This window comes from Panicum virgatum, chromosome 7K (assembly GCF_016808335.1).
Source record: "Panicum virgatum strain AP13 chromosome 7K, P.virgatum_v5, whole genome shotgun sequence".
Lineage (NCBI taxonomy): Eukaryota > Viridiplantae > Streptophyta > Magnoliopsida > Poales > Poaceae > Panicum > Panicum virgatum.
The window spans coordinates 18,830,160-18,974,338 of NC_053142.1; the positions used below are offsets into that span (position 1 = coordinate 18,830,160).

Below are 144,179 nucleotides of genomic sequence, written 5' to 3' on the forward strand. Positions count from 1 at the left end.
AGTAGGGTGCAACCACCTTTTTACTGACGGTGGGCGGAGATGCACGCGGAGGGTGAGGAACATGGTGGTTTGGAGAGGTTCGGGCCGCCTGAGCGTAATACCCTACGTCCTCTGGGGTGTGTATTGCTCTGCATACAAGATGGCTAAAGCCTAAGTACAAGAGAGCCTAGGGTTGGTCTAAAAAGCCGTCCAAAAGTCCCGTCCTACCGTACTGCTCGCTCCCCTTTATAGTCTAAGAGAGCGGGCACGTACATCTGCTCACTGTCTTATTCATTCATGTAACACCCTAATTTAAATTTCAGTATTTATTAATAAATTTAATTGGATTTATTTAAATTTCTAAGGTTTATTGTGTTTAGTATGGCATTTAATTCAATTTTGTTCCTTAAGTAATTAAAATTTTATCATAGGTGTAAATTTTTGTTGTTGCATTCATGCTGGTGCATTTGTTTTAATTGTTTGAGTTTTAGAGTGGAATTCAAATTCAAGTTTGAATTCAAATAGTTGTTTGGGTTAAGTTTGAGTTGAGTTAGAAATAGGAAAGAAAATAGAAATAGAAAGGACTAGAAAGACCAAAACCCAAGCTAGCATTTCAACCCAACCTCTTGAAGCCCAGCCCGCGGTCTCCCTCTCCATCCGGCCCAAACACTCATCCCACTCCGGCCCAACTCAGGAGCCAGCGCGGTCCACGCGTGCGCCCTCCTCCTCCCGTTCGGCCCGCACGCCACGCACGGCTCGCCCGCGCGTCGCGCCCCGGCCTGCTTCGCGCCCGCAGCCCGCGTCGCCCGCACGCGTTCCCCGCCTCAGTCCCGCACCGCCAGCCAGCCCGGCCCCACGCGCCAGAACCATCCCCTTCCTCCGCGCAACGGCCGCGCCTCCCCGCGATCACCGGCCGCGATCCCCGCGGCCCCCCCATCCCTCCTTCCTGGCCAAGAATCTCGGCCTCTACTCCTTTTAACCACCCGCGTCGCAGCCCTAGACCCTACTCCACCCCAGGCGCCGCCGTAAACCCTAGCAGCCGCCTCCACCAGCTCCGCCCCGCGCCGCTCCTCTGCGCCGCCGCGGCCACGCCGCCCCGTTGCACCAGAGCTCCGGCCAAGCGGCGCGACAGCTCCGCCTCGACGCCTGGAAACTCCCCGGAGTCTCCTTGTCCGATACCGACCCGTGTGCACGCTGAATTTCGGCCCGAACCCCGCTGCAGGTGACCCCGGCTCCGTGCCATTGCCCAACTCCGGTGATCCTCCAGCCGTGCTAACCCTTCTCCTGGGATTGCAGAGCACCTCCGCACTTGCTCGTGGAGAACTAGGAGCCAGACGCAACCCCCAGCATCCTCCTCCGCGAACTCCGTCGAGCTCCGCCGCAGGACATCGCCGTCGACCCCCTGCGCCGGACTTGTTCTTCGATCCAACCCCTTGGTGAGCCTCTGCCCGACTTCTTGTTTCGTTTGCGCTAGATCTCTTAGCCCGTAGCCCTTGGCATCGCCCAGAACACTCGCTCCGGCGAGCACCATCGCTGCAGCGCCGCCTCTCACCGCGGCGAACCCCGTCCGAGCCTGAGCCGCCTCCCTGTGGCCTCCAGTGCATTACGCATGCCACGGCGGTGCTCCCAGGCCAAACCTCGCCCAGAGCCGCACCCGGAGTGGCGAGAACGCACAGCTCCGGTGAGCCCCGCCAAGCAGACCCGCCGCAGTAGCTACGCTCGCCGTTGTAGTCCTTCCCGAGCCCAGCTGATTGCCCAGGTGCATCACGCGTGTTGCGTAGACAGCCCTAGAATCAAACCCTGGCCGGATTGACCCCGGGAAGGCCGAGATTGGCCACCTCCGGCCGCCCGCCGCCGCAGGAGCACGTCGCCGGCGCTTTGCGCCGCCGCCCCGCGTGCGAGACATGCCCTGGCCGCTCGATCCCAGACGGATGGTCGAGATTAGATCGGCGTACCGTTTCACCCTGAACCGTTAGATCAAGATCCGACGGATCAGATCCGTGCATACCGGTTCGGCCTGGAGTTTTTTCTAAAGAGCCCCTCAAGTTTTCCATATTCAACCCGCCATCCTAGCCAGTGAAAAAGTAATTACGTTAGGGTCTAGTTTTTAACACTTTAGCCCCTAAGCTTTGTAGATTTTGAACCCGCCGTCCTTGGCTGCCGTTTTTGCGAGTTAAACCCCAGAGTTTTAGTTTAATTACGTTTTAGTCCTCGGTTTTTGCAGAAAACCCCCCTGGAACTTAGTTTTTCTCGCAGATAAGCCCCTAGAACTTGTTTTTAGCCTAGATTATGTGTTTTAACTCCGTTTTAAGCGTTCTTTATGTCCACGCGATCGTTGTAACACGTAGAATAGTTTTAGATTAGTTTAGTGTGCTGTTTTTATGTATTGATGAACTGTTTCCTAGTTTTTGTTAGTGTTTGCTTGTATGTTTATGTTGTGCTTTGTTTTTGGCCATGTGTTCGTGAGTAGACGTTGATCCATCTGAGGAGCCCCAGTACCAGTACCCGGAGCAGCCGTCTTCTGACCAGTTTGAGCAGCAGCAGGAGCAGTACGAGGAAGGCAAGTATAACATGAACAACCTATCACTATTAAATACAATTTCATTCTGCATTTTAATACTGTATGCCTATAAGGATTTCCTAGCCACTTTATATCCTTTATATATATCCTTTGGGTTGCATTTTGGTTAGTTGTGCTAGGTGCAGCGCTATAACACATAATGGTCCTTTTTAATTAATTTGATTAATGGTATATGCAACTTAATTCTGAGAGTGACCCTCTGTGTGGCTTGAGTGGTTCACGTCTCGTTAAAATTGGTTTTATTAGAAACATGGTTTAGGGGGCCAGCACGGTGCTTACTGCCTGGTTGGCCACTCTCCATAAGGACCGGTTCATAGAGCGACAACCTGGGACAACAGCGCTACCACAAGACTGGAATGGGACGGTCTTGGCTTACTAATTAGGTCATTTTGGTTCGGGAGTAACTTACCTGCGGGGCAAGAGGGGAGTCGAGCTTCAATGGTCCCTACGCTACGAGGCTGGTCTGTGTTGTCTTGTACCCCCTCGAGGTGGGCCCCATCGTTGCATTGACTGAATCCTTAGCGGTTACACCTTACCAACGTGTCCTTTGTAACGGCCTCGTAGTGAGTTTGCTAGTCATCTCACCTAAAAAAGTGTGATGAACAACTGGCGTAGCTCACGACTTGTGGGTAAATATGTGCAACCTCTGCAGAGTGTAAAACTGGTATACTAGCCGTGCTCACGGTCATGAGCGGCCCAGATCCTCCTTTTGATTAGTGGGGTTATCTTCCTTTGACGAGGCAGGATTCCCTGGGTGGCTTGGTTTGGTTTGGTACTCAGTAGTTTCTGAATTAATTTTGATTAATTACTATGTAACTGGGTTAATGGTAATTCATCAACTTGTAGTAATTAGTTTTAATAAAATCTTGCCAACACTTAAAAGCTAATGCAGTTGAGTCAGCCAACCTTAGAGCCTCATAGTTTGTGTTATACTTGTTGAGTACAAGTTGTGTACTCACTCTTGCCTCTTCTCTACTTTTTCCTCCTGGCTACGCTACTGCTGCTCAGTTCCTGCCGACACGAGGGAGTTTGTCCAGCGCTACCAGGACTACGAGGACTTCTAGGCGTTCGTCTCCCAGTCGACGTCCCTGTGGCGCCCTGCTCAGCTTCGGAGAGCTTTTATCGTATTTGTACTTCGCTTCCGCTGTATCAGACATTTTGGTCATTAATGTAATAAATAACATTCGTATTTCGATTTATTATGTCTTTTTACGTGATATGTGCTATGATATACTGTTCATTCTGTTGTATATACGTGTGACTTGATCCTGGCACGTATATGATTGCTCGGTTTATGTTCTTTTATAAACCGGGTGTTACAATTCATTTCTAATCTAGCGCCTTCGAAGGCCGATCTGCTGCTGCTTGTCAATCCATGGGACCCCTCTGTCATCCGGTGGTAAAACTTCCAGGAGAAGCCTAGGTAACCAAAGTCAATACAACGTGCGGTCCGTCGTATCGAGAGAACGCTGCAGACCCTGTCTGGGACAACGTGTGGTCCGTCGTATCGAGAGAATGCTGTAGAACCTGTCAGGGATGACACTGCAGTGTTGCTGAAGTGACAAGCAGACATCCCTGTTGACGGATGTGCAACGCGGCGTAGTGCCAGTGGTTATATTCTATTACGTCGTGCACATTTAAGACGCCCGTAGGGCGCCGCACCCCTCATGTCCCGTTCACACCACACATGGCAGCCCCAGGGCCGGCCGAGCGGGCAGAGCCGCGGCCGGGACCCCAGACACGTGGCGCGCCTGGGGCCGGCCGAGTCGGGCAGAGCCGCAGCCGGGGCCCCAGACACATGGCGCGCCCGGGGCGGGCCGAGCGGGCAGAGCCGCAGCCGGGGCCCCGGACACGTGGCGCCCCCGGGGCCGGCCGAGCGGGCAGAGCCGTAGTGCCGGGGCCCCGGACACATGGCGCCCTCGGGGCCGGCCGAGCGGGCAGAGCCACAGCCGGGGCCCCGGGCACATGGCGCGCCCAGGGCCGGCTGAGCGGGCAGAGCCGCAGCTGGGGCCCCGGACACGTGGCGCCCCCCGGGGCCGGCCGAGCGGGCAGAGCCGCAGCCGGGGCCCCAGGCACGTGGCGGTTCAGGAGACTCATATTCGGGGTAGTGCAGTTTGTACGTGGAACTGATGTGCGTTCCAGCTGTTGTTCGCTCCAGCGCTGAGTCACCCCCTCGTTGCGAGAGTTAGCGTTATGGGGGTACCCCTTCCCCACAACGCTGACAATAGCCATACTATAAAGAGGGGAAATCTTTCGGGAATTACGATTGTCAAGTGCCACTAGGTGATGTTGATCATGTATATGTATTAGGACCAAGTGAGCTAACATAACCCTTTGAAAGGTCCCTGTTTGGTTTTGGTAATTGAGTGACAACTTTAGGTGGACTAATATGTGTTTATGTTCAGATACACAAGAATTAGTCCATAGGTACATGTGTGTGAGCAACATATGCCATGATGGTGAAAATGGCTTGGAGATGTTGCAAGGCTCACACATGTGTTGATGAAGGAGCTCATTGCATATGAGACATGACATGGAGTCATGTGACCAAGGTGGAGAAGATCAAGATGAGGCTTGGCTTGATAGACTGGTTGCAAGTGTGAAGGGAAAGTCAGAGGCTTTGAAGTGATGGACCGCGAGGCGGTGAAGCTTGAGCAAGACTTGGCGCCAATGGACCAACGCAACGGTGAAGAGCAAGTGAGGTCAAGATCGATGAACCAATAGGGTCACGTGATGATATGGTGTGGATCATATCATTTGGTGATCGTGTTGGTGCATATGTTGCATCGACACTTGGAGGAGATGGAATGGAATGCGCAAGGCAAAGGTATAACCTATAGGGCATTTTCATTTCACCGGGCATAGGTGTGTAGAGAAGTTGATGACCGGGTTTAGGATACATGGCCGTACTATCAAGAGGGACAAACTTATTTGCATATCGGTCATCTAGTGCCACTTGAGCGATCTAACATTGCGATGTTGCTAGGATCGAGTGGCGTGGTGAGTGCAAGCGAAAATGGTTTATGAAAAATCTTTAGAAAATGCTAACTTGGCTCATGACATGATTTGGAAATCATTTGAGGGTTAGCAATGCTTGTGGAATGAAGTTAGAGACACCATGGATTGAATTGAGTAATCAAAATGGAGCTAACGGAGGTTTTTGCCTCGGGGTGGTCACCGCCCTAGGGGGTGGTGCACCACCATGGCTATGCGGTGCCCACCTAGCTTGGGCAAAGAGTGAAGTCACGGTTGAGGAGGTCACCGTCCTGTCTAGTGACCAAAAAGTGGTCACCGCCCTGGCACGGCAGTGCACCACCATGGCATGGCGCTAACCGGGGCAGTGGCCAGGGCAGCAGGAGCAGTCCGAGGAAAACTGGTCATATCTCCTAGATTCGATCTCCGATTTCGATGATCTAGGAGTCTTTGGAAAGGTAACGAGATGCTCGACAGCCTTGTTGTGTTGGTTTTCAGGTTTGAGCAAAAGTGGGCACCACCATACCCCGTCCGGTGGCACCGCCCTATTTTTCCAGTGAGCAGCATTTTCGCGAAGTGAGCCAGAGTGGGCACCGCACTGGCACGGCGGTAACAACTTTCAGCAATGGCTAGTTTGAAGTAGCTGTTGGAATTCAACCATTGGGGTCACCGCCATGGCTGTCCGGTGCACCGCCGTGGCATGGCGGTCACCACGCAGAAATATGCTCCAAGGGGTATAACGGCTCTATTTGGCTTGGGGGCTATAAATAGAGGTGGGTGTTGGCCTTGGGGCTTGTTGAGCACCGCGGGGACTTTGTGTCCTTGCTTGGAGAGTGCTTGGGAGCCCTCTAACTCAAATATTCTTGATAGCGATCATCCGATTGAGTTAGAGAGTGATTCTAGTGCGTTGCATTGAGAGATTGCATCGAGTGGCACTAGGTGTTCGTGTTGCAAGCCGGTGGGCTTGTTACTCTTGGAGGTTGCCACCTCCTAGACGGCTTGGTGGCAAGGGACTCCTTGGAAGCACGCGTGGAGATTGTGCGGTGCTCTGGATGAGGATTTGTGAGGGGTACGTGCTCACCACGCGGGGATCGCGAAGAGCAACACTAGTAGAGCGTGTCATTGAGTTACCGCACTTGTGTGTGGTTTCGCTCGCGGTGCCTTTGAGAGGAATTGGCTTCGGGAGCCACAAACCCGAGGAACCACCAAGGTGTTGGTCGACACAACGAGGACTTAGCTTGGTGGCAACCAAGTGAACCTCGGTAAAAAATCACCGTGTCAACATTGTCTACTCTTCTCGGTGGTTTGCATTCTACATACACAAGCCTTGTATTTACTTACATATATATATCTTGTACTTGTGTAGTTGCTCTTGTAATTAGTTAGCTTATGTAGCTTGCTAGTTACCTTCTTGCTTGTATAGCTAGAAGTAGTTTCCCTTGTCTTGCTTTGCTTGTGTAGCTAAGTAAGTTGAGCTCTTGGGTTTAGCTTGTGTAGCTTTGTCCTTGAGCATCTAGTGAGCTTAGGTGGCTTTGTGCTTTTGCTTCACTAGAATTGTGTAGGTGCTCCCTCGCTTGCTAAAGTACTAGTTGCTTAGGTTTGTGTGACCTTGAAAGCTAGAATTATTTAGGAGAGCACTAGCTAGCCCGGCACCTTAATTCTTGTTTAGGATCTTTTATAAGGTTCTTGTAGAGTTATAGATAGAGGGGTGAAGTCTTGGCTAGGCCGATAGATTTTATTCTACACTTATATCAGTTAGCCAGAGCGTTTAGTCTTAAAATGGACTATTCACCCCCCCTCTAGTCCACCATCTCGACCCTACACCCTTGAAAAATGTTTATGAAAATGCTAACACACATGCACATGGTGATGTACACTTGGTGTTTAGCACATGTGAGCAATGGTGGTGAAGTTTGGAAGTGAAAAGGAGAAGAAACAGGAACCGGACTGTGCCTGGTGCTCGGTCCGGACTGTGCTTGGGAGCATGGTCTGGATGGCATAGTTGCCAGTGGTAGAGGCTGAGGAGGATCTGGGCTGTGCATTTTCGAGGGTATGGATCCGCAGTCCGGTTTGAGCTCTGTGGTAGCGTGGACGCGTGGCAACGTGTGGTGATCCAGACTGTGCCCTGGCTTGGTCTGGATGGGGGATCCGGACTCGGTCCAGATGGAAAAAACCCCCTTGGGGACTCGGTCCAGATGGAAAAACCCCCTTGGGGAGCTTACTGGACTGGTCCGGACTCTGCTCGTGGTTGGTCCGTACCAGCACTATTTGAGGACGGTCCTGTTGGAGGAAAGGCCTCCGGACCCTGCTTCACACAACCTGGTAAGGTTTTTTAAGGCGGTCACCTGGGCCGAAGCCCGCTGGCAGCCGAACCGTAGGTTCGGCCGAAGGCGCCCATCAGGAAGAAGACGGCGTCGGTATTGGCGCAGCGGTCGCCTGGGCTGAAGCCCGCTGGCGGCCGAACCATAGGTTCGGCCGAAGGCGCCCTTCGGGAAGAAGATGGCGTCGGCCTCGGCGTAGCGGTCGCCTGGGCCGAAGCCCGCTGGCGGCCGAACCATAGGTTCGGCCGAAGGTGCCCTTCAGGAAGAAGACGGCGTCGGCCTCGGCTCAGCGGTCACCTGGGCCGAAGCCCGCTGGCGGCCGAACCATAGGTTCGACCGAAGGCGCCCATCGGCAAGAAGACGGCTTCGGCCTCGGCGGCAGTGGTCGCCTGGGCCGAAGTCTGCCCGTGACCGAACCATGGGTATGGCCGAAGGCTCCCTTCGGCGAGAGGATGGCTTCGGCCGGTAATATCAACACGTGTAAAGTAGGGCTGGAAATGTCCATTGTACCCCTGACTTTAGTACGGAAAGGTGTAAAAGGAGGGTTGTCAGAGGACATTATGCTTAGGCCACCTTTTTAGGGCTATAAATAGGGCGCCGCCCTCTGTTGTAAACGAGATTAGAAGAATATACAGTGATAACTACACAGCTTGTCTAAGCCTTCGGCCCGCATCGGGGCCCGAAGGCCCATATTACGTTCTACCAAGCCTTCGGCCCACATCGGGGATCGAAGGCCCCTCCCATGTTCGTCTCTTTCCTACACGACAACAGGTCCATATGCTCCAGTTCACACGCAGTTAAGTGATCAAAGTAGCCATTGAAATCTGACGGTCGATGTTGAATAGAGGGCGACATGTGGATGGCCGAGGTTTTTCGAACTTGCGTGGCTTGGTTCGGACGGCCCCTAACTTGGTCCAGATGGACAGTCCGGATGGGCATTTCGTGCATAACAGCTAGTGGAGTTTGGGGGCCTCTATGAATAGATTTTGGCCGACTCTAGCTCATTCTCTTGGACAATTTGAACATTGTGGCATCCCTTTGAGTTGAGCAAACTCACTCCCACTCATCTCTCTTTCTTGCTTGCATAATCTAAGTGAGATTGAGTGCATCCAAGTTCATTTGCTTGAGTGATAGCATCTAGTGGCACTTGGGGATCATTCTTGCCGATGGATTTCTTATTACTCTTGGTGGTTGCTACCACCTAGTCAGTTTGGAGGCGTGGAGGAGGATTGCAAGAGTGGTGATTGTTCTTGGCCATCTCCCGGTGATTTGTAAGGGGTCCTGTGCCTTCCCCAGCGGAGAGCCAAAGACAACTCTAGTGGATTGCTTGTGTTATTGAGCTAGCTCACTTGTGGGTAGGTTGTTGCTGTGTTCGTGGTTATATGTGGTGATTAGCATCTGAAGTATGGTTGTTGAAAAAAATAGCATTGACTTACAGTTGCTTATATGTGGTGATTTGCTTGGGATTGCTGTGAAGAGGTCCTCTCTCAGTCCATGCCTCCAATGCCTACTTCAGCGCCGCCGTCCCCCTCGGTGAGCACGCCACCAGGCTGACACCGCAGCACTACCTGACGCGACGGGATCACCCTGCCGCCCCGCCATGCTCACCTTAGGGGCATGCATAGTCCATCCACCACAGTGGCGACGTCGTCGGCCAAGAGCAGGGTGATTCCCCATCCGCGATCTACATACTTCCTCCTTCGCCTCTCCCTCCCAGTCCACGTTTCTGGAGATGTTGAGGTATGGACAACACCACGAATTTGATGTTTTCTCAAATTTGTTCTTCATCTAGGGTTTTCTGATTTCTGAAATTGGCAATACAAGCGGGAAGGAATTATTCCTTAATCTAGCTTTTTGTGATTTCTGAAATTGGCAATACAAGCAGGATGGAATTATTCCCTAAAAGTTAAAACAATGTCACCTTCTCTTATATGATTCCATTCTATTTATTTTCAGTGGGATGATGCATTGGTTGAAGTGAGGCCAAGCTTACTTTCAAGTGAAGCAGAGAAATTCCTTTTTGAGGACATATATCAGGTACGATGGCAGTGAATGCTCGATTTTTCAAGACAAGAAAATGTATTTATTGCATTTAACCTATGAAAAATGATTTTCATGCAGAGATAAATTTTGTACAGATCCAACATATTACAAGGAGATTAAATAACATTTTTGCATATTTTTCAGAAGACTCTAAACATTTATACACAAAGAAAAGATTATTTAAACCTTCAGAATTTTTCCTGCAGAAATAAATCATTTTCATGCACGAAAAATTTACAGGATGATAGATCATGGTATGAGGAGTACACCATAAAAATTTCATGAATTTCGGATCAAAGGAAGTATTTTTGGTGAATTTTTGGAAGACATATGCAATTTCTGGAATTAATTAAAAGATAAAAGGTTGAAAACAGCAGTGGCCGGCTCGGGGAATTGGGCCCACTACCGGGAGGCGGCCCAGAGGGTGCGTGGGGGTGAGCGGGCCGTGAGGGGGAGCGGGGCGGCCGGAGGCGCGCGGTGGTGGGCTGCGGGGTGGCTCAGGCCGGGGCAGGAGGCAGCCCCCGGGGGAGGAGCGGGCGGCCTGGCCTGGTTGGGCTGGCAGGTCGGCCCGAGCGCGAGGTGGGCCAGAGCGCTGGGCCGAGGCAGGCCAGCGGGGAGAAGCGGCTCGAGCGGCGGGCCCAGGCGGCCCGGAGCCATGGCCGGCGAGCGGCGGCGCCGCGGGCAAGGCCGGCAGGCCGGGAAGAGAGAGGGCGGCGCGGGGAAGGCTGGGGCGGTCTCGGCTTGGCCGGAGGAGGGCCGAGGCGGGCCGGCGACGTGCGCCATGGCCGGCGGCGGCGGGCGGCATTGGAGGCGGCGGTCGGAGCGGTGAGGCAAGAGGGCGAGGGGTGGGCGAGATGGCCGGTAGGCCGGTGATGCTCACCGCGAGGGTTCGAGGCGGGAGGTGGATGGTGGTGGCCGGAGTGGCGGAGAGGACGCGAGGAGGCACGCGTGGCAGGGGGAAGCTCGGGCGCCGGAGGGAGATCAGCGGCCGGGGCGAGCGGAGGGAGACGGGTGCAGGCGCGAGGGCGCTCGCGGCGGCGACGGCCGGCGGCGCGAGGAGGGGCGCCGGAGGGCAGTGCCGGCGGCGGTGGGCGGAGGGCCGGCGCACGGCATGGTGGAGGAGAGCGCGCGCACGGGAGTGAGCAGAGGAGAGAGGATCGAGGGGAGAAATATCGGGGTCGTCCAAAAATATCTGGCTCGGAGGGATGACAAGTGGGCCCGGCAGAAGTTTGTGATTTTTTGGTGATTTTTGAAACAGCAGAATTCAAACTCGAATTTGGTGGATCAAATGGATTCCAAAAATTGTGCAAAAAATACTCTTTGGATAGATCTTGGAAAACAGAGAGTACTCAGGCAAAATTTTAAGGCTTGAAAAGAAACAGAATTCAAGATATGGCCTTTCCAAGTTGACAAAAATTTCAACTTTGAGGAATTATTTGAGGAGCTTAAACTTGAGATAAAATCATGGAAAATTTTTAAAATCTTTATTTGACAAGAGAAACATCACAGAATTTTTGGAGGGGTACTTGTTATAGGAAATTTTGGAGTTTCTTCAGAAGGTGCCATTTTTGAATAAATTTGGATCAAACTCAAATTTTGAAAACTCTGTTTGACCAAGCCTCAAAAGTAAAAATCTGAGGTTTGACCAAACACAAAAGTTGTAGAGAAAATTTTAAGCCACAAGTTTTATTTGGATAAAATTTTGAGTTCAGTTCAAATTTTGAGAGTTATTTTTAAATTAAAATTGAAACTCAAATTGCTTTAAAATTTAAACATGCCCTGATTATGCAAAAGCATGTGTGATTAAGATTTTAATTGGGTTTAGTAACACGGGGTGTTACAATGAACATGTAATAATCTTATTTTCCTCACTGAATATGTTTCTTCCATATAGCCCAGAAACACATGTAAGCAATGTGACCAAACAATTCATATGCATTATGACAATGGTTTGTACGCCCTTTGTTCCAAATTACAAGTCATTCTGACTCAGCAAAAGCAATGTATCTAGACATAATGTATACATATATATATGCATAGCAAAAGCTATGTACCTAGAGACTTGTAATTTGGAATGGAGGGAGTAACTAATACAAACAAAGCTTTTCTTCTCTATATTCTGACAAAAGAGACAATCACCACTAATACTACCTCCGTTCCAAATTGAAGCTATTTTAGCTTTGTCCTAGATCAAACTTCTCTAACCTTTGACCAAAGTCTAAAGAAAAAATGCACAAACATCTACAACATTAAACTGCATTCATTAGATTAGATATATATTTTTTGATAGTTCTATTGTTTGAAATTGTAGTTGTTAATAATTTCTTTTCAATAAACATGGTAATAGGTCATAACGAGATTGAGATTCTAGAAATTGTAGGTGTTAATGCATTTCTCTTTGATAATTAAATTCATCATTAAGTTCAAAAAAATAAGTTAAAAAAAGGGTAATAAGTTATATTGTGAGTGACTAGACACGTTCGAGGAAAAAAACTCAGTGATAAAAAAGTGAAGAAACTAGAAATGTCAGCCAATACTAAATTTCAGTGCATGCTAATTGTGGCTGCAATGCTTGGAGAGGCAGCTAAGAAGACAGTGCACTGAACATAGATGCTCTCTGCGTTCAGGTAGAAGGATGGTTGATCGAATTGTATTGCAGCTTGACATCAAGGCCATTAGTATTACTTTCCTGCTCTATGGATTAGAAATATTTTTCATGAAACCTAAGTTCAATGTTGTTGTTAGATCATTTTCAACCTGCAATCCTGCATGCACCAAAGGTTGGTCACAGGGGTCAGGGTCAAGGCATGTTCCATGGTCCTAGAACATCATCAAACATCTCGTTTCTGCTTAGGTCGTCACTTGAGTTGCAGAAGGACATACCATGGATCGATGGGCTGCATCAAAAAACAGTGGAGGAAAGGAAAGGAAAGGAAAGGAAAATGATAGGCCTTGCTGTTGCTTCGATGTGGGAAGCAGCGTTGAACAAGACTACCACTACCTACAACCAGCAAACAGGAGTATGCGACTTTAGGACTATCAGCCACCACCTAAAATTAACCCATAGCACATGACAGGAGGTGAGGAAGAGAGCAACAAGGGAGAAGGCCTAGTAGATGTTGTTAGGGTTAAGTTAGTGGCTATTAGGCTCAATGGACTCTGAACAATTTAATGTGTCTTGTACTTTTTTGTTTTTATAATACTCTATTTATTTTCTGTAACTAAAAACACGTGGCATAAAAAAATTCATCAAATCAGATTAGTTTGGACTACCCCTTGAACCCATGTTTTACTTTTTAGACACTCACGACCTGGCCGAAAGATTTCTGTGCCTATGGTTGTGATTAATAAAAGTCCATGTGTGGTGAAATGCAAATACAAAACTGAACTGAGAACATCTTATTTTTCTCATTGGATATGTTCATTTTGTAGCCAAAATTTATAACATGTTAATAATTTTACCTAAACATTTTATCTTCATAACAACACTAAGTAATAATTATAACCAATACCAATAAAAAGATCAGTTCATTTTTGACAAAATAGGCAAGCACCACTGGTGAATACAGACAATTTTTGTGGGGTCCTCTCTTGTGATTCTAAACTAATCCGAATTATCGGCCTTTCCTATTCGAAGTATGGTCACGAAAGTGTTCGTATGAAAATTTTCGCGTCCGAATCTCAATCCGGGCGACTCGATTGCAAGTTCGTACAGAAGAAAGCCCATATGAGCAAACCTCCGTGCTAATTGCAATTCGGATCATCCGATTTCAGATTCGCACAGGAAAATAACCATTCAAAACTTTCTCGTACCCGAACTTCAAATCGGAATACCAGAAATTCCAACACTAGTTCAAAATCACAACATCGCATCGGACAAGATATACACATAATGCATGAAATAAGTTCAAGTGCAAGAAAAGGTTATTACAAAGTCGATATTACATCAAATATACAAATGAATGCAAGCTATTGCAAAGTGAAGTTTTGCACCAACGATGATTAATACAACATTCATAAATTTACTTATGGTTTAGCGGAATTATGTGGGAACCCCACCCCAGGCAACACTTTGGACAAGCAAACTATTCTTCGCCGCCGTCTTGCACGTCTGCCTCGTAGAAGAATCATACACACAAGGATTGCTGCATCTAAAAACACTCAACAATAGCACATGAGTACGAAGGTACTCGCAAGACTTACCCAATAATATAAGCAAGGAATATGCATGGCATTGGACAAGGAAGGCATTAGAATAGTTTTTAAAGAATTGATTGCATCAGCATAGCAATGTAATAGGACTTGAAGTAGCACATATGAGTTCAATATTACAACTTATCCCATTAGCCCAAGATGTTTCTCATCATCCACAATTAAGCCAAAGGATCAATCCCAAGCTCCACGCTTAGGCCATACATGCTTCACCAAGCACCAAACCACAAAGATCATCTACGAGATCCAAAACTCGAGCTAGCCATTTAACCGATGGCTCGGCTATTGCAACAGATTTAAAACTCCTGAGAGATGTACCTCTTTACCCACACGATGCATATCACCCAACGTGAGTCATGCACCAACAATTCTCACACATGTCCGAAATATTTAATGTACATCCCCAAACATGAGCCAAAGGCCAATTCCCACTGCCGTGGCGATTTGGACACTTTGCACCGGGATAGCTATCCACTCAAGTCGAGTCGACGCACCAAATATCCAAGGCATGTTGAGAAAGGCTTGCCAAATTCGCACTGGCATGTGGTGGTACGATAAGTAACACATTGCTCAAGAAATTGAAAACAACGAAACGGTCCTTAAACGATCGAGCGAGGACCGGGAAAAGCAAAGGCAAATCCAAGAAGACCGGCATAACTACCCTCGCTCAACCATCTACAACATTTTATTAACCAAGCCACATGATCCAGGCTATAAAGAATTGTTGGAAAAAACCTAACAATGCGACTGACGGCCAACACCCGATCAGCCGACTTCTACCGTCATTTAGCATGGCTAAGCACTATTTTAGCGGGTCACATTTTAGTGTTTGACCAAGTGAGCTACTAGGATTACCTGGGTATCCTTAAATCTCTAAGAGAGGAAAATGCAGTTCTTAGGGTTAAAACCAACCCACAATTCTAATGCACCCACATGTGATTACATATAAGGTCTAAGCATCATTATCATTCGGAAAGTGAGGAATATAGGATGATAGGTGCTTGTCTTGATCAACTGCAGGATCTACTGCGTCACTTGCGAAATCCGCGTCGTTCTTGTTTCCGGGTTCCTCGGCGACGGGTTCGGACTCCACGTTCGCTAACGGGTGCAATGAGATAAGAATGAGTGCATGCCTTGATGCGACCTGATGCTAGGATGCATAAGGATGCAAGCACAAGAGAAAACTAAGGTTACGAAGAAAAACGGAATCGGAACCTATACGAACATGAAAAACTACGATACGATTTCGAATTCGTACGGTAAAATGACCGTACGAACTAGGGTTTGAAATTAAAACCTTGAAAACAGGGCATAACCTATTTTTCCCTTAAAGAGCAACGAAAACTAGGAATTTTAGAGGTGGTTTCACTAATTTAGCATATACGGATTAAACATGGCAAAAAGATCAAATTTAAACTCTAATTAAAGCTACTATATCAAAACAAGGGTCAAATTACTTCAACTATATGAGCCAATTTTATGGTGAGCTACTTACGGAATACAAGATTTATGGGAAATTTTCCAAGACTTTTGAAGATCATTATCGAGCTCAAATGACACTGACAGGGATTCCAAAGATCGTATGGAACAAGGTATGAAAATAACTTTGCCATGAAAAAGGGTAGCATCATTAGATAGAGGATGACGCAAGGGTCACAACAAAACTTGAATCACTAATTTTGGAGCTTCCTAGCTAAAGATACGAATTTTACAAGTTTGGTTCAAAATTTGGAGATTCAAAATGTCGGAGAAAAATGCTAGGGTTACCCAAACCCTATAAAGGAAATTGCTACGAGTACCCAAGGTGCACACGGGGAAATCCGACCAACCGGCGTGCGCCACGCGGCCGGGCCCACGCCACGGGGGCCTTCTTCCACCTCCGGCCCTCCCGCGCGCGCAGGGAAGGAGCCCGCCGGAGGGAAGCGGCAGGGGCACGGCCCGGGGCCCGCCGGCCGGGGAAGGAGGGCGGCGGGGGATGCTCGCCGAGGCTATGGGGAGCCCATCCCCGGCCGCAGCTTGGCCGGCAGGGGACGCAGGAGGGCTGGCGGCGACGACCACCAGGCGGCGGCGGCAAGCCCGCACGAGGAGAAGAGCAGGAGGGGAGAGAGAGGGAAGGGAAAGGACCGGGAGGTTCGCGCGAGGGTGAGGGAGCTCACCGGCAAGGCGGCTCGGCCGGAGTAGGGACGACGGCGACCAATTTTGGCCGGCGGCGGTGACAGTCACGGGAGCACGGGAACGAAAGTTTTGGGTTTGCAAATGGGGAACGGCAAAACGTGTGAGAGTGAACGCTTGGAGACCGAGTAGATAAGCTCATGGTCCACCCCAAGCCTCTGGAGAGCCCAGACACAAATCCCAGACACTCCGGCGATGTCTGTGTTCACCAGAGAACGAACACGGCCGGCGGCCTCCTCCACCGTGAACAGTGCGATTTCTCTTTTTTTTTGGATTTTTCGAAAACAAGTTTTCCCCAAACTTTGGACCTTGAATTGAGGGGGTAAAACTTGCCCAAAAATTATGAAACTTGGTAGATTGATAGCGTAGAGGGAGATGAACACAACCATGGTGGTCTTGCCTCATGAAAGTTCACAAAATTCAAGATTTTTAATTTTGAAAATGGAAGGAATTCAAACTTCCGGGATTTATTTGGGGGATCAAACGAGCTCCACTTGGGATGAAATTTTGACTGAGTAGCACGTGTTCGATGACAAGCACACATGAATTTTTGGAGGTGCACTTGTTATAGAGAAATTTTGAGTTCCTTAAGAAGGGTCGAATTTGAACCAAATTTGGCCGAATTTGGAAATTTTCAAGGAAATTTGAAATCTTTTTGTAAACCATGGACACAAGATAGTAATGATGACTTAATGACATGGTTTTCACCAAACTTGAAAATTGGGGTGTGACAATTTTTTGGCAGTTTACCAACCCTAGTAGAGAAAGGTTATGTCGTATGAGTACATATTGCCACATGATACGCCGCCGCTGCGAACACGAAGGCGACCGATCCTCCCTTCGCCTCGTTTGCATCTGCCGCTGGTCCTTTGCCAGGTGATTCCCTAATAAAATTGTATTTTTGTTCCTTCGGCGAATTTAGAATCGATGAATCCATCTTGTGACCCTTAGTTTGGTGTACTAGATCTGCTATTTGTTGCAGTGGCATGTCTCTATGGTGTTCTCGGGATCACCCAGCGCCCTTAGTTGCGTGCAGCAGTAGGCGCCGGCGGCGGAAGGTTAACGCCGGCGATTTATCCTCGTGGGCGTCTCTGCACGAGGATTTGGTGAGCCTAATCGGATGGCGAGTGCTAGCCGGCGACTTCCGTGATTACATCCGCTTCCGAGCTGTGTGTCCCCACTGGCGGTCCAGCACTACTTGCCCGCGCGGCCGCGGCATCCTTGACCCGCGCTTCTATCCGCGCGGGTGGATGCTGCTGCCCGAGGGCCGCAGCCTCTACCCAGGCCACGGTAAGCTCCACGGCTACGTCCGATTCTTCAACCTGTCAACTGGTGCCTTCGTCCGCGTCAGGCTGCCCCTTTTTAAGGATCACTGCGTCCTCTACTCCGTCGATGGCATCCTCCTGCTGCAGAGGGACCATGACACTGCCATCCGCCTCCTTCACCCCTTCACCAGTGATACCGCAGAGTTCCCGCCGCTGGAGACCCTCTTGCCGCAAGTGCGCTGCCGCTCGGAGGGGTCTCGGTGGTACTCTCTTAGAAGTATCCGTGGTGCCAGCATCAGCGTGGGTGCAGATGGACTCGTCAGAGTAATGATGCGGCCAAATGACGTGTGGAATATATGTTTTGCTACCTCTGGTGATCAGCAATGGAGGGTCACAACAACCTGGGAGTGCAGCAAGCTTTCTTCTACATTGCCATTCCAAGGAAAGCTTTATGTGTTGCTGCGACCTAATTCAGTGAGAGGTGAGCATGAGGTCATACAGATCGACCCACCCCAGCAGGAAGGTATGGACATTGGCTCTTTATCGGAGCCATCACCAAAGTTGATTGCAAAATTTAAATGGCCAACAAGCGATGAAAGCTATTCATTGTATTACTACCGTCTGGTAGAATGCAACTCAGAGATTTTGGTGATTGGCACAAAATGGGATGCAGTTTACTATTCAGTTTACAGGCTAGCTGATCTTATGCTGGGAAGGATTGTCCATGTGACATCCATAGATGGCAGTGCACTCTTCATTGGTAGGAGGTCACTCTGTGTCAGCTATAAGGTGTTCCCTACCATTGTTCCTGACACCATTGTCATGCGAGAGACCAAAATTTATCTTAGTCAATACCACCTCAGTAATGGCACATTATCACAAGCAACAGATGGAGTAATTGCAGAAGAAAAAGATATTCCAGGTCCTTATAGCATCATGTGCCATATCATAACCTGTTGCCCTCCTTCATACTGGTAGGTGCCCAGTTTTCAATCTTTGTTCTAGTAAACTGCGATTGTTCCTTTCACTTGAACATTTTATTTATGTTGCTATGCAAGCTCACTCCCTCCCTCCCCCTTTCCTCTCTGCTGTAGGAACAAAGGGAAGATATTATGTAAGGGGTTGCCCACATGGAAGGTGAAGAAAAAAATTCGTTATGGGGTGAGTCTCACCTATAGTGCAATGATTCTGTTGTATTTTATTTATGCATATTTAGGTTTTACTGCTGGGGATGCCATATTTCACTAAATAAAAGCTTTCCATTTTTGCTGAAAGACACAAAAAAAACTCATCTTTGCTGCAGAACACAATAAACATGGTTTAATGTCCTCAATGGGTTTTTTTAAAACATTTACTAGAGGACAATTAATCCTGTGTAGCAGCAAATATACAAAATGTTATATTAGCGTCTAGTAGCAAAGTTTTTTTTATTGCAGCAAGAGTGACATATTTCACTAAATTCTTCTCTACAAAGGCTCACCACAGTTAATTAATTTCTTGGGATTTATAAAGTATCAAGTGACAAAGAGCAGTCTCAAATTGCTTTTAATTGTATCATGTGGCAATATGTACTCATACGACATAACCTTTCTCTACTGGGGTTGGTAAACTGCCAAAAAATTGTCTGTATTCACCAGTGGTGCTTGCCTACTTTGTCAAAAATGAACTGAGATCTTTTTATTGGTATTGGTTATAATTATTACTTAGTGTTGTTATGAAGATAAAATGTTTAGGTAAAATTATTAACATGTTATAAATTTTGGCTACAAAATGAACATATCCAATGAGAAAAATAAGATGTTCTCAGTTCAGTTTTGTATTTGCATTTCACCACACATGGACTTTTATTAATCACAACCATAGGCACAGAAATCTTTCGGCCAGGTCGTGAGTGTCTAAAAAGCAAAACATGGGTTCAAGGGGTAGTCCAAACTAATCTGATTTGATGAATTTTTTTATGCCACGTGTTTTTAGTTACAGAAAATAAATAGAGTATTATAAAAACAAAAAAAGTACAAGACACATTAAATTGTTCAGCGTCCATTGAGCCTAATAGCCACTAACTTAACCCTAACAACATCTACTAGGCCTTCTCCCTTGTTGCTCTCTTCCTCACCTCCTGTCATGTGCTATGGGTTAATTTTAGGTGGTGGCTGATAGTCCTAAAGTCGCATACTCCTGTTTACTGATTGTAGGTAGTGGTAGTCTTGTTCAACGCTGCTTCCCACATCGAAGCAACAGCAAGGCCCATCATTTTCCTTTCCTTTCCTATCCTTTCCTCTGTTTTTTGATGCAGCCCATCGATCCATGGTATGTCCTTCTGCAACTCAAGTGACGACCTAAGCAGAAACGAGATGTTTGATGATGTTCTAGGACCATGGAACATGCCTTGACCCTGACCCCTGTGACCAACCTTTGGTGCATGCAGGATTGCAGGTTGAAAATGATCTCACAACAACATTGAACTTAGGTTTCATGAAAAATATTTCTAATCCATAGAGCAGGAAAGTAATACTAATGGCCTTGTTGTCAAGCTGCAATACAATTCGATCAACCATCCTTCTACCTGAACGCAGAGAGCATCTATGTTCAGTGCACTGTCTTCTTAGCTACCTCTCCAAGCATTGCAGCCACAATTAGCATGCACTGAAATTTAGTATTGGCTGACATTTCTAGTTTCTTCACTTTTTTATCACTGACTTTTTATTCCTCGAACGTGTCTAGTCACTCACACTATGACTTATTACCCCTTTTTTTAACTTATTTTTTTGAACTTAATGATGAATTTAATTATCAAAGAGAAATGCATTAACACCTAAAATTTCTAGAATCTCAATCTCGTTATGACCTATTACCATGTTTATTGAAAAGAAATTATTAACAACTACAATTTCAAACAATAGAACTATCAAAAAATATATATCTAATCTAATGAATGCAGTTTAATGTTGTAGATGTTTGTGCATTTTTTCTTTAGACTTTGGTCAAAGGTTAGAGAAGTTTGATCTAGGACAAAGCTAAAATAGCTTCAATTTGGAACGGAGGTAGTATTAGTGGTGATTGTCTCTATTATCGTTGTCTCTGATATATGCTTTTTCTGCACTGTAATAAGTTATTATATTATCGTTGTGTCTCTGATTGATGTTTTCATGCACTGTAATAAATTATTATATTATTATCGTTGTGTGTCTCTGATAGATGTTTTTCTGCACAATAAATTATTAAATTATTACCGTTGTGCATCACTGATGTGTTTCTGCACTGTAATAAATTATTATCATTTCCAAACAGCTAATTTCACTATGGCAGTTGCTTTCGTACCTGCTGTTACTGTTTAATTATTTTTTAGAAAAGCCTAAGAGCATGTACAGCCCGTCGGTTCGACCCGTCTGCATCTTGGTATATTTGCAAGAAGCCCCCTCACGAACAGGAATCCAGGCGAGGTCATCGTCTCATGAGATACAGTGGACCACAAAACGGAGCGGTGCACTGTATCACCGCTATCCACCGTGCGTGGGCCAAGGAGAGCGGAGAGGAGAGAGGGGATGCGGAGCCCGCGTCTCGCCGTCCACCGCTGCCCGGCCTCGCCGTCTGCCGCCGTGAGCCGCCACATCCGTCGCCGTCCCGCCGCGTTGTCGACGACGAGGGAGCCCGCCCAGGTCCGACCTCGGCGGTTCGCGGGGTGTGCGGAGGATGCGAGGTAGCGGGCGGAGGCCGAGGCAAGTCGCCGGCGAGGTCGCAGCGAGGTCGGGAGGCGGCGACTTCGCGACTTTGGCGGCGGGCGAGGGCGGAGGCCCGAGGCGCGAGGGTGGAGGGGGTCAGCCGGCGAGGCGTCGTCGCGTCGTGCGGGGATGACGAGTGGGAGGGGAAGGAGAGGGGAGGGTAGGGAGGGGAATAAGAAATAAAAATATTGGATTTAGAGGTCTGATTTAGAGGTCCACGTCCACACACGAACTGAACTGGAAGTACAGAATCTTTTGGAGAGTGTGCTGATTATTCCTTTAGAGGTCGAATTTAGAGGTCGACGAGTGCGGACAGCCTGAGCTGCGTTTCTCCCAGGTGATTAAACTATTCTGATGACACACATTGTTCATGAGCATCTTCCCTCTTTGTTTATGCCCTTTCTTCTTTGGCATCTTCTGATTCTTGTTCAGGTCAATGGCAAATGCTAGTCAAAATTATCGTCTCTTTCCTCAGAACTACTAGTACTAGTGGTCAATTCTTTTGGGGGTCTGAAACTTTGGAAGTACTAGTGATCTCGTTCTCGTTCAGCAGTTGATAATTGGCAGAAAGGCTTGGCCAAAGGAAGAATCATGGTTGGGATGCATGTCACTTTTATGTGTGTTCATACTTTTTGATCAGAAGTTCTTTCTCTATGTTTTAGCATCGTTGACTTGCAGATCAGTTAAGCCTCTGTAAATGGTTTTTGAGGTGCTAGCAGACTTGTCTGAATGTCTGTTAAATTCCCAGTGCTATTCTTTGTCAGGGAACGTTTGAACTCCTTCATTTTTGTTTGGCTGGCACAATATTGCTGGCTGTTGAAGTGCTAGTTGTTACCAGCCTTTCGGTTTAGTAAACCAAGTACTAGCTTGTTTTCAGATTCTGAAAATACAGAAACCAAGTACTAGCTTATCCACAAGTGTTAACTGTTTTCAGATTCTGAAAATACAGAGTTTAGTAAACCAAGTACTTTCAGCATTGGTCGGCTTCAGTGTGAATGGTTGCTTGATAGTGTGCACTGCTTGCTGAATGCTGATAGTGTGAAAAAGTGATGGTTTTAAAAAAAATATTGCAATCATATTGAATGAATTTATGTTTGATTTGTTTTGTATCAACTAGTAACACAATGGTCTATAAGAATGATATTCATAATTGATCATGGCAATATGTAAGCATTAAATCGCTTGCCGACAGTTAAACAGATGACTCATGTCTGTGCGTTGTATAACATGTCTGTTTAGTTGTGTAGATAGGTCCCTGTCTGTGGGCTGTACATGCCCTAATATTGGGAATGACCTTTTGTTCCTTGCACCTTCCAGTCGAGCCAAACCTCCAATGCCTTGTGGGCGGGCGAGACTTTAGAGCCCCGTATGTCAAATACTTGACTACTAATAATAACTGTATGCCAGTGCTAACGCCATGGCGTTATTTCTGTGATGCTTATGACAACTAAACGAAGACACAAGAGATGAAGGGTTATTGGTGATTAAGGAATTAAAAATAATAACAACCGGCAAGGAATCAAACTTGAGCAGATTATGTCAATTTTTACTGAAAAACAAACGTAATTAGCCAACTGTTATTGAAGAAATGGAGTACCAATGCATTATGTGCATTTGAAGGGGATAAAAAGAAGTATCCATCTCATGTATGGTCCGAGAGATAAGGCTCTAATAAAATAATAAATCCCACAGCCAAACGAAAATAGAATCAAAGCAATTCAAACATCTATAAATCCCATAGCCAAACGAAAAGAAATATGCTGGCAAGCACATCTCAAGGGTTGTGTTGTTGTTCAAAGTGAGCAGCGCTCGTCAGAGCCCCGGTGACCTCCCTGCAAGTATCATCCAGAATGAAAGCCTGCAATGAAAGAGATTTCTTTTTTTAAGAATAGTGCAATCCGTAAAAACTGACCTGATCTCTTCACTTGCCGGGTCAAGTTCCAGTGCCTCCATGAACTCATTAGATACTCCTTTCTGGATCTCTAAATAAAAAGATACTGGTGAGATTCAATTTGAGTTTGCAAGGCCAAAGTTGTTGCAGGCCAAAGCTAGCATGGCTGAAACAAGTATTTATGCAGCTGACAAAATTATAGAGAACCAATGCATCTTCCCACTGAAGATAAATAGAATGGAATCATATAAGAGAAGGTGACATCGTTTTAACTTTTAGGGAATAATTCCATCCTGCTTGTATTGCCAATTTCAGAAATCACAAAAAGCTAGATTAAGGAATAATTCCATCCTGCTTGTATTGCCAATTTCAGAAATCAGAAAACCCTAGATGAAGAACAAATTTGAGAAAACATCAAATTCGTGGTGCTGTCCATACCTCAACGTCTCCAGAAACGTGGACTGGGAGGGAGAGGCGAAGGAGGAAGTATGTAGATCGCGGATGGGGAATCACCCTGCTCTTGGCCAACGACGTCGCCACTGCGGTGGATGGACCGTGCATGCCCCTAAGGTGAGCATGGCTGGGCGGCAGGGTGATCCCGTCACGTCAGGTAGTGCTGCGGTGTCAGCCTGGTGGCGTGCTCGCCGAGGGGGACGGCAGCGCTGAAGTAGGCATTGGAGGCATGGACTAAGAGAGGACCTCTTCACAGCAATCCCAAGCAAATCACCACATATAAGCAGCTGTAAGTCAATGCTATTTTTTTCAACAACCATACTTCAGATGCTAATCACCACATATAACCACGAACACAGCAACAACCTACCCACAAGTGAGCTAGCTCAATGACACGAGCAATCCACTAGAGTTGTCTTTGGCTCTCCGCTGGGGAAGGCATAGGACCCCTTACAAATCACCGGGAGATGGCCAAGAACAATCACCACTCTTGCAATCCTCCTCCACGCCTCCAAGCTGACTAGGTGGCAGCAACCACCAAGAGTAATAAGAAATACATCGGCAAGAACGATCCCCAAGTGCCACTAGATGCTATCACTCGAGCAAATGAACTTGGATGCACTCAATCTCACTTAGATTATGCAAGCAAGCAAGAGAGATGAGTGGGAGGGAGTTTGCTCAGCTCAAAGGGATGCCACAATGTTCAAATTGTCCAAGAGAATGAGCTAGAGTCGGCCAAAATCTATTCATAGAGGCCCCCAAACTCCACTAGCTGTTATGCACGAAATGCCCATCCGGACTGTCCATCTGGACCAAGTTAGGGGCCGTCCGAACCAAGCCACGCAAGTCCGAAAAACCTCGGCCATCCACGTGTCGCCCTCTATTCAACATCGACCATCAGATCTCAACGGCTACTTTGATCACTTAACCACGTGTGAACTGGAGCATCTGGACCGTCCTCAAATAGTGCTGGTACGGACCAACCACGAGCAGAGTCCGGACCAGTCCAGTAAGCTCCCCAAGGGGGTTTTTCCATCTGGACCAAGTCCCCAAGGGGTTTTTTTTCCATCTGGACCGAGTCTGGATCCCCCATCCGGACCAAGCCAGAGCACAGTCTGGATCACCACACGTTGCCACGCGTCCACGCCGCCACAGAGCTCAAACCGGACTACGGATCCAGACCCTCGAAAATGCACAGTCTAGATCCTCCTCAGCCTCTACCACTAGCAACTATGCCATCTGGACCATGCTCCCGAGCATAGTCCGGACCGAGCACCAGGCACAGTCCGGTTCCTGTTTCTTCTCCTTTTCACTTCCAAACTTCACCACCATTGCTCACATGTGCTAAACACCAAGTGTACATCACCATGTGCATGTGTGTTAGCATTTTCATAAACATTTTGCAAGGGTGTAGGGTCGAGATGGCGGACTAGAGGGGGGTGAATAGTCCATTTTAAGACTAAATGCTCTGGCTAACCGATATAAGTGCAGAATAAAATCTATCGGCCTAGCCAAGACTTCACCCCTCTATCTATAACTCTATAAGAACCTTATAAAAGATCCTAAACAAGAATTAAGGTGCCGGGCTAGCTAGTGCTCTCCTAAATAATTCTAGCTTGCATGGTCACACAAACCTAAGCAACTAGTACTTTAGCAAGCGAGGGAGCACCTACACAATTCTAGTGAAGCAAAAGCACAAAGCCACCTAAGCTCACTAGATGCTCATGGACAAAGCTACACAAGATAAACCCAAGAGCTCAACTTACTTAGCTACATAAGCTAAGCAAGACAAGGGAAACTACTTCTAGATATACAAGCAAGAAGGTAACTAGCAAGCTACATAAGCTAACTAATTACAAGAGCAACTACACAAGTACAAGATATATATATGTAAGTAAATACAAGGCTTGTGTATGTAGAATGCAAACCACTGAGAAGAGTAGACAATGTTGACACGGTGATTTTTTACCGAGGTTCACTTGGTTGCCACCAAGCTAAGTCCTCGTTGTGTCGACCAACACCTTGGTGGTTCCTCGGGTTTGTGGCTCCCAAAGCCAATGCCTCTCAAAGGTACCGCGAGCGAAACCACACATAAGTGCGGTAACTCAATGACACGCTCTACTAATGTTGCTCTTCGCGATCCCCGCGGGGTGAGCACGTACCCCTCACAAATCCTCCTCCAGAGCACCGCACAATCTCCACACGTGCTTCCAAGGAGTCCCTTGCCACCAAGCCGTCTAGGAGGTGGCAACCTCCAAGAGTAACAAGCCCATCGGCTTGCAACACGAACACCTAGTGCCACTCGATGCAATCTCTCAATGCAACGCACTAGAATCACTCTCTAACTCAATCGGATGATCACTATAAATATATGAGTTAGAGGGCTCCCAAGCACTCTCCAAGCAAGGACACAAAGTCCCCAAGGTGCTCAACAAGCCCCAAGGCCAACACCCACCTCTATTTATAGCCCCCAAGCCAAATAGAGCCGTTATACCCCTTGGAGCATATTTCTGCGTGGTCACCGCCATGCCATGGCGGTGCACCAGACAGCCATGGCGGTGACCCCAACGGTCGAATTCCAACAGCTACTTCAAACTAGCCATTGCTGAAAGTGGTCACCGCCGTCCCAGTGCGGTGCCCACTCTGGCACACTTCGCGAAAATGTTGCTCACTGGAAAAATAGGGTGGTGCCACCGGACGGGGTATGGCGGTGCCCACTTTTGCTCAAACCTGAAAACCAACACAACAAGGCTGTCGAGCATCTCGTTAGCTTTCTAAAGAGACCTAGATCATCAAAACCGGAGATCGAATCTAGGAGATATGACCAGTTTTGCTCGGACTGCTCCTGCTGCCCTGGCCACCGCCCCGGTTAGCGCCATGCCATGGTGGTGCACTGCCGTGCCAGGGCGGTGACCACTTTTTGGTCACTAGACAGGGCGGTGACCTCCTCAACCATGCCTTCACTCTTTGCCCAAGCTAGGTGGGCACCGCATAGCCATGGTGGTGCACCGCCCCCCTAGGGCGGTGACCACCCCGAGGCAAAAACCTCTGTTAGCTCCGTTTTGATTACTCAATTCAATCCACGGTGTCTCTAACTTCATTCCACAAGCGTTGCTAACCCTCAAATGAATTCCAAATCATGTCATGAGCCAAGTTAGCATTTTCTAAAGATTTTTCATAAACCATTTTCGCTTGCACTCACCACGCCAATCAATCCTAGCAACATCGCAATGTTAGATCGCTTAAGTGGCACTAGATGACCGATATGCAAACAAGTTTGCCCCTCTTGATAGTACGGCCATGTATCCTAAACCCGGTCATCAACTTCTCTACACACCTATGCCCGGTGAAATGAAAATGCCCTATAGGTTATACCTTTGCCTTGCGCATTCCATTCCATCTCCTCCAAGTGTCGATGCAACATATGCACCAACACGATCACCAAATGATATGATCCACACCATATCATCACGTGACCCTATTGGTTCATCGATCTTGACCTCACTTGCTCTTCACCGTTGTGTTGGTCCATTGGCGCCAAGTCTTGCTCAATCTTCACCGCCTCGCGGTCCATCACTTCAAAGCCTCTGACTTGCCCTTCACACTTGCAACCGGTCTATCAAGCCAAGCCTCATCTTGATCTTCTCCACCTTGGTCACATGACTCCATGTCATGTCTCATATGCAATGAGCTCCTTCATCAACACATGTGTGAGCCTTGCAACATCTCCAAGACATTTTCACCATCATGGCATATGTTGCTCACACACATGTACCTGTGGACGAATTCCTGTGTATCTGAACATAAACACATATTAGTCCACCTAAAGTTGTCACTCAATTACCAAAACCAAACAGGGACCTTTCAAAGGGTTATGTTAGCTCACTAGGTCCTAATGCATATACATGATCAACATCACCTAGTGGCACTTGACAATCGTATTTCCCAAAAGATTTCCCCTCTTTATAGTATGGCTATTGTCAGCGTTGTGGGGAAGGGGTACCCCCATAACGCTAACTCTCGCAACGAGGGGGTGACTCAGCGCTGGAGCGAACAGCAGCTGGAACGCACAGCAGTTCCACGTACAAACTGCACTACCCCGAATTTGAGTCTCCTGAACCGCCACGTGCCTGGGGCCCCGGCTGCGGCTCTACCCGCTCGGCCGGTCCCGGGGGGCGCCACGTGTCCGGGGCCCCGCCTGCGGCTCTGCCCGCTCGGCCGGCCCCGGGTGTGCCATGTGCCCGGGGCCCCGGCACTATGGTTCTGCCCGTTCGGCCGACCCTGGGGGCGCCACGTGTCTGGGGCCCCGGCTGCGGCTCTGCCCGCTCGGCCGGCCCTGAGCGCGCCACATGTTCGGGGGCCCGGCTGCGGCTCTGCCCGCTCGGCCGGCCCCGGGCGCGCCACGTGTCCGGGGCCCCGGCTGCGGCTCTGCCCGCTCGGCCAGCCCCGGGCGCGCCACGTGTCCGGGGCCCCGGCTGCGGCACTTCCCGCTCGGCCGGTCCCGGGGGGCGCCACGTGTCCGGGGCCCCACCTGCGGCTCTGCCCGCTCGGCCGGCCCCGGGTGTGCCACGTGCCCGGGGCCCCGGCAATATGGTTCTGCCCGTTCGGCCGACCCTGGGGGCGCCACGTGTCCGGGGCCCCGGTTGCGGCTCTGCCCGCTCGGCCGGCCCCGAGCGCGCCACGTGTTCGGGGCCCCGGCTGCGGCTCTGCCCGCTCGGCCGGCCCCGGGCGCGCCACGTGTCCGGGGCCCCGGCTGCGGCTCTGCCCGCTCGGCCAGCCCCGGGCGTGCCACGTGTCTGGGGCCCCGGCTGCGGCACTGTCCGCTCGGCTGGCCACGGGTGCGCCACGTGTCCGCGGTCCCGGCCGCGGCTCTGCCCGCTCGGCCAGCCCTGCGGCTGCCACGTGTGGTGTGAACGGGACATGAGGGGTGTGGCGCCCTGCGGGCGTCTTAAATGTGCACGACGTAATAGAATATAACCACTGGCACTACGCCGCGTCGCACATCCGTCAACAGGGACGTCCGCTTGTCACTTCAGCAGCGCTACAGTGTCGTCCCTGATAGGTTCTACAGCGTTCTCTCGATACGACGGACCGCACATTGTCCCTGACAGGGTTTGCAGCGTTCACTCGATATGACGGACCGCACGTTGTATTGACTTTGGTTACCTAGGCTTCTCCTGGAAGTTTTACCACTGGATGACAGAGGGGTCCCACGGTTTGACAAGTAGCAGGAGATCGGCCTTCGAAGGCGCTAGATTAGAAATGAATGAATAAGACAGTGAGCAGATGTACATGCCCGCTCTCTTAGACTATAAAGGGGAGAGAGCAGCACGGTAGGATGGGACTTTTGGACGGCTTTTTAGACCAACTCTAGGCTCTCTTGTACTCAGGCTTTAGCCATCTTGTATGCAGAGCAATACACACCCCAGAGGACGTAGGGTATTACGCTCAGGCGGCCCGAACCTCTCCAAACCACTGTGTTCCTCACCCTCCGCATGCATCTCCGGCCACCGTCAGTAAAAAGGTGGTTGCACCCTACTTGCCCCAAAAAGAATCTCTTGGGGGCCCCGAGTCTTGGGGACCCCGTTTGTCTTACGATGACAGCTATCAATCCTAAATTACTTACACCCTCTGTGGTGTCTTGAGTGCAAACCAAAAACGGCCCTATCAATATACCTTTGCCTTGAGCCCATTTTTGTTTTTCTCTTTCTTCTTATCCAAGTGTATAGTATGATCACCATCATCTTATGTCCATCACCATCTCCTTGGACTCCATCTTGCTCCACCACTTGGCTAGGTACACCTTAGCTCATGCAACACTTAGCTCAAAGGTTAGTCCTAGGGTTTCATCAATTAGCCAAAACCAAACTAGGGTTTTCAGTCCAGTCATCACTTAAGTGACCGTTGCGATCCGATGAACGACGTGTGAAGCGCTAGGCCACGTGGACGTTGAAGAACGATCGATGTCATGGGCGCGATCGATGGCGAGCAGCGCGTCCGTTCATCATGTGTTTTGCCTCCTTTGTACCTAACGGTTGGGACTTTGAGTGGGGGCTTATAAATATGGGTTGGCCGGCTTTGGGAGAGCTCTCTTGGCATTTTGAACTTGTGAACATACTTCTGAGCTAAAGTAACTCTCTCCTTCTCATCTCTTTGATTGATTGTGCATCCAAGTGAGATTGAGGGTGATCTAAGTGCATTTGCTTGAGTGATAACATCTAGTGGCACTTGGGGAGTGTTGTTGCTGCAGGATTTCTTATTACTCTTGGTGGTTGCCACCACCTAGACGGCTTGGAGTAGCAGAGGAGGCATGGCAGGAGTTGGTGATTGTTCTTGGCCACCTCCTAGTGATTTGCGAGGGGTTCTTGTGCCTTCCCCACGGGAGATTCACGAAAGTTAGCTCTAGTAAACTGCTCGTGTCATTAAGTTACCTTCACTTGTGGTCGGCTTCGGGTGGTGTCCATTATGTGGACGGGGTTTGTGGGAATACTCAAATAGCCACCAAACCACCAAGTGTTGTTGGTCGACACAATGGGGACGTACCTTGCCAGCAAGCAAGCGAACCTCGGGAGAAAATCAACTTGTCATTGTTGTCTCTCTTGGTTCATCGGATTTCATATTGTGATTGATTTATATCGCTTGCCACGTTCGGTATAAAGTTCTTATCCCTTGTATTTACATTTCCTAGTTGTGCTAGCTCTTTAGTGTAACTAGTTTTGAGAGCTAGCTTACTTTCTTGAAAACTAGTTTGGTTAGTGAGGCTCTTTAGTTAGTCTTTGAGAGCTCACTAACTTAGAGAGCAGTGATAGCCTGTGTGATATATAGATCATAATTGACTAGAATTGTTGGATAGGTGGCTTGCAACACAAACACTAGGCTAGACAAAATTGCATTGCGCCATCTGTTGTACTAATCCATTTGTGCTAGTGCTTTGTAGAATTTTAAATTAGGCAATTCACCCTCCCTCTAGCCAACTAGGACCTTTCACCATGCCACTGTGGCACACAGACAGGCATAGTGAAGGTCGAGCTAGTCCCTGCCCTGACCAGCCAGGCACGACGGGGTCTCGGTCGGGCCTTTCCTAGCCCATCGGTCGGGAACGCCTCCACAGTAGCAGCAATGACGAGGGGCGAAGCAGGGGAATGGAGCCTCGGCTCATTCCCGTTCTCTTCCCCTCTAAGCTCCAGCTCTACAACAGGCCGTTGCCCCCCACATGGCCAGGGCTCTTCCTCTGATAAATGGAGGGTAGCCCCATGACCCACGAGCTAGGATCCTTTCGTTCTCCACAGGAAGACGGCGGGACAGAAGCGCGACGATGCGCGGCGATGGGAGGTGCCAAGGGCGGCAGCGCATGAGGTGTAACACCCCAGTGTTGAGCTTGAATTTTGCACTTGCATTGCATGAGCATAAGCATCATCCATTCATTTGCATTCATAAGCGTGAAATGATACTTCATTTGTTTTGCTTGTTTTCCATGAAAAGTTCTTAATTATGTGTATGTGCTTAATGATTATTCTTGGAAATGCAAGTGGTTGTGGTTATTTGGTCATAAAACCAACTTAGACACAAGCAATGTTCATGCTCATGGCATTGCCTAATTAAGCTTCTAACCAATGGCTTACTTATAATGACCATAGGAGCTGTTTTGTTTGACCTAACAGTACCAACTAGCTAGAGGCTTTGCATGTCAGTGGCCCCTAAAGAAAAAGTGTAGAGAATTTTATAGGGAACAAACTTTGTTTAAGGGCCAAAGTCTAGGTCAGTGCCTAACATGGTCAAAAAGGGCCCACAAGTCAGCTTTTAGGGCTGTTTTAGGTTGCTGAAAGTTGGCTAAGTCCAATCTGTGTTTGCAGTTTCAAGGTACCCTACTTTGGAGCCTTGTACTTTACAAACCAGCTCGATTTAGGCCATGATCCTTTAACCAAAGATGATCCCTACATGTAGCTGTTCACATTGGGACAATTGGTTTGGAAAACCATCACACAGTTTAGGAGATAGAGAGAGGGAAAGAGGCAGGTTTTAGTCAGTTGATGGCCAACTGAATCGCCATTGCCGATTTGAAATCGGACGACCAGAGGCCGACAGTGGCCAGGCCGCGCGGGCCACCAGGCTGCCGTACGCCGGCACTGGGCCCACGGCCATGGCAAGGAGGAGCGTCAAGGCGCCAGCTCGCGCTCTACTCCCTCACTCTCTCCCTCTCGCCCTCTGTCTTCTCCCTCTCGCTCTTGCCGCGAAGAAAAGCAGCAGCAGCAGCGCCGCTGCGGTCTCACCGGCGTCGCGCGCCTTGCTTCCGTGCCATTGCTCCTCCACGCACGCGCATCATTTCACTAGCTCCTGCTCCATCTTCTGAGCCAGAACGTAGCGCCAACGGAGCACAGGTGAGGACCTTAGGGCAGTTTTCGCCGCCGCCGACCTTACTGGAGCTTTGCCGAGCTCGCACCGCCGAGGGCAAGGCCTGCTCCGACCGTTTCTCGCCCTCCTCTCTAGCATTTAGAGTTCCCTAGGATCTATAGAAGGAGAAATTGATGACGGTTTAGTTGATTAGGGTTCCGGCTCACCGCCGTTGTGCTCGTCACTGAGCGGCCATGCACGCAGTCGAAGCTTCGCCGCCATAGAACCCTAGGCCGCAAACCCTAACCCTAGTTTCGCCCTAGCACCCCAAAGCCGTAACAGCAGTCAGTGGAGGTCGCCGTGGCCAGGAACGGTGAGTTCACCATCGAGCAGCCGCTTCCCACCATGCGCGTCGCTGCGCTGGCTCATCGATGTTTTGACCCGAACTAAGTAGCCCAGCTGATGCGGAAGGAGAGGAGTCGGATGGGGGTACTCGCGCCGCCGGAGACCTCGCCGTCAGCGAGATCCCGCCGGTCAGCGCCGTCCCCTGCTTCGTGAGGATGACAGGTGAGGATGGGGTTTGACTCGGGGCCCGCGTGCCGGGGTGCACTGGATCGGGTGTACTTAGCATTTAGGATTTGAATGTTTTCTTTTATTCTTTTTCAGAATTGCTTGATAAGTTTGTAAAATTCATAACTTGAGCTAGGAATGTCCAATGGTGATGAAACAAATTTTGTTAGTTTTCTTGTGATGTGTATTATCTGCTAAAATATAAAATGTGACCTTTGTTGTAGTTTTATATTCTGTTCTATTTATTTTGTTAAATGCTAGTAGGAAAAGGCATAACTAAAGATTGGTAAATGCTAAAAATGTGATTCCAGTTGTTAGTCTTGTTTTTATATGCTGTAGCTAAGAAAAATATGTAACCTACAGTAAGCATGTTTGGAAATAGCTTTGTTATTTAATTTGATTAAATGCTAGTTTCTTGTGAATTTAATTATGGCAAAGATATGTAAGATCTATGCATGAATAATTTTCGATAGTAATCTTATGCTAAGATGAAAGTAGGAAAATTATGAGATCTGTTGTTTGACACTTTTCACTGTGTAAAGTATTTTAAGTTGATTTCAGCCTGCTAGCTTGTCGTTTTTGTGTAGGCTGCTATACTTGTCCAAATGCTATGAAATTTTTACAGTAGGCTTCTGGAAGCATGTGTGAGCTTCTGTAATTTTATCAGATTTTTCTAGGTACTCGAAGTATCAGTTCTAGTTCTACCCTATTATATGCACTAAATGAATAAATGCTTAAGGAATTTAATGAGGGTTAACCATGATGCTTTTTAGCACTTTTGTGATGAATATAAACTGTTGGGTTGGTTGGCTATGCTCAGTTTTGATTTGTTGTATGCAGCAAGCTAATAATTGCTTTATGTTGTATGTGCATATAGCTCTCCAATGTTTGGTTTGCATAAGTATGAACTTGGTACTTATTAGTAGATGCTTAGTCTAATTCAAAAAAGTTGCTAGCTGCAGGTTTTAGGCCTCTTACTGATGATGAACAACTGTACCTTATTTTGTTAAAACGTGGTAAGTGCATGTTTACTTTGCTAGAGAGGAGATATGCACCTACTCGGTAAAATAGAATCGATATTGTTGTCATATTAAAATAGCTAGTGAATAAACATGTATGGACATATGCACTTCATCACATCATGCTTGCATTTCCTTCTATGTGCATTCTCGATGTTCATTCATATATGCATGCATACAGGATCCCTAGAGGGGTGATGCTTCTCAAGTTTGAGCCCATCAAGGAGGAAGTCCCACTAGAGGTGCAGCCGCAGGAGATTCCAGAAGACGTAGGACAGACCACCGAGCTTCCTGAGTTTCCCGATCACCATCCCTCAACCTTTCTGAAAGGTAACCCCCAGAGCATCATAAGACTCCCATGATTTATAAATGTTAACTTGAGTCTTTTACGTTTGATGCATTAAGTTGTAGGAGTTGTTTGAAACCTGTTGATGCATATATACCTCCCTTGTCCACTTTTATATACCTTGAATCCTATGTAGGTCTAGGATCGAATATTTGCTTAGCCATGCTTAGACCGGTAGAAGTGGGTGATTTACTGCACTACTACAGAATCGATTTTTAGCAACGGGGGTATTTTAGATGAGGTGAGGGGAGGGGCAGCGCGCTCGCGGTGAGGGGAGGGGAGAAATATAGCTATGATTAGTTAATAGTTTTATCCAATAATTAGTATTTCCTTGAGGGCAGGAATATAGTTAGCATCGTTAAGCATGAAATTGAAAAGGCCAGACACGATTTTTTTTAGAACTTTTAATTTATTGGGCACCGTTTCCTTGAAAGCAAACAATTAGACTCAGTCCTGGACCGTCACAGTTTAAACAGAGATATTAGAGACGTGTCAGTCAGTAGATAGTAGACAGATTTTTTTTGCTAAGAGTGTGGGTGAGCTGAATTTTTGACACCTTGTGATACAGATATGTTATTCTGGGTAACCATCGTGATGCTTGGACGTCGCCGGGTCGCGCTGCCCCAGGTCCACCACCCCCTTCCTTGCCCCCCGTCCTCCTTGGATTCATGTTTGATTATCCTATGAATTGATACAATTGACCAATAATGTTCTGTGCATCTGTGTGCTTAGCTATTTGTTTGTTTATTATGCATCTCTTTGTTGCCGAAGAAATAATTTAGTGGAAGACAAGAAGCTACTTGGCTGATTGAGCACGGGCTTTAAGGGTATCTTTTTTCTGCTTGGCCTCGGCTATCTTGCTTTCAAGAAGCTACAGATGGGATACTCCACATGTTAATAAATGTGAGCAAATAGTTTAGCAACGTGAAACAAGTCATTTTCTCCATGCTGCACATGGACTCAATGAAATTTTACTCACACATCTGGTAAGGAGAAAAAGATAAGTCAGCCGCTTATTAGCTTATGACATATGATGTTTCACTGACATGATCTATAAATGTTAATTCTACGAGTAATGGAAGACGGATTATGGACCTAGTATAGTATTGTAAAGTTAAATGGCACATATCATAATAGTTCGTTACAACAAGCTACTTCGCAAAATCGTTGAAGAGGACAGAGGTACTACAGAAGTACGGTCTTACAGGTAATATTCAGTAGTATGTAAGTATCTGTTCAATTTATGAAATATTTGATATGCTGTTTGGAGACCAAAAATCACATGTTTCATCATTTTTAGATGTGAACACATTGTCAGCAAATTTCTGCAAGTGAAACTTCCATGAGTTTGGCCATTTGTTCTGCAAGTTTGTCATTGTTTTTTTATAGTTCTGTAATATGATTTATAACTCAAATGAAACTAAACTAACATGTAATTCTTGGCAGGCGGAGGGAAAGTACCGATGTTGAGGACATGTTTCTTGCTCATAGAAGGATTGCTTGGTCAATGGTTAGCTTGCTCAGAGTCTTTGAATCAAATCAGTGTGCTCATTTCCTTGCATGTTGACTCCTTTTGTTTTTTTTAACTTATTTTGACTTCAATAATTAGATGTGTACACTATGACTACTATTCCAAATACATTCAACTCCTGAGCAGATTAACATGGGGTTGGCCTAATTATTGGAACAAGTTGTCCTTAAGTATCTAATATTTTTTCCCTGTCTAGCCTATTTTTTGTGATAGAGTATGTGTGATTTACGATTGTCATGGATGTAAAAATAACCTTTAGGGCATACCACTCGTTTCTTTGCTAGTCTTGATTCTGTTTCGTGTTCTTTCTAATGCTATATATCTGTAACATTTATCTACATTGATAATTGAGTGGATCCTTTGTTTTTTGGAAAATAAGTCTGTAGAATATTTACTGTTATTATTTACTTTTTTTTAATTCAGTTGGCCAATGGAAGGCCAGGTTCCTCCACGAAGCGGAGGCCCATCGCCGGTAGGCTTGGGCCGGAGCGAGGGGTCGATTAGTTTATGGTGACGATGACCTCCGGGTCTTTTATAGATAGATAGATTAATTTGGTGACTTCATTACTTAACTGACAAATCATCAGACATAATTACAAGAACATCATTCGGGATAGAGCTTGTGATAAGTGCCTCCCCTTGGACACACTCGTAATCCAAAGCAGCCAAAACATGAGCAGAACATGAGCAGCTCTGTTTCTAGCCCTACATGGCTGCTGCAGCGGTGCATGATATTGAGAAGAAAAGGTTGGAGTCTGAATTGTAGGTTCTCAAGGGGAAGGTTGGCCGGATCTAGGCCGAGAAGGATGATTCTTTGTACACGATCCATGCTAAAGATGCTGGGGTTGGAGAGTTGAGGGATGAATTGAAGAAGCTCCACGGTTCCATGGCTGATCTGCGTACTCTCTGCAGTGATCTTGAGGGGAAGTCTTCCTCCCTGCAAGATGAGAGGGATTCAGTTCTGAAAGCACTCGAAAAGCAGAAAACCGAGGCAGATGAGCTGAGGTTGACTCTTAGGGAGCTTCATGTCTGTAATGGTGTGTATATATATGTAGAGGTGCATGTGTGATTGCACTGAATAGACATGAGTCTGTGTATATACAAGTCAGTTTCTTATTTGATTGCACAGAATAAAGGTGCACCTGTGTGTGTGTGTGTGTGTGTGTGTGTGTGGTGACATCCCTTTTATTTGGTTAAATCATAATCTGCATGTTTATTTCATTGAGGAAGAAATTTCTTCAAATACATGAAATTTTGCAACTGAATGTGTGCTTGTTATCTCCTGAAAGCTTGGCTGTGTATTCAAATGAGTGCTGCTTGGCTGCAAAAAAAAATTCCAATGACTGGTGCTTGGCTGCAAAAAAAATTTTCCAGCGAGTGCTGCTTGGCTGCAAAAATTTTGGCAACTGAATGTGTGCTTGGCATCTCCTGAAAGCTTGGCTGTGTATTCAAGTGAGGGGTGCTTGACAACAAAAAAAATTTACAGTGAGTGCTGCTTGGCTGCAAAAATTTTGGCAACTGAATGTGTGCTTCGCATCTCCTGATAGCTTGTGCTTTGTATGTTGTATGCGTGTGTGCGTCCCAGCAAAGCTAGGTTCTGTTCAATTGGAGTGTCCAGGGGGCATGTGTGTAGATGTTACTGACATAGGTTGTGCTTGTTGGATCACGTCTCCTCCTTTTATCAGTGCTTGACAAGGTAGTTTGATCATGTGCTACTTCTCTAGGTTACTGCATCTCCAGGTAGTTGGATCATCTTGTGCCGCCCTATATCAATATCGATCAAATTATAGCAGATAAGTATGCTGATGCTTGATTACAAAAGGTGCAACTGTCGTGAACACATCAGTCAGCGATCGGCCTCACTCCGAAAGAGATACAAATTATTAGGATAAACTCGGCAACCTTATTGCAGTGAAAAAACAGTGCCACAATTCACAGCTGTATGTACGTACTGATAAACTCATCAGTATAGTGGCTGGAGCTAGAAAACTAACCATAATCAGATCGGAAGTTGCTGCCTAATATTGTCACAAGTCTCTCACAACAAGTATCTCACAGCATTTTACATTGTTCAATAATAAACAACTATCCTAAGCAAATGCGAAAAATACAAGCCGAAGTAGAGGTTTCGGTTAATTGCTGCTGCTGCGACCTCCACGGTTGAATCTTTTCTCCAGTATCTCCCTCTGTAGGTTGATGAAGTACTCACGTGCGACCTCTGAGCAAGTGTTGAGATCATCCTTCATCATAATAGATGCTTCCCACTGATCCCTCGCGAAATTGTAATGCTTTTCCTGTAACTCAAGCTGTCTCTCCTGCACAGTGATGAATGTTGATGCTTGATTTCTCTGTTCTTGGCCATCTTCTCAAACAACTCCAGGCAGGCAAAGGTCGATGATGCTGAGCCGCCTTGGCTGCGCCTTTTCTTTGCTACATCCCTCCCAATGGGCCTAGGTATCTCATCTGCACTTCGGATGGTCTGGCATCATCACGCATAAAGTCACCTTGGCTAGCAGCAGCAGCTGCACCAGCAGCATCTCCCGAATTAGCTTCTTCACCTGCAGCAGGAACGTGACACTTGCTCTGCAATCGTCCTCCCACTTGCGCGTGTTCCTCAGAATTTCCCAACAAAATTGAACCTGTGTTAATTGCATCATCCTATTGCAATCCGGTGTTATCGAGTACATAAGTATCTTGTCAAACTCACTACTTTCAGCAAAATCAGCAACAACTTTAGGGGTTGCCCTAGCCTTTATGTATATTTTTTGTGTAAGATCATTATCCACAGTCTACATCAAAGGGCACAAGACATGATTAGTGAAAAAACTAGAAAAGTTCCATGTAATTTGGCAAAGTACAGTAAGATTCATGCAATCAATAATCCAGTTCACTGCACTCCAACTTGTCTTCTGCCAACCAATTTTTCAGAAGATTATTTTTGTTCTGATTGACGACGAGTGGAGATAGCTCAAGGGACTCGTAGGCATTGAGCTTCCCAGAGTTAGCACTTAGCAGTGTGCCGAAGTACTGCAAGAGCAGGGGCATTTGCCCTGCTTGCCCAAGAACCCTCTACAATTTTAACAAACATAACAAAAATTCAGTCAAACGAAGGAACCTAGACTCCAAGGTGATTAACTATATGCGTTTAAATTAATCCTGATAGCAGGAGGCATATGAGAAATTAACTATAGTACTTTTCTACAGTGTCTAAAAAGTCTGAGAAATGACCAGTAAGCACTAAAGGTTTCTCTTCCGCAATACACAGAAAACTTAACAATTTTAGTCAAAAATATCCCATGAATTTATCAAGATCCTAGCACAGTAGTTATTTCACCAAATTAACTATGACTTATGAAAATGTCCAAAGGTGACACCTGTTGAAAGGAGGTGCACAAACCTCAATAGCTTCATCGTACACAAAAGAACCAGAAACTCACCTGAAATTTCGCTACGGTCTCAGGCGTCCTCAGCAGGCCCTGGGGAGATTCCGCAGCCAGCTCTGCTACTTCCTTGTATTTTGTCTGTGCAAACAATTCCTGAAATCTTTGGACAACCTGCAATACAATCAAGAATTTCATGAAAACCATACAACCTTGACACATATAGGTAACTTCAACTACACAGTCTACAACTTCTATAAACATTGCAAAGCATCAATACTTGCATGAATGCAAGGATAATGGCTCAATAAGTCTGAGAACTGAGAAATGGAATATGTATGAAAAGTAGTTTCTTTGACAAGCGCATGAATGTCTACATGTTATTTTGAAGCTATTTTTCCCCAGATGCACCTTTGGTTTACAAAGGCAAATTTGGATTTTAAAAGGTCAACCTTCATAAAATATGAACTAGTTAAATGATATGCATGCTTAGTATATCAAAGTTGTATGAATGCATTCATATTTCATTCAGATATCTTCTAATACACCATTAGTTTTGTAGCGATTGATGATACATTGTAAGAGATTGGTAGTCAAGTACATCGCAAAAGACTTTCAAATCCTAATACACATAGTAGAAACGAATGAAGCAGTACAAAAGTCAGTTATGTGTGCAATTTAAATCTCTGGACACATCAGTGAAGCTTTGGCAAAAAGAATTCTGTACATGCATATAGCTCTTGGAAATCACTGAAGTACAAGCAACATAAGCACCTGTGGGGCAATGACAGTGATAGAAAATCCCCTAAAACAACAAGCTATAGGTGGAAACCAGCTGGTGCCATGGTCAAGTATGTGGTCTTCCCAATATAAACACATTTGGGACTGAAAGATATGAAATGAATTGATGAAGCAAACATTTTGACAAGATATGCCATTCAAATAGATTACATCTAGTTGCTCCTTTTTGCATTGCTGTACATAACTCTATTTCTTTTCTTTTTCTTTTTTCTCTGTTTCTTTTCTTTTTCTTTTCTTTTAATGATGTACATAGCTCTGTTTCCATTTTTCCATATTAGTTTGCTAATCAATAGGGACTTGCCCCTCCTGGTTTCTCAAGAAATTTTGGGTCGCACAGTTTGCTAATCCATATTAGTTTCCTCTTGAGCAAATGAGCATCAAAACAGCCAAGAAAGCATGGCCAACAAAATAGCATCCACATAAGTCATCTCAGTAATGGAGCCTACCAAATTCTCAGCACCAAGAAGATTAGCCCTCTTGGCAAGATTTACCGCAAGCTCAAGGTTGTTTAACTGTATACCAAAATTGTGTTAAAACTTCAAAGAAGTATCTGATACATAGATAAGAAAGGGGAGTCCAGAAGTACAGAAGATCATACCTGACCGCTGACAAAAGGCACAACAGTTGCATTATTAACTGTGGCATGCAAAACCTGCCCTCTTTCTTTTGATGGCATAAAATCCACCAGTTGAGGAAGATTCTGCTGTCAATAATATAGGGTCTGGACTGATTCTATTTTGGTAAACTGCTGCAGCAGTTTCCAAGTCATATACAAACAAAAGCCCAAGCTTCGTAATTAACTAGCAAGAAATTTACACAAAGGTACTAATCGTACAGACATAGTAGATTAGTAGGTTTCAATAAATTACACAACATTGTTGTTCAAAGTACACAAACATAATAGTCCATCATAGTCCATTAGCACACGCACCACAAAACATCCTCACAACCAACTAGAGTTCAATAATCCATCAGGCCTCAGGCTCTATCCTCTATCAACACCCGCAAGTAGAAGCTTTGTTGTGTAATATTGATATTGGAGACACTTGGGATCACACAGAGGTGAATAACGTCCATAATCCTAGCTGGATGTGGACTTAAGTAGTGCCCAAGTTCCTCCCGTGGTCGCCCATCCGGACCAGCCTGATATAAGTACACCTTGAGCAAGAAACTTGGAAGATCAGGTTTAGCCTCAGCATCACCGAGCCAAATGAAGTATAGGCCTATTTCTGTAACGAAGAAAACAAAGTATTCCTCTTGACCCTCTAAAACAACGCTTGTTCCACAACGGATCAAGGGGATATCTTCTTTGTAACCTTCATAAGGTATATTCTTATTAAAAAAACCCATGATGGTCTATCAGATGAGAGGCCAGCGTATTTTAGAAAAACGGCTTCTGTCTACACATAGCCATCGGACACATGAGTTCCCTGAGATTGCAAGACCGGGTATGTTTCATGTAGTTAGCTGGAGTTAAGTTTGCATCACAGCGATAAGGGCAATCAATCACACCAGCCATGATTCTGCTGTCTAGGCCAACTACTCGGAAGCAGGGATGAGATGTGATAATGGAGTGCGCTCTTGAGCATGAATAGCACAGTAGCTGGCCACATGCTTCATCCAAAGACCCTGCGGTCAATGTGCACTAACGAAACAACAAAACGAAAGGAAAATAAAAATAATGCTCCGATAACAAAGTTGCAACCATCGACATCAGAAGAATGATTGGAACCTGGCAAGCTCCGTCAAGAAGATGGGGCTGTCGGCAACCGCTGCAAGAAAGGTCCAGGCGCATAAACATCTTCCGGATCCGCGCAGCGACCAGAGAACGTAGGTCTGCAAGAAAAAAACCGACCAAAAGGATGAATCGATAGGAGAAGCATCAAGGTCAGAGGAAGGGAGAAGAACAGGAGAAGCTTGCTGACGTGGAGGATGAGAAAGCTCGCTGGTATGGTCGCGGAGGACGAGGAGATGAAGTTGCTGCAGGATCCGTCGCGGAGGATGCGGCTGTCCCCGAGGAGCTGGTGCTCGCGCTGGGCTTGGGGAGGAGGATGTGCCGAGCCAGGGCGAGCGGAGGAGAGAGCGGCGGCGGCTCGCGCTGGGCTTGGGGAGGAGGATGCGCCGAGCGAGGGAGAGCGGAGGAGAGAGCGGCGGCGGCTCGCGCTGGGCTTGGGGAGGAGGATGCGCCGAGCGAGGGCGAGCGGAGGAGAGCGCGGCGGCGGCTCACGCTGGGCTTGGGGAGGAGGATGCGCCGAGCGAGGGCGAGCGGAGGAGAGAGCGGCGGCGGATGGATGCGGACTGCCGAGAAGCCGGGGAGAGCGGAGACAATGGCTCTGTAAAATTTACGGATGAGCAGCCGGCCAGCTATCAGCAAAAGGGTATGCAAGGGCCCACGTTCTCTTTTTTTTTAAACCCAAAAACAACAGCTGAGCTCCACGGATGGCTAAAAAAATCTTCTTCAACGGCCCGTCCTCAACCAACCTAAAATCAAGAGTTTCAATGATTCCTACTGTTTCACGTGCCCCTTTCACATCAACGGAGTGTTGGGTATGCTTTTACCAAAACGGAGTAATTAATTCAAAGAACAGGCAGATTTTGCCCTCTAAATCAATTCCATCTTCCATATCAAAATCTTCTCTAACAATGCTCCCTGTACCATATCTTTTCGTACCTGTCGATGGGTGCGACATGGTGGTATGCAAGTACCCAAGAAAGTAAGAGTAGAATACTGAAGAGCATAGGGACCGGTGCTCGCTAACAAGCAGAATGGTAGCGACTCAAGCACAAAGCACACGGAGGTTTAGACCACCAGACACTAGGGCTGAAAACGGTCGGAAACAATCGGATTTGTCTCCTTAGCACTAGAATTCGTTCAGATGGAAAGGGTGTTTAATTTGTAAACACAAATCTATCTACAATTCTAAGCTGTAGCCTTAGCCGCTGCTACGCAGTGCCTATCATTGTTATGAGAAATATAATTTCCTCCTCTCCACCCAACAACAGAGTTTCTCCACGTCAAGCCTGGAAAAGGTGCTGCTTTTGTCAGGACAAAAATGCGCAATTATGTCACTGGCAATACAGTTGAGAAAACCTTTCGAGCTGGAAGTACGGTAATCTGGCCTCTATAATTCACATCTTCCTAATCTTGCCACAGTTTAGCAGTTCTTCTGTTTTCCCCTCAGTTCTCTGTGTTGGTAGTACATCTTTTGTTTTTCCTTGGAGAAAAAAAAACTTCTGCTACATGCTTTAGCTTAGTTAACAGAACTCTTGCATTTTCTTATTTTCTGTAATTTCTGGAATTATACATGCTGTATCTTTGTCCTACCGCAGATTTCTTTTGCTTCACCAATCCATGTTTTATGCTCATTGTTTCTTCCTCAAAGCTCTTCAGTCATGCAACAACTAGTAGTCACTTCTTCATGAAAACTTACAGCCACAAGAACCATCCCTTTCAAAGGAAACCAAGCAATTTACATACAAGGATGGCTCCCAGTTCGTGTTCAAAGGAAACCAAGCAATTTACATACAAGGATGGCATCCCAGTAACCAGAATCGTATTGTTACTGTATTTCGTAGGAAGAACAAAGCCTGCAACCCTGGAAACTGGAGCTGTGTGTCACGGTGCCCTCTTTTGTGAACGTAGGCGATGATATCCTAGTTGATTCAAGAACCGGACAGTATATGAACAGAGCATAGAGGGTTAAAGAGGATTTTGGATTTGAAGAGAGTACTAGTTTTTTGTTCGGCCATTTGTCCCATTCACATGTACAAATGCTCTGCATCTTTTGCCCCTGGGAAATTTACATTTCCAGTGCATGTGGATCCTGCTGCGAAACATTATATTCAAACCTTTCAGATCATAATCTCACATCTCAAACTCCTCTGATTGCAACTGATTAACTGTGACCCAAGAACATGAGTACAGACTACAGAGCACCTTTGCGGCTATGCCTACCAATAATTTTTGTTATATTTCATGATAAAAGATACATCCTGACCAACAAGAAGTCAACAACTCCACTTCCGTATCCACTAAAATTGTGTCGTTACTGAGGCAACAACCTTTAGATCGAGAATTTCAGTATCAGAAACTGAAATCCAATTGAGCGGCGTAGCGTACAATTGAATAAGCAATTAGCACCAGCTCTGTCAATCTCATATTTCAATTCACCTGTTCCAAGATCAGTGCTGATAAATACACAACATCAGTATGTGATCCGAGAATGCTTTAGAATTCAATTAACCAGTCGAAGCTAACTATGTGATCCCAGAACGCTTTGGAATTCAGTTAACCAGTCGAAGCTAACTTTCTCAGTTACTGATTCGGCTCAAACATATGTTTTACAGGGAAGCAAAGCGTCTTTCTGTTAGACACTATCACACAGATAAGAGTCTAGTCCCCTCCCCTTACAAATACACGCAATTTCTCATTCACTGGATGTGAAACGAACATGGCACCATTTATGCCATTTCGAGTGATTTTGGTGATCGAATGACAACACAACACTTGGACTAATATGATTGTTAAGATGACCATTCTTCAGATCAGGAGCACTGGAAGAACCGATGCCTAAGCATCGGTGCATCCGACGCTTGTCGGAAGAACCAACGCTATGATGTTCGGTGCAGGAGGGAATCGAAGCCAAGTCAGCCTATAGGCACCGGTTGAACCAATGGTGCATCGGAGTATAGGCAACAAATAGTAGATCTAGTTCACCAAACTAAGGGTCACAAGATGGATTCATCGATTCTAAATTCGCCGAAGGAACAAAAATACAATTTTATTAGGGAATCACCTGGCAAAGGACCAGCGGCAGATGCAAACGAGGCGAAGGGAGGATCGGTCGCATTCGTGTTCGCAGCGGCGGCGTATCAGATGGGGTAGGAAACCCTAGGGCACCGGTTGCACCGACGGTCCAAGAAAGGGCATCGGTGCATTGGCCGTACTGTGTACCAGAGATGATGTCAAGTGCCCAAGAGAAGTTTCTTCAGCACCGGTTCAACCGACGGTGCATCGGAGTATTGCGTCGGTGCTTTGACGTCAGCAGAAGAGAAGATGGCTGTGAGTGACCGGTTTAATCGACGGGCAAGCATCGGTTCAACCGATGATCACTGCGTCAGCTGTCAGAAGTTCAACGGCTACTTCGGTTTATGAGTGACCGGATGAATTGACGCTACCCTAGCCAGAGGCATCGGTTCATCCGATGATACGCAGATTTTCTGCTGACCGTTGGAGCAACGGCTACAAGAATTGGTGGCCTATATATACGCCTCACCCCGGCCATTTGAAGATTGCTGGAGTTGTTGGACATCCCACACACAACCAAAAACATCTCCAAGCCATACAAAAGTATCAAGATCATATCCTTAGCCCTTAGCACACTTTGAGAGTGTGGTGTATAGGATTAGCTCTTAGTAAGTGAGATTGCAAGGCTTCGAGCCTTTGTGCCGTGGTTCATTAGCGAACCAAATCAAGAGCTTGGTGCGCCGGCACCTTGGAGCGTGAAGCTCGCCGGTAACGTCATCGACCCTCCGACTTGGTGTGGAGCGGCGACGACATCTTTGTGCGGGGGACGTGGAGACCCCCATCCTTTGTGGAGAAGCTCCTTAGTGGAACCCGGGGCCAAGGTGACCGTGATTGTGTTCACGGAAGAGACTTGGTGACCGAGTAGCAACACTCTTAGTGAGTGCTACAACAACGTAGATGTAGGTGTGACTTTGTGGCTAACCGAACCACGGGATAAACACCCGCGTCAAGAGTTTGCTATCTCCTATCCCGCTCTTTAAGCTTCCGCATTTCATACTAGCAATTTGTGTGTCTTTACTTTCATAGAATAGTTTCTTGATAGAAAAGTCTATAGGTTGCTAAACTCTTTTGGGATAGGGGTTTCACACTAGAACAACCTAGTTGCACATCTAGATAGTATGTCTTAGTTTAAGTTTTGTGCAAACTAGTTGGAGCCATAAGTCTAAGTTTTTAGAGTGCCTAATTCACCCCCTCCCCCTCTTAGGCTAGAGCACCCGATCACTTTCAGGATGCCAGGCGGAGTTTTCTGTTTGTTGGCACTCGTATCCCTCTACCACTGACTACAAACATGACTAAACACCAGTCATTCATGTCTACCATCTGCTTACTACAAGAAATCTGTTGATCCATGACGCTGCAATTTTGTCATGGATCACCAAAAAAACGTCATAAAACAGTATTTGTGACGATCTCAAAATTCGTCATGTATTGAGCGTCATAGATTATACCTCGTGACGTTTTTAGTAAAATTGTCATAGATTACTCAATCCGTGACGATTTAAAACCGTCATAAAATAGTCCAAGCCCACCCATCTCAACCCAGGCCCATCATTTATGATGAAAATAAACGTCATGGATTGAATTGCCATGTCACTCATAAATGACATGGCCATTAACGTGGCGATGATGTGGCAGCTGACATGGCAATGATGTGGCAGCTGACATGGCGATGACATGGCAGCTGATGTTGTGATGATGTGGTAGCTAAAATGGCAATGACGTGGCAGCTAACATGATGATGACGTGGCAACTGACTTGGTGATGATGTGGCAATGATGTGGCAGTGACGACATAGCCCATTTGTGTACAACCCCAGCCACTAAAATGTGCCAGATTCAGCCCACCATTTATTACTAGGTAACAAAATCATTTAGGAAAACACAGCCCATATAAAAGGCACAACTGCAATTCCAACCCAACATACATCAAAATCACATACAATTTCTCCATCCAACCCAGCCTTACATCACACTAACCAGGTTACATCAAAATCACATACAGTTTCTTCATCCAGCCCATCATACATCCTACTGAAACAACATCAAGGTCCAACGTCACCAGAAACAACATTCTAGGACCAGAACAGAAAAAATGTCCATCAACCATTAACCCAAGGTTCCACTAGAAACAACTACCAGCATAGTTGTGTTTCTGCAAAAGTTTGAAGTTCTAGAAGCTAACATACCATCTTATTGCTCAGCTTTGTCTATTTTGGCCTAGCAGAAGCTCAAGTTTCGCCTCCAACACAGCTTGCTTCTTCCGATTCTCCTCTTGGTCTTTGATCCTTGCTTGTTCTGTCTCCTGCATTTGCTTTGACAAATCAATCATTGCTTCACGCTGGTTGTTGACAATTGATTGTAGCTCAACATTTGTCCTCCTCTCCACTTCCAGTTGTGCTTGAACATTCTGTAGGCTGGAACGACGGTTCCTAATCTTGACGCCCACATTCTGAAGGAAGTGACTATTTTTTGTATTCTTGTCAAGCACATCAGCTACAACTTCAGTTGCAGAGTTGGGTTGTCCATCATCTATTGGTGTGGCCAGCTAGTTTTCCATTTGAGTCTAGCAAACAAGGAAGCAGCAAACAACATTAGAGAACCAGTTCACGATCAGAAAATAGTTGAAAACAAGCATATCGGAAGAGCACTTAGAAAGATGTCTTACAATAATTGACTGTACAGTAGGCGTGTATCCTTTCTTTTTCTTGCTGTAATGGCAGATCTTGAACAGATCAACGGCATCTGGTTCTTTATCCTTGTAGTAGTCTCCCTGCAAACATTATATGATGCAAATTAGTATACTCCGTTACAACACTTCATATTGGTCACAACTGGAGCATTTATATGCATTAGTACAGTAACAAATTCAAGAACAGTAAATAGACATATACTGTTGCAGCAAGAGCTGATGGTCTAGTAGAAACTAGAAATATCATTTGCTAAAACATAAGTAACAGCATGTTCAGGTAAACAACAAGCGAATTATGACACAAGTTGAATTAAGTGAAAATGTGACACATCACAAGTGATATTAACATTTACTTCCAGCAAGTGAATTATGACACAAGTTCATACAGCAAGTGAAAATGAAAATGCTGGTTATGACCAAAATAGTATGACAAGTGAAATATGACATTTATGAACAAAATGGGCTGAGGATCAGCCGCTTTCAGGACAAACATCAATTCAGAACAACAGCTATAGACCCTCAAAGAAACCAAGGCTTTCAAAGCCAGCATGGAACATTAAGCTAGACAGTAGCATAACAAATGGACTGCACATCAACTTTGCCAACTTACCAAATTTTCTATAGTAACATCATAGCTACAGGATCCAGTGGTGTGCGGGAACTTACATTGCCCCGGTTGTCTTTGTTCTTTTGACATGTCTCCTACATCAAAAGAAAACACATGTAAGGGACATCAAATATTAGCATGTACAAGGAAAGAGTTTCGGTTTTTAGTAAAAAAAATACCATCTTTTTGGGAGTCTTCCATGATTCCACAAGTTCAATCCACTGCTTATCATTCATCACTTTGACAGGAGAAGTTTTGCAAACCAAATGTAGAGGAAAAGGATCAAAGAATTCTTTCTTCAGCTTGTGTCGTTGTTGGCGAACAGCAGATTTCAGCATCTCCAGACAACCATTTTTTACTATTGGATCACTTGTGTTGATTTCAAACTTTGTCTATTCAAATGGAAGAGAATGTATATGAAATATTATATCTGAGACAACAATAGCTTGGCACACATTAAGGACCCATATGGTAGTAATTGTTTTTATAAACCACATAATCTATCTGTAAATTTTTTAAGCTGCAAGAGAAAAATACAAGTTGACTACTGCAGTTACAAAAAACATTTGTTACATTCACATATGCTAGAAGCCAACCACATATGTATGAGCATTCTTGTACATAATGGTTATTATTGCAATTAAAGTATGCCAAGGTACTTACACGAAGTCTTCCCAAAAATAGCTCGATCAGCGCAGGATGTTTCTTGTATTCCTTCCAATGCGGGAGCACAGGAATATGGTTCCTAACTGCAATATTGCATTCAGTTGCATATTTGGCAGCAATCACAGGTACCAAGGGCCTTTTATTCCCTTCAGTTATGACAACTGGCAGTCTAGCACCATGAGCTCGGGTCAACCTCTGGAGACCATGTCCCATATTAACTCCTCGGTCCCATAGCTCCTTTCCTAGATGTAAATGCACAACAATCAGTAAGTTGAAGTTGATCCAAGCATATCATTAAATCAAAGAAATCAATTCCATTCTGCAACCAAACTGACAAGGAAATATGCAATATGCCAAATAAATGAACAAACTCTCACCTTTGGTTGTCATCTGGTTGTGACCATCAGGAAGAGTAATGCAATCTGCTCAACCACCCACAGTGTGGTTGTCATCATGCTGGGAAGAACCATCTAAAATTGGCAGGCAGTAAGAATGCATTCAATTTGCGAATCAAAGCTAAAAGAATGATAGTAAGAAAGTATCACCTTCATTGGCCATATTGTTGCGCCCATCAGGACGCGGAATAGCATCACCTCCATTGATCATGTTGGTGTTGTCAGCAAGCTGAGCATGCCCGTCATCTTAAAAATGTCAACAAGTCAGAATGCAATCATGTAATCAAAGCAAGAATGAAAATAAGAAACATGGTGAGAGAACTAGCCTTCCAAAGTAGCTTGGGTGCCATCAATAGGCTCGGATGTAGGTGGCACGTGGATATTACTTGGTGTCAAAATTGCATCAGGATGGGTGCTGCTTGTCTTTGACCTTGTAACTCTAATAGGTTGATGTTCTGCATAAACCCTCTTAGAAGACCGAAACTTGACTTTAGCAGAAGTCGTGTTCGAACTTTGTTTGTTAGTTTTATTGCAAGCCTTCTCCTTAGATCCCTGCTAGAATGAAATCATGGATTAGTGAACAGAGTTGGGAGAGAATTATATTGCATTACCCAACAAACACCAAGTTAAGCCTTAACAAGATGCAGGAATGAGCACCTTATCATTGTCGTCACCAATCACATCCCCTTCATCAGTATCATCTTGTGAAGGATCGTACTCAGATTCGGAGTCTTCATTACTCCTATGCTTTGGTTTTTTCTTGTTTAGAGCATTGCCACTATTGTTTGGAAATATGCTGGAAAAAGCAGGAATTCCAAGTTGTCGAAGCCTTGCACTGTTGGCCATACATTGTCTGAGGTGCTCCTCTTCATATGGATGTAGTGCATGTCCTTAGATAGGAAACATGGACAACAGATTATTACTATTGTAGCAGCAGTATTATGATCTCTAAGGAAAAAGTAACATAACAGTAGATGAAATTGCACTAACAGTTGACAAAGCTTAGGTGAAGCTACAGAATCTACAAGCTCTCAATCTGGTCACACTTCAGTAATCATTGGACTGGCACGTACAGCATGGGAAATAAATAAATTTGTATATATAACCAGATTTAGTGACTTGTACAACATATCACTGAATAAGATTTAGCATACTTTGTATATCATTGAATAACCAGATTTAGTAGACATAATCAGATTTAGTAGACATAACCAGATTTAGTGACTTGTGCAACATAGCGGACAACATGGCAATCAATCGATGGCATTCTGTAGTAAAGAAGTACTTGCTTGTTATCTGACCTCCTTGTGGTCTCTTCAGTCCCTCCGTCGTCGTTGGGCTAGGCTCCTCCAACATATAAACCTTGCTGACTGGCAGAGAACATATAAACAAAGTATTAATAAGACATTTATCAGCAATCCATCATTAACTACTGACCTGATGATAACATATAAAAAAAGATCAGTCATCAGCATAGAAGGCATTAAAATACCGAGCACTTAGTTCAGTAAAACAGAAATACAGGCCGGAAACAAATACTACAGAAAACCTTTAATGAGCATACTATTTTCCTATTAGTACTTTTCTTAGTTGTTTCAGATGTCCACAAGTTTGGTTATCTTCAAAAGTTTTCTGCAGGTCCAATTGTACAAGCTGTTAGTCATGAAATAGACAAGCACACATCCAAATTTGCTATTCTAGCAGGCAGTGAAGCAAGGCACAACCGCACAAGCACCAAAATCATATGATTCATGACACAATCACACTACAACCCAAGCAGTCAAGCAGATTGCTACTCTAGCAGGTAATGCGGCAAGGCAAACAAAAATGGCACAGGGTCCATGGCTACATGTCGTTGCCTTACCTCAATGAAGGTCGATGCAAGATGAGGATTAGATGAGGCGCACGGTGGATCAGATGCTGCGCGCGGCGGCGGGAGCTCGCGCAGGCCTCCGCCAAAGTCGCCCTCTCCCGCCTCTCCCTCCGTGAGCCCTCCACCTCTCTCGCCGGCCGGGTCCTGGACGACGGAGCAGCGCCCTTGCGTTCCTTGAAGTGGAACAATGCTGATGTTGTCCCGGGGCAGCGGCGGCGGCGGTAGTGGGAGGAGTCGGAGGGAGATGAGCTAGGGTTTGGCTTTGGCGGAATTGAGGGGATAAGATGCAGGCCGGCGCGGCGCAGATAGTTAAATTGAAGAGGGTAGTGCGGTCGTAAGATTACCAGGTTACCCCCATGGTGTATGTAAAATTGGTGACCTATATATGGGTATTAGAGTCAATTCACTGGGGAAGGGATTTGGGCTTGGCGGGTCTCAATTTTTGTTGCCGCGGAGACAGAGATGATGTGAGACGAGGGAGTACCCGATGACGAGTGGGATCCGCCTGTGTGGGGATCACATGTTGGCGGTGTGTGTGTCTGGTAGTGGATGCCGCAGTGGGTGGTCGCAGACGGGATTGCGAAAAAATTTAGGCGGGTGGTGAAAAAATTTAGGCGGGTCCCAATTGTGGACTGGCGGGATTGGAACAAAAATTCTATACAGTAAAATATATGTCATGATAATTTAATCCACTAAGACTAATTAGTCCATGACTAGCAAATATATGTGAATTCAATTGTTTGATATAATGTAGCAATATATGATTTATGTCATGATGACTTAATCCACCAAGACTAATTAGTCCATGACTAGCAAATATATGTGAATTCAATTGTTTGATATAATGTAGCAATATATGATTTATGTCATGATGATTTAATCCACTAAGACTAATTAGCCCATGACTAGCAAATATATGTGAATTCAATTGTTTGATATAATGTAGCAATATATGATTTATGTCATGATGATTTAATCCACTAAGACTAATTAGTCCATGACTAGCAAATATATGTGAATTCAATTGTTTGATATAATGTAGCACTATATGATTTATGTCATGATGACTTAATCCACTAAGACTAATTAGTCCATGACTAGCAAATATATGTGAATTCAATTGTTTGATATAATGTAGCAATATATGATTTATGTCATGATGATTTAATCCACTAAGACTAATTAGTCCATGACTAGCAAATATATGTGAATTCAATTGTTTGATATAATGTAGCACTATATGATTTATGTCATGATATAATTACATGTTTATTAACGGTGAAAATTGAGCAATCAGTTAGTTCATCTACTTATCGTCATCTCCATAATTAGCCAACATCATCTCACGCATGAGCATGTAGTCTTTAGAAATAAATTTTGAATAATCATGACAAATATATACAAATCAATAATCTTAGATTTAAAGAAATAATTGCCGTGCATAGATTCAATTCTTTAACTTATGGCAGCCAAAAAATCTACCACATCGACCCACATGGAAATAGCATCCGCTTTACAATTATTCGTATGATAACCTCTATCCGGTTAGCTTATAAAAGTACGGATGCTCAATTAATCAATTACCAGATAATTATATCTTGTTTTTATTTATTTTCAAATGTAGATCCGACAAATTTCTTCTCTTAAAAAAACTAAATCTGTTACCAATTAAATTTCCTATTTATTTTATTTATTTCCCAAAAATTCTCAATGGAATAAGAGCGTAGCAAATATGATGCTTTGACAACATTCACACAAGTAATAATGATCCATGGTATTCAAGTATAAAAGCTAATGGTTTCTTTGGGCCCATTTGTCAATCACGTTCACGTTCCAGGAGAGAGAGCACAAGCAACAAACTAATGGTTCCAGGAGAGAGAGCACAAGCAATCACATAATCTGTTGTTGTTTGTTATACAAGCTGGACACCTTACGGTTATCAACTCAAGCCAAGCTGATCAATAGGTTAACAACAGCTCGAGACAACGGAACCAAAACAGACAAAAAGAAGGGATGCTACATAATGTTAACACAGTCTCAGCTACAACTGCTGCTAATGGTGCTAATGCATGCGTGTCAGCTGAAGAGCGACAGGTGAAGCTCCAGTGAAGTCGATTCTGCATAACAATAGCACCAAGTTAGAGATAACAAGTTTTTCAAAGCATGATTCAGCTGTATGTACGAACTGCCTTTCATACTTACCCATGGGAGGTCAGATTGGTCAAGCATCCATCTAGCAAGGAAAACAGCCAATGCTGCTACAACTGAAGGAAGGAATTTCAAGTATCCATAATCAACCAATGTCAACTGCACAAGATAATTGGCCAGAAATCCCAAACTGATATAAGGAATCTGCAAAATTAACTTCAGAGCTTAGTTCTGTGTTAAAGTATGTGCAGTGGTTTCCCATTTGAAATGAAATATTAGGCATCACTAGGACAGAGAAAAGATAGTTCTTTAAGAATAGTGCATTCCTGGAAATAAGCAAGGAAAGCTTACCCAACCCAAGTCTCCACCAGATAGCTATTCATCATCACTGTTAATCTCCATTGCAGCACCTCCTTCATCATCGCTGCAATACTCCAACAGCGTGTCATCTTCTTCGTCTTCACCATCACTCTCATGCACTGCTTTATTACGGTGTTTCATCAACTTGGCAATTTCAGCAGCTTCAAATACAGGGCCTTGTTCATCATCTCTATTTAAAGGCTTATCATATGCATTGTCTGAAATTGCTTGTCGTCTACCATCCTCTTCGCAGCACTCATCTTCTTGATATGCAGCAGCATTAAATTGTGAAGCATCACATTCATTTACATTGTAAAGATGCCTATGATCAAATGTCTGGACAACTTGCCAATTGTTACCCCACTTAGTGTCAGGCAAATAGAAGACCTTCCTAGCCTGAGTGGCCAAGATTAAAGAATCATCCTTATACCATAGACTTCCAACATTGATGCTTTTATAAAGCCATCAAATTTAAGTTCATTCTTCTTCACATCCAGTTTAAACCAGTCACATTTAAATAAAACTACTGACCTCTCCTCACAGTTGTAGTCTAATTGAATAATCTCTTTCAAAGTTCCAAAAAAATCAATGAACTGACCATTATGCGAACCTTGTACCATTACTCCACTGTTCTGTGTTTTCTTGTTCTTATCACGGTCAAGAGTGTTATACCGCACACCATTCACTATGCATGAAGAATATTTCTTCACTCTGAAATCAGGACCACATGCCAAGGAAAAGTGGTCATCATCTATCTATCCTTCACCCACATTCCGCAGTCTCAAGATCTGGCACATGTAGTAGACATATCAGAATAAATGCTGAAACATGGCATCTAAAAAGTAGAAATAGGCGTGAATGTAAGTTAAACTAACATGGTTCCTGAACCAATTCTGAAATTGTATCCGAAGCGTTTTTTCAATGTTAGCCACTCTTTCTCTCTCTAGTTCATCTCTGAACATCCTGCAAATCAAAGAAATAGAAGTTAGCATATGTAAAATTCTGCAAAGCACGAAAACAAAATTATATAGAAGTCAATAGTTATAACTTACTCCATATATTTCTCAACTTGGCTACAATTGTTAAGCACATACCACACCATTTGATCAAAGCCATCTTCATCATATACTAGTTCAGGTGCAGAAGTAAAATGTACTCCATGGCCAAAGACGTCAACATCATAGGCCTCTTCATCAGAAAAACCTATATTTCTTGGAGCCCGATTGAATCTTGTTTCAACACCGTCCATGTATTTAGAGCAAAATGTTAGGCATTTGTCAGCAATATATGCTTCGGCGATTGAACCTTCTGGTCGTGCCCTATTCCTCACATAGGGCTTCAAAGTATACAACCGCCTCTCAAATGGGTACATCCACCCATATTGCACGGGACCTTAGAGCAATGCCTTGTCAGGTAAATGTACAGCTAGATGCACCATCACATCAAAGAAAGCCGGGGGGGATTTTCTCAAGCTTCACCAAAATAATAGGGATCTCTTTCTTCATTTCAGCCAACACATCCTTGTTAAGGGTTTTGCTGCACAGTTCCCTGAAAAACTTTCCTAACTCTGCTATTGCTTCATAGATATCCTTGTCCAAAAATTCTCTCATGGCAGTTGGTAAGATTCTTTGCAACAGAATGTGACAGTCATGGGTTTTTAGTCCTTGTAACTTGGTTCCATCAGCACTTATACATCTTGAGATGTTGGAAGCGAATCCATCTGGAAACTTTACCTCCCTTAAAAAATCACAAAAGGCCTTTTTTTGTCTTTGGACAAGGTATATCGAGCATGTGGCATCTCACATGAGTCTCCATCCTCTCTAAATTGCAGCTCATCTTTAATTCCCAAATCATTTAGATCAAGCCTGGCTTTAACTGTGTCCTTTGTCTTCCCAACTATGTTCAGAATTGTCCCAATCAGGTTCTCACATATGTCCTTCTCAATATGCATGACATCAAGATTATGTCTCAGCTTTAATTTTTCCCAATACGGTAACTTCCATAAACTAACCATTCGACTCCAAATATTCACATGACCCCCTACAAAGTCTGCACGCTTCCTTTTCCCACATTCCTGTTGCTTCCTAGGTCTAACATCTTTAACTTTTTCCAATTCAGCCCGCACCTCCTCTATAGAGAATTTACCTGGTGCATCATTTCTTTCATGAAGTCCAACAAACTCATTGTTTCTCCGCAGACGATGTCCCTTGGGAAGGAAACGATAGTGCCCAAAATACCCAATTTTGCCCCTTAGGCGATATGAAAGAGGGTTCTTGTCACAGTGAATACTTGCAAAATATCCTTTTGTTGCACGCCCTGAAAGAGTGCTCAAAGCAGGGTAATCATGGATGCACCATAAAACTGCAGCACATACATTAAATGGTTTGCGAGTACAAGCATCATAAGTACGCACACCCGTCCAAAGCTCAAGTAAATCTTCAACAAGAGGCTCTAAAAATAGATCAAAATCCTTCTCGAGACATGTAGGGCCAGGAATAAGCAGAGCCATCATGAAATTTGACTCCTGCATGCACGCCCAAGGTGGAAGGTTGTATGGCACAACAAATATAGGCCACATACTGTATCTTGTGTTCTTTTCTGAAAAGGGATTGAACCCATCAGTAGCAAGGCCAAGTCTAAGGTTTCTGGCATCTTTCGCAAAATCTGGATATTCTCTATCAAAATCTTTCCATGCCTCGCCACCAGCTGGGTGGCTCATTTCCTTCTCACTAGGCTGCCGCTTTAACTTGTGCCATTGTGCTTCTTCTAATGCTTCTTTGGTTGCAAACATCCTTTTTAGCCTAGGTACCAATGGAAAATGCCGCAACACTTTCTGTGGAATCTTCTTCCTTTCCGGGTCTTTCCACCTGGAGAGACTGCAAATGGGGCATATGTCAAGCTTGGCAAATTCCTTTCTGAACAACACAAAATTGTTATAGCACACATGTATGGATTCATATCCAAGACCTAATTCCTTTAAAATTGTCTTTGAATCATTATATGATTTTGGGAGGGTATTGAATTCTGGAAATGCTTCAGCCAATAGCTTCAATATTGCAGTAAAAGCAGAATTGCTTATCCTGTATAATGACTTCATATGAAGGAGCTTTACCACAAAGGAGAACCTTGAGAATTTGGTACAACCAGGATAGAGCTGACGCTTTGCCTCTTTCATGGCAATTCTAAAAAATGTGTCCTGCTCACGAGGTCCTGCATCACCATCCTCATTTTCTCCAACCTCATTTTCTTCTTGTGCTGCAGCAGTATGTAGGTCTCCTAAAATTGCTTCCAAAGGATCAACACCGTTGTTTTCATCCTCTGTCACTCCTATCCCATCTATGGAATAATCATCATTATCATGCACATCAGCAGCAGCAGGAACATGCTCCCTAACGCCCACATTCAAATCCTCTCCATGATGAATCCATCTAGTATAACTGTTGTCCATGCCACTCATTAATATGTGCTTCTTCACAAGAGCCTGACCTAAGTACTTCTGATTAAGTCATCTACTGCATGGGCACAGAATTTCAACATTGTCACTAAATTTCTCTTGAACAAAATTCATAAATTCTTTGACACCATTAATATATTCAGGGGATAATAATCTGCCATGCACCCAGCTTCGATCCATCTAATCAAGCATTCCAGAAACAACCAAATGAACAAGTATGCACAAATTCAAAAGCTACATTCAACGAAGTAAACAAAAAAATAGGTAGACATATACCTTGGCTCCCGGCCGGTGCTGAGGTGACGAAGAAGAGTGGAAAGACATAGGAGGTACGGGGTGGCTTGCTGATGTCGCGCTGCCAAGGATGTCGAGCTACCCTGCCAATGCAGGTGGGGTGGAGGATGTCGAGTTGCCGTGGGCCGTGGCAGTGGTTGCTGAGAGGATGTCGCCCTACCACAGCAATGGAGGCGGGGCCATGGTCACCGGGCTCACCAGGCTGTCCGACACCAAGCACAGGTACCTCAGGGACCCCGCCGCCGCCCTCACCCTGCACGCTCGGGGAGCAGCACCACGCCCTCACCGTGCACGCCCGGGGAGTAGCGCCACCTCCTCAAGATGGCGCGCAAGCTAGCTCGAGTCGTTCCTCGGCGCTAGGGATGCGGAGGATCAGCGCGTATGGGACGCGGAGGCCGAGCGTGCCAGGGACACGCTCACCGCTGCGCTCCACGCCGAGCGCGCGCGGGGGGCCGCGGCTCCATCCGGACTGGATCCTCCACCTCACTGCACGGGGCGCAAGGCGGCGGCGAGGCTGGACAGGATCCTCCACCTCGCCGGACGGGGCGCACGGCGGGGGCGAGGCTGGGCGGCGGGGATGGGCGGAGGCAAGGCTGGCCAAACGGGATGCTGGACAGCGGGGAGGCTGGGTGAACGGCGATGCGCAGATGCGACTAGGAGCAATCTCGCGGAGCTCGGTGGTGAGCACCGCTCCACCCGGACCGGATCCTCCACCTTGCTCGACAGGGCGCACGGCGGCGTCGTGGCTGGGCAAACTGGATCTGGGCGGCGGCGAGGCTGGGGCCTGGGGGAATGGCGACTAGGAGTCTGGGAGCAATGTCATGTATTTTGACTGAAATATTTGGTCAATGAGGTACAAAACAAAAAAGGTTTACTGCTACATCACCAACAACCAACCACCGCAGTGGTAAAACTTGTCCGCTAAATATGTGAGGTCGGGTGTTTGAAACCCGTTTCCACCCTCACAGGTATTTTTGGTTAAATCACCAGCGAAGCGGACGTGGCGTGACATGCTGGCGTGGCACGCCACGTGTTAAATTTCCAGCGAAGTGGACGTGGCGCGGCCGGCTGACGTGGCGTGTGCTCAAAAAATATAGATGAAATATAAAAGAGCCTAAATATCAGAAAAACAATAAGAACATTTGGTACCCAATGGTAATGGCTGGCGCTCCTTAAGTACCCCTTTTATCCCTTGTTTATCCTTGATAATGGCATGAATTTAAAATCAAAATCATTAACCGTCCTAACCCCGGCCTAATTATTGGTCATTTTCACATTTGCACATATATTTAGAAGGAACTTCATTTTTGCAGGTTTTTTGCCTATTTTGGAGCATGAAATGACGAGGCCCGTGATCGAGCGCTAACACGGAGAAAGACGAAGGCCAAAGCCCAAAGGAAGGACCAAAGCCCATGTTGATTCGAAGCCCATTCATGCACATCCATCCTCCAAGAGAACCCAAAGGACCAAGCCCACAAAGATGAGATCAAGATACTTCGGGATTAAGCAAAGCAAACGAAGATTTAAGGAAGGATTCCCTATCCTATCCTTTCCTCGAAGATATCTCCAAGATAACGACGTCCAAAGGGGTGCAATCGTGAAGGACATAAACTCTAGAATATGCGAGGAGTCTGCACGCAAAAGATGAGACCGAGGCGAGCCCGAAAGGGGGTAGGCTGGCTGGCCTAGGCCCATGGGGCCGGCTGGCCTAGCCCGTTTCTGAGGCGGTTCGGCCTCCCCTTCGACTGGTGGCTTCCTCGGCTTATAAATAGCTCGCACCTTATTCAACTCGGAGTATCAATCCACCCAGAACTTGACGAAAACCTAGGGCCAAGATCGGAGGAGGCTGACGGCCGCCGCGAGTCTTCAAGGGTACCTAGGAGATGGCTTAGGCCACCCCTAGCCGCCATGGCCTCCCTGCGAGGTTGTGCCATGGTGGAGTTCGGGAGTCACCCCCAACATTCGTCAGGGTATGTACACACACGATGGTGATATCAATCTACTCTTTATTCTAGTTGTCTCGACTTTGGTCAACTTCAATGCATGCTTTCTTTCTCATATGTGATGCATCCATATGTTCATAGTAAGATTAGATCTATTCGTGGTGATTTGTCTATATTTTGCGGATACGTTGAGGTAGCGAGTTTTAGCTAGTTGGTTGATTACCCCGGTGTGGTGACAGCATGGCGGAGGGAAAAATTCTAGCGACGACATGATGTTTCTGAGAGATGATTTCGTGTACCTTTAGTTGAGATGCAATCTATGTTTTGATCACCTTTTTGACTAGAACTGTACCTAGAGATGATAGGCCCTAGCTCCTTGGTTGTGTTATCTCATCTACGGTTGTGGGTGTGATGAACACTTATGCTTCATTCATATCTATCAAGTGTTCAGTTTATATGCAATCTTCGCTTCATGTTTAGGATAGGTTCGATAGATTAGATGGTAAACCCTAGTCGGTTCGCTTCCGATCCATGGATTGATAAACCTTGGGGGAGTACTCTAAGGGAAAAGCTACCACGATCCGTGCGCTTGCGGTACGTAAATTGGGGCTCTAAGGAGTGTCAACAAGCTTTTCTGGCGCCGTTACCGGGGATCGGCAACTCAAACCCTAGGGTGATCTATCTAGTTTTTTGGACTAACCCTAATTTTTATTATTGCATATACCCTTGTTTTCTTGTTTGTGTCCTTGAAAGCAGGTGGAAAAAGTTAGACACCAAACTTGGACTTCGAGAAGTCCATAATCCACTTCGACAAATTTCAACAATCGGCAACAAGATGATCGAGGAGCCTCGACATGGAACATCGACAACGTCGACATCGACATGATGGCAACAACATCAAGATTCGCTCTTTAGTGGTAGGTGCTAACTTTTGTTAGTGGCCCAGCATCCGCTATCGAGTCCCCACTCCCCAAAGCAAAATATGATAAATAAGGTATGCCGCCGTATCAATTGATTTTAAAGACTAATGTTTTTTGGAAGAATTGTTTGTTCAAGCAATAGGTATGAAGCATGCCCGCGAAGAAAATCGTGCGATCATCATCATTTATGAAGTGTTACTGTTGTGATGAGTTTTTCGTCCAAGATCAGAGAAGTACCATGAGCAAATAATAGATTATTTTGAAGCTCCATCAAGTCTTCTTTCCAACGGATCAAGAACCATCAACTTTGGAGATCGGTGTGAAGAGTTATGGTAAAATCTTTCAACGCTGCGCGTTCTGAAATCCCTCTGGACAGACTGCAGCGCCGTAATAAAACGAGCATAACTTCTTTATCCGGAGTCTAATTGGGGTGAATAACCACTTGTTGGAAAGATAATTTGATGCACCTTGCAATGGAGGAGAAGTTTGGTATATGTTCTGCACTGGATGAAGGGGAATTCAATGAGGACAGAGGCAGTAGCAACCGACGAAGAAGGTGATGATGATGTCAAAGGATGATTGGAAGGCTGTGTACACAAAAGATGATGATTTGAAGTTGACCAAAGCTGGAGACAACAAGATTAGAAGAACCACGACACCACTTATCTTCTCCAGTGGGATGCTCGATATACTTCTAATCGAGTGATGCTATTAAGGAAGGAAACCGTTCGGATCATCAACACGAAGCACAGGAGCATCTTCGATCCCGACACCTTAGGCAAAGCAAGAACCATGGACACAGACCATTGGAGCCATGATACTCGCTGGTGAATCAATGGTGATGACCTTGAAGCCAAGGACGCACGACACTACGCTCCAAAGACCACATGATCGAGATCATTGACATCTTCGGGCGAATTCACAAGAAGATATTGTTCTCATCAATGTCCAGCCCGACCTCAGAAGCAAAGAGCAGCATATTTTTGGATATTCAAAAGATCCACGAAGTTCCCATTCCAAAAAATCAAGAACCAAGTCAATCAGAGATTCCTACAATTGGGTATGGCCAAAACATTGAAGGTTGTGCACTCTGAAAATTTCAGGACAGCACGCAGCGCCAAAAGTGAAACGGGTATAACTCTCTCGTTTAGATTCGGTTTAAGATGAATGACCACTCGTTGGAAAGGTAATTTTATAAACATTTCAAAAGATCTATATTTTGGTATATGTTCTGTTGAGTATACAGGAGAGATTCCACAAAGAAGAGGCAGGAGCAACGCGATGAGAATAAGATAGAGAAGATGACGATGACAACAATGAAGGGGAGCTTGGGCGATGCTTTCATCAAGCGTACGTGATAAAATTCAAAGGCTTGGAGCAGAGGAAGAACTCCAATGACATTGGCAAATGAAGACACAAGCGGTCAACTTTCGACAAATGAAGATGTTGCAAGCAAACCACGAGGGATTACAAGAGGCGACATCAAACTGCATGGACACTTCGGATTCCTGCACGAAGGACCATGGCTTCACATCAATGAGAAGGTATGTGAGAAAGTCAAGCTCTATGACTTTAAATGAAGCGCTTTGCGGGAGGCGACTCGTTCATTTTATTTATATATATTAATATGACCGTCTACATTGCACTCTTTAATCGGAATATCAAGTAACATTGTACCGTTGCTCTAACAAAAACCACAACTTCATGTTGTTCATTCTAAATGTTATTGAGGGAGCACTTTGTTATTTGATCTTGGGAAACTTGTAGACCTTTTTGTGTGCCTATTAGCATTTTGAGTCTTTTTCTTTGTGTCTTTTTAGAGAGATTTATGAAGCATTGCACCACCCTTTGATTTTAAACTTGTGGCTAGTTAACTTAGGCTAACTTTTTGTTTTGTTTTAGACCACCTCATCATGTCATATCATTTTGTTCACCCACCCCGTGTTGCATTGCATACCATGTTGTTCGTCTCACCCTTGCATTGCATTGCATGTTGCATTTTAAAAAAAACCTTTCCTAAAAACATTGACTAGCCTCGCTTTTGAGATCCTAAAACCCTTAGGAAAACCACTCATAGAGCAATCCTAAAACAATAGGTTATGTTTTTCATTCAAAAAAATATAAATTTTGTTTTTCTCTAGTTTTTTTTTAAAAAAACCACCTTAGATAGAATTTCTATACCCAACACTCTCTCTTCAAAATTTTTGTTTTAAGCCAAAAAAAATATAGGAAACCCATAAACCTACTTCTAAAACCTTGTTAGCTCGGTTGCTTGGTCCTTTTCGATAAATAACCTTTTCATTGACAAAAGCCTCACTTCTTATGAAGTGTCGCGAATGCTTTTTGTCACTCTTAGCAATTGTTTTTGAATAAGCTAGTTGCGGAACAACATGGAAAGGTCCTTTCAACCCTGCTAACACTTGTTTTTGCTAACTTTACATTTGCACTTTGCATCCATTCTATTGTTCATGCACTCATTTTGCTAGCTTGGTCTCAACTTTATTGATGAAAGCTTTCATATCCATGTTAATGCTTCACGTGAGCATTTTCCTTTTTGCAATCTTGTGTAAACATGGTGTTTAGACATGATTGAAGACCATCATCATTTAGTTACCAAGCTATGAGGTTTCATTTGGTTGGTTTATAAGCTTTGCAATGCGCTTTATTTTTTTCTTGTGCTATTAATGCCTATTGATCTTGGGATAGACATGGTATTTTGACCTTGGTTAAATAAGTCTTTTTGGCTATGGAGAAGCTCGGCAACCTAGTTGTAAACAAGGTGTTTAGAACTAGGTGTAAACATTGTCTTTGTTTATATACCTTCCTCTCATTTGCATTTACACTAGCACACACGTACACTCACTAGTTTCGCTAAGCTAACTTTGCCACAAATTGAGATATTAGGAATGGTAGGTTTGTTGGCATTTGTTTCTACTCCCGACCGTCACCCCGGGGGTAGTGTGTGTTTAAAATGTTTTGCAGGCATGAAGATGTGTTCCCATGAATTCGTGATCAAAGAAGAAATCAAATTCGTCAATATCTCCAAAGTTCGAGAGCAAGGCCCGCTGTTTTCATCAAATTTTGCGCATGGACAGAGACATACAAGGAAGAAAAAGTTGAAATTCAAAAGCTCCATGAAATTCCCATTCCAACGCATCCAAGATCAATGAATTTGAAGACCCGTACAAGGAGATATGGCAACAACTTTGGACGCTGCGCGTTCTGAAATTCGGAACAGATTGCAGCGCTGGGATAAAATAGACATAACTCTCTTGTTCGGAATCAATTTTGGGCGAATAAGGACTCGTTGGAAAGAAAAATCCGTGCACTTCGCAATGGAGTAATGTTTCAGTACAAGTTCTGTCCTGGAAATTGAAAGAAAAATTCGTGAAGATAAGGCAGCAATGGGACAACGAGGAATTGAAGGAGGCGACGACGATGTGAAGCAATGATTGGGACCATGACTTAGTACAAGAAGAAGTTGAAGGAAATTGAGGCAACAAAGGTGAAGACACATTGAAGATGATATTCATACACATGAGAGAAGAACTTCAAGAATTGCAAGATGGTCCATCTTCTCCTTCCACGCATAGCATCATGCTAAGCATGGGAGAGGATTTCATGGACAAGGAAGAAAGATCTCATGGAGTAAGATAATCATGGTTGCCAAAAGATGCTCATGATGCTTCTTCCATGCTTAGCACAATGCTTAAGTATGGGGGAGGCCGCGCTACACTTCATTACGAGCATCGAGAAGGACGGTAATTCTTCCTCAACTCTCTCTTTTTCTAAATGCTTGTACATATATGCCTTCAACCATAGATGCAACTTTTGTATATCTCTCCCTATAATAACATGGCTACTAGGAGTACAACCTAGATTTGTTTTTGTTTTCAATGAATGATAACCACCATCACCTTGAGCTCACCACGATGATATTCTTATATGCTCTTGCTTATGGAAAAGTGATGAAAGTTGCTGCTTTGTTTTACCTACGCTATGTTGTATATGACTTGACCATTTGCTCTCAATTAAATGGAATTAAAATGATTAAATACCGGCTCTTTTATTTGTGGAGGTTAAATGACTAAATTCTAAACCCACATATTCTATGTTGCTCTTTGATTTAAGTCTACCGATGACCTTACACCTTGTGTTGTTTAATTTGAAAATTTAATTCCTATGCTATCTACATTTGTGAATCTCTTGCAAAGTTCTACCCACCAAAGCCTATACATACATATTCTTTCATGATGAAACCCAATTTGATGAGTTGGATTAAGATTGATTTCTTTGGTATGAGATTAAGAAGCTGGTCATTTCATTTTTTTTTTGTGTAACATTCTTTTTGCTAGCCTATTTATCCATGCATTGTGAATTTCTACTTTGGGAATTTTGCAAACCTCGCTGTATATCCACCCTAAACCAAAAATATCTTTTTGTGATTACCTCCTTGACCACAACCCAATTTGAGTATGGATTATCATTTCGACGGAATCAAAAGAATCAAGGGCACCATATAAAGAAAAGTTTTGGGAGACAAGGCTCCCCGGAGATTCAAGAGGTTCTACGAAGAAGAAGGTGAATTTGAGATACTTACCCTAGCTAGTTGGTTCTCCCACTATTCATACTCGAGGACGAGCATTCGTTCAAGCATGGGGGGATGGCTGGGTAAGTATTCTATGTTATCAAAAGTTCTAAGGAGTAAAAAGAAAGAAAAAAAAGAGAAAGAAAGAGAAAAATGAAAAAAGGGAGAAAAGAAAAGAAAAAGAAAAGAAAAAAAGAGAAGAATAAAATGCTCCTTAGTTCTTTTTGGCTTCATTAATTTTCCAAGTTACTTTGAAGAACTATTCCATACTCAAATCTTCCAACCATGTGCAATCCGATAACGAGAACTTCATTTGTGTCTCGGGATCATCCATTTGCCACTTGCACATGTCCACCTATCTAAATGTGTGTGTTTCATCTTTCTCCCTCTCTAACATTATTACGAGCGCTAACACGGAGAAAGACGAAGGCCAAAGCCCAAAGGAAGGACCAAAGCCCATGTTGATTCGAAGCCCATTCATGCACATCCATCCTCCAAGAGAACCCAAAGGTCCAAGCCCACAAAGATGAAATCAAGATACTTCGGGATTAAGAAAAGCAAACGAAGATTTAAGGAAAGATTCCCTATCCTATCCTTTCCTCGAAGATATTTCCAAGATAACGACGTCCAAAGGGGTGCAATCGTGAAGGACATAAACTCTAGAATATGCGAGGAGTCTGCATGCAAAAGATGAGACCGAGGCGAGCCCGAAAGGGGGTAGGCTGGCTGGCCTAGGCCCATGGGGCCGGCCGGCCTAGCCCGTTTCTGAGGCGGTGCGGCCTCCCCTTCGACTGGTGGCTTCCTCGGCTTATAAATAGCTCGCACCTTATTCAACTCGGAGCATCAATCCACCCAGAACTTGACAAAAACCTAGGGCCAAGACCGGAGGAGGCTGACGGCCGCCGCGAGTCTTCGAGGGTACCTAGGAGATGGCTTAGGCCACCCCTAGCCGCCATGGCCTCCCTGCGAGGTTGTGCCATGGTGGAGTTCGGGAGTCACCCCCAACATTCGTCAGGGTATGTACACACACGATGGTGATATCAATCTACTCTTTATTCTAGTTGTCTCGACTTTGGTCAACTTCAATGCATGCTTTCTTTCTCATATGTGATGCATCCAAATGTTCATAGTAAGATTAGATCTATTCATGGTGATTAGTCTATATTTTGCGGATACGTTGAGGTAGCGTGTTTTAGCTAGTTGGTTGATTACCCCGGTGTGGTGACAGCATGGCGGAGGGAAAAATTCTAGCGACGACATGATGTTTCTGAGAGATGATTTCGTGTACCTTTAGTTGAGATGCAATCTATGTTTTGATCACCTTTTTGACTAGAACTGTACCTAGAGACGATAGGCCCTAGCTCCTTGGTTGTGTAATCTCATCTACGGTTGTGGGTGTGATGAACACTTATGCTTCATTCATATCTATCAAGTGTTCAGTTTATATGCAATCTTCGCTTCATGTTTAGGATAGGTTCGATAGATTAGATGGTAAACCCTAGTCGGTTCGCTTCCGATCCACGGATTGATAAACCTTGGGGGAGTACTCTAAGGGAAATGCTACCACGATCCGTGCGCTTGCGGTATGTAAATTGGGGCTCTAAGGAGTGTCAACAGTAACTAAAGTGATTTTTGACCTGGGTGACCCAGGTTCTATTCCTGGCCGCCACATGTTTTTTTCCTATTTTTGGGTATTTGTTGCTGATTTCTCTTTTTTTATATACTTAGCATGACGATTTTATCCGTGACGATTTTACTGAAATGTCACAGTGTTTTGGGCCTGATTACGACGAAATCGATAAACCGTCATAGTATCCTGGGCTTCATATCCACACATGTGAATCCATGACGAAAAATAGATAATCGTCATAGATGGTGCACCATTGTGACGTTATCTTAAAACGTCATGAGAAAATCGTCATAGATCAACAAATTTTTTGTAGTGAATTATTGGTACTGAAACAGGAGATGGCAATTATTACTAAACAAAATAATAAAACTCGTCTACAACCTAAGCTCAATTTACAGGAGGATCTCGGTTTGCGTGTGAGACATAAAAATCGTTATGGTTATGCACATGTAGCTTGAGTGGATATAAGCTGGATCATTTCTCGGTTTCCTCTCATAGTCTTCATCCTCCTCACATCTCAATATGATGAGAATGACTCTGAACATCTCCTTGGTTGTCTAGGGGCATGTATTGAGCCATGATGGCACGGATCTCTGAGTCCATATACCTCTGTTAGTTACTGGCAATGGAAAAATAGAATCAGATCCTAGAGTCAACAAAAGATAATGAACATAGAAATATCAACAGATGAAATCCACTCATGTCTTACCCGGATCCTGTACTTGTACACTGCATATCCTGCAACTCCTGCCGCCACTACGCCAAAGAAGATAACCCACAAGAAGCCCCAGCTTGTTTCTGTTGCTCCATTTTTACCTGAGTATAGCAATTGCGGAATCAGTATCACTTAGTGTCAAGTTCATGTCTAGATTCAGCATTTGGTGCTACTCTGAGCTTCCAAACTATCAGTAATCGGAGTAAATATAAAAAATTATGATTCATGTGCCTCAAATAGGTGAATTAGCCAGCAACTTCTGCTAATTTATGGCCTTAAGTCTCACTAGTAAACTAATTCAACATAAATACGAGTCAGTAATAAAATGGAAGTGTAGATGTATGGGGGCCTACTTATGCATGTATCATGCTCCTTCATGTAAAGCAATTCTCCACTGCAGCCGCACTCATAGCTTGCCATGTGTTCTTGCATTTGCATTCTTTGCACTGACATGCAGTCCTTTCCTTGCATTCATCAATGTCTATCGCAAAAATTTTCACATCAGCATCAAATGAAAAGTGGGAATAGTTCAACAGCAAAACCAATTCTGAAGTGCATATTCAAATTTATCCATTATAGCAGAAGCTGAGAAGGACATGCAAACATTTCTAAAAGGACCAGAGGAAATGAACCTTACCTTCACATTTGTGTTTACCATCACCCTTGAACCCATCTGGGCATTTACAGCCATCATCCTGCAGAATACAGACACCACAACTAAAATTTAAGAGTCTACAAGCATTTTTTTAATCAGAAACAGAACAGGACCCTACTGATAATATGGCAGTTTTAAGGACAGTAGAAAAGTCATTTGACACTTACAGTGCAGGCAGAGTATGTCCACCCATCCCTGATGTCTTTCCAACACCCTCCATTGTTAATTTCACATCGCCCAGAACCGGAAGCTACAATTACAAAAGCACATGTTGCAATTCAAAAGTTCTAGTGCCAACTATTGATCTTCAGCAATCTTACTATGTCATTGTTAACAAATAAGAAAAAGAAAATGCCAAAAGATGAATCCTAATGCCTTGCCGCATACCTTCACAATGAGTATAGCCATCACCAACGAATTTTACTCCATTCACAACTGGACACTCACAAACTCTTCCACGGAAAGTATCCTGCGTATTCATCGAACAATTATTATATACATATATTAAACACTTAAAACAGAACAAACTGGAAATCCAAATTTTCAAGAGAAACCTAACACTACAGGAGGTACCTTGCATGCAGTGATGTTAGCAGCCTTATCTTGCCAACAGCCACCATTGTTCTCGAGGCACTCATTTGTTTGTATATCTAAGGTTATAAAAAAAATACATAAGAGCATACTACATGCAAGTTACACTTGGTGAAGTGCAAGCATCATAAATGCAGTAAAAATGGAAAAACTAGGGAAACCAATGCACCAACCTTCACTCAAGCAAACAGCTGGCTCAGTAGTTTCCCGAAATCCAGCACAAAGTGCTTTAAGAACTTCTCCTTTGTCAAGCTTCCCTGAGAAACATAGACATCAGGTAAGTTCATCTGGAAATCTCAACACAACAGGGGCAAAGCCCGCCGAGAACGCCGCCTGGGTCAGCTTCATTGCACGCCGGGGTCGGCTTCATTGTGGAACAATGTGAAACAGTGTTTTACCACTGATTTTGCAAAAAATTGTCGGGGTCGGCGGACCCTAACGCCTAGCTGCAGCTTCGCCCCTGCACACTTTTTATCATAATTTACAGGATAGAATAGCACATACCTCTGTATTGTCTATTGTTGATTACAAGAGTTGGTAAGATGGTGACATCACCACGAGAGTCCTTGCCAATCTATACAACGTGGTGGATGGTGATGTATTCAGATTAACAATAGGATGAACAGAAAAGATCACGTGTTCACATTGAAGTACTAACCTGTGCATCTTGTTCGGCTTTCAAAAGAGGGTTTTCTTCATTAGCATCTGGATCACCAATACATTTATCTATTGCTTTATGATCAAGGCCTGTGAATTATAAAGAGGTTTAGTACAAATACTGCAGCTTGCCACAGAACATAGCGAAACAGAAGCAAATATAAAACATACCAAGTGACTTGATAACTCCATCAGCGCACTCCTTTGTGTACTTCTTTTCCTTCATTGGGCACCGAATCGCAAAATCAGTAACATAGTCCCACCCTAACCAAGGCTTCTTGTGCTCCTTAGCAACCTTAAACACACAAACTTGGCGCAAATTCTGGACCACCACATCTTTCCCATCATATCCTTTGCTAAAATCCTGTTCTGGATCAAGTGCACAGTATCTACCATGATTGATGCACTGGGATTTGCACTGCTTGCTCAGAATGAAGGCCTCTGGGCAATACCAGGTTATATAATGAGGAGTGAACTGTGTGCAGCCTTTCTTCTCAAGTACCTGTGCTACCCCTTTGAAGCTCTTGACAAAATCAATCTGGCTGTCGCATTTTGGGCCACATTCATCATTACTGTTGGTCCAAAACTCATACTCAACACGCTCATCAGGATGGGGCAGAGCCTCCCTCCAATCCAAATTCACATTGATCATATCACCATTATCAATTGCCTTCTTGAGCCTATCCCCAAAGCTCTTAGTTATTAGTGCTGAAGGGATAGTGATGTTCTCTAAATAATTTGCCCTCCCACTTTCCTTAGGGGTGTCCATTGTAATTAGAGGTTCATCCTTGTCGTCAGCAACAAGGATTGTTGCTGCTCCTGCATTCTGTGCATTCCATGCCTTCTTTATGAAGTAGCAATCTGAGTGCAAGAAAATCCATATTATGCAATCCATTATGCATTTAACTAAGCAGATATAGTGCAACATCTTAGAATAGACAAAAAAGAGTGTTATATAAACAGCACATTGGTTGAAAGTAAAATCAATGTAGCATCACGGAAAATTGACAGGACAGTGACATAAATACTACATAATGCTGGAGTAGTGGACTGTGAATTAAGTTCCCTTGCTATGCATATCAAGTCATGGTTTGGTGGTAGTATACTTTTATACAACTGGGTCAATGAGTATTAAACTTAATCACATCATCATATGACAACATGATCTAATCTTCTAGTACCCACCAAACCAGAGACCACACGACTAAAAAAAGAATTGCCCACCTGACGTCAATCTTTCAACATCAGTAGATCCACTCAAACTAGCTGCCATGTCTTGTAAAGCGTACTAGGTAACAGGGACTAAGTAACTATCCAATCCAACGGAATGGGGCAGAAAGTAAAATCGTAAGTCCACACGCAGATGACCTAACAGAGACCAAGTGGTACTACCACAGTGGCAAGGAGAAGAAGCAATCTTGTAATTTTGCTTACCTCCCCTGTCTACGAGCAGGAAAGTGGGGAACGCTCCCAGCTTGGCCTTGTAGGAGATGTCAAAATTGTCGAAGCTCTTGCAGGCCTTCTTGTTGGCCTTGGGGTAGGCGACGAAGCCAACCATGGTACCGCCGTACTGGGGGACGCCGAAGTTGCCAATGGCGCACTCGTAGGTGCCCTTGAGGTCATCCGGTGCCGTCACCTTGAGGCTGTTCTTCTCCACCAGAACCTCCCGTGGCAGCAGCCCAGCAGGAATGCTGCCCACACCAGCAACTGCAGCCTCCCGCCGGCGGATCAGAACCCCATGCTCTGATCCACGGCCGCACTTTGCAATTGGGATAAGATCAATCTTTGCGGCTGTGCGGGCGAAAAAAAGCATCGAAAATGGTGGCGTAGAGAGGAAAGATTGGGTTTTTGACGGCCGCGGGAAGGGCGTTGAAGCGAGTTCTACACTACTCGGATGAAGGCAAGGGGTTGGAGTGGGAGACATTTTTCGTATCAGGGCCTCAGGGGTGTTTTCCTATTGTGGGGAGGAGAAAGAGGGAGAGAGGCTCGCAAGGAGACGGAAGGACGCGGTGTGTAGAAGCCTCGTGGTGAACCAGAACAAGAAGAACACGTGACCACCAGACCCAAACCATCAAGTTAACATGTGTTTTTTTCCTCACATTTGCATCTTCAAAGAAAAGAGACAAAACATGACATTAGATAATCAAAGCTCAAATGGCATGCGACTGGAAAATTCGAAATTATAACCTTGAATGATACTCTGTGAGCATGAGATTAGAAACAACGAATTTGTAATTTTTTCCTTTTCACGAGACACAAGAAAGCAAATTGTGCTTTGAGTAAAACAATACTATAGCCTTTGTCTCCGTACCTTTTAATTGCACATATGCTTATGCAAACTCTAAAGAAATAATTGGTGCCACGTGTTATACTTGGGCCGTATTAAAAGCAGTGAGGCCTAGCAGGCGCATTTCTTGGGCCCTTCCTTCAATCGAAATAAGCCAATTGACCTGTTTGATCCCAAGTTTACCAGGCCCAAATTATAGGTACAGAACATGTTGGGTCGATGCCTCTTCTGTGTTGGGAAAACTTAAATTGACAGACATCCTGATTCAATTTCATGCCAATTATCCCTTTTCATGTTTTGTCATGGGAAAAATAATTTGTTCTTTTTGTAGCTGATTCTTAGGTCCGGTTTGGTATGGCTCCAGCTCGGCAGTTGCTGTAGGAGCTGCATCAAACGGGGTGCTCCATCCGCAGCTCCGGTAGCACCGTATTGGGAGAGCTGGAGCTCTTTTTAGAGGTACTCCACCAAAACCATAAAACGTGGCTCCAACTGCTCCGGCTCCGGCTCCGCTTGCTGGAGGAGCCTTCCCAAACACCCTATGCTACTTTTCTTTATTTCTTCGGAGAGAGTGAGAGTGAAAATAAATATACAAAATTATCCTTTAATTACATGCTAATTTCTCAGCACATGATGAGAAACCAATAAGGGAATAGTTGATTCGTACTTTTACATGAATTTTATCTCGTGTTGGGACGTGCATATGTCTTGAAAACTGATAATTTGTTTCTCTGTTGTGCAAGTGTTAGGTGTACTGCACAATGATCGTTTAATATAATACAGAACATGGTGGTAGGGCCTAGCAAGTATATTGGTGTTCTTCGACCTGCATTACTAGCTACCTTGGCCAATATTTGCATTGTATCATAAAAATAACTGAACAATCAACTTTCCACGTACTTCCTGGTGTATAAAAAAAACTGCATGACTCAATTTCTCATATGTCATTCCGGAAATGGGTTTAGCTACTTTCGCTCTGTTCGGCCGGCTGCGGCTGGTGGCTAGTGCTGATTTGCTGTAAGAGAAAAGTATTGTTGGCTAGCTGGTGGCTGATGCTGATTTGGTGTGAGAGAAAAATACTGTTGCTGGTTGATAGCACAACAGAGCGTTTGCCATATGAGAAACTAAACAGTGATGATGTAATAATATATTGTCCTTTTTTGTAGTGTGGATGACTACTGGAAGCAACATGGGTTTGGATAGTCCAATGACTGACGCTAGCTAATTGCATTCCATTTGCATATTCAGTGTGAAACACTAAAACTAAACTATACGGCTGCATCGTCAGAAATTGAAGGACCCGTGCATCGATATATTTGCCACGCTTCTGTCCACATGCGTCCTAGCTTATTGTGTGGTTAATTTACCATTAGTCAAAATCTTTAATTGCTTCTTTAATATTAGCAGGTTATACATGAATTCGACATGTATTAATGGTACAAATAAAATTGTTTGGGAATATTTGAATATGTAGGTACAAAATTCCCTAGAAAAAAGTACAATAATCCACAAACATCAGCACGCTAGAATTTGAACTATGCATATTTGGGCACTTCAAATGAAAATTTTATCAGCTAAAAGTTGTAGATTTGGTTTTATACTATTAACTTTCTTTGTCTCGATTTGTTCGGTATGCAGAAATCATGAAAAGTTGAAGTATGTTCTTATACTTGGAAGCATGAGATTTTAAATGCAAATTAAGTGTGATCCTGGAGTATATCTAAGGAAGATTTGGAGTGTTTGAAGTGCTTTGCACTTAATTTTAGGTTTGGCCTGTTTGAACTGGCACAGCTAGCCTTGCAGAGCTCATTTCTGACCTAGAACAGCCTGGCTGGCCCACTTTTGATTCGGACATGCAAGTTGCAGCATTTCTGCAATTTTGACATCAGGAGTGATGCTTAACTTTGACATCAAATGGTGTTTGTCATGCTTACGCGCGGTCAAAGGTGCAACTCCAATCAGAGGCTTCGCGGATCCTTCACTAGATTTGCTCTCTTGGCCCTTTTCCTCCTTTTGTTTTATTACAGTTTGAATATATCGTTTGTCCTTCCATAATTTGTTCATTATTATTTATACTAGTAGTCTAGAAGGATCATCACCAGTCAGCACTTGTTTTCCACACGCGATACACACCGCTTTTGTTCTGCGTTGCGGTACACACATATGAGTACTTCGATTATCTTTGTAGCACGCAGCAATAATTCCTTTACTCATATTATCTAAAAAACTAAGGTATATATGTACTAGTAGTTTTTTTTCCTTGTAAGATTTTAGCTAACTAATAGTTGTGAGGAACCGCCCAATTTAACACCGTTTTAGGCAAACCACCGGCCGTCACCCATAAGATGAGAGCTAACACGTGCTCGCCCAAGAGCGTGCCCCGTGTTAACCCACATCTAATGGTTTGAGCAACCGACACGTCATCCACCCAAAATGGCATTAAACCTGGTAGTTCCGGTATGTGCTCCACTGCATTCCCAAGATCATGCACACATATCTCACAAGGATACATTACCAACGAACCACAAGAGCAATTTTAAACATAAAAAGGAGTACAATAACTTAATTATTACAAATTCAACATAGGAAGGTTGAAATCTGAAATTAAAAGGTCTCACATCCTTACAACATTGTATAAGAGAGTGGCATAAAAAGTGCATGAAAAGTAAAGTTTAATGTATCATCATGCTCTCTCAAGAACTACTACGCAGCGGATAACATCAATAAAACCACAACACACAAAAGCATCTCGCTCCAAAAGCATCATCGCAACACAAACACCTACTCCTCTTCCGCACCGGGGTCGGCGGGATAGAAGTGACCAAAAACTACCTCCGGCTCACCTGCACTTGGTTTATATAGCAACATGAGTACAAAGGTACTCGCAAGTCTTACACAAATAAATAAGCAAGGATTATGCAATGGCTCAAAATGAGGCTTTAAGGTTAAGTTATTATTGCGCAAGCATGAGCTCTCTACACTACCATCTAGCTCCTAGCACAATTAATTAACCTTGCCCATCCCGCAAACAAATTTTAGTTATTGCAAGAAGACAATTAAATAACTGGGTAAGTAACTTGATCCATAACCCACCATAACCGAAACTTTGTACGAAGAATTCGTCGGACAAGAGCTTGCTCATAACCGAGAGCGCGACAATTCGAATTGATTTAAAACTTTATAAGGGTGTACTCTTTTTACCCACACGATACAAGGACCATGCGACTCACCCAACCGATCACGTGGGGTAAGGGGGTACTAGTGTCAACTGTTCCCAAAAAGGCTCAAACTTTGAACATCACGCCTAGCTTGCGCGGAGAGTTACCTAGGTCCACCGGAGACATCCCTAAGCCTCTCTACATAGCACCCATGGCCACGTAGATAGGAACGTGCATCAAAGACCAAGTCTAGAAGGTAGTCGGCTCATCCTTTCCATTAGTTCGGATATGTGGTAGCACATTACAAATTTGTCAAAACCGAGGTCATCCACGGACGGTCCTTAAACGACTCAAGCGGACTATGCCTACGAGACACCTTTCTCTAGGCCCTATCCTTCCGCTCAAATCCCGAGACCATACTCCCAAGAACCGTCAACCGAAACCAACAAGTGCCAAATCAAGGATCGTCATAAGCGTGTGATGACTCTAAGACCATATTCTCCTATCAAGTGATATAAGACTCTATGCGTGGCTAAGCATCTAACAAATTAAATAATTCAATTAACTATGAGTGTCAAGGATGAGGATAAACAATTCCCAAGGAAAGGCAATGAATAAAATTAGGTACAAAAATGCAATACTTAACATAATAGTCATAACCCACAATTACCCAAATGAGATAACTAAAGGTAACAATTTAAATAGGTACAAGGAAGGATGCATAGTTGCTTGCCTTGGTTTTCTTCGGGTTCGACCTCGAACTCGAGTTTGGCAACCACGGTGGGTTCGATGGGTTCGCTCTCCGACGGCTCGGTCACTATAATGCATGAATGATCGGATGCATTAGAATGATGCTATGATTTATGCAAGAGTGATATGACATGAAAAGAGGATGGCATGACATGCAAGGATGTGCAGACGCAACACATGAAATGATAGGCAATTTTATCGTATAACTAATAGGGAAGCTTGGGTAAGAATTATAAAACTCTAACTACACCACAAGCATAAAATATGGATTAAATACATCAAACAGAGGGCATTGGAAGGAACTCATGAAAGTTGGATTTGCAGCAAAAGCATTTTCCAAAAATTACTTATGATAAACCCAAGTTTTAGCTACCTTGTACAAGATAAATCAGAAAAGGCATGTAAACTTAACTAAACAAATCTAAGAAAATTACCCCAGGTACCAGACATGAAAGCCAAGCTAACAAAACTGGTTTCACTAACTTACCATTTTCCAGCAGAAAGTTATACATTAACAAGTTTTCAGGAAAGGAAAAGGAAATCATCTTAAAACCCTAATATACTGTAGAGAATTTTTTTGCCAAGTGGTACTACTGGAAATAGCATTTTACCAGGAACCTAGCAAAATTAATTTTCGCATTTTTCGAGTAGTACACAATTAGTTTAGTATTTAAGTCTCTTTTGCATCATTAAAGCGTAGATAAATATAAAGAAAAGTAACATCACGAAACTATTTTTCCTGAGAAGATCTAAACAAGGGAAACAAAACAAAATAAGTTTCACAATTTTCCGAAGTTCCTACAATTTTGTACATATTTTACAAGTTTGCAGACAAACTAAACATCACAAAACACCTAAAACGCTAGATCCACCCGAGCTGGCCAGCCACGAGGCTGACAGGCGGGGCCCGCGGGCAGGCGGCCCAGCCCAACCAGGTCAAGGAAAGGCCGAGGCTTTGACCAGGTGGGGGCGCGGCGCACACGCGCTCGCGCACGATGCGGCCGGTGCGCTTGCGCGGAGCGACACGGCGGCGACGGCAGTCGGCGTCGAGCTGGACAAGGAGGATGGGGGCTGGGCTAGCACGCGCACAGGGTGGTCCAAAGCACGGCGAGTCTCACTGGCAGCTTGGACGGCGGAGGACAAAGGCGCAGGGGCGGCACGACGACGTTGGGCGGCGGCGGATGAGGAGGTTTGCCGGCGGCCCTGCCCGGCGGGCAAGAGGGGCGGGTGAGTGCTCAAATAGGAAGATGGAGGCGTGGAGAAGCTTCCCATGCAAGGGATTAGAGCACGGCGCACCAGCAAGGGTGAATCGACGGTGGCGGCCGAGCTCGGGAGGTGGCGGCCGAGCTCGGGAAGAGGCGGCAATGGAGGAAAAGGGGGGCTAGGGTTTGGGGATGAAGGGGCCGGCCGGGTTTTAGAGGCGAGCGGGCACCGCGGCGGTTCGAGGTCTGGGCCGCACTGGCCACTCGGCAGTTGCCGCGGTGGCGCCGCCGCCCCAGTTGCCCAACCGACGCGTGGGTAGGCGGGTGAGGAAGAAAGAGGTGGCTGACAGGTGGGCCCGGGGAGCATAATCAACGGGTGAAGTTTGGAAATTTAAAAATGAGATGATCCCGGGCTCCAAAAATCATGGGAAAAATTTCTGGAAAGATATAAAATCACCAAGATCACGATGCAACAAGAATCACTCAAAAATATTTTGTAGATTGGTTGCAACAAAAAGAACAAAAGGGTTGTTTTTGAACATTGCAAGAATTTTGTGGCTCGGCTCAAAGGTTATAAAATCCGGAAAAAACATTTTAAATTCAACATTTGAAATCTAGTATTTGAATAAAATTTTTAGGGGCCAAGTTGCATAGCAAAATTTGAACTTCCTTCACAAGCACACATTCAAACAATTCAAATTTGAACCTTTAAAACAATCATGCAGATGCAAACCATGCTCCATTATGCTTTGATGATGCTCATTATGATGTTAATTACATGTTAATCACATTTTTAACATTTAGGTCGTGACAATAGTCCTTGAAGCTTTCACACAGGAGGAAAAGCTCCAGATCGGGGAGAAAGTCTTGTCCAGGTGATGCTGCCATCATGTCTGCTCCTCCTGCGGAATAATAATATCCATCGCAGGAGTCGCCGGAGATGCATGAACTTGTGGTCGATGGCGTATGGAGGCCATGATAATCTGTTGCGGTACCGCAGGGCGGCTGCATACCGCCGATAGGAAATGATGGCTGATCATGTTGGCACGACGACGGCAGCGTTCGATCGAAAGCAAGGGCGGAAGAGGAGGCCTCGACAAGAGGAGGCAGCACCAGCACCGGTGGTTCTTGCTTTTGACAACATTATTCATCATCACGGCAGCATTATTTGGAGGATGAGGATTGATGATCTCTCTGTCGCTGCTCTTGCTGGCAGCCGTGGTGGTTGTGCAGTTGTTGCAGGTGTGCTTGTTGTTGTAGGTGACCTGGAACACGGGAGGGTCGCTGCTGTCCTTCTGCTGGACGTGCTTTGTGGCGAGGCAGCCAGTGTCATCCTTTGTAGGTGCACCTGAAGTAGCTCCTTGTGAAGCTGGTGCCGTTGATCTTCTTCTCGCCGTATTTTCTCCACTCGTAGCCGTCCTCGTAAGGCACGGTGGTCAAGCCTGCCCATGATGAGGTTTTCCCTGCTGCTGCTTCTTCCATTGTTGTTCTGAAATGCATAGTAGTCGTTGGAACGAATCAATTAGTAATTGCAGAAGGAAATTAAGGATAATTAAAGAAGGTTAAACATGCATGTATGGCAACACTCGATATATAGATGGCTTTGTTAACTCGTACTACTAACCTTCTTCTCTTGCCTCTTCTGGCCGCGCTCGTTGTTATTGCTTCCGGATAGCAGGGAGCTGCTCCGCCATGGCTGGGCGGCTCAGCTTTGATGCTTGGTGTCGCTGGAGCAGCAGAAGATTGCTGGTGCTGGTGCTTCATGACGGAGAGGGCGACGTTGAGTGCCCGCAGCGCCTCGCTGTGGGTCTGGGCCAGCTGCTGGGTGGCGGTCGACGGCGGCAGCGAGGAGCAGTGGCGGAGGAGGAAGGGCTGCTGGATCTTGATGCGCTCGTACACCTGCGCCACCTCCTCCACCGCGCACTCACGATCACAACAATCCATTAGTTGTGCTCCTGATGATGGCCGCAGCTATCTAGCTCTCCTCTGCAGGATAATAGAGATGTGTGTTTGTGCCTTTGTGGTGTGGTAAGCAAGCGATCGATACAGATATCGATCGACCCCTGCATGCTATATATATATATATATATATATATATATATATATATATATATATATATATATATATATATATATATATATATATATATATATATATATATATATATATATTAGCTCTATTAGATACCCTGGGTATGTAATAAGGTATTCCATACCCGAGCCAACCCCTGAACCTCTCCGCACTTTTTCACCCTCGTCACCTCTCCGCACGTACGGTTTCTGGTTGGTTTTTCCAACCCGTAATAGATCGTGGAGGGGGTGTGGTTTTCAATTTCTCGCGAATCCACCTCCCGCCATCGACGCTCTGGTGAGGCGGGGCTCCCCTCGCACTGCCCTGGCGAAGCCCTGCGTCGCCGGCTTCCGTGCCGCCCCGGCGGGTTGCAGCCGCCGCTCGGAGATTGAAAGCATCTAGGCCCTCTAGGTATGTTTAGGTGATTAATGACAACTATTATTGTGACTAATGAGTTTGTGCAGCTTAATGAAATCTTATCGCTCATTGGATCATATGTTAAAGAGGCCCCTAAATTTTATCATTCAAAAAGGCGATCTTGGTATTCAACTCAAGTATATAACAAGATTAACAATCTTTCTAGTCCTAAATGTCGCAAGGTTGAGAAGGACACTTAGGTTAGTATAGGTTTTATAGTTTTGTAGAGATCGCACTATTAAGAGGGGTTAAGGCCAAGTAACTTGAGCATGGACATGGTCAATCAAAAAATAGATGCACATATTGGTCACTCAGGTTCTTGGAAGCTCAAACAAGTGCTATTCAACTCATATCTCAAGAATATTTGGATTTCATTCAAGACTCAAATCAAAACAGACAAAATCAGGAAAAAGTCTTATCACCGGTTTAATCAACGACATCAATTTTCTATATGTCGGTTAAACGCTGTCACTGAAGCATGGACACTGAGTACACCGGTTAAACCGACGATATTTGAAATTAACGTCGGTGCAGTTGTCCAGAACGTTGGTTTTCTAGGGATTTCTAAGCTTATACTTACCAGTTAAACCGACGATGGATTTGAGTTAGCGTCGGTGCAGTTGTCCAGAGAGTTGGTTTTTCAGTTGATCAGTGGACAACTACACTCACCGGTGAAACAGATGATACGTCGGTTAAATTGCCCGAGCTGTAACGGCTAGTTTTTCAAATGGGCAGTTTACATTCATCGGTTAAACCGACGATAACTTTTGGAGGGCCGTCGAATTAACCGGCGTTGCGTACGTTTCTGGCAGCTTTTCTCCAACGGCTCTATCCGCGTGAGCTACCTATATATACCCCTCCAATGGGTCATTTTGAACACTCTTGACACTAGGCAACACTCATTCTATTGTTGAGAGCCACCTTGAGCTTCACATTCCACTCATTTGATATTCACGGGGTTTAGGCATGGCAACATTTACTTGGTGGATTTCTCTTTAAAGCAAACAAACTCCATGACATGCCTCTTCACCAAGTCGTCGCTTGGGTGGTTTTGGCATAGAAGAATTGCTCATATTGGCATGAGCAACCTCAAGAAAGCCCACAAGAGAGGGATGATCACCGGCTTGAAGGATGTCACCTTTGACAAGAACAAACTATGTAGTGCATGTCAAGCCGGAAAGCAAGTTGCAACACATCATCCCATCAAGACGATGTTGTCTACCTCTAAGCCGCTCGAGCTACTTCACATGGATCTTTTTGGTCCAACCGCATACAAGAGCATTGGTGGTAACCTCTTTTGTCTAGTAATCGTTGATGATTTTTCACGTTATACTTGGGTCATGTTTCTAGGCGACAAGAGTGAAACTCCGGAAGTCTTCAAGACATTTGCAAGAAGAGTTTAAAGGGAGTACAACTCCCCAATTGTGAAGATCCGGAGTGACAACGGCACCGAGTTCAAGAATATGAAGATTGAAGAATGGTGCGATGAAGAGGGTATCAAGCATGAGTTTTCCTCCACCTACACGCCTCAACAAAATGGAGTGGTGGAAAGAAAGAACAAAACACTAATCACTATAGCAAGAGCAATGTTGGATGATTATGGCACGTCCAAGAGGTTTTGGGTGGAAGCAATCAATACGGCTTGCCATGCATCCAACCGGGTATATTCCCACCGACTCCTCAAGAAAACGCCATATGAACTCATCACCGGGAAAAAACCAAACATCTCCTACTTTCGAGTCTTTGGTTGCAAATGCTTCATTTATAAGAAGAAAAGGCTCGGTAAGTTTGAGAGTAGATGTGATGAAGGATTCTTTCTTGGTTATGCATCAAACTCCAAAAGCATATAGAGTATTCAATCAAACCTCCGGGTTAGTTGAAGAAACATGTGATGTGGAGTTTGATGAATCTAATGGCTCCCAAGAGGAGGTTATTGACTATGACAATGTAGGTGATGAGGAGATTGAAAAAGTTTTGAAGAAGATGTCCATTGGGGATATCAAGCCGGAAGAGGTGCATGAAGGAAATGATCAAGGGGGAGGACCTTCCTCATCTACACCAAGCACCTCCATGGCACCCCAAGTGGATGAACATAAAGAAAAAGATGATCTAAAATCTCAAGAAAGTGTTCCAACGCCAACACCCGAAGTGCAAGAACAAGAAGACCAAAATGTTCCACCACAAGCACAAGTCATCCATGATCCACCTCAACAAACATCCACGCATGTACCGCTAGTGAAGCATGGTCATATCTCCAAGGATCATCCAATTGATCAAATCATTGGTAGTCCTTCCAAGGGAGTAAGAACTCGTTCGAAGCATGCTTCATTTTGCGAACATTACTCGTTTGTTTCTTGTATTGAACCCACTAGCATAGAGGAAGCACTTGAGGACTCGGATTGGGTGATGGCCATGCAAGAAGAATTGAACAACTTCACCCGCAATGAAGTTTGGGTCCTCGAAACTCCTCCGAAAAACAAGAACATTATCGGCACTAAGTGGGTCTTCCGAAATAAACAAGATGAACATGGGGTGGTGGTACGCAATAAAGCAAGACTTGTGGCCAAAGGGTTTTCTCAAGTCGAAGGTTTGGATTTTGGTGAAACTTTTGCTCTGGTTGCAAGACTTGAAGCTATCCACATGCTTCTTGCTTACTCTTCTCATGATAATATCAAATTATATCAAATGGATGTGAAAAGTGCATTCTTAAATGGCTTTATTAACGAACTTGTTTATGTTGAGCAACCTCCCGGGTTTGAAGATTCGAGGAATCCTAACAAGTTTATAGGTTGCACAAGGCACTCTATGGGCTCAAACAAGCTCCAAGGGCTTGGTATGAGAGGCTTCATGACTTCCTAATCATGCAAGGCTTCAAGATCGGGAGGGTGGACACCACATTGTTCACAAAAGACGTCAATGGGGATCTTTTCATTTGTCAAATCTATGTTGACGATATTATCTTTGGCTCAACTAATGATTTACTAAGCCATGAGTTTGCTACCATGATGTCTAGGGAATTCGAGATGTCCATGATCGGCGAATTGACCTTCTTCCTTAGTTTTCAAGTCAAACAATTGAAGGAAGGGACATTCATCCATCAAAAAAAATATACTAAAGATATCTTGAAGAAGTTCAAGATGGATGAATGCAAGCCGATCAAGACACCCATAGCAACCAATGGGTATCTCGACTTGGATGTGGACGGTAAACCGGTTGATCAATCCCTCTATCGTTCTATGATAGGGTCTTTGCTTTACCTTACCGCATCTAGGCCCGATATAATGTTTAGTATGTGCTTGTATGCCCGCTTTCAAGCAAACCCAAAGGAGTCACACCTCTCGGCTGTGAACAGGATCCTTCAGTATCTCAAGCACACCCCAAGCATAGGCTTGTGGTACCCCAAGGGCGCTAGCTTAGATCTCTTGGGATACTCGGATTCAGATTTTGCCAGAAGCCGTGTGGATCGCAAGTGTACCTCCGGGGGTTGCCACTTGCTTGGGCATTCTCTAGTTTCTTGGTCAAGTAAGAAGCAAAATTCCGTGGCTTTGTCCACCGCGGAAGCGGAATATATAGCGGCCGGTGCATGTTGTGCCCAAATCCTATATATGAAGCAAACCCTTTTGGACTTTGGTGTGAAACTAGATAGGATTCCACTCCTTTGTGACAATGAAAGTGCCGTAAAAATTGCCAAAAATCCGGTTCAACACTCTCGCACAAAGCACATTGATATTCGCCATCACTTCTTGAGTGATCACGAAGCTAAAGGAGACATATCTCTTCAAGGTGTGAGATCCGAGGAGCAATTAGCGCATATATTCACAAAACCCTTAGACGAGAGTACATTTGTTAGGCTAAGGAATGAGCTTAATGTATTAGATGCGGCAAACGTCATGTAAGTTGCCATGTCATATAGAAAAATGCATACATATAGGACACTTGTCTAACCATGGTAAGATAGTGATGAGCATGGGTTTAGCTAGAGGTGGTGGTCCACTTGTTTTCCTCTAGGCTTGTAGAAAGGTTCATCATGAAGAAGCTTCCCATGGGTTCAAACTTGACAAGTAGAACTTAAATTTCTTGTCATATAGATGTGCACTTCATGTTTACCCTTCTCTCGCATGTGGTTATAGCTTGCACCATCATTGCATGTGTAAGGGTCACAAAGGAGATCACTTGATGAAAATGAGACTTGTTTCATATGCAAAATCTCAATTCATGAGAAGTGAATAGAGCAAAGTGTTAGGTGCATTATTGCCTAGTGAGTCATGTCATGATGAGTTTGAAGCTCTCTATCTTCAATATTCCTATGACATGGCTCATACATTTTATTTGGCGCTTTGTCTCGCTTTGCGGCTTTTCCTTGTGTTTTAAAAGAAAACTATTAAGCTAGTATGCTATCCTAAATATTTTGACGGGTAAAGTCGCCTAAACAAGTCCATTAACTTGAGTTTAGTTGAATTTTATAAGTTTATTGGTCTTAGCATAGAAGAGTGATCTGAGTGAAGGTTTTTCGGGTTCACCGGTTAAACCGACGTTTAATGAATCTTCACCATCAGTTTAACCGGCGTAACTAAGTTCTATCTCAGCTCAGTCAAATCCAAGCATTCAACCGGCGTATGCAATTGTCACAGCATCGGATCAACCGGTGAACATAACACAGTTCTGACCTAGCAATCAACCGATGATTTCAGTGTTCAACCGGCGAGATCAAACTTCACATCATCGGTTCAACCAGTGTTCAGATGAGTTTTTGCTGGAGTCTCGGGTGAACTAAACCGATGAATTTAACCGGCGTTCTAAACCTAAGCAACGGATCAACTGGTGTTAAGAAAAATCGCGGAGCCTACATGTCATATATGTCTCTTGCCCGCGCCGCCGGCCTCTCTTCCTCATTCGGTTTCCCAACTTCACGCCGCCGCCGCTCGCTCCGCGCCCGCGCTCGTCATTCCACGCCGCCACTACCGCTGGTCCACGCCGCCGCTGTGTGTCCACACCACCGCCGCACACCGCGCCACCTCCACGCGCCCGCGCTCGCCACTCCGCGCCGCCCGCGCGCCCGCTCTGCGTCGCCCACTCGCTTGACCGCCGCCAACTGCGCTGCCACCGCCGCCTTCATCCTCGCCGGAGCTCGTCCACGCAAGCACACCCACGCTTTCCACACAGCGCACGCCACCACAGCTCCTCGCAATCGAACGCCGCGCTCCATTTCCATCCACACCACGCACGCAAGCTGCTCGACAAATTGTCCGAGCCGTTTTTGCGTCGCCTCACGCTTGCCTTAGCACACCTGCAGCCGCGTTCTCACCACTACTCACCGAGATGGGCCGCGAGAAGAGGAAGGGCAAGGAGATCATGGTCGAGAAGCCGGTCCGCAAGTGGACCCATGCAGAGAGGGAGGCCGAGAGGGCCGAGATGGTGGCCAAGGCCGCCGAGGAGCAGGTGTCAGGCCGTGCTCGTCCGTTTGGGATCCGGGAGTAGCCAGCCAGAGGCAGAGGCAGGGGCAGAGTCAGAGGGGGCAGGGCCATCAGGGCCGCGTCTGAGGCAGCTGCAGGGTCAGATAGCTCAGATTCAGATGCAGCGCAATCAGAGCAGTCTCAGGGACAGAGTACTCAGAGATCACCGACTCCAAGACGTTCTGGCAGCACTCAACTGATATCCGCAGCAGCAGAGTCTCCACCAACGACCGAGCGTCGCACCGGGCCCAGGACGCGAGGTGGTCACCAGCCACAGTGCCTCGCAGGTCCACAGCTGCAGCAGCTCGCAGAGGCGTGGCCCTAGAGGCCGAGTGCGCAGTGTTCCGTTTGGACACGGTCGTGCATCTGGAGCCAGGGGTCCTGCTCCAGAACTTGACCAGAGCCAATGCGGCTAAGGTCAAGAGGCTCAGGTGGAGCGTTGAGGAGGAAGACTAGTTCCCCGTGACCCGTGACAGCAGGGTTGACCATAGGTTCTGGACGCTTCTTCAGGCCAGTTTCTAAGAGACCTATCAGAGGCGGGGACATCGGATCTTTCCACATAGAGTGCTCGACTGGGTTTCTCTGAGGACTGCAGTAGGAGAGGAAGATGTCAGAGAGCACTTTTCTCACTTCAGAGGACTGCCTAGACTGCTTGATATGGAGCAGAACAGGTACATTGAGGACTGGGTAAGAGTGTTCTATGCCACAGCCTGGATTGCTCCCGAGCGCAGAGCCGTGCATTTCATGTTTGGAGGCCAGGTCTTTGGTTTGACGAGGGCGACGATTGCACGAATCCTTAGAGTCGACTTGGTCGATGTCTCCCTTCACAAGAGAGTCTAGGGGGACGCAGATCCACCTCGCAAGGCGTTGATTGGTGGGATAGCACCTTCTCACGAGGCGATCACTCGGTGCTTCCGCCAGCCTTTCCCAGCCTCGTATGCCAGAGTCCCCAACTTGCTGACCCCAGAGGCGTACACAGTTCACATGGCCCTCCGGAGGACCTTGTTACCGAGGAGTGGCTACCCAGAGGGGTTCACAGGACTGCAACAGCTACTACTACTCCATATCCTCACTCATGAGCCTTTCGACATTGTGGACTTTATTTTGGCTGAGATCGAGGATGTGATCACTAATGGGATGGGTGTTGTGCGCCAATTTCCATATGCCCACTGGATCAGTTTCATCTGCTCCATGATTGTGCCAGTTGAGTCACCCATCAGCGATGTCTACCGTCAGGATGAGGCTCCCCGGTTCCCAGTGTACCGTCTGACTGCTCCCCCAGGACCGGAGGAGGGGCAGACAGGCCGAGAGAGCTGCCATGACACAGCTATCGGCAGAGGTTCAGGCCCGAGTGGCCGAGGAGGATGAGGCACTACTTGAGGCAGAGGCACAGCTTCCTGGAGGAGACGATGAGATCCACTGGTCAGACATCGAGACCGACTCCTCTGAGGACGATGAGTACTTCCCTCCTGCACCAGCTGCTCACGATCACGAGGCAGGAGGATCCAGAAAGCCAGCAGTCACTACTGTCTCCGAGTCTCAGGTGACTCAGCCGTCCGAGCTCACCTCTCTACTCCAGCAGCTAGTCAGTCAGCAGAGAGAGGACCGGCTCGCGACAGAGGCCCGGCTCACTGCCATCCAGAGGGAGGCTGCTCTAGAGCGTGCTGCATCTGAGGAGTGGTTTGTTGGCCTACTTGACAGAGTCACTCAGAGGACAGACGCTCAGTTTCAGCAGATGCAACAGGGCATGATTGTCACAGAACAGTCCAAATAATACCGATCAAGTGCACTAATCAACCTTTTGAACTTAATCCTTCGCTAATGCACTTCACCAGTATACCCAGACTACCTGCTATAACTAGGATCGATTACACGGGAACTCTCGCCAAAAAAACGAGCACAGGTTATTACCAGCAACAAAAATTTTCAAACTTAACTTAAAACCAGAGTTAAACAAAAGTCTTCAAAATTAATTTACAATAAAGTTTCACAAGCCAGGGTTACATTTCGAATACAGAGTTCAAACGCAGCGGAAAACACAAACAGATTGAAACAAGCTTCAAAATGCAGTACGATAGATAACGTCGATGACAAAGAAGAGCTTCACATCTTGCCCACTGATGTGAGGCTCACCTGCCTTCACTTCACGGAGAAGGCGGAACCCACTCGACCGTCCAACCTAGAGGAAGAGGCTGACCAATCCAGGACGCACCGATCTCTTCGAAGTCTTCCAGAAAACAGCCTGCTCAGAAGGGTTACAACCAAACCCTGAGTACTCTAATACTCAGCAAGGCTTACCCGTCTATGGGTATACTTAGCCCATTATCTAGACATGCACAGCTCTTTGGCTCTGGGTTATTTTGCTGAAAAGCTACTAATACTAGATCCTTACTTTCAATATTTTAGCTCCAATTGTGTTGATAGCTAGAAACTAGGTTTGCCTAGTTCTCTAGAGCATTCATGGTTAATCATATTATCTTCTCAAGAACAACAACATAAAACCATCTTTTCTCTTTCTGTCCTTTCAATCCTTACTACGATGCGACACATTGACCAAGGCTCTCATATCCGCGAGTCACGGCGAATCGATCCGATTTAACCTTGCAAGGTGGACCTAACTCACACGACACGTGAAAACCCCGTCGGGCCACACACGTCAACTGTTCCCATAATTACCCCGAAGTCTGAATCAAGCCGGCAAACACCCGGATGATGAGCCCCGCACGTGCGAACACCCAGTGAACCCGTGGGCCACTTCACCATCCGTCAACCCTACCCAGCACCGCAGGTCGAGACTCAGATTCCGACGCAATTAAGGTAATGAGCTTACCGGTTTCGACTACCTCCTACTTCCGGCATGTGGTTAGTACTGTTCAATCCTCAGTCAAAGGGCCAACAACAGAATGGTCCTCAATCGACACAGGCGGAGACTCAACTTTCTTTACTCAATAATCATGTCCAACTTTCGCTCCGCCCGGTCTCCAATTTCCTTCTCATTGCATTATTTCTCAAAACACTGCCTGAAGTAACAACCCTATATCTCGCGGGTGACAGGGAATCACCCGTCTTCTACCGAGTTTACTTAAGCATAGCGGTGCTAGCGATAACTACACTAGTAAGGACACTGGGTATTCTAGATTATGCATCTATGGTTCCAATCAATTCCTTGAACGTAAATGCACAATACTTTAAATATAACATGGAGTAATTAAAATAAGGGATATGCTTCGGGGCTTGCCTTGCAGGTCAGCAGGGTTAGTGGCTTCTTCGGGAGCTTGATCAACAACTTCTCCTGGTTGCGGTTCTCCTGCGGAAGGCTCCTGGACCGGCTTAGCAATTAGCTCGTAGGCGACTTCGGTTTCCACGTCTATACGATTAAAATATGCCATGCATGAGACTCATGAAATGATGCAAGGCAATGCAGTAAACATACAAGAATGCATGGATAAAAATGGAGAGCAACAGCCCTAACTATGGTTCAAAACGGATGGTTCAGCGCTGAGATGGATTCCTGGTTCAAAAGTCTTTTAGCCTGAAGTGTTTCCTATCAAGCAAAAGTTACTAAACTCGCTTCGAAGGATTAAACACAACCCTAGAACAACATGGATCAAATTATCTAGGGGCTTGTTTTGTTGCAAAAACACATGCATACATGAAAGAATTAAATACAACAAAAAACAAAAGAAAAGATTAGCTAGGAGCCAAGTAAAAGCAAGGACTTGACTTGCAGATATAACCTAGCAACAAAAAATTTATCAAAATAACAAGATTTTGATAAAGCATGCCACATAAATTTTCCAATATTTACTGACGATCGACAGTATTTAATTTAACCCTAGAAAAGGAATTAAACACTACAGATCCACACACATGCACATAGGTTATGCACCTGAAACTTTTTCAGTGGACTACACATGCAAAGAGTAAGCTACCATAAAATTTTCAGGATTTTTAGACAAACAAAACAACCTATACAAAATAAATTAGCTTAAACACAAACCATAAATTTAGCAGGGGCAAAATTGACATTTACCATGCACAAATATTTTTCTACTGAAGATCCTGATTTTATCAACCTAACAAAATTTAGTTTGCATTTTTAGGATTTTTCTGCATTTTTCTAGGAATTATCAAACTCTCAGCCAAAACAACAAATAAAGAAAAACATTAAAGAGGGGGCTGACAGCCGGGCCCCACATGCCAGTGGGCGCCGGCCCAGCCCCAGCCCTCCCCTGCTTTGCTGTTCGCGCACGCCAGGGCCGGCGCGCGGCTTGGCGCGGCGGTGGCGGCGGCACTGCCGCCGGCGGCGGCCGGCCAGCGATGCGGCCTGGCCGGACCGCGGCCAGAGCGGCTCGGCAGAGCGGAGCGCGCGCGGGGCAGGGCACAGGGGTGCGTGGGGCGGCTCAGAATGGTGCAGCGGCGCCCATGGCGACCACGGCGGCGGCGCAGCGGCCCAGGCGGCCACGGGGCTAGGCGGTTGCGAAGCGGGGCGGCGCGACGACCAGAGCGGGCGGGCGAACCCGGTGCGCGTGGTGGCGCGGCGCTTGGCCGCGTGAGGAAGAGGAGGGGAACGGGGTCAGGAAGCTCGAGAGCGGCGCAAGGAAGCTCACCGCGCAATCAATTTGGACGGAGGAGGGCCGAGAGAGGAAGATCGACGGCGAGGCGGAGCTTCGGCGCGAAGCGGCAATGGCGGCCGGTGGCGCAGGGGCCGATTCGGCCCGGTATTGGCTCGAACGGGCAAGGGATGAGGCAAAGGAGGTAGAGGGCGAGGTTGTGCGGCTCTGGGCACGGCGAATCGAGGCATGGCGGCGAGGATGGCCGGCGTGGACGCCGGCGGTGGCACTGAGCTCGAGCTCGGCTCGGTGTGAGTGAGAGGGAGGAAGGGAATGGCGAAAACGGACACGACTCCGTGCTCGGGATAAGGACGCACAGTGCGGAGAGCGAGGATCGCCGGCGCGGCGACACGTGGAATCACCTGCGACGACGCGGGGTCGCGGTATGGGCGCGCGTACGATTTCACTGGAGAACACAGTGACCGAGTGGGACTCGTTTGAATTGATTTTTACCAAAGTTTGACCGCCCAAAACTCCAATTTTCACATTGGCACTCGAAATTTGGTCAAAATAAAAGTTGTAGAGGACAAGATGAGCTACAACTTTGTTTTTGGAAACAACTTGATTTGAAGCCCGAATCATGGAGAAAAACGCGCTCGAACTCGGCTAAACCGATGTTTACCGCGCGAACTCGATTAACGCTAATGACCGTGATTAACCCTGATTAGCGATTAAGCACGATATTAACGTCAAAACTAACACCGGGGTGTTACAGCCTTCCGCCGTTAAAGGAATCTCGTCCCGAGATTCACACATGAGGAAAAAATATGAAAGGCGAGCAGGTTCGAAGATGTAGTACCTGGATGAGCGCTTAAAAAGTCTGGATACTTGGATCTCAGAAATTCCTTGTTCTCCCATGTAGCTTCATCTTCGGAGTGATTACTCCATTGAACTTTGTAGAATCGATTAGTTGTGCGACGAGTAACTCGATCCTTGCGATCAATAATCTTGATAGGATGCTCAGGATACGTGAGATCAGACTCTAATTGAATTGAGTCACTATCAATAGCTTCAGTTGGAATTCTCAAACACTTCTTCAGTTGTGACACATGGAAAATGTTATGAATTGCCAAAAATTTTGCTGGAAGATTCAACCAGTACGCTACAGGGCCACATCTCTCCACAATTGGGTATGGACTAATGTAGCGGGTAGCTAGTTTTCCTTTTACTCCAAATCTTTGAACGCCTTTCCAAGGTGATACTTTTAAGTATACATGGTCACCAATTTTAAAGACGAGTGGATCAGTCCTTTTGTCAGCGTAGCTCTTCTGCCGAGACTGCGCGATTTCCAAATTTTCTTGAATATGGCGGACTTGTTCTTCGGCTTCTTGAACCATGTCGGGACCAAAGATAGTCCTTTCACCTGCTTCATACCAATTCAAAGGTGTTCGACATCGACGACCGTACAAGGCTTCAAATGGTGCCATTTTGATGCTCTCTTGATAGCTATTGTTATAAGAGAATTCAGCTAATGGCAAACATTGATCCCATTTCTGTGGATAGGCTAAGACACATGCACGGAGCATATCTTCTAAAATCTAATTGATTCTTTCTGTTTGGCCATTTGTTTGAGGGTGGTAAGCAGAGCTGCGAATCACACGAGTTCCTAAGCAAGTATGCAATTGTTCCCAAAAGCGAGCAGTGAATTGGCTTCCACGATCAGAGATGATAGTCTTGGGTATACCATGCAGGCATAAGATACGCTCGATGTATAACTCAGCATATCTTTTTCTGGAATAACGAGTACTGACTGGAATAAAATGTGATGCCTTGGTTAGTCTATCAACCACAACCCAAATCGAGTCGTAACCTTTTTGGGTCCGCGGTAACCCAACTATATAAATCCATACTAATATCTTCCCATTTCCATTCAGAAATACTCAAAGGCTGTAGAGTTTCTGCTGGCTTGAGATGACTAGCTTTAACTCTGCGACAGATGTCACATTCAGACACATATTTAGCGACCTCTCTTTTCATTCGAGTCCACCAAAATCGTTGTTTCAGGTCCTGATACATCTTGTTGCTACCAGGATGGATAGATAAGCGGGAAGTATGAGCTTCATCAAGAATTTGCTTTTGGAGCTCAAAATCCTTAGGTACCACTATTCGGTTCTTGAACCATAACACATTCTCACTATCTTGGTGGAAACAGTTTACTTTTGGATCTCCTTCTGATAATCTTCTTTGAATTTCCTTTACTCCTTTATCTTTCTTTTGTGCTTCGATGATTAGATCACGAAGAGTAGGAGTAAGTTCTAGATGAGCTAATGTGCCATGGGGTACAATGCTCAAGTTCAGCTTTTCCATCTCAAAACAGAGAGACTCACTTAGAGGTATAGCAGAGAGGCAATGACAGTGGCCCTTGCGACTTAACGCATCAGCAACCACATTTGCTTTTCCTGGATGGTAGTGCACTTCGAGCTCATAATCTTTAATCAACTCGAGCCATCGTCTTTGACGCATGTTCAAATCAGCTTGGGTGAAAAGATATTTGAGGCTCTTGTGATCTGTATAAATGTTACACTTCGTGCCCAGAAGATAATGTCGCCAGATCTTCAAAGCATGGACTACAACTGCTAATTCTAGATCATGTGTGGGATAGTTCTCTTCGTGACGCTTGAGTGATCGAGAAGGATAAGCAATCACCCGATTCTCTTGCATCAGAACACAGCCAATTCCGGTGCCCGAAGCATCACAATAAACATCGAATGGCTTTGTAGTGTCTGGTTGGGCTAGGATTGGTGCTGAAGTAAGTAGAGTTCTTAACTTCCGGAAAGCTGCCTCACATTGGTCACTCCAATAGAATTTGGTACCTTTCTTGAGAAGTTCAGTCATAGGTTTAGCAATTCTAGAAAATTCCGGTATGAACCGACGATAATAACCTGCTAAACCTAAGAAACTTCGGATTTCAGCCTTCCAGTTCAGTACATCCTGTACTTTACTGGGATCAACAGAGATACCCTCAGTCGTGATAACATGACCTAGAAATGGAACTTCCTTTAGCCAAAATTCGCACTTACTGAGCTTAGCATATAGCTGATGTTCCCTGAGATGCTGGAGTACTATATGAAGATGCTGAGCATATTCTTCCTCTGTCTTGGAATAGATTAGGATATCATCAATGAATACCACAACGAATTTATCCAGCTCTGGCATGAACACAGAATTCATGAGATACATGAAGTAGGCTGGAGCATTGGTTAATCCAAAGGACATGACCAAATACTCATAAAGACCAGAACGAGTGGAGAATGTTGTTTTTGGTATATCTGATGGCCGGATTTTGATTTGATGATAACCAGATCGAAGATCTATTTTCGAGAAGAACTTGGCACCGGCTAATTGATCAAAGAGAATATCAATGCGAGGAAGAGGATATTTGTTTTTGATGGTGACCGCTGTAGCGAAAATGGCCTCTCATGCCATATTTCAATATAATGTTTTGGTGATTGATATAGACAACACAACACTTGGACTAATATAAGTGTTAAGATGACCATTCTCAGGCTTTTAGGTTCAAGTGATGACAAAGAGAAGATAGGCGTAGCTAGGCCCGAAGGGCCCGAAGGCCCGAAGAGACTGTGAAGAAATTCAATACACCGGTTGAACCGATGTTAAGGAAAAGACACACGCCGGTGTAATTGTCCAGAAGCTAGAAACTGAAGATACACTCACCGGTTAAACCGACGTTGAAGAAAATGCATACGTCGGTGCATTGCCAAATGAAGATCAGGAAAAATACATACACCGGTTGATCCGATGTATCACCGGTCAAACACATCGGTGCAATTGTCCAGAAGGATGGTTTTCCATGGAAGGTGAAGAAGTTATCTCACCGGTTGAACTAACGTTTATATTACATTCACCGGTTGATTACGTCGGTCGATTGAGGTAGCCGTTGAAGTATAACGGCTAGTTGGAAAATGCACTCACCGGTTAAACTGGTGATGACAAAAATGGGAGCATCGGTTTAACCGGTGATAGCACTTTTTGTCAGCCTTTTTCCAACGACTAGTTTGGGGTGTGTGGGCTATATATATGCCACCCCACGGCTCATTTGAGAGTGCTGGAAACCAGGGAAGTATACAAGAGCCAAAGATCATCTCCAACCACCATAGAGCTTCATTGTACATCATATAGGCTTAAGCACACTTGTGAGAGTGCTTAGTGCTTGTAATAGGGATTAGTTCTTGCGAGAGCTCCCTTGAGAGAAGTCTTGCTGCGGCAAGCAACTTGTGATCTGTCGTGTGACCCTCCGTCTTGGTGTGGAGTGGCAATGACACTTTGTGCGGGGGAAAAGGAGGCCCCCTCCTTGGTGGAGAAGCTCCGTAGTGGATTTCGGCCGGGTGACCGAGAGAGACGGTGGCGGTGCACAAGACTTAGTGTCTTGTGGACACTTGCCTTTGCTTACCGGCATCGCCTTGGTGGTGTAGTGCAAGACGTGATCGGAAGAGCCTCGGTGTCCCGTGGACGTTGGCGTTTGTGCCGAACCACGTTACATGACCGTGCCTACTCGGGAGTTTGCATCCCTCTTGCACTTATCTCTTTACTTATCATATTACGCTTCCGCATTTACTCTATCTTGCATGCCTTTACTTTCCTAGTTAGTTTGATTAGGATTGGCTATAGGTTGCATGTTTTTAGGGGTAAGTAGAGAGTAGCATAGATAAACCTTAGTCATAACTAGCATGTGTAGGACGTGTTAGGTTTATCTTATGCAAGTAGTTTGAGCCCTAGGACAAAAAGCGATTAGCGACCCTATTCACCCCCTCCCCCTCTAGGGTCGGACACCCCGGTGATCCTTACAATTGGTATCAGAGTTTGGTCTCACACCTCTTAAAAGGATTAGCCAATTCTATTGGTAAATTTGTGAGAAAGCTTGTAAGAGACCCGTCGACTTCACCGTCGAGTGAGTATTATGTCCGGGGAAGGGATGAGTACCGATAGGGCTCCGTTTTTTGATGGCACGGGTTTTCCACGATGGAAAGTGCTTATGCAAGCACATCTCCAAGCCCGTGGGCTTGATGTTTGGCGTGTCACCGAAGTAGGCATGAAAAATGAGAATAAGGCCGAGAGACAATATGATTCCATTGCAAAATCAATTCTATTGTCTTCTCTATATGATAGTGTCTTTAATCGTGTTTTTGCTAATGAAAATGCTCATAAGCTATGGAAGCAAATTGTCGAGAATCATGAGGGCACAAAGGATGTTGCCAATCAAAAATATCATATTCTCGGCGATGAGCTTAGTAGCTTTAAGCAACTTCCAAATGAAAATGCTCATGACATGTACTCACGATTAAATACTCTTGTCAATGAAATTAATGCCTTAGGTCTCAATCAAGTGAAAGATGAAGAAATCAATCGCAAGATTCTCCGAAGCCTTCGCAAGCCTGATTATGACATCATCAATACAATCTTGCAAAAGGAAGACTTGGTCAAGCTTACACCCAACCAAGTCATCAATCAAATCATTGCCCATGAATATAGTATGGGGATGACAAAGAAGAAAGAGCAAGAGTCCACCTCCTCTTCAAGCAAAAAGAGTCTCACCGCCAAGCACTCATGCAAGCACCAACCAAGGCGACAAGACTCATCAAGCTCAAGTGAACAAGAAGAAGAGGATGAGGAAGATAGTGATGATGAATCAAGTTCAAGTGATGAAGAATATCCAAGGATCGTGCTATACCATCACCGCAAGATTGCCGAGCATGTACATGAGCTCTATGAGCTTGCGTACAAAACACTCATTAGAGGAAGTGCGGCTGGGATGGAGAAGATGGCGAAGAAAAACAACGAGTCAAGAGCCCAAGCTCTCTCCGCCATCCACAAGCCCAAGAAAAGTGGTGAAAGCTCAAGTCACAAGAAAAATTCCAAGAGCTCCACCACCCATCGCTCTCGGAGATTTATCACCACCACCCATGTGTCTTATGGCACTAGGTAATAACGATGTAAGTGATGACTCCTCCAATGATGAATCCGATGTTGAAACCAATGAAATTTGTGAGATGATGACACTTCTCCATAATCAACAAGAATATCTCACTAAACAAAATGAAGAAATCAAAGCTCTCAAGAGAAAAGAAAAACTTCATGCTTCATTTGTCTCAAGATATGAGAACTTGCTAAACAAATTCAATTTGTTAGACAATGAGCATAAAGAACTTAAAATGAAATATGAGAGTCTTGAGTCTAAAAGTGAATCATCATCGGATAAATCTTTTCCTTACAATATTCCTTGTGCTATCTCTTTTGATAAGGTAGATGCGTCTACCTCTTGTGAGCTAACCCCTTGCAATGAGAATGTGATTGTATAAACATGTGATGATCTCATTGCTAAGGAAAATGATGAGCTTAAACAAGAGGTAGAAAGGCTAATGACGGACTTGAGGCGGCTCAAAGGAAAGTACACTAAAGAGCAAGTCCAACCTTCTCAAGATAACACCTCCGTGGGCATGAAGAAGCTTGAGAAGGGAGAAACCGTGACTTGCTTCAAGTGTTGCAAAGAAGGCCACAAGTCCTACCAATGCAAAGAAAAAGAGGGCAAGGCAAAGGGCAAAGAAAATGGCAAGCCCAAGAACTTGAACAAAAACAAGAAGGCTAAGGAGATCAAGAGAAACACATCTCCATACTTGAAGGCGTCCTACATGTACACCAAGCCCACCCACAAGAACAAGCAAAAGAGCAACCACTACATACTTGAAAAGAAGAAGAATGGCAAGGTGGTGGCTCATGGCATGGGGTGGAGAACATATGGATGGAACCGACCTATTTGGGTGCCCAAGGATATTATTTATACCATGGATGGCTCTCAAAAGGTTTGGGTTCCTAAGACTTAGGCACCAAACAAGTGCAACGGGGGATTTGGATGCTTAGCTTACAAGTTAAAGTGAAGGTTCAAGCCAAAACAAGCTAAGCTCACAACTTGGACATTTGTTACCCAAGTCCCCCATAAGGTAATGGTAGCTAGATTTCAATTCAAGAATCATGTAGCTCCATTGCTTTTGCTAGGATGTTTGCTTGTTTTGCATCTCCTAGTGTTATATATGGTGGGTTGCTTGTGCCATGACTCTAACCCATGAGCAACCTACATGGTTTGATAAGTGTGTAGAAAGCTACACAAGGTTACCTTTCATGGTACACGGACTTCATGAGGTATGTATTTCATATGTGTACCATGAACACAAGCTATAGGGTAAACTTCCCAATTGTGTCAAAATCAATGTGCATACATTTGCTTGGTGATTCAAACACTAAATGCACACATTTAGGGGGAGTTCACTTTATAGCTTGTGATTTTGAGACTAATGTGTTTGCTAGTTTATCTTTTGTAGTCTCACGTGGAGGTAACACTCTAAGAGAATGTTTTTCACGATCAATGTGAACAAACAACTCTATAAGAGTGATTAGATAATTTGTGCTTTCATGCATTTTGAGCCATGCTTTATTGAACTTAAAATGCTCATATCTAAGTTCATAGGCTATGTGCTCATACATTTGCGTAACCTTGGTGTACCAAGTACTCTTCTTTCAAAGACTTTCAAATTGGTTGCAAGTCACTTTCAATTGGTACATGTAAGGTAAACTAAGTTGTTCCCCCGGAGGTATGCTAGGTTCTAAACTCATTCAATTGGTATATTTGTCAATTTCTTATCCTTTTTAGAGCTACCTCCGTGGATGATATGATCTAAGCTTTCTAATTATAACATCTAGTTGTGCACTTGATTTTCACATTATCATTTTGTGCACATACTTGTGGAAAGCTTAGCTCATGTCATGCTAGTTTTGTGATTTTGTGATCCACCATAGTAAATTCTCAATTGGTATCTTCATTGATATCATACAATTGGATCATGAGTCATGAAACTAACTCCCTAGGCTACTAATCTTCTTTTGAGCTATATTGTTTTGCAAGACCTTTTTAGGAGCAACACCTTTTAAGTGATTTGATACCAAAGGGGGAGAAATACCTAAGTGAATCAAGTCATGAGGGAGAATCAAAGGGGGAATCATGGTTTTAGAGGGAGGCCAAGCCATCATTGGATGGTGGTAAGCATCCAAGTGACGGGGAATTTGGAGGCTTGGCAAGGTTTGGGATGCATGAGTAGGGATGCATCATGCAAAGATAAAGTAAAGCCAAGTTGTGGATTAAAGATTAGTGACCCAAATTCCCCTCCCCTACATATGAGGTAATGAGCAAGGTAAAAGGATGATCTCAATTTCATTTGACATCCTTCATACATCGTTGTATCTCAATGCCTCTCTGGGATTGCATGATCTTATCTTTACAATTGGTATTTACAATTGGTATCTTTTATTTGCTATGCCTTCCTAGACTATCATATGGTAGGTTGTTTTGGTACTAACTTCTTATCTAGTGCAACCTACATGGGCGAAAAACCGTTGCTTCTCCATGACACATATTTTCGAAAGAAAATACCAAAGTCTACAATCGGTATCAATCCTATTTTTTTGGTATTCATTTGGTGTCATGTTTTCAAGTTGTAGAGTTTGATCCCCATTATGTGAATTACAAATACATACATTTGTTTAAAGTGATTCAAACACTAATGCACACATTTAGGGGGAGCCAACTCTATAGCTTGTGTTTTTGTGACTAACATGCTTTACAAGTGCTATTTGTTGTAGTCACACCCCCTTAGTTCATTTGGTAATACACTCAATCCTTTGATATCAAGATGATGCACATTGCAATTAACCCTACATTTGGTATCAATTGATCAAGAAAGATTGGACAAGGGAAGAAGAAGACCAAGCCATAACTCCCAAAGGTTAAAGAGATAAATGGTATTGGGAGGCATGGCTAGGTAAAACACCTCTCACCAAGTTAATTCTTTTTGCTACTAATGCTCTTTGTTGCTAGTGGTTATAAAGCTTTTAGGTGTTTAATGACAAAGGGGGAGAAATGTACCCTAAAAGCAAGCAAATGATGCCATTAGCAAGGGGGAGGAATGGAAAATGCAATACAAAAGGATGCATGGTGATAGGGGGAGGTACTTAGTCAATGTGGGGGAGAAGTGCAATTTGATGATCCCATGGACTAAGGTACAAAGGTACAAAAAAAATGTTTTCATTGCTCATATGGTTCAAACCACACATAAGCCTTTGTTCTACAATTTTTTCTACAATTGGTATCAAGGGCTTTTAAAATGAGCATTGAAATGTCATCCAAGCAAGCTAAGTAGTTTCTAACTTTTCAAATTGTTATCAATTTCATATTTTTGTAATTCATCTTGCTTGCTTTGGTTGTGTTGTCATCAATCACCAAAAAGGGGGAGATGGTAGCGAAAATGGCCTCTCATGCCATATTTCAATATAATGTTTTGGTGATTGATATAGACAACACAACACTTGGACTAATATAAGTGTTAAGATGACCATTCTCAGGCTTTTAGGTTCAAGTGATGACAAAGAGAAGATAGGCGTAGCTAGGCCCGAAGGGCCCGAAGGCCCGAAGAGACTGTGAAGAAATTCAATACACCGGTTGAACCGATGTTAAGGAAAAGACACACGCCGGTGTAATTGTCCAGAAGCTGGAAACTGAAGATACACTCACCGATTAAACCGACGTTGAAGAAAATGCATACGTCGGTGCATTGCCAAATGAAGATCAGGAAAAATACATACACCGGTTGATCCGATGTATCACCGGTCAAACACATCGGTGCAATTGTCCAGAAGGATGGTTTTCCATGGAAGGTGAAGAAGTTATCTCACCGGTTGAACCGACGTTTATATTACATTCACCGGTTGATTATGTCGGTCGATTGAGGTAGCCGTTGAAGTATAACGGCTAGTTGGAAAATGCACTCACCGGTTAAACCGGTGATGACAAAAATGGGAGCATCGGTTTAACCAGTGATAGCACTTTTTGTCAGCCTTTTTCCAACGACTAGTTTGGGGTGTGTGGGCTATATATATGCCACCCCACGGCTCATTTGAGAGTGCTGGAGACCAAGGAAGTATACAAGAGCCAAAGATCATCCCCAACCACCATAGAGCTTCATTGTACATCATATAGGCTTAAGCACACTTGTGAGAGTGCTTAGTGCTTGTAATAGGGATTAGTTCTTGCGAGAGCTCCCTTGAGAGAAGTCTTGCTGCGGCAAGCAACTTGTGATCCATCGTGTGACCCTCCGTCTTGGTGTGGAGTGGCAACGACACTTTGTGCGGGGGAAGAGGAGGCCCCCTCCTTGGTGGAGAAGCACCGTAGTGGATTTCGGCCGGGTGACCGAGAGAGATGGTGGCGGTGCACGAGACTTAGTGTCTTGTGGGCACTTGCCTTTGCTTGCCGGCATCGCCTTGGTGGCGTAGTGCAAGACGTGATCGGAAGAGCCTGGTGTCCCGTGGACGTAGGCGTTTGTGCTGAACCACGTTACATGACCGTGTCTACTCGGGAGTTTGCATCCTTCTTGCACTTACCTCTTTACTTATCGTATTATGCTTCCGCATTTACTCTATCTTGCATGCCTTTACTTTCCTAGTTAGTTTGATTAGGATTGGCTATAGGTTGCAAGCACTAGTACAAATGTGATTTTCTATGACGATTTGATAGTGACGTTTCTGCAATTCGTCATTGAACATTATTTTTAATGACGAAATTTATTACTTCATCACAGATGACGAGTCACGCAGCCAACCCGCTAGAAAATAATGACGAAATGAAGAAAAGCGTCATAGAAGGCACAAACGATTCGTCATAGATGCACCGTGGTCCCGCCTGACAGAACCGGCGGGTCCCATCTTGTCCACGTGGCGACGTGGGTCCCACTTGACTGAATCGGTGGGTCTCGTGTCCACGCGGGCCCTCTACTCCGGCACGGTCCCACGACCAGGTGGCTCTCCACGTCAACGTCGGCCCCTACGATCCATCTGGGCCTTTGCGTATCTATTGGGCCGGCTGTCTTCGGATCTCCGGCAATCATCTTTGTTTCCTTCGCGGCCCAGCAACAACAGCGGGCCATGGAACGGTCCCAGGTTTAATCGGCAAAAAACCTGCACCTGCGTTTCCCAGGATTCGAACTGCATACCGGACGGAAGCCAAGAGAAAGCATTACCACTGCGCCATTGAACGTTCTTGTGAAAGGAGACTTATATTTTTATTTGTTTAATTAGCGAATGGTTTCCATATGTTCTCCACTGCGCCATCGAACCCTACAGACACAAATCGAATCTTGCGGCGCCGGCATGTCAAGTCGGGCGCACAGTGGCGGCGTCCACGGCGCACGGCAGCGGATCCGCGGAGTTTTCCCCGGCGCACGGGCGTTGTCCCCAGCGAACAGCGGCGGGACCGCGGTAGTGCCGCCGGCGCACGGCGGAGGGAGCACAGCGGCATCCCCGGCGGGCGCACAGCGGCGGCAGCGCGGCAGTGTCCCCGCGGCGGCTTCCCCGTTTGACGGCGGCGGCAAGGTGACTTCTTTGACCAAATATCTCCAGCTTTTTCCTTTTCTCGTTGTGCTGGTAATGTATGCTGTTACTGTGCTGTTTCAAGATTCTAGGGTTCGGTAGATTGGACTAGTGTCACTTCTGGTAATGATGTGCATTCATCCAGTAAGGATTTAGGGGCCCAAATGATATGACCAGTTACTACTTTTTCAGTATGTTAATTAGTAAATCATTTTCTGTTAAGATGTATTTGAGGTTCCGTTATAGTATTTTGCCTCTGATTTTGCACATGTATGCTAAAACAGATGGATCGAAGTTGGATTCATGGGAGACGTTTCACACTTGCCTACATGGACGGAGTGGAACAGTTCATGGAATTTGTTAGAGGGCAGTTCCCTGCAGACAGCGAGATACATTGTCCCTGCCGCAGATGTCTTAATCAAACTTTACGGCCTCAGCATGAAGTGAATGACCATATACACATCTTTGGAATGTCACTTTTGTACACTCGTTGGGTTCATCATGGAGAGTCTCCAGATGGCCAGGTTGCTGAGTTCAGAGAGGAGGAGGTGCAGCCTGATGAATATGATGATGGTGGAGGGATACATTTGGGTGAGGATGACCAAGATCATGACCAAGCTGATGACCAAGATGATGATCACGGAGTCACGGAGATGATATCAGATTTGTACATAGCAGTAGAGGAAGATGGAGGGACTCCAAGTTTTGCCAAAGTTCTTGCCGATGGCAAGCGGTCACTTTGCCCGGGATCAGCGCATTCTAGATTCTCCTTTCTAGTGAGACTTCTCTATATGAAGTCTCGCTATTGACTTGGCAATAACTTTTTTACTGCATTGTTGAAGTTATTGTCCGATGCATTCCCTCAGTGTCAGTTTCCAAAGTCGTATGATGAGGCGAAGAAATATCTTCGTGAATTGGGCATTGCATATGAATCAATCCATGTGTGCAAGAACAATTGTGTTTTGTTTCGTAAGTCTGAGGTGTTTGACACGGATTATGTCAACCTAGAAGCATGCCCAGTTTGTGATGAATCTAGATGGGAAGGTGGTGAGAGTGGCAGGCGGGTTCCTCATAAGGTCTTGAGGCACTTTCCACTTATACCAAGGCTGAAGAGGATGTTTGCCATGAAACGAACTGCTGAGGAGGCTCAGTGGCACAAGGTGGGTAGGAAGCCAGTCGCCAATGAAATGAGCCATCCAGCTAATGGGGAGGCATGGAAGGACTTTGATAGGAAGTATCAATCTTTTGCAGTGGATGCAAGGAACTTGAGGCTTTCCCTAGCTACAGATGGTTTCAACCCTTTTGGCAACATGAGCACTCAATATAGCATGTGGCCAGTGCTTGTGACACCTCTGAACCTACCACCATGGGAATGTGTCAATTCAGCCAACTGTTTTATGTCTTTGCTCATCCCGGGTCCATCATCTCCTGGAAAAGATTTTGACTTGTTTCTCGAGCCTCTAATTGAAGAATTGCTTGCTCTTTGGAAAGGAATGTCCACTTATGATGCTGTTAGTGGTAAAAAGTTTGATCTTCGTGCCGCTGTGTTGTGGTGCATACATGATTATCCAGCCTTGAGCACCTTGTCGGGGCGAACCACAAAAGGTTATTATGCATGTATCCACTGTGACAAAAATCCTTTGTCACGGGCACTGAGGGGTAAGATTGCTTACATTGGCCATCGTCGTTTTCTTCCAAAGGGATGCCGTGAAACCAGGGATGCGCCAGGCAAATTCAGTAGTAAAGAGGTTCAAGCGGAACTAGAGAAGGTGAAAGATGTGAGGCCAGGAAAGCATCCCGCACCCGTACCCAGGAAAAGGAAGCATGGGGAGAAAAGCAGCCCCAAAATTTGGAGTCGCAAAGTTGGGTTGTGGAAGCTACCATATTGGAAGGACTTGTTGCTGCCACACAATCTCGATGTTATGCACATAGAGAAGAACATTTGTGATGCCCTCCTAGGCATATTACTCAAAATTGAGGGCAAGAACAAGGACACCGAAAATGCAAGGATGGATTTGTATGATATGGGCATTAGACACGAATTTCACTTGCGAGAGGATGGAGATGGGTGCTGGATGCCAGAGGCTTTCTATGTATTGAACAAGGAAAATAGAACTAGATTCTGCAAGTTCCTCAAAGGTGTGAAGTTTCCACATGGTTATGCCGCCAACCTAGGCAGATTCATAAGTGCAGATGGTACCAAGTTGCAGGGGCAGCTGAAAACTCATTGTTGCCATGTACTACTACAAAAGATCATGCCTGCTGGATTAAGAGGATTGGTGAGGCAAGATGTGTATGAAGCAATTGCAGAGCTTGGGGACTTTTTCAGAGAATTGTGTAGTAGAAATCTGAAGATAGATGTTGTGAAAGGACTAAAGGAGAAAATCCCAGTTATCCTTTGCAAGCTTGAGAAAATTTTCCCACCAGCCTTTTTTGATGTCATGGTGCACCTAGCTGTGCATCTACCTGATGAGGCATTGCTTAGAGGCCCTGTTCAGTATGGATGGATGTACCAAATAGAGAGGAGATTGGGTACTTTGAAGAATTTTGTGAGTAACAGGGCGAGGCCTGAAGGATCAATTGCGGAGGCCTATGGCGCAAGTGACACCTTGACATTTTGTTCGAGGTATATGGCGGATGTCGACACCAAATTCAACAGTTATGATGCCATCAATGTAGATGAACCATTAGATAGTGACCCTAAAATTTTTAAGAATGGTGTCAAACTCGTAGGAGCCGACAGGAGGACATACATCGATGATAAGATGTATTTCAGACTAGTTTGGTATGTTCTAAACAATTGTACAGAAGCTGAGCCATATGTGGAGTAAGTATCGTTTTTATTTATTTGCAAAATTGTCTTATCCTGAATTGCAAGTGAAGCTTTGCTGATGGTTATGCTTTTTCGGACAGCATCTACAGGGCAGAGTTATTGCAAGAAGGGCCACATGATGTTGAAAAAAGGCTTGAAAATGGTTTTCCTAACTGGTTTAGGAGCCATGTAAGTGTCCTGCAGTACTAGTATTCTTTGTTTCAGCATCTCACTGCTAGTATTCTTTGTTTGAGCATCAATTTCCGCATCTCATTCCTTGTATTCTTTGTTTGAACCTAGATCGCCAAGAAGCGTACAGATCGTCCAGAAGAGGTTACTGATGGATTGTATGCTTTGTCTTGTTTTCCTGATCTTCGAGTGGGGTTTTGGTCTGCTTGCATTGTCAATGGAGTCAGGTATAACACAGTGCACCGTGAGAAATACTTGCAGACTCAGAACAGTGGTGTAATGACTCCAGGTACTCATGGTGATGCTGAAATTGATTTTTATGGTGTCCTTAATGAGATTATTGAGCTGCAGTATAACGCCACTGCACCAGCCACTCGGTCTGTGGTTCTCTTTGGATGTGATTGGTACAATCAAGTAGTAGGCAAGACAACAGGCATCAGAGATGATGGACATTTCAAATCCATTAACATTCAGTCATTGTGGTACAAGTCTGACCCTTACATTTTGGCAACTCAATCCAAAAAGGTATTCTACATGGAAGACACAGCTTTGGGAAAGAATTGGCGAGTAGTGCAGAAATTTGAGCATAGGGACGTGTATAATGTGGCTGAAAAAAGTGACCTCGTTTACCAAGAAGACTGCTGTTCTCATACAATGCAGCAAGGTGAGGGTGATGGCGAAGTGCAGCAAGGTGATGGTGATGAGGTTGAGGTCAATAATCAGGATGGCAAATATACTAGAATTGATGGTCGTTTACATGAACTTATGAGAAACAAGAAGCGAGCCAACATTTCTGTAGATGCAGAGGAGGAGGAAGATGACACTGTGATGGAATATTTTAGTGATAATGGCAATGAAAACGCTGAAGATGAAGATGAGGAGGTAGATGGAGATGATCCCTGAAATTGCTAGAACTAACAAAAGGTGAGGAACACTTCACAGCTGTGTTGTGCCTAGCTGCTTAGTATGTAAATGTTTGCACTGAACATGCTATTTCTATGTAAATGCTGTGATCTGATTTTTTTTCCCATACAGTTCAAGCACTTGCCATAACTTTAGGTATAATTACTGATTCACAATCCTATCGTTGTTTTGGAATATGTGCAGTTTGCTAGTTATAAGCATATTTACTTACATCTGCACTGCTGATTTAGTTACATCAGATTTTGACCATGATTTAGTTAGCAGTGGCTTTTCCATTCTTGATGCATTGATCTACTTTTGCCACCAGTTCCAGAGGTTCTTGTTTCAGTCTCAAGCTGAAACAAAGAGCATGGAGGAACCAACTCCCAAGCTGCTGATGATTATGCTATTGGGAGTGCACATGCAGAGGAATCAATTGCTGCTGGTGATTACGCTGTTGGTTGTGCACCGGAAGAGGAACCAACTGCTGCAGCTGATTGTAATGAGGTAACATCAGCTGCTGGCTCATACTATTTGCCAGAAGATTCATCAAATATTATAGTAAAAATTGTAGAATCTGCCAAGGCTCATTTGGTGCCAGTAAAAGATCAAATTTGACGGCGGTGTAACTTAGTCTTCAATGATAGAATAGTATTGCACGTCAAAATATGCTTTACTTCTAGTAGGTTTGGCCAATTGTATCAGTTGGGTTTACTGAAAGAAATGCTTGAATAACTTAGTATCTGAATAAATACAAAAAACTGTAGACTTGGATAGGGCATCGTTGTAAGGATCACCGGGGTGTCCGACCCTAGAGGGGGAGGGGGTGAATAGGGTCGCTAATCGCTTTTTAACCTAGGGCTCAAACTACTTGCATAAGATAAACCTAACACGTCCTACACATGCTAGTTATGACTAAGGTTTATCTTTGCTACTCTCTACTTACCCCTAAAAAGACTTGCAACCTAGCTAATCCTAATCAAACTAACTAGGAAAGTAAATGTAAGCAAGGTAGAGTAAGTGCGGAAACGTAATGCGGTAAGTAAAGAGGTAAGTGCAAGAGGGATGCAAACTCCCGAGTAGACACGGTCATGTAACGTGGTTCGGCATAAACGCCTACGTCCACGGGACACCGAGGCTCTTCCGATCACCGTCTTGCACTACACCACCAATGGCGATGCCGGCAAGCAAAGGCAAGTGCCCACAAGACACCGAGTCTCGTGCACCGCCACCGTCTCTCTCGGTCACCCGGCCGAAATCCACTACGGAGCTTCTCCACCAAGGAGGGGGCCTCCTCTTCCCCCGCACAATGTGTCGTTGCCACTCCACACCAAGTCGGAGGGTCACACGACGAATCACAAGGATTGCTTGCTGCAGCAAGACTTCTCTCAAGGGAGCTCTCGCAAGAACTAATCCCTATTACAAGCACTAAGCACTCTCACAAGTGTGCTTAAGCCTATATGATGTATAATGAAGCTCTATGGTGGTTGGAGATGATCTTTAGCTCTTGTATACTTCCTTGACCTCCAGCACTCTCAAATGACCCAGCCTTGGGGGTATATATAGGCAGCACAAGCAAATATAGCCGTTGGAGAAAAGCTGCCAGAAATGTGCTTAACGCCGGTTAATCCGACGTACCCCAAAAGCCATCATCGGTTCAACCGGTGTATGTAAACTGCCACTTGAAAAACTAGCCGTTAGCAATTAACCGGTGTATCGCCGGTTTAACCGATGCAATCAACCGGTGTATGTAAAATTAGCGTCGGTTTAACCGGTGATTGTAACTTTTTCACGTTCCTCCAAAAACCACCTCTCTGGACAACTGAACCGATGCAATTGACCGATGCATCGTCGGTTCAACCGGTGTATGTATTTTCATCGGTCTTCGTTTGACAATGCACCGACGTATGCATTTTCTTCAACGTCGGTTAATCTGGTGAGTGTATCTTCAGTTTCCAGCTTCTGGACAATTACACCGGCGTGTGTCTTTTCCTTAGCGGAACCCCCGTAGGGGTGGCCCTTCGGGCCTAGCTGCGCCTATCTTCTCTTTGTCATCACTTGAACCTAAAAGCCTGGGAATGTTTGTCTTGACAATCATATTAGTCCAAGTGTTGTGTGTGTCATCAATCGCCAAAACATTATATTGAAATATGGCATGAGAGGCCATTTTCGCTACAATCGTCCTAGATGTTCATTAACACAAGTTTAAGGATCCGAGATTTTTGGAATTTCAAACTCAAGTATGCATCTTGTTTTTTTAAAAAATCAGATATTTAATCCTTACATATTAACAATACAACTGAGAATCATCAATATATAAAGGTTTTAACTATTTGACTCATGTTTAGGTTGAGAAGCCTGAAGTGTGCTCTGCTAAGTCTGTGACCGCTACTGAGATAGAGGGGCAACAACCATATGGTGTGCGTGCTGAAAATGCTGTGTACACAATCTCAGCAGCTGAAAGGAAGCTTGATCGCAGCAAAACAAGGGTAGTCACCCCTGAAGATGTTGTTGTTGGCCGATCAACAGAAAAACAAAAAGTTATTGATTTAGTTGGTCACCCAAACGACAGCCACAGCTTCAAGGTGATATCTGTTTGGGGGATGGGTGGTATTGGGAAAACTACGCTTGTCAGAAGCGTCTACTGAAGCCAACAGCTTGGTGGCTGGAAGCGTGCTTGGGCCACTGCCCTGCGCCCGTTCAACCGGGAGGCACTTCTTCGAAATCTGGCCTTGCAGCTTTAAATAAATAGTCAAGAAGATTCAGCTGGTGCTGGAGACACACAAAATATTGAACAGAGGAAGAAGAATATTGGAGGAATGAAATATGACGAGGTGGCTAGTGAATTATCTAGATATGCATCTGGGGTTCAATACTGGAAGGTGGAAGAGTCACCAGACCTAGAGGAGGGAGAGCTGAGTGATAGCTGCTAATGTGCCTCGGTTTGTCTTAGGTGTGAGCTAGTTTGGTAGAGTGAGTTCTGACGCTGTCATTGTCGCGTTGCATTTTTTTTAAACTGTGGCCTTCATGTCCTGATTTTTCTTTGGACAGTTTCGTGTCCTGGTTGCTTGAGCTGGCGAGTGGTAACTGTGTCTGAGAAAACATTTTACCATGGACATTATTGCTGTGAACCCGAGACAGCAAAAATGAGAAAATCAGTTCTTTTGGACAGTTTTATCTTTACTGAGAATCCCTGATGGCTGGTTCCATGTAATTAGTAGTATAATAATGCATTTTTGGTTCCCTGCTAACTGCTAGTCAAATGAGGAAGAATAGGAGCCACCATCAGCCTGTAACAAAAACATTTTACTGCAACAACCTTTATTTGGTAATAATTAACCATGCCCCAAACCTGCATGCCACAAAACAACCTCCCGCTCTAATTTCATTTTTTTTATCTCTCCCGCTCTAATTTCATTACTGGGGCCACCTGCCAGTCGCACGACGCCCACTATGAGAATCTAATGGTCACTGATTGGCACTGTCTTCTTAAGAAAAAAAAACTGATTATACCAATTTTGGGGGACTAAGTAATTTCAAACGAAAAAGTGATGAATAACAAGATTGTATAACTCATCGAGACCGACAAACTTTATTTAGGTCATTTGTTCATTTGAATTAGTTTCGACGGGTTGACTTTTGAATTTTTGAATGTTACATATTCAAACAAAATTTTGGGGGACTAAGTAATTTCAAATGAAAAAGTCATGAATAACAAGATTGTATAACTCATCGAGACCGACAAACTTTATTTAGGTCATTTATTCATCCGACGAAGTAATACTAAAGTTGTTCACAAATCCTACACATCACCCTCATAGTGTAAGGAGCTATTTTAGGGGTTTGTCATATTTGTACTGCATATTGTAACCACTTTCTCAAATGAAAAAATGATCTAAATAAAGTTTGTAGAGCTTGTTGAGTTACAAAACTTTGGTATTCATTCCTTTTTTATTTGACATCATTTAGTGTTAAAAAAACTTGAATCTACTTGTCATTTTTTGAAATTCAAATTTCAATTTGTTCAAACAAAGTCGGATGGAGAATTAACCAAAATAAAATTTGTACATCTTGACTAGTTATGCAAGTTTGGTTTTATTGACTTTTCCATTTAAATTCATTTACTCACTCAAATTGTTGTTACAAATTGTCAAATTTTGAATTTCAAAATTTGAATCATTAAAAAAGACTCAGACGGTGAAATGCCAAAAATGAAAGTTGTACATTTTGATGAGTTATACAATTGTCTAGTTGATGACTTTTTAATTTGAAATCGTTTAGTATTTGAAAATGATGTTTGAAGCTATCTAGTTCTAATTTCAAAACTGGGGCCACCTGCCAGTGAGCCATCTCCCTCTCGGCGGCAAGCCAAATATCCTCCCACCCTCTCCCGCTGCTAACCTCCCGCTCTAATTTTTTTTTATCTCTCCCGCTCTAATTTCATTACTGGGGCCACCTGCCAGTCGCACAACGCCGGCTCCAGATAAATCTCCCTCTCGAAACCTCTCTCCCTCATTTCGTTCCTCCCTCTCTCCCTCTCCCCTTCTAAACCCTAGCCGCCGCCGTGGCTGTCTCTTCGTCGACGCCCACCGCGCCGGCCGGATCCGCACTTGACGACGCCCGACGCGCCGGCCGGGTCCGCACCTCGCCAACGCGCGACGCCCCAGCCGGTCCGCACCTCGACGACGACGACACACGACGCCCACCGGAAGCGGCTCTACTTCCTCGCCGTCGCCGACTTGGTCTGCTACCTCACCTCGCCACCGGAAGCGGCTCTACTTCCTCGCCTTCGCCGACCTGGTCTGCTACCTCACCTCGCCACCGGAACCTTGCGGATCTACTACGCTGACGCCGCCGCCGACCGGATCCCGTTAGCTCTTCGACGAAGTATGGTAAAGACTAGACGCGGTGCAGTAGCAGGTAAGCCAAATACCTACACCCTCGAAGATGGTTCCAGTTCTTAGGGTTTGGAGCTCGAGTTGGATTAGGGTTCGGAGATCGAGCTGGACGAGAATTAGTTGGATTAGGTTTTGGATCTCGCGCGGGATTAGGATTTGGACCAATTCGTGAATGATGTTTTTGGGATTAGGGTTCGGATTTGTGAATGATGTTTCTGTATCTGTACCTCCGAAATTATACTACTACTGCCATGATGAAATGAATCAAATTAATCTAGATATGATTAGCAGGTGATGGGTTAACTTCTGCATTACAAGATCTGTGTTTATATATGATTATCTACTGCTGTGTTTCTATGAATGCAACATCCTCACTTGTCGTCATGTTAAGTTCTTAGAATGCAAGTGGTCTGTAGGTTTGTTTTGTGTTTTGGTTATACACTTGTACCATAGCTTTTGTAGGAGATACTAATTGGTTTTTGTTTGGTTACAAGTACAAACTGAAGGCGGTAAAGGCTAACTCTATCTGCTAGAAAATTATGCATATGCTTGTATGATTTGCAAAAACTGATGTTATTGCCACTATGTACAGCTTGTCCTCAGAATTTTGCTTGCCATGCTATGTTTACATAACTATCCATTTGCAACATAACAATAACTGAAATCTTCTATCCCGCATATACAAAAGGGATATTACTTGACAAGATGACACGATCGATGAAGAGCAAGTTGCCTATAACTGTTGCAGATGGATTCAAAAGACCCCATGACCCGGTTCAAGCGGCGAAATTTGCTTCTGAAGCTGGTGTCGTTGTTAGAGATCATGTTCCTGTCTTCACCCATTGGAAACATTACAAGGAAAAGGAGAGTAAACCCATTTTTGATAACTTCATAGGAAAGCTAGGAGTAAGTTTCTTTATACTGAGTACATGTTGCATTTGACTATAACGAAAACTATTTGTCATAGAAAAGAGGTTCTGTACTAGTGAAGTTTTTAGGGGTAAGTAGAGAGTGGCATAGATAAACCTTAGTCATAACTAGCATGTGTAGGATGTGTTTGGTTTATCTTATGCAAGTAGTTTGAGCCCTAGGACAAATAGCGATTAGCGACCCTATTCACCCCCTCCCCCTCTAGGGTCGGACACCCCGGTGATCCTTACAACCGCATTCAAAGGTCGATAGTCCATACACAATCGTAACCCATGATCTTTCTTTTTCACGAACAAGGCTGGACAACCCCATGGTGAAGTACTGGGTCGGATAAAACCCTTATCTAATAATTCTTGCAATTGGATTTTCAATTCAGCCAACTCACTAGGAGTCATTCTATATAGTCGCCGAGATATAGGTGCTGTACCAGGCTGTAGTTCAATCACGAACTCCACATCTCGATCGGGAGGCATGCCTGGTAATTCTTCTGGAAACACATCAGGATACTCACTGACCACCGGAATTTCTGCTATACTTTTTCCTTTAAGGTGATTGATTGCATTGATGGGTAGTTCATGCTTAGAAAGATGCATATCCAAAGTACCTTGTGTGGAAGAGTTGATTCGGACAATGCGAGATGAAGTATCAAGGATAACACAATGTTCTTCCATCCAATTCATTCCAAGAATGATATCTATTCCTTGGTTTGGAAGAACAATGAAATTGGTCTGGAAAACTTTCCCACCTAGATCAAGGGATACACCCGGAACACATTGACCGGCTTTTAACGGTGCACCTGGTGCATGAATAATATATGGTCTTTTCATGTGTGTTACTTGTAAGTTGAGCCGTGCTACACATGCTTCGCTGATAAATGTATGAGATGCTCCGGAATCAAATAACACAACAACAGGGTGCTGGTTAACGGAAAACATACCCGTCATCACTTGAGTGCCCTCAATAACATTCTCCAGTGCAGTGTAGTTCACGCGACCGGTCTTTGCAGGTACAGTCTTCTTCTTATTATCCTGGGTACTAGAAGTTGAAATTGGTGTAGGAGGCTGGTAATTGACTTGTCTGCGTGGCATGGGACAATCACGTGCAAAATGCCCAGGAAGCTCGCAGTTATAACAAGGATAGTTGCTGGGGCGTACAAACTGCGAAGCGGGAGGTCTCTGCCCTTGCGGTGGTGCTGGAAGACGTGGTACCCACGGCTGCTACTGTGGCGGCCTAGCGACCCAACGGCCTTGCTGCGGTGGATGACTTGGAGCCCGCTGACTTCCTATCTGTACTAGCTTGTACCTCTGGGGCGCACTGCTGGAAGATCCAACATGTGCCTTCCTCTTTTTGTCGGCCTTATGAGCTAAGGTAGCATCTTCTTGAGTGATAGCCTTATTAACTAGCTCGGTAAAGTTGGCACAGGTTGTTAGAGCTAGTTTGTCCTGCAGCTTGGTATTCAGTCCCCTCCGAAAGCAATCCTGCCTCTTTTCATCACTATCCACATGAAATCCGCCATACTGAGCTAACTGGTTGAAGGTTTGAGCATATTGAAGAACAGTATTGTTTCCTTGCTTCAATTCTAGGAACTCTGCCATCTTCCTTCTCATCAGACTAGTAGGAATATGATGAGCCTTGAATGCTGCCACAAACTCATTCCAAGTGAGACGCGCACCAGCGGGTAGTAGAGACTTGTGATTAACCCACCATATCTTCGCTGGGCCTCTCAGTTGTTACGCTGCAAAGGCGGCTTTGTCTACTTCTGTGCAATTGAGGATACTGAACATGTCCTCAATGGTGCGAATCCATGCATTGGCTTCAAGTGGATCATCTGCCTTGTGGAACAGAGGTGGTTGGGTGGCCAGAAAACTGACATAATCAGTTTCTGCTGGTGGTCCTTGTCGACCTCTGCCGGCATTGTTTTGCACTAATTGTCTCATCAATTCGGTCTGCTCATTGCGGTCAGTGATAAGAGCCGCAATAGCTTGAGCCAAGGAGGGAGGTGGTTGTGGCTGTGCTCCGTGATTCTCATTTCCATGGTTGGCAGCGTGGTTATCACCCATCTGCAAAATAACCACCCCTTGGTTAGCCATTCCGCTATCAGGACTAATTCATGCAAATAAAGAATGTGCATATCTAATATGAACACACGTCATGAATCATTTCCCTCGCGATATGGTTCACCAAGGTAAAAAAATAAACTGACTTGCTTCGGTTGAAACCTAATCAACTCACTTGGACCACAGATTGGTAACTCGGGGTTGCACAACTATTAACTACGAAGCTATCAAAATAAAAATTTTGTTGAGGCGCAACTGCAAATAAGAAAGCGATCAACCAACTCAAATATGTCAGATGCATGCACGTTCTATCGTTTCTCACCCAAGTAAATACCAAATATGGTATACGAAGACGACTAGTGGCACAATTACGTACTCTCCCTATATATATATTAGTCGTTCCTACGATCAAGGATTTCATAACGCGCTTAACGAAGTTAGTGTTCCTGCAGACAAACCAAGACAACAAGAGAGATATAATTATCCATTTCTGGACCCTTCGTGCCAGCACACACGAACGGCCCCCATGTGTCCTATACTACACGGGTAACGCATATGAAGTTTCCCACATATTCACCCATACATTACCGTCCACTATAGAGACGGCACCCAAACGTTCGACGCTGAATGGGCAGCGCTGCATACATCATAACAACGTATTCACTTCCCGTACACTCGCCTTACGGGACATCCAAGGGTAGATGTGTCCCAAGGGTCACGGTCATGGCCAACCGCATGACAGGTTTACATCTCGTAACATTGACTTACGAGATAGCCGTGATCACAATCACACAGTAAGAAATCCGCACTCCATATCAGGCGGCAGATAGCAACAGGCTCGTTTGAATTGAGCCTTATCACCTCCTCGTATGCTCATCATACGGGGCCAGCACACGTATGAAACACGTGGGCTATTCTAAGGACTACCAGAATGCTTACCTTGCTTACCTCAGCGTAGGTGTGTCGTTACAAAATAGGAGTTGTGCACAAAAGTAAGGTTTAACGAGAAGTAAATGATGGAAGTGCTGGAATGAATAGATACTTAGATGCCTCCTATCTTATAACACATAATTAGGGCATACGAACTATCTATCCTATTCCTTAGCGCATCTAGCATCAACTTTTCGAAAAACCCAAAAAGTTTGCAGTTAAGTACTCAAGTAATCACCCCCCAATGCAATTAGCTCTGATGCCAGCTGTCACAGAACAGTCCAAATAATACCGATCAAGTGCACTAATCAACCATTTGAACTTAATCCTTCGCTAATGCACTTCACCAGTACACCCAGACTGCCTGCTATAACCAGGATCGATTACACAGGAACTCTCGCCAAAATACGAGCACAGGTGATTACCAGCAACAAAAATTTTCAAACTTAACTTACAACCAGAGTTAAACAAAAGTCTTCAAAATTAATTTACAATAAAGTTTCACAAGCCAGGGTTACATTTCGAATAGAGAGTTCAAACACAACGAAAAACACAAACAGATTGAAACAAGCTTCAAAATGCAGTACGGTAGATAACGTCGATGACAAAGAAGAGCTTCACATCTTGCCAACTGATGTGAGGCTCACCTGCCTGCACTTCACGGAGAAGGCGGAACCCACTCGACCGTCCAACCTGGAGGAAGAGGCTGACCAATCCAGGACACACCGATCTCTTCGAAGTCTTTCGAAAAACAGCCTGCTCAGAAGGGTTACAACCAAACCCTGAGTACTCTAATACTCAGCAAGGCTTACCCGTCTATGGGTATACTTAGCCCATTATCTAGACATGCATAGCTCTTTGGCTCTGGGTTATTTTGCTGAAAAGCTACTAATACTGGATCCTTACTTTCAATATTTTGGCTCCAATTGTGTTGATAGCTAGAAACTAGGTTTGCCTAGTTCTCTAGAGCATTCATGGTTAATCATATTATCTTTTCAAGAACAACAACATAAAACCATCTTTTCTCTTTCTGTCCTTTCAATCCTTACTACGATGCGACGCATTGACCAAGGCTCTCATATCCGCGAGTCACGGCGAATCGATCCGATTTAACCTTGCAAGGTGGACCTAACTCACACGACATGTGAAAACCCCGTCGGGCCACACACGTCAATTGTTCCCATAATTACCCCGAAGTCTGAATCAAGCCCGCAAACACCCAGATGATGAGCCCCACACGTGCGAACACCCGGTGAACCCGTGGGCCACTTCACCATCCGTCAACCCTACCCAGCACCGCAGGTCGAGACTCAGATTCCGACGCAATTAAGGTAATGAGCGTACCGGTTTCGACTACCTCCTACTTCCGGCATGTGGTTAGTACTGTTCAATCCTCAGTCAAAGGGCCAACAACGGAACAGTCCTCAATCGACACAGGCGGAGACTCAACTTTCTTTACTCAATAATCATGTCCAACTTTCCCTCCGCCCGGTCTCCAATTTCCTTCTCATTGCATTATTTCTCAAAACACTGCCTGAAGTAACAACCCTATATCTCGCGGGTGACAGGGAATCACCCATCTTCTACCGAGTTTACTTAAGCATAGCGGTGCTAGTGATAACTACACTAGTAAGGACACTGGGTATTCTAGATTATGCATCTATGGTTCCAATCAATTCCTTGAACGTAAATGCACAATACTTTAAATATAACATGGAGTAATTAAAATAAGGGATATGCTTCGGGGCTTGCCTTGCAGGTCAGCAGGGTTAGTGGCTTCTTCGGGAGCTTGATCAACGACTTCTCCTGGTTGCGGTTCTCCTGCGGAAGGCTCCTGGACCGGCTTGGCAATTAGCTCGTAGGCGACTTCGGTTTCCACGTCTAAACGATTAAAATATGCCAAGCATGAGACTCATGAAATGATGCAAAGCAATGCAGTAAACATACAAGAATGCATGGATAAAAATGGAGAGCAATAGCCCTAACTATGGTTCAAAACGGATGGTTCAGCGCTGAGACAGATTCCTGGTTCAAAAGTCTTTTAGCCTGAAGTGTTTCCTATCAAGAAAAAGTTACTAAACTCGCTTCGAAGGATTAAACACAACCCTAGAACAACATGGATCAAATTATCTAGGGGTTTGTTTTGTTGCAAAAACACATGCATGCATGAAAGAATGAAATACAACAAAAACAAAAGAAAAGATTAGCTAGGAGCCAAGTAAAAGCAAGGACTTGACTTGCAGATATAACCTAGCAACAAAAAATTTATCAAAATAACAAGATTTTGATAAAGCATGCCACATAAATTTTCCAATATTTACTGACGATCGACAGTATTTAATTTAACCCTAGAAAAGGAATTAAACACTACAGATCCGCACACATGCACATAGGTTATGCACCTGAAACTTTTTCAGTGGACTACACATGCAAAGAGTAAGCTACCATAAAATTTTCAGGATTTTTAGACAAACAGAACAACCTATACAAAATAAATTATCTTAAATACAAACCATAAATTTAGCAGGGGCAAAAGTGACATTTACCATGCACAAATATTTTTCTACTGAAGATCCTGATTTTATCAACCTAACAAAATTTAGTTTGCATTTTTAGGATTTTTCTGCATTTTTCTAGGAATTATCAAACTCTCAGCCAAAACAACAAATAAAGAAAAACCTTAAAGAGGGGGGGCTGATAGCCGGGCCCCACATGCCAGTGAGCGCCGGCCCAGCCCCAGCCCTCCCTTGCTTTGCTGTTCGCGCACGCTAGGGCCGGCGCGCGGCCTGGCACGGCGGTGGCGGCGGCACTGCCGGCGGCGGCGGCCGGCCAGCGATGCGGCCTGGCCGGACCGCGGCCAGAGCGGCTCGGCGGAGCGGAGCGCGCGCGGGGCAGGGCACAGGGGCGCGTGGGGCAGCTCGGGACGGTGCGGCGGCGCAGCGGCCCAGGCGGCTGCGAAGCGGGGCGGCGCGACGGCCAGAGCGGGCGAGCGAACCCGGTGCGCGTGGTGGCGCGGCGCTTGGCCGCGTGAGCGCGGCCCGCGACGGCAGCGGTGATGTGCGGGCCGGCTGGCGGCGGCATGGCCGCGTTCCGGCGGCGCCCGCACAGGAAGAGGATGGGAACGGGGTCGGGAAGCTCGAGAGCGGCGCGAGGAAGCTCACCGCGCGATCAATTTGGATGGAGGAGGGCCGAGAGAGGAAGGTCGACGGTGAGGCGGAGCTTCGACGTGAAGCGGTAATGGCGGCCGGTGGTGCAGGGGCCGATTCGGCCCGGTATTGGCTCGAACGGGCAAGGGATGAGGCAGAGGAGGTAGAGGGCGAGGTTGTGCGGCTCTGGGCGCGGCGAATCGAGGCACGGCGGCGAGGATGGCCGGCGTGGACGCCGGCGGTGGCACTGAGCTCGAGCTCGGCTCGGTGTGAGTGCGAGGGAGGAAGGGAATGGCGAAAACGAACACGACTCTGTGCTCGGGATAAGGACGCGCAGCGCGGAGGGCGAGGATCGCCGGCGCGGCGACGCGTGGAATCACCGGCGATGACGCGGGGTCGCGGTATGGGCGCGCGTACGACTTCACTGGAGAACACAGTGACAGAGTGGGACTCGTTTGAATTAATTTTTACCAAAGTTTGACCGCCCAAAACTCCAATTTTCACATTGGCACTCGAAATTTTGTCAAAATAAAAGTTGTAGAGGACAAGATGAGCTACAACTTTGTTTTTGGGCACAACTTGATTTGAAGCCCGAATCATGGAGAAAAACGCGCTCGAACTCGGCTAAACCGATGTTTACCGCGCGAACTCGATTAACGCTAATGACTGTGATTAACCCTGATTAGCGATTAAGCACGATATTAACGTCAAAACTAACACCGGGGTGTTACAATGATGGCTATGTTCGGCGTGATCACACAGCTATACTCTCACTCCGGACTAGCCCCGCAGCAACCAGGTCTTCAGGGTATGGGAGCGCCTACACTTGCAGTCACTCCAGCTCCAGCCTGTACAGTAGCTCCAGCTTCTTCGACGACACCGGAGACCACATTCTCGTTGTCCGCACTTCTTGGGTCTACCAGTCATTAGATCTTCTCGCCACTGCTAGCGACTACGCTTTTTCAGGACTCACCGTCAGCGGTTCAGTCAGTCGCCCTCCCCATCGTACCACAGGAACCACTTTCAGGGGGAGGAGCAGGAGAGGAGTCCCTACCACCGCAGTTGACGCAGCCAGCAGCATCAGCAGTCACGACTTTAGATGCTGACACCTCTTTTGCTGACCCGATTACGACTTCTACGGATCCTCTCCCAGGCAGTGCCAGCACGAGAGCCTCCACGACAGCTACACCTCCAGTCAGCTCGGACCCACAGCTCCCGTTCGTCACTGAGGGTTCTCCGTCCGACGACAACGACGACGACCTGGACCGCTTCCTCGCCGAGCCGCGACAGCAGGACCCGTAGCTCGCCTTTTTGGTGCTTTGATGCCAAAGGGGGAGAGAGTTAGGGGGAGTCACAGAGGAGTTGGAGTCAGGGGGAGGGTAGAGCTAGCAGAGTGATCATAGATGCCAGGACTTGATTGTTGTATCTTTATTGGCTTCTAGTTCATGGACATGTATATTTGACTCTTGTGCGTGTTGCTCTTTTATGACATGTCTATGGATACTGTTCGAGCCTTCGTGCTCTTTGTGTGTTTCTTTTCGCGCATTAATCTTTCTTGCTTTACTCGTTTAAGTTATTATTTGTGTTGTCATCAATCACCAAAAAGGGGGAGATTGAAAGCATCTAGGCCCTCTAGGTATGTTTCAGTGATTAATGACAACCATTATTATGACTAATGAGTTTGTGCAGCTTAATGAAATCTTATCGCTCATTGGATTATATGTTAAAGAGGCCCCTAAATTTCATCATTCAAAAAGGCGATCTTGGTATTCAACTCAAGTATATAACAAGACTAAGGATCTTTCTAGTCCTAAGTGTCGCAAGGTTGAGAAGGACACTTAGGTTAGTATAGGTTTTATAGTTTTGTAGAGATCGCACTATTAAGAGGGGTTAAGGCCAAGTAACTTGAGCATGGACATGGTCAATCAAAAAATGGATGCACACATTGGTCACTCAGGTTCTTGGAAGCTCAAACAAGTGCTATTCAACTCATATCTCAAGAATATTTGGATTTCATTCAAGATTCAAATCAAAACAGACAAAATGAGGAAAAAGTCTTATCAGCGGTTTAACCGACGACATCAATTTTCTATACATCGGTTGAACGCTGTCACTGAAGCATGGACACTGAGTACACCGGTTAAACCGACGATATTTGAAATTAACGTCGGTGCAGTTGTCCAGAACGTTGGTTTTCCAGGGATTTCTAAGCTTATACTCTCCGGTTAAACCGACGATGGATTTGAGTTAGCGTCGGTGCAGTTGTCCAGAGAGTTGGTTTCTCAGTTGATCAGTGGACAACTACACTCACTGGTTAAACCGATGATACGTCGGTTAAATTGCCCGAGCTGTAACGGCTAGTTTTTCAAATGGGCTGTTTACATTCATCGGTTAAAACTGACGATGACTTTTGGAGGGCCGTCGAATTAACCGGCGTTGCGTACGTTTCTGGCAGCTTTTCTCCAACGGCTCTATCCGCATGAGCTGCCTATATATACCCCTCCAATGGGTCATTTTGAACGCTCTTGACACTAGGCAACACTCATACACTCATTCTATTGTTGAGAGCCACCTTGAGCTTCACATTCCACTCATTTGATCTTTCAATCATCCAAGAAGCAAGGCTAAGGACTTGAGTAGAGAGAAGCTTGTGTGCATCCATTCTTGGTGTTCGGTTCTTGCTCAAGTGAAGGCCCTAGCTTGTTACTCTTGGTGATTGGTGATTAGTAACATGCCTTCGCCTTCACTTGAGCAAGAATCGGTCGTCAAGAACGGATGCACACAAGCTTTTCCTCACTCAAGTCACTAGCCTTGCTTCTTGGATGATTGCTTGAACAATGTGTAAGAATTGAAGCTCAATGTGGCTCTTACCTATAGAATGGGTGTATGAATGCTTCAGAGTGTTAAGAGTATTGAGAATGACCCATTGGAGGGGTATATATAGGCAGAAATCTCAAATAGAGCCGATGGAGAAAAACTGCCAGAAACAGTATGCAACGCCGGTTAATCCGACGGCCCTCCAAAAATCATCGTCGGTTCAACCGATGAATGTAAACTGCCCATTTGAAAACTAGCCATTACAGCTCGGGCAATTTAACCGACGTATCATCGGTTTAACCAGTGAGTGTAGTTGTCCACTGATCAACTGAAAAACCAACTCACTGGACAACTGCACCGACGCTAACTCAAATCCATCGTCGGTTTAACCGGTGAGTGTAAACCTGAAAACCCCTGAAAAGCCGACTCTCTGGACAACTGAACCGACGTTAATTTTAAACATCGTCGGTTAATCCGGTGAATGTTGTGTACAGACTCCAGTAACTGCGTTTAACCGACGTATAGAAAATTGATGTCGTCGGTTAAATCGGTGATAAGACTTTTTCTTGATTTTCCTTTTTTTGATTTGAGTCTTAAATAAAATCCAAATATTCTTGAGATATGAGTTGAATACCACTTATTTGAACTTCTAAGAACCTGAGTGACCAATGTGTGCATCCATTTTTGAAAGACCATGTCACATGCTCAAGTTACTTGACTTAGACCCCTATTAATAGTGCGATCTCTATAAAACTATAAAACATATACTAACCTAAGTGTCATTCTCCTCCTTATGACACTTAGGACTAGAAAGATCCTTAGTCTTGAGATTTATATGAAATTCAATACCTAGATCGCCTTTTTGAGTGATGGAAATTGAGGGTCTTTATAATCCTCTTGAGAGCTATTGCAAACATGTCAAATCAATTTGCTCCTTTGGTTGGTTTATCATGTTGGTGCCTCTGGCATGGTGATCCTAAAAATTGCATAATTTACCTTTTTTTTTTGCTAAATGGTGATCCTAAAAATTGCATAAGTTACCTTTTTTTGCTAAACTTCCAAGCAAACTTCTTGGAAGTGAAAATGTTACTATACTGGTAAAAATTGATGTCTCTCAAGTTGAGCCTTGTGCAAGCATCCAGAGCCCCACAGCCCCACTATCTTGTAGTTTCTAGAAATTTCTAGAGGTTCACATTTGCTCCACTGACATTAACCCACCTGATGTAATTTTAATTTTACCGGATGGTAGGAGGAGTATATGTCCCGTGAGACTTTTGTTGCTAACGCAATGGGCCCACATGTCGGCGTGATGCCGATAGCAGCGCGAACGACTCGTTTGGAGTGACGAGTGATGGAAGATGGCGGCGCCATGCGTGCCCACATGGGTGCTCGGGTATGGAATAGGGGTGTTAGTGATAGTTTGTCTTCGGGAATACGTGCATCTCAATTGAAAATATTACACTATCATCATTACCATATTTTGCATGTTAACTAGTATTTTGATTCACATTTATTATTTGCAACTATGAAATTAACACAACACTGACTCCTTATTGGAAAGTACATTTGGAAATAAAATTGCTAGAGAGAGAGGAGCTCGCTGCTGGCGCATCTTGGAGGGAGGAGCAAAGCTCTGTTGTCATTGCAAGGTTGATGGTAATGGCAAGCACAACAGGTCAGCTGCGCAGGAAACAGATTGTGGCAGCATAAACTTATTCCTTGCGATGCATAGTCTCTGTGTTGTATTAGTGATGCGTTTCGTTAGTGTTGAAAGTTTAGTCTGCTTCATTAAAAATATTGTATTTTGTAAAAAACTATTGTTCGTTAGGGGCCTAGTCTCTGACAGGGTCTCTCTTTTGGCAAGGGCCTTGTACCTCTGTGTGCATGTTCTTTTCTTTTTGATTAAAAAAATTCAGCAGGAATCTCCTTGGTGTTTCCATGGGGAAAAAGTTTGGTGGCTGATCATGAATACCAAGTTCACACGACTTTTTCTTTCACTATTTACTACAAATGTGTACTGTTCTCTGTCTTCAACGACAACGAGAGCAAATGTAAGACACAGTTCCTTTCTCAAGTTGTATTTTTTATGGTCCAACAGGGTATTAGTGAACCAAGTTCAAACATTTAGGCTTTGTTTCATGGTTGTTGATGTAAAAGAATAATTAATTTAATTCATGACCTGACATGCCGATACAAACAAATGGGAACTCAATTAGTTGCCACATCACACAATTCCAGAACTATTTTATCGTCACACCAGTAACCAGGAATCAGTTTTCCATACGCCAATTACCCCATTCCTGAGTCACAGTTGACATGTCCCACATCCCCGTGAAAAGCGCATCTGCCTTTTGCCTCCTGCACGCTGGTGGGAAAGTACGAGCCACAGCTTTGGCCTTTGGCCTCCTGCAGCAGGAATAGACGCCGTCAGAATTTTGGATTTGCTCCAATTGTCCAGCAAATCCAAAATTCTGACGGCGTCTATTCCTGCTGCTTGAATTGATCGGCCTGCTGATGGCTCACCACCATTTGGAGGATGGGATCACGTGGTCACCCCTGCGACGCTCGACAACGGCTGCAAACGTGCAACTTCAGGCAGGTCGCCTCTATCTGTTTGCCACCACATAAGTGTCATGCCGATGGTGGGGACTGTGTTCACGCACTCCCTTGAGAGGATGGAGCATGTTAATTGAGAGAGCAGCATTATCCTAATGAAGCTGTTTCTCGAAGTATGCAAGCCCACGCTTCATGTGCTAGGTAAAAAGGAAATATGTATTGCATTCCTGAAATATATTCGATGTGGTTATAGCAATGGCATTCTGATATTCATGGTTCATTGCAGGGAAATTTGGGTTAACCATGTCTATTGTCAAGATTGATATAGAAGGCAGTATCATAGTAAGAGAAATTCATTCCACATCAGAGGTTTCATATGCATCTAATTGATGTTATAACATAAGCCATGCTAATGAAAATTTCTTTTGCTTCAACAAATCATCAAAGCAAATTCTGCTACTTTTGATTTATATCTGGTTCCTACTGCAGTTTATGGCAACACATTGGTGATGTTCTTGAGCAGAGGCCGGAGACAGAATATGCATATTAAAAAGTAGGAGCAGCTGCATGGCATGGTGAAAGTAGAAGTTAGCACAAAGACTGACGAAAGTTCTAGCAGTTGTAACAACGATCTTCTCTAGCTGACAAGGTAACCCAGCAAAACTTGCATATTTTGAGGATTTTTTTTTGGAATTTATTAGCGCCTCACTCGCCCGCGCCCTGCTCCTCCTCCCCCCCACCTCCTCTGCTGCGAGCCACCCCCGTCGTACGTCATGCTCGCCGCCTCGCCCCCACCCCCGTGCATTCCTCCCTCCCCTGCATTCCTCCCCTCCCTAATCTCCGGCCTGCGTGCGCCGGCGCCAGCGCTCCCAACCGGCGCCTCCCCGACGACACCCGCGCACATCTGACTGGGAGTCTGGGACCCGTCCCCGCCGCACCGCCCGAGCTCTGCCCTTGTGCGGCTCGCCGCCTCCCCATTACCTCTGCCCCTGCCGCCGCCCCTTCTCCAACCAAACCCTAATCACAGGTCCTCCTCCTTCCCGATGCAGCGACGGTAGCCAAATGCGGGGGGGCTCGAGTTCCTGGATGTTGTGAAGCTCCTGGAATCTGAGGGTGACCACTGGATGCCTGCGCCCGCCGCCGACTCCGCATGTCGATGCCGTCCCGCACGATGTTGCCTCCACACGTCATTTGCTCCGGCCGTCGCCGGCATCGCACGCCATCCAGGGTCTCCCCATCCTCCACCAGCACCTCGCTTCTCTGACCTGACTAGCTGCGGGCGTGCATGTCTCTCTCCCATGTTGTGTGACCGCATCACCATGTCATTCAAAATCAAGATCGATTTCTTTCTCCAATGGAAAAGGTATTTTCATTTCCTTGCTCACATAGATTTAGATTATACATGTCCAAACATAGAAAATGGATCAGGATGAGGGTTTCCTAGGGATTCATTTAGATTATACATGTCCAAACATAGAAAATGTAGTCTTTTTATTTTCAGTACTACGCCGAGTATGGGTTAAGCTTCTGTTACTTTTTCTGAATTCTAGAGACAATTTTATTTTGAACTTCATGATGATTCTTAAATATGGCTTGGCATTCCTTTCCTTACATAGCTGCTGGTACCTGATAGATGTACGTTACTTTTTCAGAATCAATTGTCATTTGATCATGCAAAGTTGTTTATTTACTGATCCCCACAACATGGTCTTTAAAACATTACAAGGATGGTGCTTGCTTTTACAACAAGTGTGTAGTCTGTCCTGAAAATTTACAAATGCTAACTGGGTAACCTAAAACAAATGTTAGTGCAGCTATCCAGGACATCAGCAGTTTTACTATTGCCTTTGACAGTGAAGTTCAGATCATAGTCACAGGATTCGGGGTCGATGCCTCGTCCCTCGACCCGGGAACGTCGTTCCGATTCGAGGGTCGGGGTCTGTTGTGGGGATTTTTAGGGGTACCCACAGCCGGGTGGCGGAGCGCACCCGCCTATTCCCAGTGAGGGAGTACTCGGGGAAGTACTAGGCGATGGGGCTGGATCTTCGCTGAGACAAGGACTCAAGAACACTCGATTTAGAGTGGTTCGGGCCGCCGGAGCGTAATACCCTACGTCCACTGGGAGATGTATTGTCTTGGTTGTGTGAATGAACCTATCCTCTGCTGGCCTTGGCTCTTGCCCAGCCTGAGGTTTTCTAGCGGCGCTCCCTCCTTTTATAGATCAAGGGGGAGCGGATACATAGGACGTCGATGCCCCGACAGGTGGGCCCAACGTGAATGCGGCTACAGTGGTAGCGAATCTTTCCTTCGATATGCGTACTGCTGCTCTCCTGTCACAGGGGTCTTCTCTTGTTCCGTCAGCTAGGTGCCCGTTGGAGTAGCGTAGCTTGCGGCGTGGCCTGCTGAGGCTATTATGTAGCGTCATAATGGGTGAAGCCGAGCCGTCGTATCCGACTGTTACGGCAGACTGGCAGACGCGGCATGGGCGGCGCCATTGGCTCCACTGCCTTGGTAATACGCGATCAATAGTGCCCCCTGGTCAGTCAAACGCCTCGGCTTCCACTATATCAAAGTGGATGTCCACCTACTGCAATGAATGCGAAGGTAGGTGGACCTCAATATGGAGACCAAGGACTTCATACACGTGTCGGCCCCGGACCGCCCTGAGGCGGGGCGTCCAAACTTTCCCTTCGAGAGGGGTCCGGTTGCTATCCAGGACCCTATGAGGGGTCCGGGACCCCGCGGGGGTCTGGATTCCTTGGGAGGTCCGGAGCCCTGGCTGCTTGCGCTTGAGCGCCTGTTTTTCCTGGGACACGTGGCGTTCCCAGACCTTCCCCGGCCGCGGAACAGGTCCGGACCTTTGTCGGGAGGACAGGACTTCGGACTGCAGGGGTCCGGCTGTTTGGTTGTAGTCAAGGATGACTACTAAGGCTCTTGCCTAGTCACAGCAAGAGGGGGTACCCCAGTCCTGGGGTACCGACAGTGGCCCCCGGGCCCACCTCGGGAGAGGTATGAACCCGCGGGTGGGGCCACCACCGTGATGTGTTCCGACGCAACTTGATTGCGTTGGTGTGCTCTTGGAGAGAGTGGGCATCCCGGACCCCTGAGGCCGGTATGATTGTTGCCTGGTTTAGGTACTAGAGTGCTCTCCACGGGGCGACGAAGGTGTAGGCTTAGGGTACAGAACCAAGCTAAGCGGCTACACGGACTTCGGATCGCTCAGGGGGTAGCACTACTTCCCGGACCCGGCTTTTGTCGACCGTCTCCGCCGGAGCGGGCCACCGGAGTGGACTTGGAGCGACCGGGGCGAGCGGTCTCCGCCGGAGCGGGCCACCGGAGTGGACTTGGAACGACCGTGGCGAGCGGTCTCCGCCGGAGCGGGCCACCGGAGTGGACTTGGAGCGACCGTGGCGAGCGGTCTCCGCCGGAGCGGGCCACCGGAGTGGACTTGGAACGACCGTGGCGAGCGGTCTCCGCCGGAGCGGGCCACCGGAGTGGACTTGGAGCGACCGTGGCGAGCGGTCTCCGCCGGAGCGGGCCACCGGAGTGGACTTGGAGCGACCGTGGCGAGCGGTCTCCGCCGGAGCGGGCCACCGGAGTGGACTTGGAGCGACCGTGGCGAGCGGTCTCCGCCGGAGCGGGCCACCGGAGTGGACTTGGAGCGACCGTGGCTGACAATCCGATGAAGCATGTTACCGGACCTCATAGTAAGGTGCAAAGAAACCAAGCCTTATACTAGAAGAGAGCCCGGGACCTCTAAAGTCAGCAGTCCTGGATACTAGAGTACTTGTAACAGGGTAGTGAAGTACGTAAACTTAGGGTACATTACCAGGCTAAGCCACGCGGAGCTTCTCTACCCCAGGATACAAATACCACTTCTCCAGAGCAGGTCCTTAGGGGTCCGGACCGCCTTCCAGCTAGAAGGGGTGTCTTTACCTGACCACAAGCCAGCAACTTAACTTGGATTGTTAGCAATAAGGGAAACTCCGGTCAAGAGAAAAGAATAGTTAAACCAAGGCGAATAAATGTAATCAGGGTGGAGCCTAGGCAAAACTGAGGAGGAAAATCTCCTTTATTATTGTGGTTGTCACGGTATACATCGGAGGTCGGGATTACGAGGACGGACCTCCACCGCTCCGGACCGCTTTTGCCTGTTTGTGTGATAGGGCCAGAGGTCGGGTTTACAAGGTCGGACCTTGACCGCTCTGGACACACACGTAGACACCACGCTATTACAAAGGAGAAAATCTCTCATTCCTTTCTTAGGAGTAACCTACGGCTGCATGCTATACAGCGTGTTCTTCTTCGGAGGTGAAGGCGCCCTGAACGTGCCTGAACCGCATCATCCAGCATCACCTCGGGAGCTCGGGGGACCCCTCCTTGCCTAAGAGCTGTCACATGCTTACATGGCATGAGACAAATTCTTTGGCTTTGAATGGAAGAGGCCCCCTCCCCCTGCCGTCGCCGTTGCCGATGGAAACCAGAGCCCTTGCGCAGCAGATGGACCGGTGCGACGCGTGGAGAAGTGCGGTCGTTCGCCGGCTTGTCCTTGGTGCTAGCGCCAGGGGCCCCCGCACGAGGAGGCGGGGTCCTGTCTGCAGCAGCACCGAGCAACGCTGAGGTGGATCTCCGGCGCTGGAGACGGCGGGACGACACGGTCAACTTCCTCCGGGATGGCCGTCGGCTCCAGGCTCCATGTTGAGAGAAAGCCTTGAGCCGACACCATGCCACCGCTGAGGAGGCGTGGCCGTTGCTTGAGAGAAAACCTTGAGTCGACGTAGGAGCAGCGGCGCGCAGCGGCGCCTCCGCTGTGCGTTGCTACGCCGGCTCTGAGGTGTCGCGGTGGCGACACACAGCAGGCGCCGCTGCCGTGCGCCGCCGCACCGAGGGCGTCGGAGTGCCGGTGCCATAGCATGCGGAGTGAGTGTGCCTTCCTTCATCTTCAAGTTCGCCGTTGCAGAGGGAGAACACAGCCTAGAGGCCTGAAGATCCAGCCAACGCCTGTCCTCCCCACGGACGGCGCCAAAATGTTGTGGGGATTTTTAGGGGTACCCACAGCCGGGTGGCGGAGCGCACCCGCCTATTCCCAGTGAGGGAGTACTCGGGGAAGTACTAGGCGATGGGGCTGGATCTTCGCTGAGACAAGGACTCAAGAACACTCGATTTAGAGTGGTTCGGGCCGCCGGAGCGTAATACCCTACGTCCACTGGGAGATGTATTGTCTTGGTTGTGTGAATGAACCTATCCTCTGCTGGCCTTGGCTCTTGCCCAGCCTGAGGTTTTCTAGCGGCGCTCCCTCCTTTTATAGATCAAGGGGGAGCGGATACATAGGACGTCGATGCCCCGACAGGTGGGCCCAACGTGAATGCGGCTACAGTGGTAGCGAATCTTTCCTTCGATATGCGTACTGCTGCTCTCCTGTCACAGGGGTCTTCTCTTGTTCCGTCAGCTAGGTGCCCGTTGGAGTAGCGTAGCTTGCGGCGTGGCCTGCTGAGGCTATTATGTAGCGTCATAATGGGTGAAGCCGAGCCGTCGTATCCGACTGTTACGGCAGACTGGCAGACGCGGCATGGGCGGCGCCATCGGCTCCACTGCCTTGGTAATACGCGATCAATAGTGCCCCCTGGTCAGTCAAACGCCTCGGCTTCCACTATATCAAAGTGGATGTCCACCTACTGCAATGAATGCGAAGGTAGGTGGACCTCAATATGGAGACCAAGGACTTCATACACGTGTCGGCCCCGGACCGCCCTGAGGCGGGGCGTCCAAACTTTCCCTTCGAGAGGGGTCCGGTCGCTATCCAGGACCCTATGAGGGGTCCGGGACCCCGCGGGGGTCTGGATTCCTTGGGAGGTCCGGAGCCCTGGCTGCTTGCGCTTGAGCGCCTGTTTTTCCTGGGACACGTGGCGTTCCCAGACCTTCCCCGGCCGCGGAACAGGTCCGGACCTTTGTCGGGAGGACAGGACTTCGGACTGCAGGGGTCCGGCTGTTTGGTTGTAGTCAAGGATGACTACTAAGGCTCTTGCCTAGTCACAGCAAGAGGGGGTACCCCAGTCCTGGGGTACCGACAGGGTCGAAGAGGGTCAGTGTCCCATTCAAGGTTGGATCGTGTCCCGGTTTGAAAGGGGTCGTAGCCCCATTGCTAGCAGATTTAATTGGGATAAAGAGGTTAAGGACAGTGGATTGGTGTGGTTTTTGTTAGACAATGAGCTGAGTACGTGTAGCATGGTCTAAATGTACTCTTTTATATGTTTCTTATATGCTTGTGTAGATTAGTTTCTTTATTAGTAGCACATATATAGTTTTTGTCTTTATCGACCCGAAGATATCGACCCCGATGAATCAGGGTCGCGTCCCACATAATAATTTATCGTTCCATAGATGTATACCCCCTTCGTACCACAATTTTATAAAATGACGACCCTCGACCCTCGACCCCGTTCCTCGACCCGGTCGACCCAGAAACTTTGTGACTATGGTTCAGATCAGTCTAAGGCACAGTCGTGTCTGAATCCAATTGATCTTCCATCGTATGGCACCTGATCAAGGTATGCATACTAGCAAGCCTATCATTTTAGATTTTTTGCCAATCCAAATGATGGTGCAAGCTGCACCATTTCTTCTACTATTCTGAACCGATTCAGTCAGTTGGTTCGGGCAATATTCAAATCGGAAAGGCAATGTGATATGGGAATACTCATTGATTGGTTGGCAGTCCAAGCACCTTGGGGTTCATTTATAACAGTTATATACTATGTTAACATGTTTTAATTTGTTAACGTTTATTGTCTCGAACTCATAGCATTCTTATGTGCACAACTCAAGTGCGTCAGCTGCTTGCATTTGCCAAATAGAAAAAGAACAGAAGCTGGAGCTAGATCCCTCACATGTCTTAGTTTACATCTTAAAGCCTGTTTTTTTTATAAACAGGCTTTGTATGCCTTCTAAAAGGGTATCAAATTCATATATAATTCAGGTGAATTGAAGAAAAAAACTGCGAACAGAACACAATTGAGATGACCTCCCCTTCTTGGATCTGGGGACGAAATTACTAGTAATGTCTAATGAGCTTTAAAATATTTCATGTTGGTGGGTAAGGTATCTGTTAGCAAATCGACAATTAAACAACTATGTTGTTTTCACTTCATCTTGGGACTAAAGTATTGGAATCTTGTCATCACGCTTACTCTGATTCTGATTGATTTAGTTGCTATGCAAGAGTGCGCTTCTTTTTTTTCCTGTTGCTCTATGAGGAAGCACATATATATTTTGCAAAATTGTTTAGCCATTGCTTGTATTCATAGGACTTATGTAGATGTTCTAATGCAGATTAATGAATGAGATGGTGCTTTCTACGGTCCAAAAATTGATATTGGTGTGTTTGATGCCCTCAAGAGGAATTTTCAATGTGCAACCCTACAGGTTTACCTGAATATTATTCTGCCATTAACTGTAGATTTTTAAAAATAGTCTCATGTATCTAACTTATATATTATATGTTACAGCTGGATTTTCAGCTCCCCCTTCGCTTCAAGCTGACTTACTCTGCCGAGGATGAAGCCAAACTTGAAAGACCTGTGATGATACACAGAGCAATCTTAGGATCCGTTGAAAGGATGTTTGCCATTCTTTTTGAGCATTACAATGGTAAATGGCCCTTGTGGCTAAGCCCTCGCCAGGTCATTGTTTGCTCAGTATCTTTTGGTTCAGCGGAATATGGAAAACAGGTAAATGGTCCTCATATCTGCAAATTGAGTTAAGCTACATAGTTCTCTGTGGTAGCTGATGCTACCAAAAAAAAACTGCTTTAGTTATTCCGTTTGGTGGTCCTCCCCAGTGAAATGGTATTTTAGATGGTTCTTTGTGGTTACTGGTGTGAAATTGCTTAGTTTTTGTCTCTAATTCAAACAACAAATATTTTTACTAACTTTGAGTTGGTTGATGAGGATTATGACTTATGTTTGTTTAATATAACTCGAACATTTGCTCGTTTAACTTGTTGTGGTATATAATTGTGGGTTTCCTGTAATATATGTTCCCAATACATTCCCTTTTACAGACTTGAGCAAACTTGACTGTGCTTATTTTACAAACTTGCTAATTGATCTTTTGGTTTTCTGATACCAGGTCCTTGCCAGGCTACATGAAGCTGATTTTCATGTTGACATTGACATTAGTGACAGAACAATCCAAAAGAAGGTACTTCCCAGCAGCAACAGAAGCCCAGGGCAGGACGGGACAGCCCAGCCCAGCCCAGCCCACCTTGTTGAGGCTCAGGAGGAGGCCCACCCACCTTGTTTGCTTGCTGTTGCTGCAGTCCGTCCATCAGCTTATTAATCATCAGAATCAGAGGTGCTTACTGGATAATCGATTGTCATCTGTGAGGTCTGAAAATCATTGCATTCCTAGGCCTGGCCTGGTTTAGATGCAAAATTTAAAATTCCAAAACTATCACATACGATGTGTGCGGTATATGCATGGAGTATTAAATCTAGACCAAATAAAAAAAACTAATTGCATAGTTTGCTTTTAAATTACGAGACGAATCTAATAAGTCTAATTAGATCATGATTAGTTACTAAATTGCTACAATAAACATATACTAATGATAGATTAATTAGCTTTAATAAATTCATCTCGTAGTTTATAGACAAGTTCTGCAATTAGTTCTGTGATTAGCTTATATTTAATACTTCAAATATGAAAATATTCTCTTTTAAAAATTTTACACGGTCCATCTTAACAAGAGCCTAGTACCACGAAGCAGCTGACATTATCCTTGCCTTCAGCAGCAGTTTTCTACTAGAAAACAATGCTTGTCGATCTGGTGATTCAATCTACCACGCATCTCGATGCTCACCAAGTTACTAGAGCAGAGCTGGCACCGGCACACGGACAGTGAAAAATCAGCTCAAACACAAACAAACTGCATAGTACTGGTCCAACAACGATTAGTTAATTCTTCAAAAACAGCAATTAGAGTAGTTTAACACCCCCAACCATGCACTACACATGCAGCGTTCCCATTAGAAAACAGACAAACGCCAAATGGGGCGGGCAGGGCCAGCGCACATGACCTGTGCACATTGACAGCAAAGATTCCGCTACCATGCCAAAAGGTTCCAGCACTAACTTGGCAATCACAACTCACAAACCTGCCACGAACAAAGTTCTCCCTTCATCCACCATGGATGGAACCCAGGGCGCTTGTCTTTCTCCATATCCAAAACCATCCTGGCGTTCGTCTCCTCCACCTACACCTAGAAAATGCACACAAATCTGAAATCTCTACGCATTCCTGCTGGCATCCTAGCCTCACGTGTGTGCAGGTATAGCAAATTAGTAGCAGCAGCAGCAGCAGCAGCTCACTAGATACATACACACGCTTGCAATTGCAGCAAGTGCTACCAATTTACTACTCAAGGTTGCTTCTCATTTCAGCACCATGCTCACCTCAAACAAAGGAACTCCAATTCTCAGACATCATGCCATGTGTACCTAACAAGTTTCAAGTGGCAATCGCATTTCAAACACTAATCATGAAACGACAAGTACGAATCACATCTTAGTTTGCTCATGCCCCCATGATTCCCAACGCGAAACTGAACATGCAGCAGCAAAGTGCACCCCCCACACCCAAAAAAAGAACACTGCATGCTCAGAAAGTGACCATCTTAAAGCTCTCGCCAGCGCTCATACTGATGCTTATCACAGATTGTACATGATCTCTCCTCATACAATCTTTCTTTCCTTTAATTTCTATAAACACTACAAGCTAGTACAAAATCTCAGAGGATCTGATGATACATGTGAAAACCAGCTTGTGTAAACAAGAGCCAACAGAACACACATGTAAGGTTCCTCTTTCCTGATTTCATATCGGTAAGCGTGATAAGCACTGAAATTCTATGGCAAATTCACACTGACAAATGAATGCACCTTCTTCTCTTTGCTGACCATCCAGGTCCCCACTGACAGCTCAAATGAAACTTTTAATATTTCTAACTAACATGACAATTGACGACCGAGCCAAGATGCTACCAGAAGGAAAAGATAAACTTTGGAATTTTTCATTCGGATTATTCTTCAATCCTTCTACCCAATTCACATTTATTTTGCAGACTGGTCATACTTACATTAACCCATACCTTCTTAATCCTTGCACTTGGACCACACCAAAGTGATACATGATAAACACAACATCAACACAAACTAGTTTTTGTAGTGCTAAACAATCATATGATAGGTAACCTATAGTCCTGCAATACTATGGCCTATGGGGGTAAATAGTTATGTCGACAATGAGAAAAATATATGAGTGGAAATTAAGTTGTTTCTCAGAAGGCAGTGAAAAGTTTACAGCCTTCCAGGACAACATATAAAACTGATGTAAAAACAAATGGCCATGAAGTCTAAATTACCAGAATCAGACTAATTACCACAACACTGGATAGGTAAAACAGGTCCATCACTCCATCATCTTAGCAGTTGCCTAAACATGACAAGCCAAATTGAGAAGAAAACGAAATGAATTCGAACTGAACTGGATGAATGAGTTTTACCAACACGTAATGTGCAATGAGTGTTACCTCAGCTTTATTGCAAAGCCCATTTCCTTTTGAATACATCAACCCAAAAAAATAATCAAGAATTCCCAATCTGAGATGGCAAACATTCCCCCTCCATTGCTTGCTTGCTTGGAGATGAAAGGAACTCCGCATATGAACATGGCAACTATGAACAGGAACAATAGCCATTGCTTGCAGTACAAAATGTAACCTTCTGAACAAACCCACCAAAAGAATGTGCTGAACCCTCATGGAGCAGAACCTGAGCTCTGAAATTAGCAGTTAGCATCGCCCTCATGGATATGGAAATTTTGCTGCCTCAACCAACCGATGGACAGCCCTGTCGCTAGCCATAACCATCAACTCTTTCTGTTACTAGACTAGAGCTCAAAAGATTGCTATGCAGCATAATCGTTTTCAATCACCGGTTGTGTCCGTGTCCCCAAGGCCACAGGTGCCTGCGTCCGCCCAACCTGCGCCATCCGTAACGTCTCCCCAACCTCAACATTCCGCTCCATCACCTCCAACTTCTTATCCCTTTTGTACCTGACCAAACACAGCAGAAGCACAGCCAATAGCCCCAATGCTATAGCAGCCCCAACGACGCTGACGGCAATCTTCCACGCCTTTGAGTTTCCCTTCTTTTGCCCTCCCGGAGGGATTGAGATTCAGTGACGTACTGCACGTGCAGTTACTGCCGCTGACGTGTGGGCCCATGCGCCGTGGGGCCCACGTGTCAGCGGCAGTAACTGCACGTGCAGTACTGCACCGGATCCGTGTCCCTCCCGGAGGCGGTATCGGTGGGGAGATTGAGCCAGGTGGAGCAGGAGCTGGAGCAATCTCACTGGAGTTCACCACTATTGAGATGTGCCCCTGGCGATACGTCGAGCACACATTAGTTGCCTCCACGTCCCGGAGCAGCGGCACACCATTTAAATCGAACACCACGCACCGCGGCGGCGCACTGCCTGATGGCACCGCCCTGACATTGCTGAAGGTTACAGAAATCGGACTCCCTGACGCGACAATGTTGAGCTCCTGTAGACCCACAGCCGAGAGGTTGGCCGCGTCGTAGGCCGGCAGCCCCAGCACCGGCGCGAGGTAGGGGTACCCGGAGAGCGGGTAGTAGTGGTCCGACGAGCTGCCGAGGTTGCGGTAGACGAGCACCACCCGCTCGACGTGCGGCTGCACGACGACGCCGGTGGGGACGTCGAACTGGAAGTAGTCGGCGAAGCCCTTCCGCCGGAGGCTGCCGCTGCGCAGGCGGACCGCGGAGAGCGCAATGCCGGTGAGGTTGGCGGGGAGGGTGGCGTTGTAGACAATGCCGGTGCGCGGGCGCTCGAAGGCCCGGAACGCGTAGTCCTGCAGCGTCGCGTCGAGGATCCTGGCCGGCGACAGCAGCTGCGACTGCGCCGCCACCCCGGAATCGGCGGTCGAGAGCAGGAGGTGGAGGAGGCAGGCGCAGATCAAGAAGCCCATAGCAAGTGGGGGCGGGCCTCAGAGCTGAGCCGCCGCCGGAGAGCCTGCCCGGGCAAGAGCGGTCAGGACGATTCTGTCATGTCTGGCAACTAGGATTAGGGAGTGCTGAAATGCTCTTACTTGGGGGAAACAAGGACGGGATTTGGAGCGGAGAAGGCTGGGATCCTCTGCAGGGACGGGCATTTACGCCCCCGGACTGGTCCAAGAAATCAGGCGGCTTGAGCAGAGAGGGAGAGCGGCAATGGCGATGGAAGCGAGGAAGGGAGATGACGGCAACACATCAAATCAGGAAGAAGCAAACGCAAATCCGAGAAGGGAGGCGACTGCGAAATCCAAGTGCTAGCATATCCGCAATTTCAGTTGAGCGGGCGACCGCTCAGAACGAGCAGAGCAATCGATGTTAGGTGGGCCAAACTGCTCATTGGTGGTCGTTGTTTGGCTAGTAGGTTAGATGGTGATCCACGTTTCCTTTTCTCCAGATTAGTTTCTTTTCAATCATTTTTATTTTATTTTTCTTATTTTCGATATGTTACATATGATGAGTACCTATTATAGGTAGTATACGCTATAATAGTTTTGTCCATTATCAATATAAGTTTGTCTCATAAATGCTATACACAAAGTTATGTGCATAATTTTTCTTTCTAAGTTTGCAACGACAATTTTATCCATAAGTAATTATGTCTAATGTTATACCAAAAAATTATGATAATAAGTTTTGTTTCTCTTGATGAAACATATACATAATTTATCATGATATATAAAAATATAGTTTTACCATCTTGACTAATATTATATATATAACTTATGAAGATGATTAATATATTCTGTTGATGACTTACACCTTACGCACATAACTTATAATAACATTTTGTACGCAAAACTTATATTTTTATAACTTAATACTTCTACGTATAACTTATATTTCGTGAGCATAATTTTTTATAGACAAGCTTATAACGATAACTTATCAAACCATAACTTCTAGGCTTAGATACATAATATATTTATAATATACATAATCTATACTTCTAACACAAATACCCGTGAAAACATAACTATCGGTGATTTGCTGCTTGACCAATAGCGATCATGATGATCAATGCAGTTGATAACTTAAGCACCGTACCATAACCCATACAGACATACGTGCCACAATAATTTTAATTTACACGAGACTATGGTGGATGAAGGGGGCGGCACAAAGCACCACTACACTACTGCATATGCCACCGATCCACGTGCGCGCGCGAGGGAGCAGTAGCTGTGCATGAGCAGGGGGCAGACCCGGAACTGCACGTTGGAACACAGTTGGAACACAGGCGCAGCCCCCTGCCGGTGCCGCCGTCCTCGATTGGCCCTGTTTGCTTCTCTTTTTCCGGCTTATTTCGGCTTGTTTTGGCTTATTTCTTCTCACATGGTACTATTAAATCAGCCAAAATCAGCCGGCTTTTAAATCAGCCGAACAGCCCCATGCTGATCCTGTGGCCGCCCTTGGCCGCCTCTACAATCATAGAACCAGATCTGCGCGTCAAGGGTCCAAACAGTAGCCAAGGGAATCATCGTCTACTGATTCAATCGGCTACATTGCACGGTATACATACATACATAAATATACATGCCAAGGAGGTAGGAGGCGTCCAGGTTGCCGGCGCCAGCACATCGCTGCAAGAACTGTTCCGACTGTGACCATCCCTTGGCACTCACACCTCCTTGCTCTGCGCGAGCTCATTGAATTTCTTGCACCTGTACCACAAATCGAATTAACCAATGTACACAAAGGTGTAAGAACTCCACCATGGCTACGATGGATACACGTACGTGAGGATGGCGCCGGCAAGGTCGGCCGGCGACCCAGCAGATGCCGCCACGGCAGCGAGGATGAGGGGCCTTTGTAAGCAACTGCAAGCTTCTAAAACAAGCCTCTCACATGAACAGTATGTCAGAGTACGTCCCCATGAACCCATCGTTCACATAAGTAATGATGGCTTCCCAGTCTGCTGACCCACCCCCACCCCGACCCCAAAAGTCCAAATGGCCCATCAACCCATCGTTCACATAAGTAATGATGGCTTCCCAGTCTGCTGACCCACCCCCACCCCGACCCCAAAAGTCCAAATGGCTCATCACTTCCATCTGCATTGCCAGTTCAGCAGTTCCCCATGTCGCCGCCTCTAGCCTCTACTTCTAGGGCAGTGGCCTAGTGGGAAGTCCAAATGGCCCGTCACTTCCATCTACATCACCACTTCAGCAGGGCTGTGTTTAGTTCCAAAATTTCTCTCTCCAAACTTCACTATTCACCTATCACTTCAAATCTCTTGTCTCATGCATGGAGCATTAAATGTAGGTAAATAAAAAAATTAATTGTATAGTTTGAGGTACACGACGAGACGAATCTTTTGAGCCTAGTTAGGTCATGGTAGGATAACAATTATCACAAACAAACGAAAAGTGCTACAGTGTGCTACAGTGTCTGAAGTGACCCTTTTTACTACTATTTTACATATCTAAACACAGTACAGTTCCCCATGTCGCTGCCTCTAGCCTGTACTTCTAGGGTAATGGCCTAGTGGGAGATGGCTCGAAACCGGCAACACCGCAAGGCTTCGGCCTTTCGAATCAGCTTGGTTTGACTCGCATTGCTTCCGCCAACCTGCTGTACACTGGTGGAGGGATATCCACAGGCAAACAAGTGCAGGCCAGCAGTGGAGTCTAGGGTTTTATATTTCGGCGGAAAAGAATTAAATTACAAAATTTCGGTGAAATTCGTACAACCGAACAGACAATATTTTCAAAATAAAAAATAAAATTCGGTATGTCTCGACAGATTTCGGTGTTTTGGATTGAAGTTGCGAATTCGGTGAAATTCGTACAACCGAACAGACAATATTTTCAAAATAAAAAACAAAATTTGGTATTTCTCGACAGATTTCGGTGTTTTGGATTGAAGTTGCGAATATTGACTTAAGGACTCTCGTGTGTTCTAAGCCCCCCAAGCTGCTAGTTTTGGGATGAAAACGCTGTGAAAACAGCTATGCACTGAATCTTCGTTTTCCTCAGTCCTCACAGGTATCTACTTGCTGTATTTTTACTGTACTGCATCATTCATTCGTTACAAGTGATTCAGTTACATAGTATTCTCAATTTTTTTCTAGTTCATGTTATGAATCTTGAGATTATATATGCCCCTCTTTAAAGTTTTTCTTATTTGATTTTGGGTGGCTTCATGGTACATTGAATTGTATTTATATATACTCTTTTACAATAATAACCTTTTTTTTGTCTTGCTACACTTCATATATTCAGTCGAACCGAAGTATTAGTGGAACAAGGAATACCAGCGTTAATGCCTTTAAGCGAATCATAGAAGCAGCCATGCCTCCGGACCCCCACCCACCTCCGCCCCCCGTCGCCATCCACCGCCGGCGAGCCACTCCCCCACCACCTGCCCAAGATCCTCCGCCGCCAGTAGCCAACCCAACCGCCCCAGCCACAGATCCACCCTTCCCAGCTTTCGCCGGACCGGCTTGCCTGGGAAGCCTTCTTCACAGACTCGCCACCGCCCCTGCCTAGCCATGGACATCCCGTTGCCGATGAGACGGACTGGATGCCCCCCACGCCGGAGTCTAAAGCTGCCACGATGGATCCAAGCAACACCATGGTGGATCCGGCCCCCACCTATGCGGAGGTGGTCAGACAAGGTGGATCTACGGCAAGATTTGCTCCTCCGTCTGGGTCGCCTGCTCCGGATTACCCGCCGGTCTCCCGCCGCCCATCCCATCGTCCGGTGACCTCCACTGCGCGGCGGCAACCCCCACGCCGAGCATTTACTACGTCGCGGCGTCCTCTGTCTGAGTTGCGCAATTACTCCAGCCAGGCCACAAGGACGATGCAAGCCTGGATCCCACGATGGTCAACTCCGACGCTGCTGGATCTGTGGTGGACACCTGCGCGCGGGCATCGAAAGCGGCCTCTGCGCAACACGGCCATCTTCCAGCACCGAGGTGACGGCGGACATGACCGCCATTCAAGCCGCTCGGAAGGAACCCGCCACCATTCAAGAAGCTCAACTACTTCGCTCCACGTATTCAAGCTTGCCACGAACGGTCGCTGCTTCAGATGCCTTGGAAGGGGGCACCTTGCAGCCATCTGCCGTGACCCATTCCGCTGCTTCCGCTGCCATCAGTTCAGACATCGTGAGCGGGAGTGCCGCTTGGGCAGACACTGTAGCCCCCCCCACCACCCCCGCCGCCGCCGCCACCTCCTCCTCTGCGCCCTGGGTTCGTGCCCATGGCAATCGGCGACCCACACACAAGGCCTGACGAGGACACGTTCTTCGTGCCAAACTCCTTCGGCCTGGAGCGTGACGCCCGCGACTGGGAGGCCTGCACCCTTGTTCCCTGGGCCTTGCATCTGCCCTGCGAAGCAGGGGCGCAGGACATCGAGGAGCTGCTGCTGGACGCCCTCAAGCTGGAGCGGGGTGCCATCACCGTCACCGTTCATCAGCCGGAGCCGTACCTCATCCGGTTTGAACGTCAGGAGCACTGCAAGAAGGCGCAAAATTGTGGGCGCTTTCAGCGCCGCGGCATCGACATCTGCTTGAGGCGCTGGAGGAGCCTCACGCACGCGCTGGGGATGCACATCTGCTACCGTGTGCGGCTCTACCTCGATGGAATCCCCGGCCACTCTTGGACGCTGGAGATTGTCGAGCGCGTCATCGGCCATCGCTGCGCGCTGCAATGCATCAACACGGACTTGGTGCAGCCGCTTGATACCAGGCACATCGACCTGTGGGCCTGGACGGAGAATCCGAGTGCCATCCCCAAGAAGGTATGGCTGGTTTTTACCCATAGCCCTTCAGATCAGCCTGCTGCCGTGGCAATCTTCCAGTAGCTACCGGATCAGTGGCAACATGGGGTTCGTTACGAGGTCTTCATCCATGTTGGCGCCATGGAGGACTACACGGCGGCAGCGCAGGACCTTCAAGGAGCTATCTCCAACCCGACCGCCTTTAGGCCGGTCCGGCGTGGGTACGCTTGGCGCTATGGGCTGGGCGACGGCTTGCCTGCGGAGGCGCGCTCCAGGTTTCCAGTGCGGCTACCCCTGCCGCCCCGCGATCCAGCTGCCGGGGGGTCCGACCAGCTGGCATGATGCGACGACGAGCGGCATCGCGACGGCACAGCACCTGCACGGGACCACACTGGGCATCCACGGGACCGTGATGAGATCCGCAGGTCCGAGCGGCGCCGAAACGATGGCCGCACATGCAAGGATGATGGCTTCGTCTAGCCGGGGTGTCGTGGCGGCGGCGACGACGACTACGACCACCCGGGCTGGGGCGGCCAGTCGTGCCACTGTCCCTGGTACTTCGACCGCGACACTTCAGAGGCCACAAGGCGGGAGCGCATGAGGTCGCCATGCCGCCGTGTAACGTCCCGCCTCCCCGAGGCCGGACCCGCTTACATCTGGCTGCTTTCTAGGACATAGACTGTCCTCACAGACCAACACCAGTCTTTTCTGCACACTTTGTCCTCACTCGTGCGCACCCGGGAAGAACTTCCCGGTCGGTCACCCATCCCCAAATTTCTCCGGGCCAAGCACGCTTAACCTTGGAGTTCTTTGGAGACCGGCTTCTGGAAAAGAAGTTGCAACTTATTGGTATGAGTATCCTATTAATCCTATTAAGCTCTGGGACGGGGTGTCACATGCTCATCCCCTTAAGAGACCGACGTCCTCGTCGATCAATCTCAAGCCAGGAACGTCCTCTCTTGGCCATGTCCCGTACGTCTAGTGACAGCAGCCCATGTGCCACGTCCGTGCGTCCAGTGCCAACGACCCCTGTGCCACGTCCGTGCGTCCAGTGCCAAAGGCGCATCCCAGATGCCCGCGCACTGACCCGCCACGCGCTCGTGCTCATGCCTCCACACTTACGCCCGTACGTGCCCGTGAAACTGCGAGAGTCGGCTCTGATACCATTTTGTAACGTCCCACCTCCCCGAGGCCGGGCCCGCTTACATCTGGCTGCTTTCTAGGACATAGACTGTCCTCACAGACCAACACCAATCTTTTCTGCACACTTTGTCCTCACTCGTGCGCACCCGGGGAGAACTTCCCGGTCGGTCACCCATCCCCAAATTTCTCCAGGCCAAGCACGCTTAACCTCGGAGTTCTTTGGAAACCGGCTTCCGGAAAAGAAGTTGCAACTTCTTGGTATGAGTATCCTATTAATCCTATTAAGCCCTGGGCCGGGGTGTCACACGCCGCGACACCGAGTTCAAGGGAGACCGGCGTCCGGGTCAGCACTGCTCGTCACGCCTGCCGACACACAGCTGCCTGTGCACTCTGCAAATGCCACATCCTGCCAAGCTGGATTTGGGGGCGTTCTCGGCGGCTCAGCTCCGTGAAACCTTCGCAAGGCAGGCGCATGCTCTGAAGACCAATGCGATAGTGTCTGTCGGCAACACATCTACCTTCTTGTTCCAAGATGCCGCCGACTACATCAACAAAGCTTCTCTCCTCGCTGACAAAATTGGCTTGGTGACTGCGGAATCGGCAAGTGGGAATGGAGCCTGGTCCGCTCCAAAGGATATTGAGCCTTTAATTCCTATTTCGTGTGTCTTCTCTAGGATTGCATCTGCTACAGCGCCTTCGATCGCGGAGGTGGAGTGCACCCTGCAAAACTTGCAGGTTTCTGCGACGGCGGCGGCAACAATGGTGGGGGAGGCACTGCAACTCTCGCCTGACGGCGCTCAGAACTCCATCAGCAACGCTATGCCGCGCCAGGACTGCCTTGCGCCCAACCAGTCGCTTCCCCATGGCCCGCCAACGACGGCTGTTGGGCTGGGGTTACTGGAGGATGATGCGCAGGCCATTGATGGCCAGCTCCAGGAGCCTTCACTGGGCCCGATGGCGGCCCTGGAGTCGCCAGCACACGAGGACCCGGTGGCTGCCGGCGGCCAAATGAGTTTGCTTCATGAGGAGCAACTGGAGGCGGCCATCGACGATCTCTTCACGATGCCTGCACCTTCTCTGGTGCCACAGCAGCAGCAGCGGCGTCCCTGACAGCGACGAACCTTCGACATGACTGCAGTCAGAAGGAGTGCCAGGCTAGCCAAGCGCCCGGTGCTGCCGGCAGTCGAAAGGGCGCAGCGCAACCTTTGCCGCAAGCTGGGGATCTCCGACGACGAAATAAAGCCCATTGAGGAGATTCTCCAAGACTTCATCAGCACCTTTTCAGGTCCCCTTCCTGATCACATAATGGCAGCAATGACTGCTCTCTTCAACTTGGAGGACGACGACGATGACTTGGTGCATGACGCGCTGTTGCAGCACGCAGGAGAGGATGTTGCCGACCTACACCATGAGCTGGCGGTTGCTGATGCTTGATGCGGTGCATTACCCGCACAGGAGCGCAGGACGCTCCATGTATCCTAGGCATGCTGTCTTCTACCAGATGCCGAGACTCCTTACCCGCCCTGCTGGCTTCGACCTTCGGGCGTACTGTATGCGACTTAGACTCTGCCCGGCTGGCATCGACCTTCCGGCATTCTGTGTGACGCGACTTCGACTCTGCCCTACTGGCTTCGACCTTCGGGCGTATTATAAGTGACTGTGATTATGCCCTGCTGGCCTCGTCCTTCGGGCTTTTCCAGGCACACCAAGACGCTTTCATTATCGTCACACAGCCGTTGCGACACGTCCAAGACTCCCAGCGTCTAAAATTTTGTTTTGCCAAGACAAGCGGCAGACTTCTCTACACAATGACTAATGACTTAAACACGATCTGCTGGAACGTCCGCGGCCTTAACTCAACTGCTCGCTGCTTGGCAGTACATGAGACTTTAAAATCAACAACGTGCCACATTGCCTGCCTACAAGAAACTAAACTGCAGAATGTCGATAGTGCCTTTGCACGCTTTCTAGGAGGATATCGTCTTAACAACTTCGCCTACAAACCTGCATAGGGGACAAGGGGTGGCATTATTTTACTCTGGGATGAAAACTCAACACTTCAAAGTGACGTGCAGATGGGGAGCTTCTCAATAAGCGCGATGGTAACAATAAGAGACTCTGGTACGACCTTCCGGTTGACGTCGGTGTACGGCCCTTCACAGAGAAGGCTGAAAATGGCTTTCCTGCAACATATTCGCGCCATCAAGCCGTCACCGGGCATAAACTGGCTTCTTCTAGGCGATTTTAATTTGATCTACAGAGCCAGGGACAAGAACAATAGAAATTTGAATCTAAGACTTATGCGACAATTCCGAGCGGCACTTGATTTTTGCGAGTTAAAAGAGATTCATCTGCAAAACCGCAAATTCACTTGGAGCAACGAGAGACGCCAACCGACGTTGATACGACTTGACTGCTTCTTCATTAATGAGGGCTGGGATTTGGCCTTCCCGGACCATACTCTGCACGCACTCTCGTCTTCGCATAGTGATCACTGTCCATTACTTTTGGCGCAACAATCTGGACCGCGGCGTCCAACTTCATTCAAGTACGAGAACTTCTGGACAAGGCTTCCACAGTTTGAACAAACAGTGCAGGCAGCTTGGAACGCACCCACCTCCCACACGGAACCTTTCCACCGTCTTGGACATAAGCTCTTTCTCACGGCAAGGGCCCTTAGATTTTGGAGTTCCTCAATCATTTCTGATGCGAGATTAAAACTTCTAATGGCTCAACAAGTCATAATGCAATTTGACATTGCCCAGGAAAATAGAGAACTAAACGAAGCTGAATTTCGAATCAGAGCGAAGCTCAAAAAGAAGGTGTTAGGATGGGCAGTGATTGAAAGAGCATGGAAAAGGCAATGTGCAAGAGCTACAAACTTAAAGGAAGGTGATGCTAACACTAGATACTTCCACCTCCGGGCAAACGGTAGGCGCCGAAAAAACATCATACAACGATTGCGCGTTGGACCAGGTTGGGCTGTGTCCCACCAAGAGAAACAGGAAATAATACACGCACATTTCTCGGCAATGCTAGCAGCGCCACCCAACCGCACGAAAGATCTACGATGGGACAACTTGACCTTCCCCTCAGTGGAACTTGAGTCACTTGACACCCCCTTCACTGAAGCCGAAATACTCAACACCATCAAACAACTACCAAGTGATAAAGCCCTTGGGCCTGATGGCTTCACTGGATTGTTCTTCAAGAGATGCTGGCCAATCATCAAGCCGGATGTGGTGGCTGCGGTGAATGCCTTCTACAACAACCGTTGCAACGACCTTAATCTGCTCAACAAGGCAACAATCGTCCTGATCCCTAAGAAGGAAGGAGCAGAAACAATACATGACTTCAGACCCATAAGCCTTATTCATGCAATTGCCAAGATAATCACCAAGATTCTGGCACTGAGACTTGCGCCACTCATGAATGATTTGATATCGCATTGCCAGAGCACCTTCATAAAAGGTCGTAGCATCCATGACAACTTCATGTACGTCCGCAACCTGGCGCGTCGCTTTCACAGGAATAAAACGCCAGCCCTGCTCATGAAACTTGACATTTCAAAGGCATTTGACTTCGTCCGATGGGACTACCTAATTACGCTACTACAAGAGGGGATTCCCTACAAGATGGACGAACTGGATCACCTCCATTTTAGCCACTTCAACTTCAAGGGTGCTGCTTAACGGTATTCCCCTTGACCCAATACTGCATGATCGCGGAGTACGGCAACGAGATCCGCTATCTCCACTGCTTTTTGTTCTGGCAATCGATCCGCTTCCAAGACTGCTATCAATTGCCATGGCCAGGGGCCTTCTCAGCAAATTACGTGGCCGGGCAGCAAGATTTCGGGCTTCACTTTATGCGGATGACGCCGCAATCTTTATCAGGCCGGACTGCACTGACATCAGCAACTTGGCGCAGTTCCTTCACAACTTTGGGGAAGCGTCGGGACTTATCACTAATCTGACGAAAACAAGTGTTACCCCTATTAGCTGTGAGGGCATTGATCTTCAAACACTCTTGACGGGTTTGCCGGTTAAGAGGAGCGCCTTCCCGATAAGATACCTGGGTCTCCCACTGTCAACAACAAGATTGCGTAGAGTGGACTTCCAGCTGCTCATCGATAAAACAGCGAGCAAACTATCGATTTGGCACGGCAGAAATCTTACACAGGCTGGAAGAGCAACCCTTACAAAATCGGTCCTAACGGCCCAGCCTATTTACTCACTCACGGCTCTCAAGCCACGGAAGGAAGTTCTAGATGAAATAGATCAAATCCGCAAGTGCTTCCTATGGGCAGGCGACAAGATGCTTACAGGTGGAAAATGCAAAATCAACTGGACACGTTCTTGTCTTCCTAAGGAGATGGGAGGTCTGGGACTTCTAAATTTAGAAAAGTTCTCACGAGCTCTGCGGCTGTGCTGGCTATGGCATGAATGGGTCTCCCCTGAGAAAGTGTGGGTTGGTTCTGATATCCCTTGTGATGATACGGACCGACTTCTCTTTGCTGCCTGCACAACTATAACCATTGGCGATGGAAAAAAGACAAAATTCGGGCAGTCCGGTTGGCTACACGGACGTCGACCAAGAGACATTGCACCAAACTTATTCAAAGCTTCCAAAAGAAAGTGCCGCACGGTAGCTGATGCCTTGCAAAGTAGTAACTGGATACGTGAGATAAGAAACACCACCACCTTAAGCATAACACACTTAGTAGAGTTTGTGCAGCTCTGGGGCCTGGTACGGCAAACTGTGCTGCAGAACGGCACACAGGACACTATTAAATGGAAGCTCTCGGCGACTGGCGAATATTCGACTGCTTCGGCATACAAGGCACAATTTCTTGGAACCATCACCGCACCAAAATTGTCCTGTATCCGGAGGACGTGGGCACCTCCAAAATGCAAATTCTTTGCATGGCTTATACTCCAAAATCGGATATGGTCAGCAGATAGGTTAGCCATCCGCGGGTGGCCG

At 46.0% G+C, this 144,179-nt stretch overlaps 3 protein-coding genes, 5 long non-coding RNA genes and 3 pseudogenes across 9 annotated transcripts; 5 read left to right on the plus strand and 6 right to left on the minus strand.

Moving 5' to 3' along the window:
• Nucleotides 1-17,079: 17,079 nt before the first annotated feature.
• Nucleotides 17,080-18,833, plus strand: LOC120640430. Of its 2 annotated transcripts, none has more exons than XM_039916250.1 (3): nucleotides 17,080-17,157; nucleotides 17,246-18,520; nucleotides 18,641-18,833. In XM_039916250.1, exons 2-3 carry the CDS (start codon nucleotides 17,268-17,270, stop codon nucleotides 18,792-18,794), a joined length of 1,407 nt encoding a protein of 468 aa, XP_039772184.1. In that variant the 5' UTR covers nucleotides 17,080-17,157; nucleotides 17,246-17,267; the 3' UTR covers nucleotides 18,795-18,833. The 2 variants fall into 2 exon arrangements, with proteins under 2 accessions (XP_039772184.1, XP_039772185.1); XM_039916251.1 differs by having other exon boundaries at nucleotides 17,264-18,520.
• A 15,365-nt stretch (nucleotides 18,834-34,198) lies between these two features.
• On the plus strand, nucleotides 34,199-36,525 carry LOC120640431. The gene is made up of 2 exons (XR_005661786.1): nucleotides 34,199-34,505; nucleotides 35,325-36,525. It is a non-coding gene; the product is annotated as an uncharacterized LOC120640431 (long non-coding RNA).
• Nucleotides 36,526-38,845: 2,320 nt separating this feature from the next.
• On the minus strand, nucleotides 38,846-40,173 carry LOC120642934. The gene is made up of 2 exons (XR_005662800.1): nucleotides 40,037-40,173; nucleotides 38,846-38,963 (listed from the first exon to the last, which is right to left on the minus strand). It is a non-coding gene; the product is annotated as an uncharacterized LOC120642934 (long non-coding RNA).
• Nucleotides 40,174-46,266: 6,093 nt separating this feature from the next.
• Nucleotides 46,267-49,005, minus strand: LOC120640432 (annotated as a pseudogene).
• A 77-nt stretch (nucleotides 49,006-49,082) lies between these two features.
• On the minus strand, nucleotides 49,083-50,887 carry LOC120640433. Its single transcript, XR_005661787.1, has 4 exons — nucleotides 50,618-50,887; nucleotides 50,055-50,123; nucleotides 49,411-49,643; nucleotides 49,083-49,305 (listed from the first exon to the last, which is right to left on the minus strand). It is a non-coding gene; the product is annotated as an uncharacterized LOC120640433 (long non-coding RNA).
• A 15,511-nt stretch (nucleotides 50,888-66,398) lies between these two features.
• Nucleotides 66,399-70,321, minus strand: LOC120640434 (annotated as a pseudogene).
• Nucleotides 70,322-76,862: 6,541 nt separating this feature from the next.
• On the minus strand, nucleotides 76,863-77,919 carry LOC120639980 (annotated as a pseudogene).
• A 24,524-nt stretch (nucleotides 77,920-102,443) lies between these two features.
• Nucleotides 102,444-106,508, plus strand: LOC120639981. The gene is made up of 6 exons (XM_039915885.1): nucleotides 102,444-102,582; nucleotides 102,690-102,783; nucleotides 102,870-102,957; nucleotides 103,069-103,839; nucleotides 104,189-104,359; nucleotides 106,209-106,508. Exons 2-6 carry the CDS (start codon nucleotides 102,722-102,724, stop codon nucleotides 106,506-106,508), a joined length of 1,392 nt encoding a protein of 463 aa, XP_039771819.1. The 5' UTR covers nucleotides 102,444-102,582; nucleotides 102,690-102,721.
• Nucleotides 106,509-121,100: 14,592 nt separating this feature from the next.
• LOC120642935 lies at nucleotides 121,101-123,059 on the plus strand. Its single transcript, XR_005662801.1, has 5 exons — nucleotides 121,101-121,395; nucleotides 121,481-121,536; nucleotides 121,684-121,843; nucleotides 122,244-122,557; nucleotides 123,009-123,059. It is a non-coding gene; the product is annotated as an uncharacterized LOC120642935 (long non-coding RNA).
• Nucleotides 123,060-127,727: 4,668 nt separating this feature from the next.
• Nucleotides 127,728-129,591, plus strand: LOC120642936. Its single transcript, XR_005662802.1, has 4 exons — nucleotides 127,728-127,742; nucleotides 128,524-128,616; nucleotides 128,700-128,921; nucleotides 129,322-129,591. It is a non-coding gene; the product is annotated as an uncharacterized LOC120642936 (long non-coding RNA).
• A 2,338-nt stretch (nucleotides 129,592-131,929) lies between these two features.
• Nucleotides 131,930-133,673, minus strand: LOC120640435. Its single transcript, XM_039916253.1, has 2 exons — nucleotides 132,513-133,673; nucleotides 131,930-132,403 (listed from the first exon to the last, which is right to left on the minus strand). Exons 1-2 carry the CDS (start codon nucleotides 133,239-133,241, stop codon nucleotides 132,161-132,163), a joined length of 972 nt encoding a protein of 323 aa, XP_039772187.1. The 5' UTR covers nucleotides 133,242-133,673; the 3' UTR covers nucleotides 131,930-132,160.
• Between the last annotated feature and the right edge of the window lie 10,506 nt (nucleotides 133,674-144,179).

What these genes read in the sequence shown, in the direction of transcription:
- LOC120639981 (XM_039915885.1), top strand. Translation starts at nt 102,722, where the DNA reads ATGTATTTCAGACTAGTTTGGTATGTTCTAAACAATTGTACAGAAGCT. An exon ending in GAAGCTGAGCCATATGTGGA is followed by an intron (nt 102,784 to 102,869) that starts GTAAGTATCGTT and finishes TTTTTCGGACAG; the next exon opens with CATCTACAGGGCAGAGTTAT. An exon ending in CTGAAGATGAAGATGAGGAG is followed by an intron (nt 103,840 to 104,188) that starts GTAGATGGAGAT and finishes TTTTGCCACCAG; the next exon opens with TTCCAGAGGTTCTTGTTTCA.
- LOC120640430 (XM_039916250.1), top strand. Translation starts at nt 17,268, where the DNA reads ATGTCTCTATGGTGTTCTCGGGATCACCCAGCGCCCTTAGTTGCGTGC. An exon ending in TGTTGCCCTCCTTCATACTG is followed by an intron (nt 18,521 to 18,640) that starts GTAGGTGCCCAG and finishes TCTCTGCTGTAG; the next exon opens with GAACAAAGGGAAGATATTAT.
- LOC120640435 (XM_039916253.1), bottom strand. Translation starts at nt 133,241, where the DNA reads ATGGGCTTCTTGATCTGCGCCTGCCTCCTCCACCTCCTGCTCTCGACC. An exon ending in GGTGCAGTACTGCACGTGCA is followed by an intron (nt 132,404 to 132,512) that starts GTTACTGCCGCT and finishes GGAGGGCAAAAG; the next exon opens with AAGGGAAACTCAAAGGCGTG.